The following is a 108,647-nucleotide window of genomic DNA, read 5'->3' as shown; positions in this document are numbered from 1 at the left end:
GCTGGTTTTAGTTCTCACCTGTATTGCTCTTATTCTGAGACTTCTGGGTAGTAACAGGAGCTTGCCAAATTGGGATGGTGATCAGAAGAAGCTGGCTGTAACACCACACGCTCGTCTGAAGAAGAAAAGAAGCAGAAGCCAGCAACGAGCATATCGATGTATCTTAATGCTCTGAGTGATCCTGGGGGCTGGCAGTATGCACCTTTGTTTCCCCTGTTCATTTGGTCAACTCTGACTGTCCAGCTATATTAATTACCCTTGGGTCATACAGATCATGAAAAACAAATTTCAGAAAATAGTAACATCTACTTGTGTTTCAGTCCCCTGCACTGGAAGAAAGACTTTTTAAAATCCTCTGAAGGGCATGCAGTCCTGTGAAGCTTTTCCTTAACTCACGCCATCAAGTGGCTAAACCAGCCACCTTTGTTCCAAGCTGCTTTAACATAGAACAGGCATAGCACTTTAACATAGAGCAGACGAGAGGGAACATGGCTCTGTAGCGAGGAATAGGCCATTCCTGAGCCCGTTGAGTATCACCAGCCCAACTAGAGAATTCACCTACAGTCATGAGTTGGTTAGCATCAAGATCAGTGTCAGCCCATCCGTTATCCACCCTGAGTGCCTAACTCTGTCCTGACACCCAAGGCAGCCAGGTGTAGCAACACACACTAGCGCAGCTCTCTTATCCGGCTATTGCTTGTCAACATTGCTCTTTGCTGCCCCACGTGCACTGATAGCAGAGTAAAGGAGCTTCTTCTGATGCCACAGTTGCATTGCAAAAAGAACTAGTAAGTATAGGCTGAAGCATTTCTGTTTAATGTGAAATGCAGGTCTAGGAAACAGATAGGATTAACCAAGCCAAAGCTGCAAACTTGGTTCACCTCAGACATAAGCCTGGTTGAGGTTCCAAAAGGTGAGAGGAAGGGGAAGAGGTTTGTTTGCTCTCCAAAACAAGAACCCACTAACCCAAACCCCCTTCTTAAAAAAGAAGGAAGTGTTCAGATTACTCTTGGGCAATTTTGAGTGACCCTTTAAGAAATGTTTAATGTCCAGTCAGTTTCATAAAAATTCCCCCCCCAAAAAAAAAATAATTAATGTATCTTAATTACTTCTTAACATGTGTATTACACCAGTAAGAGCATTCACTATTTTTATTGCCTCGTGCTATCAGTTTTTTGCAGTAAGAATATAATGAAGCTATCAGTAAAAGATGAGAACGTAATGAAATGCAACACACACATTTCATAGTATTAGGTTTGTAAAACTTTATTTTTAAACTCTGAAAATGAATTTTCCCCAATCCAGTTAAGTACAGGAAAGCTAAAACACAATCCTAACTGACAGAGAACAAGCCACAGTTCACAGTTCTGAGTAAAACACTGGAATAACAATATAAGCAACTATGCTACTTATATATCAAATTTCTCTTCACAGATATTGTGCCCATGTTCTTCATAATCTTCTCTAGTTACTACCATGTCTTCAAAGTCATCGTTTTCAGAAATGAGCTTCCCACCTTCCCAAGAATAAGTAATAGGGCTGAAAAACGAATAAAACTATTGTTAATTTTATGCAAGTTCATTTAAATATAAAAGTATGCTGTGATGATTTCTAGCAATTATTTAGCTATACCTAACAAAAAAAAAAATCTAAAAATCAGAAAAGACTGTTTCAAGATATTTTTTGATTGCTAAATGAAACCATCCAGCACCAGGCAAATTTTGAGACAGTTTCAAATTTTACCAGTGCTAAGTGGCTTCCCTTTTTATAACAAAATAAGTACCTTTTATGAGGAAGGAGATAGAGATGTCTTTGTATGTATTTGCACAGGTGACAATTCCTTAATATTTAAAAATACTCTCTAATAATACCTTAAAAAGGTATTTTTTTTTCTACTATCAAAGACAACTTGTTTTGGCTCAAACATAAATTCACTTGGTGCAAAGATGTTATCCCTTCCAAATTCATGAAGTGGCTACAATACTAATGACATGCCAGCATTTCTATGCTGAAAATTCTTTCAAGTAAAGGACTAAACTCTAATTGTGCATACTTATGTATCCAATTCTCATGATGAAACTACAGTCTTACTGATCTAGTTGTAATAGGACTGTTCCTGGAAACACCTACTTGTGTGCTTAACTTCATTAGGCCAAGTAACAGACAAGCAGGTAGCCTCTAATAAATTGTTTGTCAGAAAACACACCAGATTAAAACATCCTTCTTGTACAATGTTGGTTCACTTAAATTGAGGGGATTAATTTAAGTATTAATTATGGTTTTATCAGCAAAATAAATCCTACTTCATAGTTTATTCTGCTAGAAGAAAATGCTTATTCTGTACAGTTTAGGACTTACTTTTCAGGAAGAACAACAGAAACGTCATAGTCAGTTGGAGTGAGGCATCGAACTTCAGAATAGACCCGATCTCTGAAGCCCGGAAAAAGGGTGTTTCCTCCAGTCAGAACTATGTTCTTGAAGAAATGAGGTTGCATTTCTTTAAAATAAAAATAATAAATAAATCTGTAATTAGAGACTAAAGATTTATTTAGAAATTGAAGTTTATTCCCAAATTTGTTAGGAATTGGAAATGGAGTGAGAAATACTCAAAGTAGTGATCATATAGTGATCACATCAGTTAAATAGTTTTAACGCAAAACAGGAAAGTGATCAGTCTGTTCATTAATTTTCAAAGCCAAAGTCTAACAAAATCACAATGTTTTGTCTGTGAGATTGCATGCTTACCAACACATTTCCCTTTCAAAAGGGATTTTATTTTGTACTTAAAGAAACAAATAATATATCATTTCATAGCCTCAGAACCTCCGTATTTCTGTGTTATCACAAAACCTAAAAAGTCTTCTTTGTAGTAACATTAATGTTACTACTATATTAGTGTACATAATCTGTAACATGAAAGCATTAATACTACTGAAAAACAGAGTAGGAAGAAAAGTTTTAGACTTTGATGCTTGAATGACTGGACTGGCTTTGCTAAGTTTGAGTTTTCTTTCAGTGAAGAAATATTTTAAAACACAAAAATAATTTCAGGTATATTCTATCATTGAATATAATGTAAGTCACATTAGTAAAGGAGGTTGGGAAGAGTTCAGTATACAGTGATTAACTGAAACAGAAGCCAATCTATATACCACCACAAAGCTGTGTTGGTATAACATGGCATCTTGTAGACAATAATCAGTCCTAGGGTATGCGACACGTAACAGAAGACAGAACAGTTCACATCTTATTAACTGGCATATTGAGAGTATTACCATCTAAAGAGTCTTAAGAATCTAAAACAGCCAAAAAAAAAAAAAGAAAAAAAAGAAAAAAAAACACAAGAACAACAACAAATTTCAAAACACTTGAAGTTATACCTTCAGGTAAATTCTGAATAGAATCAACAATAGCTTCAGGAATTCCCATCTCTTGAATACCAATATCTGAAGGATGGAAGAGTATTTCTGGAACTGCAAATCTTTCATTTGTTAGACGAAGTATTTGTTCACCAGTCTTGTATTTTCCACTTAACACCATCTCCTCCCTTGGCTAAATTAAAGACATGAATAGTAACCACAGCTTAGGAAAAGAAATTATATCCTGGAGTGTTTAGCTAATCTTTTTCACGTACTGCAGTGGAAGGCCATATATTCTACATTAAGTTATACTACCTACACAGTCTTTTAAGAATAATACAAACTGTGGTATTAAATTTCAGTCTATCAACTTATCAGCTGCAGTTTTGCCAAGCAAAATACAGTGAATATGTGCAAGAGTGACACTTAAGATACAGGGACTGCTTTTGAAACTATGGCCAATTCAGTAAATAAGATAACAGTGTTAAATTTTCACTCCTATGAAGTTTTTCCAGGCTGTTCTACTAAACAGCTCTGAACTTTCTACATACTAGGGCATTTAGATGAAATTCAGAGACTTACTAAAACAAAGCAAACCAAAATTCCTTCAACAAATAAAAAAGGCACAATATTACATGATAATTGAGAGTAGGATGTGTGACAGCACAACTACAGAAAGCTACAAGTTTTAAATAATAGAGCATAAAAGTGCTATGCCAGAGAAGTAGTATTTCATTTTCATGCCAACTTCCTAAGGAAATGAGTGACCCACTGCCTACTTTCCCTCTCATCTGAGATGCAAATTAGAGGAAAACCTTTAGGTAACTGCTCAGAATCTGTTTTTTCCACAAAGCTCACAGGATTCTCAGAAGGTTAAACCTACCTCCAGAAGATGGAGGTAGCAAAAAAACATCAAATCAGCACGTAGGTTAGCTACAGTGGTTAGTGACAGTCGTTGCAACCAAATCAACACAAATGCAGCGACTAAATACGCTTGTTATTAAAAGTTTGAACTGACAACAATCTGAAATCTGCAGAAAGCCAAGTGCATTTGGCTTCATGATTATATTTAGATGTATACTACAAGCTGCTATCTTTGTGTGCGTGAATTACTGTAAACAAATAAGCTTCAGGAAGACTGCAAGCTAAATAAATTCTTAGTTTTGAGCAGTTAGAGAACATGTGGAATCTTCCGAAGAAACAATAAAACCTTTTGACAAAGTCAACAAAAATAGATGATAACAGTTTGTCATTTTTCTACCAGAATATGGAAGCCAGAGATGGAGCCTACACCATCATTCATTGTTCAAATGATGCACAATATATCTAAAAGCATGTGATGCTTATCTCAGGCATTTGGAGAACTTAGCCAGTTAATGAATAGCACAGAAAGAAGTTACAATGCAGCATTAGAAAAAATAAAGTATTTTTAACCAACAGGAGTGTACTTGTGCAGAGGAAAACAGTCCAAAAATACTTAAAATCTATACCATAATTACCTTACAAAATCCTTTTTTGATTGTACTGAAGTCTGGCAAGACATAATCTACCATTACAGTATTTTCCTCTCCTTTCAATCTGAAATAGAAGAATGCAAAACACAACATAATAAAGAACAAGTTCTACATCCCAACCATTTTTTACTGGCAAGACTTCTCTTGACTTAACTGGAAAAAATTCTAATTTACAGGATATATTTTTTTCTGTACAAATAATTATTCAGAAGTACCAACTTTCACATTTAATAGCATTGTATCCATACTTGGCAATCTCCATGTCCTTGTAAAAGTCTTGAGACACATAACACACATCTTCTTTGACTTGGTTAATTACATGCGTTTCATCCATAACATGTAGCTGCCTGTGCAAAACAAAACAACAACAACAAAAAAAGATGTTTGAGAATAATTAGAATTCTTAGTATTACCTGTTCAGTTTTGCATTGGAAATAGGTTACTATAATTTCAAACCACAGAAATCTACTGGTATCTAAAGCTTGCACTCAATTTACAAAAGCATACCTGACATAACAGAACTTAGTATTTCATTACATAGCAACTTAATAAACACAAATATCTACCTGTGTTTGCCCTGTCTTAAGAAGAATAGCCATAACTCTGCTATTAGTTTTAACAGCAAAGGTATTACACCTTTGCTATCTCTTTACCTAGATGACTTTTTATTAAGATCCTTTAGCTTGGGACTTCAACTCTCCTGAATTTCATTTGTGGTGTAGATAGAATCAAAATGTTAAGACTTATTTGACAGCTAACTTATGAACTACTGAAACATTTGAGAAAATATATAACAACTTGTATAATTGTGAACATGCACACACCCTCAGCAACTTCAAAAGCCCTGGCACTGTGATGAATTAGGCTGTTGGTTTTTAATTTTTTTTTTTTTGATAGCCTAAGCTCAAGGTGCAAGTTAGCAGATAATAATAGACAAAAATCCCCTTTAAACAGCATTTAATCTAAAATTCACATAACCAGAAAGAATATCCCCACAAACTTCCCACACATTTTATGTCAAGTCTCAAGATCATGGTCATTAATTAATTTCTTACTTTACCTGTAAGATATTATCTCCTTCAGATGGTTGGTTAAGAGTTTTCCTCCAACATTAATCCTACATAAAAAAAAGTAACACAAGGTATTCTGTAGTTATTAACTTCAGGCATAACAAACAATTCCCCTAAAAAAATAATAATAGTGTTTACCTGATAATTGCCTCTTTCTTCTTTTTACTTCTGCAATATGGTACAATATGTGTAAAAGAATATCCACTATCCACAATGATACAACATAGCTCAGATGGATTATCCCGGAAATACCTATGTGCACTAAGAGCTCCAGCTGAAAAACAGAAAATTTAATTTGAACTTTACACGAATATACACTTTTAGAATTCACACTGATATGAAAGTGCTTCAAATTTTAAATGCCTTTTTCAGACTTCTAAGAACTCAATACAGAACACTACAGCCAACAGGTGAACTAAGTTTGACAGTGGATAAAATTAAGCATTGTATAACCTCTTCCCCTTTATTCTTTTTCATGGATTCCAGTGCCCGTTCTGTTCCCTCTCCTATGTTCTAAACGGGCTGATCACACCACAATTTATCAAAACAGTCTAAAGGGCTATCTATTTTTCAAAAGGGTTGAGATGTTATTTTACCATTCCCTGTGATCTCTGTAAGGTAATGCATCTCATGACCACAACGCTGCATTTTATTTGTTAATACAAAGCAAAATTAAAAATCACCACCACTCCCAAAAGAGGAACGCTGTCAAAGTCTCCACACAAATCTCTGTTAGACTTCCTCAAAGTCTTATTTCAAAATATATTCATTATCTCTACCATCTTTTTCTCTTCCCATATTTGCTTTAATTATATGTAAGACACTCTTAAAAAAGTAGTCTAAACGTAAAGGTTCAATTTCCATAAAAAATTTTAATTGAGTCTGAGTACACATAGTAGTGTATTATTCAAGAGCCAGGAAGGAAATTAAGTAATTTTCCAGGAAGGAATTTAAGTAATTTTAAGTAAATGCATACACATACATTTGTATGTGTATGCATTTAAACATAATTGGAATTTTAATCTCAAAAATAATAAGTGAAATAAAAGGGGATATACTCACCGTTTACTCTAAGAACTGCTTGAAACTGATATTCTTCAAATAGGATTTCATTCATGGACTCTTGTATTGAACTGAAGTTAAAATAAGGTTCAGTGATGATAATGTTGGTATCTACAAAATCCACCTATGAAAAATACATAAAGACTGCCATTAAAAATGTTAAAATAATCCACTATGATATTTTGCAGCAACTGAAGACTACATAAATTTGAAGACATGATTATCACTTGCCATATCTGCTAGCAGAAGCTAGGTTTATAAAGTTTTACTTCTTTTTCCTTTGTAAAGACTTTATGAGCAGTGATAAAATTTAACGCATTAACTGTTTAAAACATAGTAGAAGGGAGCACCTCCTGATATACTCTGCTCCTGTTACCATCCTTAGATATTGTAATGTAACATTTTAAAGAGATACCCATAAAAAACCACTACAATACTTGTAAAAGATATTTTACATCAATTCTATCAACTACAGAAAGATTTCTTGTCAACAGCTCAGCATTTGCATCAAGAAATCATGTACATGTATCTATTAACCAAAGACAAAGTCCAGCACAAAGCAGAACCATCAGAACTCACAGGGACCTCTCACAAGGCCAGCGAAAGATCCTGGACTTTCTGCATTTGCTAATGCCTCGAATTCCATTAGAGAAAACTTCACGTAGAGTTCTTTTCACCATAACTACATATGGCCCCAAACATAGTGACTGAATGGAATCTAGTTCCAAAATGTAAATGAAAGCTAAATATCAAAAGCCAGAACTGTATATTTTTAAGTATGAAGATTAAGATATTTTAAGGCATAACTTTCATTCTGTATCCTACAACATAGGTTACAACATTTGGTTACATTTTGTAACCAAAAAAACAAATGCAACAAAACAAAACAAACAAACACAACAACCTTGCAGAGTAAGGTTGCATATTTAAAACCTTGCATATTTAAAAAAAATAAAAGAGAAGTTGTATTGCACATCTTGGGCTACACCCAGTTCTTATGACAAATAAGAAAAAATGCATTTCATATATTTATATTTTATAAATCCAGTTTATTCCTTGTAAGTAAATGGCTAGCCAAAGATACAGCTATATGATGTCTGTCTTTCAGCCTACTGACCTAGTTCATCACTCTCTTACATGAAGAATTTCTTAATCTCTAAAGCACGTTGTATCTGTCTGTAATATTTTTTTTTATTTATTTTACAAATGTGAACTTTTAAATATATTGATGTGAACTTATGATCGACATACGTAAATTGACCTCGGTATGGATACACACAAACCTGAAAAGTTAAACGTTTTTGAAATTCCTGTACCAGAGCTCAAAGTCATAATTTTCATCAGTTTACAAAAAATAAATCCTTGTGATTTCTAATGGAAGTCACTTTCAAAGAGAATAGTAAGCTCGGCAGTTTTATTTAATATTTGATGTACTTATGTTAAATCCACTAGTCAATGTTTAACCTACACAAATTGATTATTAAAAAAAAAAAAAGAGAGAGAAAAAAAAGAGACTCTTACTTGATACATTTCTTTTCCAAAAAGGTAATCCCAAACTTGTCTCTGGACATCCCAATTAACCAGGTAACCCTGTAGGAATTTTGGAAAAACAAACAAACAAAAAACAAAACAGCACTGTTTAGAGAATAAAAATATACTTCACTTTTTAAACAATTACTAGAGATAAAAAAATGTTAAACAATTGATGATCTGGCAGTGTAAAGAAATCTGAGAGTAAAAGTGTCTAAATTGTCACAATTCTATGCCAAGAGTAAAGGTAACATGAAATAAACGTTACAAATATTTCCCATGGATATCATAGAATCACAGAATGGTTTGGGCTGGAAAGGACCTTAAAGGGTCACCTCCCACCAGACCACATTGCCCAAAGCCCCATCCAGCCTGGCCTTGAACACCTCCTGGGATGGGGTAGCTGTTTCGGCAGGTGCTATATTTACAGAGAAGGACATACGCGATTTGACATTGGGCAATCATTAAATCATCCTACTTCATTCGTACTGCTACATACTCACATATTCATATATACAGCATACTCTTACACAAAAAGGTGCGACACAGAGATAAGGCTGCCAGCAGGTGCACACAGCAGCGCAGGGTAAGGCGTTTCGCACACCCCCTGCTGCCCGGCAGCGCTCAGGCCCTGCCGTTACCTTCTGGAAGGGGAGGATGTAGAAGAGGCCCGAGGGGTCCTTGATCTCATCCAGCTGGTTGGCCGTGAAGGTTTTCAAGCGCGCCGTTTTCGACCTGAACTGGCAGTTGGGGATGACGCTGCGAGAGAGGGGCACGGATCCATCACACGCTTCGCAACCGGCCGCGCCCCGGGGCTGGGGGCCGCCCGGAGGCCACTGGGGGCCGGGGGCTACCGGGGGGCGACCTCGGCCCTGGCCCCCCCCATCCCTCGCCCCCCCCATCCTTCACCCCCCTTCGCCCCCATCCCGGCGCTGAAGCAGAGGGGCGGGGCCTCGCCCACCGGCGGAGGGGGCGGGGCCTCGCGGCGCCGAGTGCGCAGGCGCAGTGCCGGCATCGGGGCTGACCTGACGTTGGCGTGGCTGTAGCCGATCTTGGCGGTGTAGGCGCCGTTATCCAGCACCAGCGTGGCCATGCTCCCCACGGCGCCACGGCCGCCGCCGTCCCAGTATTGATCCGCCACCGCCGTGGGTCTCTGTGGTTACCATAGAGCGGAGGAGCAGCGCGCGCGCGTTGCCTGCCGGGACGCAGCCGTGCCGCTGGGACCGCCCCGCCTCCAGAGCCCGCCTCCAGAGCCGGAAGCTGCCGCCGGGGGAAGTGACGGGTGTGGGGCCCGCTGCGGCTGCGTCACGGCAGCGCCCCCTAGCGGCGGGTCCGTCCCCAGGAGCAAACTGCTCCAGCACGGGTCCCACACGGGCTGCAGCTCCTGCCAGGTCACCTGCTCCTGCGTGAGCTCCTCTCCACAGGCTACAGGTCCGGCCTGGAATCTGCTCCAGCAGGGGTCTTCCACAGGCGGCAGCCTCCGTCGGTGCAAGGCCACCTGCTCCACCGTGGTCTCCTCCACGGGCTGCAGCGTGGAACCCTGCTCCACCGTGGTACTCCATGGGCTGCAGGGGGACATCCTGCTTCACCATGGTCCTCACCACAGGCCGCAGGGGACTTCTGCTCCGGCGCCTGGAGCACTTCTCCCCCTCCCTCTACACTGACCTTGGCACCTGCAAGGCTGTTTCTCATTCCTCTCACTCTCCCAGCTGCTTTTTTTTTTTTTTTTTTTTCCCTGTCTTAAATATGCTCTCACAGAGGCGCAAACATCACTGATTGGCTCGGCTCTGGTCAGCAGTGGGGCCCTTACCTCACATGGGGCAGTTTCTGGATTCTTCTCACAGAAGCCACCCCTATGGCCCCCTGCTACCAAAACCTTGCCACATAAACCCACTGCAGGGGCTCAGCTGCTTCTCACAGATAACTAGTGGGAGGTTCAGGTTGGAATTGAGGAGACATTTCTTCTCAGAAAGAGCAGTCAGGTATTGGGACAAGTTGCCCAGGGAGGTGGTGGAGTCACTGGCCCTGGGGGTGTTCGAGGAAAGGTTGGGCCTGGTGCTTAGGGACATAGTTTAGTGGGCAACATTGCTGGTAGGGTTATGGTTGGACCAGATGATTTTGAAGATCTCTTCCAACCTTAATGATTCTGTGATTTCTGCTTTACCTTTTACATACCATCACAGTGCCTGCTGTTGTTCAATAAAATAGGTAACACAGCACTTTGTATCTCCACATAACTCCCCTGGAAGCATAAACCGTAAGGATAACTGCTACACTGTGTGATTCTTGTTCCTCATAACGTACATCAAATGTCTTTCAATGAGCCACCAGGTTCAGCAGAACACACCCATTTTCAGACCAGTCTGTGCTTGTGAGATCTTAAGGACAGCAGCATTAATCCCTGCACTAGCAGATCAATTCTTTGGCTCTTGAGGTGAGGTCACAGGAATTAACCAGAGGCCTATTTCTCCAGGTCAGGAGTTCCAGGATTCTGTTAGAGGACACTGTAAAGTGTTGTTTTCCTTCTTTGTCCATTGACAGGTACCATAACAATACATTTTGGTTTTGTAATTAAAACTCCAAGCCCCAAATACACAAAACAGAATGCTTTACGTATTCACAGGTTTACAATGAAGCATGCAACATTATTCTTAAAATCATCTACATGTAAATGTTACCTTACACTTTATTAACGATATAAAGTTCTCAGAGTAAGAGACAAATTCATTATAGCTATTGCTAACTTTTGTTTTATGAAATTAAATGAGAAAGCCAGAATTTAATTAATTCCTTTTCCTCTTCTAGATACCAGCTCCGGCTCTACTAGATTATCATCTGTTATCATGTAATGACTTGTATTGAATTCAGTTAGGTTTTTTTGTTTGTTTGTTTGTTTTTTTGTTTTTTCTGTTTTAGATCTCATAAAATAAATATCAGGCCCTTAACAGTTCACTTACATTTTTGTCTATAAATATTTTAAATCTCCAGGAAGTAAAGATTTTTTAAAAATTATTATTATTATTATTTTTACTATTGTTGCTAACTGGGGACAGATTGCATACATATTTATTGTGTTTGCTTACACATTCACCCAGATATTTGCATGGCACTTCTGATAAAACTTCTTTGTTGTTAATGGAGTACCTAACAAAGTCAGTACCATAGCAAGGACACAAAAATATGACCTTCAAAGTCACTTTTACACGGTAGCAAACTTTGTACATTGCCTCATACAGTAGCTTAAAATTCATACTTTATGATGGTTTTCAACCTAGAGCAATGGTCCATCAGATTACTCAAACCTTGCATATTTGGAATTATTTATTTATTTATTTATTTATTCCATTATCCATACAAAGCCTTGCTGAATTTCTCATGCAGCAAGTACACACTGAAAAAGCACACACTGAAAGCAAATCAGAACTTAATGGGTCACATTTTATTTGTTCTTTTTCCACATCTTCTACTGCCTCATTTGATGGAAAAATATTTTTGTTAATTCCTCTGTTTTCTTCATGTTTCTGAAGTTACTTTGATTCTACTTATGTATTTTTCCCTGTCTGTATTCCATTCCAGTTTACACACTGAAGGAATCCACGCGACCACATGAAAAGCTGGATTTCATCTGCACACCCCCTGCAAAGCACAGAACTGCTTATTTGCTGTGCTCTGTGGGAATGCACGGCCTCAGAATGGTCAAACAGTGCCAACTGTGAATTTGCAGGTTGTTTAAAGCATCCAGAAGTTATCCCTGAGGAATAAGTTATTGCATTCTTTGACCCTGACGCCAGAAGTGCATCCTGGACTTGGCATCCACGAACTGAACACAGTGCACCCTTCTTTGCCTAGCTGATGATGAAAGATGAGCAGCCTGATGGGGAATGCTGTACATCCTCGGGTTCTTGGGTCCTCTCTTGAAGGGAAGGAGTTCACAGATAGGCTGTAGAAACTATTTGTGGTAAATATGAGCCAAAGTTCTTTTTTGAGATCATTTTACTGCCCCGGACACACCCATTAGTGAGGTTCTTTGTATTTGCCAAGAGGGCCAGCTGCTCTGTGAAGGAGGAAAGCCAGGAGCTGAGGTAGATTCTGCAACCTTCCCAGCCCAGGCCTGTCCCACCACCTCTAGTCGGGGAGCAGGGCAGTCAGGGCAGGGCTGTGGGGGCAACCCAGAGCCCAGGTCATCAGGTAGGTTTCTGGTGATGAATCAGGCCCAAGGCCAAGAACAGAAGGTAATTCTCAGGAGCAGATCTAGTGGGGCCAGACAGGGACAGACACAGCCCAGGGTTCATCAGGCAGGTCCATTGTGACCATGCAGATCTGCCACTACAGCCTCCCCTTCTTTTCTTCTCTTGTGGCTGTTGTTTCTTGTTGTATGGGGGTTCAACATGATAAATCAAGGGCAAAGAGCCTTGTTTGCTATATGAAGAAATCCTACATAGCAACATTAAGGGCGAAGTAGTCAGGAAGACTAAACCACTCTTTCCTGCTTGTGGTTTTATTAAGGTGACAGTTGATGACACTCTCACAAGCTTCTTCATAAATGATTGCCTTCCTCCATTCAGAGCAGGAGTCAGTCTTTGCAATGTTGTTTTAAGCATCATCTTCACATAGCTGTGGTCTAATTAGCATGAGCGTTTTACCAGAAATTCATCTGCTTGAAAACATGGGACTGTGATTTGAAGAATCAGGCCACAGTCTAATTAATATAGTCTGGGGATATCCTGATAATAATTTGCGTCAGGATCTAAAAAGTACCAGATATTCTGCTCCAAGCAAGAGGGGCTGATCTATGCATTTTCCTCCATTTGATGTGCTCCAGGAAACTGGGGAGAAAGTGAAGTCATGACTCAGATCAACCCTGCCAGGCAGGAATATTTCTGTTTTCAGTTTCAATCAGCCTGTCCTCTGGACTTACCCTTTTCTACCAGACCTATGTGAGCAGAACACTTGAAAGAGAACACACAGCACAGGTCCTGCTTACCTTGTCCCCTTTATTTTCTTCAGTGGTGGGAAACCACTAGTTGAAGAATATTGAACTTAAAACATGAATAAAGGTGTTAGCAGCTCATTTCCACTTTATAAATCTCTTTAAAGAATATAATGAGGTCAATATTATGCACTGACTGATTTTTAAATGCCCGGAAAAATCAATTGAAAACGTTAATTTCCTGACCTATTTTTTCATCTGTTACTGCTTCATATATCTGACTTGAAGGTCCTTGGGGTTTTGGTTCATTGCTTGTAAATTATTAATCTGTTATGTATATGAGAAGCAAAGAAAGTAGTGTCTGATGTCTTTCCTCTCCAGCTCTAGAGTATATTCTAGAGCCAGCAAATGTTCTTCATAAAGAGGTCACATCTGAAAAGCATGTCCGTTTTAGCTATTTTATTTTATTTTATTTATTTTATTTTATTTTATTTTATTTTATTTTATTTTATTTTATTTTATTTTATTTTATTTTATTTTATTTTATTTTATTTTATTTTATTTTATTTTATTTTATTTCTGATTAAAAATATTATTTATAGTACCTGGTTACCCACCACTGAAATTGTCAAGTTACATTTTCTAAAATGAGGGAACCCCAGAGAAGATGGTTACTGGAACAAAACTATTACCAGTCATTTAATTTTTAACTTGCTTAGAAATTTTGCCACAGCATGAGAATCTATCCTCATAAAATTATCATAACCTGTAGGCTTTATACTTGCCATGGATACCCTGTTAAATATCACCTGGAGAAGAGCCTGATTTTAAAAGTCTAGGGGTTTGAGTAAGTACCAAGAAACTGAGTTTAGGGGAAATATGATGTGTACATGCACCTGAATTAATTCCCATAGCACTGTGTTTATGTCAGTAAGCATTTCTTACGTTGTCCCTTTTGGGCAGCGCGGAGCAGCCGTAGCCATCCTGGATCATGGCTGGGCTGGGAAGAGGCCCAGGAGCAGGAGCTGTGCCTGGACAACTTCCTATGGAAGAAGAGTTGACAGCATCAAATTTATTGCTGCTGGAGTTGTTGGTTTGCTTGGCACAGCATTTTGGACCGATTTCAGGGATCCCAGATGGAACAAATTTTAGGAATGTTTTTTGTAGCTGTAAACGAGCATTGCTTGTAAAGAGAGGTATAAAACGGATAAATGTTATCACTTGGCTCATCAAGGTGAACAGAAGTGCTAGAGTAATGGAATTTATCTGGAAAACTAGAGGAACACCAGATTTTGCTTCTGTGAACGACCTCTGGGATGGATCTGTCACAGCTCTGACACTTGGGGAGCACGCGATGTGCAGGTATTACGCCAGCTATTAGCGCACGTAGGCAAATGAGCATTTCATCCGGAGAATTCTTTGCTGCCGCATATTAGAACCATTTGTGGTACACATTACACCTTTAGATCCCCTTCACGACGGGTTTTCCACCCGAACACCGACCACTGTCGGTGGCTTGGGGCTGGGGGCAAGGGGGGAGGCAAGCTCCGCGGGGCAGCCGCGGGCACGGAGGGAGAGCGAAGACCAGACACCGGGACGGACCGGGGGGACACCCGAGGCTACGGGCGGCCTCCCGAGGGGGTCGTCAGGCACCGGGGGGAGGCGGTGCCCCCCTCCCGCCCCGCCTCGGGCCCGCCTCTCCCCGTGCGGGGCGGCGGTGCCACCGCCCCCCGTCTCTAGGCGATGCTGCAGCCAAGATGGCGGCGGGCGCCGAGTGAGGGGGAGCGGCGGCAGCGGCTGCGCGCCCCGCGGTCTGCCCGAGCGGCTCGGGCTGGGGCTCGGGCTCGGGCTGGGGCGGGCGGAGGGATGAGGCGCGGCCCCGCTGCCGGCCGGTCGTCGTGAGGGGCGCGGGCCGGCGGACGCCATGGCGGGCATCATCAAGAAGCAGATCCTGAAGCATCTCTCCAGGTCAGCGCCCTTGCCCGCGGGGGGCTGAGGCGTGCGGGGGGGATCGTGCGAGAGGCCCCTCGGCCCGGCACGGTGCGGGGCGAGCAGGGGCCGGGCGTCGCTCGGCCGGCGGAGGGGAGACCCGGAGCCGCCTCCCGGGGGCTTGGAGCGGGGCGATGCGGCTCGCTAGGGCGCCCGGGGAGCGGGGAGGAGGCGGGGGGCGCGGGGTCCCTGCGGATCTTCGGCCGCCCCCGAGCTGTGGGAGCGCCCGGTGGGGCCGGGGAGGCTGGCGGCGGCGCTGCCGGAGCCATGAGACAACTTGGGCGTCGTGTGGGGAACTCGGCTGCGCCCGGCGTGGGCAGCGGGAGGTTAAAAATCGTCACCCTGGAAGGGTTCGGGGGCTGGCAGGGCCCTGTGCTGGGGAGTCGTGGAAACTATGCAAGCACGCGAAGTGCACAACGATTCCCAAAAGCCACAGTTGAAATTTCTTCCGTTTGTAAAGAAAGACAAAAGCCCAGTAGGTGCCTCATCTGTCACACTACTGCAGCATTGCTGTTCCTCAGGATTTACTTTTATAAATTCAGCATTGCTTGAGAAGTTGGCCCCATACTACTTTGCCTTTTTAAATGTTTCTTTCTATTTTTTACGGTATTTCAAATGCGTTTATCTTACTGTTAATTAATAGAGAAAACCAAATGCCAGATTGCCATTTGGCAATTGTGCCGACGGTGCACAGGGAAGGCACAATTCCCATTCCAAGCCCTTCGCTGCCCGTCCCTTAAAGATGATGTATCAAACAGCAGTGAAGTAATTGTCCTCCGCCCTGTCTGTGAGCTTTCGTAGCTGGGAATGCTGATGCAGAAGTCTTGTTTTTGCAAGACAGTAACCGAGCACTGCAAGAATGGGAATGCTGGACGAAGGTGTCATCTGCCTTGAGCGGGCATACAGGAAATCACTGAACTCAATTCACTGATACAGTTCCCTTCCTATAGCGCCGTTTAGTAAGCTGTACCAGAAGGGAAGTGAACTGGTCTCAATGCTACAGGTTAAAGTAAAAAACGTGTCTAGTAACTGAGCACGAGTAACGTGAGCTGGCCCTTGTCTAGTTTGTGAAATAAATAGCTTTCAAAAGCAGTGTTAAGTACTTGCTGATGTTGATGAATCTGTGTGTTTTCTTGTGGGATGTGATAACGCTTATTCAATAAGGCTACCTTAACTGATTGCTATAAGTTTTGGCATTTTTGAAAAGCTTATGGGATATGTCTAACGATCTGAGGTTTTTAGTTTAAAGCTGAGGCTCACAATTATTGAGGCTACACCAACATTAACATCGCAAAAGACAGACCTTATTATTAAGGCCCTTATTATGGGTGTTCTTAAGCACATGATCAGATAATCTTTTCTCCCTGCAGAACTGGTGCTTCAGTGATTGCAGAACTTGGTTACACCAGAGAACAAATTCAGGTGGCTCTTTACATTTCAAGGATTATTTTTTTTCCCCAACAAAAATCATGACATTATTCTCTATTTCAGGTTTTCCTTCCTTATTAGGTTTTATAAGGCTGAGGTTAACATAGGCTTCACACATTGTTATGTATCAGTCTGGAGCCAAAGGCATAAGGAAGTTCCTGTAATACAGAGGGTGCCAAAAGACACTTTCACTTCAGATTCTATTACTATATTGGTTCCTGTTCTGCAGTTCTCATAGTTCCTCAAAACTGATGCCTTTTTGTCATCTTCACCAAGGGACATATTACTGTCAGGATTGAAATGTACTGGAAAAAGTCCATGTATAATAAAGGAAAAGTTGAAGGAATTACTCAGTTATCTTGATTTATTTTCATCTTTGTTTCCTCTCTTTGTATTCCAGTTTTGGTGATTAGATTGCTCTTTGAACAAAGCGAAATGTAATTTGTACTTCGCAGAACAAATAGAGACGTAATCTTTTACCTTCAGTTACAGGTTTCTGTGCTTTCCTTTTTTTTTTTTTTTTTTTTTTTTTTGTCACAAATCACAGAATGGTTGAGGTTGGCAGGGACCTCTGGATGGCTTATTGTCCTTCCCTGCTGAATCCCCCCCACAGATATTGATTTAGCAATATTTTTTATAGAGATTGCTGCAATATCTGTCACCACATGCATTAGCAAATTTCAGCTTTCTTACAGCCATCTGGATTTTGCGTCTGCAAAATTAAAAGCATAATTTGTGTCATTCAGTTATTGAAGCTTCCATTAATTCAGTTTTACGGTGCTTTTAGATGAACTGATGGACACTGGGGGTGTGAAGCAGCCTTACTCTATGTTTGTTATCTAGGGGAAATTCTTATATATGATACAGATTTTTAAAGCCTGAAAACAAGAAGAGGGAGATCCAAACTGGATTCTGAAAACATTTTGATACCTAAATGGCTCTTTAGATTGTAAAATAGTTTTCTTAATACTGTCCTGCAGCTTAGAAACAAGGTATGCAGAGTTTTGTAAAAATCTGAATCTTCTTTCAGGTTCTGGTGATGAGTCTTCAGTTTTATTACAGTCTTTTAGAAATTTCTTCAAGTATAAGCTCTGTCTACTGCCTTCAACATGTGTTGCTCTTCTCCAAGGCTGCAGAAGAAGATGTGGAGAAGGAAGGAAGAGGGGAACACAGTTACATTTTTCTGTTATTTGGATTATATGCTGCTTGATACAGCATTTGAAACTAAGCATGGGTTACTAAGCTGAAGAGATGAGTTTGCTGTTTGAAAGCTAGGTGCTTTGAATTTTTGTCAGCTGCTTATTGTGGTGGGATCACTTTTCTGGCGAACATGCATGTTGGAGTACCTTTGTTTCGTAACATTACCTGCCCTCCAGTGAAACAAGTATATCTGAATAATGGTGATATCCTTCACAAAGGTAGAAATGAAACATTGTGGCTAGGAGTTTGAGATCACTTACTCATCTTGTCAGGCTTTTTATCCGAATGAAATGAACTGAAATACACATTGAATCTTAACCTGTGCCATAGTGTCTTTTCATGGGTGAGAGATTTCTTGCTAAAGAGCAGCTTTTCTTGCAAGGTTTTCTGTGGACTGCTTTGCTGTGATAAGCAGATAGCTTCCAGTTTTGCATCTTTTTCCTTTGTTAGACTTTGTGGACAAGTGTTTAATGCAGAGGTTTTAAAGATTGCCAGCAGGACTCTAGATTTCACTATGCACAATCCCAATAGTGTGCCTGTTGTACTACCTGTAGTTAGAAAGGGGTCATCATCACTGTCAGGGTTTGACTCTTCAGTTGTTCAGATCCCAAATACTGTCAGAGATCAGGAGTTGCTGACACAGGCTTGTATAAGACTTTTTTTTTTTTTTTTTTGTCTTTTAATATCATTGACTAAAATTTCCTTTCTAGCTAACCTGTGGTCTAATAGGGAGACCTCTGTGTGTCTTCAAGATCCATGCCTTTCTATAAAAGAATTTTTACTGAAGTGTGAGTCTGAGAAGCATGAAGGAAAGCTTCTAAACTTGCCTCTGTATGAAATTAGCCCCACTGACTGTGATATTCTTCATCTTAATTGCATATTAAATCTGAAGTTTGCCAATGATAGCGCATACTTCAACTTGAAAAAGAAAATCACATTTTTTGTTTTAGTCCTACATATTTGGTGTTTTTACACAGGTGCACACAAAGAAAAATCTTAAGTGGCTGAAAAACGTTTGTGGCAGAAATCCAGGTCACTTTCTGTTCGTGGCAGTATCTGAGGTTCTGGGTGAACTTGCTTTAGCTCGCCTGCAGCAGTGGATGCAAAACTAAGATTTCAGTAGAAGAAAATTGCAGTATGTTTCATGATAACTTTATCCATCACATAGTTGGAAAATCATCCTAAAATGCCTAGGAAGATTAATTCTACAAAGAGTGACATAAGGATTGCACGGATCCAAGGGATCGGTTGATCCTGCTGTGTGCAGTGGTATCGCATCAGCGGGTACGGCCTCACCGATATCAGTCCCGGCTAATATTTGACCTGTGCGTCACTCTGCTCGGTACCCGTGAGATACACCTCTTTGGCGGGGCACATTGCCACCCCAAGAGATTGGGGTTATTTCTTTTTGAACCTACTGGTGTAGCAGGGTTACGTACTTGGAGTAGTTTCTTCTTGTAAGCAATTACCTGTAGTTGTTTGGATGACCTTTGAAACTTCCAACTTCTACTAGTAGCATAAGAAGCAAGGGGCGTGTGCTTCTTTTCACCCTACTGAATATCCTACTTCTGTCTTACTGCAGTTTTGTGAAAGTTACCCCATTTTTTTAGCCAGCCAAAAAACACAAAGCATGTACTTTCCCTAGAATAAGCATAAAACAGGTTCCTTCCCTGCTTACACTGAAGGATTTACAGGATGTTTTCTACATGACTGACTTTATTGGCTTATGTAGTATATGGAAGGACTTCAAAGCACAACGTAGGTGGGTGGAACAATCTGCATTGTTCTGAATAAGTCTATATTTAATCTGAATGTGTACAGAAAGTGTTATCTGTTTATTACAAACCTCATGCTGCTGAACCTAGTGAAAGAATCGAGTCTGAAAAAAATGGAACAGACAGTAAAGCAAAACTGCTTGGGGTGGCGGAAGAAAACAGAAAGATACAAAAAGTATTGAATTTCAAACATAAAGGAACTTAAGAAATACAGCACAATGTAAAATTTTGTTATGATTCTAAGTGAAGACCTCATGCAAACGATTTTGCCTGTGTGGAATTGTTGGTAGTATTCTGATAAATATAAAAGAATCAATGAATGTATTTTTTTCAATAACAAAAAAACCCTTTTCATTTCTATTTTTATTAGTAGCTTCACAGTTGTGTTTTAAGCTTTTGCAGCAGAATGTCATCTAAAAAGCTGAACTGAAATTGCTGTGGTGCTTTTTTTGAATTTATAAAGTTTATTTTGGAGATAAACTTGCAATAATCTATTTGCTGGTGGAGTTCTTAATCAGTACATTTATTAATATTAAGATATAAATGATTAAATCTTGTGTGTCCCCATTCATAAAAATCTCTTGAGACTTCAGGAGCATTTGGGCTAATAAAATAAGTTCACTGAATTTTATTTCCAACTTTCAGTTTGTTTTATATCAGTTTTTTGCAAAGGCATTATAAATCTGGATGGTGATTTTGCAGACATTTGTACCATTAAAGTTCTGCTGAAGTTTTGTTTGTCAGACAAGTCTTGTGTATACATATTAAAAATTAATGCATTTACAGAATCGCCATGAATTAATCAGTAGCATTTTAGTTGCATAGTATGTGATCATTTCCTTTGAAGCAATTCTCACAACAGGCTTACAGGGAAATAGGTTTCCAGAATTAAAATGATGTAGAAGATTACTTCATGTACAAGCAGCTGATACACAAGTGCAAAGCATTCTTAGGAAGAAGGGTATTTAAATAATGCCTGTGGGGAATAAAATTGTTATGTTTAAACAAGTATGCAGTAGGGAAGAATCAAAACAATGCATAGTGGTTTTTTTTTTTAACATTTGGTATTTCTCCTGAAGCCTTAGTGTTTTTTATATCAAAGAGGTATAAAACTATGTACAAAACTTTGAGTAGAAGGTGATTGTTAAAGTGTATTTGGTTTTAATTCCAGTTTTCTTGTACAAGCAGACTGGGCAAAGGATATCAAATGATTTCTGCTGAAACACTAACAGAATTAGGAAGGCTTACACAAATTAACTTGTTTTATGAATTTATTTATTTATCTATTTATTGAAAATAATGAGAATAATTGCTAACAACTAATTATGTGAGAAATACCTACCTAATTTTTGGCAGGTTGCTGGGGAATCAAGGTTTCTTAAACAGTAGGTCCTGCAGTTCTTCTGTACACCTCTGAGGAGCTGATGCTAACCAAAGTTTGGATCTCTTCATTCCATCATCTTCTTGTTAGGACAATCAGGAGAGGAATGTAAGAAGTACAAGAGCTCCGGCTCAGGCTGTGGCTTTCCATCCTTTCAGGCTTCCTAGTGTGGATCTAGGAGCCTTGCGCCTAGATGTGTGAGGCAGGACCCCAGCACAAATCGTGTGGCAGTTCTGCCATGCAACTACCGTACAGCTTGGGAATGCCAGAGCTTTTGTTTTCTCAGACTGGTTGGCTTCTTCATCTGACTCCTGAGGAAGCAACCGTGGGACCCACAATTTTCACATTGTAGCCGCTCCCATTGCTTGGGGATCTGGAGACTGTAGAAGAATTGTCATTCATAACTACTACATTCATATCTGTAATTCAGTTCTGTGATAAATCTCTTAAACATCATTCAGATATCCTAACAGATAGCCTATGAAGGGCTGGGATTGTACTGTCCCTGCAATAATAGAGTGTAAGTATTAGTTATATTTAGTCTGAGGCATCTTTTCAAAGTGAGGACAGTTAACAAAGCATTTCTTTTCTTCCATTGCTGTTTAATTTGTTAAGTTAAATATTCTATTTTTTAAAATGTTGAGAGGCTTAATGTAGTACAGTTTCAAACCCTGTGAAATCAGGAAGTGCTGGTCCTTGTCGCACTGCCACAAGTACAGAATGAAACCCAGTGAGTCCTGCTCTCTTATCTCTGTAGAGTCACGTTTCTGTAAGGTGACTTTTAAACAGGTGTAGTGGAGATGCTGAATGGGAACAAATAACGTGGGCTGAGAAATCTCAGGCAAAATAAAACTGAAAAGTTGTCTCGCATTTCAAAATACACTAACAGCCTCTTACATGCTGCAGCTCCAGGGTAGCTGCCTTCTCACATTCCAAATACACTTACTGAGTGTCTCTGAAACCGCCTGGCAGTATTATATGGATCCTTTTCCGCATGATTGAATTTTTCTACTTAAGCTGTTCATTTAAACACAGCTGCAGTATCTTAGTATCAGGCAGTAAGGGATGTTCTCATGGGAATGTAGCACTTCATACAGCTCTATTTCCTTTTCAGTTACAGAATGTCTTAATGTATAGCAAACTGTTGTGACTGCGGTTCTCTTTAGCTAAAAATCTCTTACATTATTGTATCACTCCTTTTTCCCCTTTGAACTTGCTCCCTTGTGTGTCCCCTGTGTCCCGTTCCCTGCAGCGATCCCTGCTGGAGATTGGTTTGCTGTGAATATCCTTACTACCAAAATGAGCACCAGAAGCTTCTCAGAAACCGTGGCAACTGACCACTTGCTTTCACCAGGAATAGGGGCCTTTTGTCTGAATACCTTGCCCTCAGGTAACTTCCCCTCTCCCACCTTTGTAGATTAAATGTAAGAGGTGGTATGTATTTATACGGATTTGGGACTGAAATGAATTCTATACAATGTTGATTGGGTTTTCTCTCTTTTATTTTTGGAACTTATGATTCTGCAAAAAGTAATTGCTTGCTATGTACGTGTGTTTAAAAACAAGTCCTATACTAAATTTACAAAACTGACTTGGGAAGTACAACAGCAATCCTGTTATAAACATATATTTATGTGTAATTTCTAAATGTAATCTTTTAGGTGTATCTCCATACCTACAGGCTACTTGACATTTGCTGTTTATTGTTTTCACTTACTTATTTCCTTTGTTTAACTTAATCTTTATTTTCTTTCTATTGATATATATATTTGGAGGATCAGTCAGCTTTTATCCTGGTTTATGTAAGAGAATAGCTGATTTTTTAAAAAAATAAAATAGGTCTTATAGTTTATGTTGTATTGAAAAATCTTTTTTTGGTGTAAAATCTGATCGCTTAGCATTAATAAGATATCTGCTAATGTTACATAAATAAATGGTGCAGTTTCCAGAAGGCAGATGGTGTCATGCTTTTATGCTGCACTCTTGTTTCTTGGTTTAAATTTATAAAATTATTTTGTGTCAAGTGCCTTTTCTGTGCGTTAGTTACAGAATCTTGTGTTTTGACTGGAATGGAGCAGTTACCAACTATCAACAGATTCTCAACGTGATGTGTTATTTTTGCTGCCTGCAATATGGAAATAGCATGTACCTTCCCAGATGTGTCTTGGCATATTAAGGATTTTGTTTTCTTGTACTCAACGTACACGTTAAAGTCTGTTGTGTATAAGATTGTCAAGTTTGAAACAGATTTTTTGGTTTTGATGGCATTGACCGTTTGTACGCATGATTAACGATGCATGAGAAAGCTCGTGGAATAGAGAAGCTGATACTGGTCTGTGCGAGGTTTTATCATAAATGAAAGATTGAGCAATATTTTACATACAAGGTGATTAGCATTCATGCAATGAAAGCTCCTCATCTCTGTGCAATGCTTGGCTATTTCTGAGCAGATTTGCTGCATGACATATAATTATCTAATAGCTATTGATGACAGCAGCTGTTTCAGTTCTATCTGTACCCAAAGAACAACCAATACCTTCCTTTACAAATAGAAGGAAATAATTTCCTGTATGTATTATTACAGAACTAATTAGGGGGAGATTTATATACTGTTAAGAGAGTTGGTGGGAATGTCAGTATTTGAGAAAGCGTTGACTTAAAAATGGGACTTTGAGCACCCTTGAGTGTATGAAGTTGTCTTTGGGAAGGCAGCTGAGTCCATGCCGAAGCCTGTCTGTGTAGCAATTAAATAGAAGCGGTTATTTGGGAGGCATCAGAAAAGTAAATGTAATATTCAGGCACCCACCCTCTAGGACGGGAGAGATAAGGGGGATGGCACGACAGGTCGGGGAAGCATGGTCTGGGTGCTGAGTCAGGATGCCAGTTAGTGATCTGCCTGGTCAGGGGTGGGGAAAGAAGATCTGTCTTTAGACTATGACAGGTCAAAAGGCCTGATAAGAGCCGTTCAGATATTCCAGGTTGTGTTTCTTAGCGTGAAAAGTCCTGCCTGAAGCTGTAGGGTCACAGGTGGTGGTGTGGTCACATCTGGTGTGTGTGTGGGCAAGGTATGCAAGCAGGAATGCCCTCTAAAAGGGCATTAGGATAAAGGTGTTAGACTCTTCTCTTGTAGAAGTTGTTGTCAGTGGGTGGAAGGAGGTGCCAGTCTGGTACTATAGACAGACAATGGTAGGTGTTCTTGAGAAACCTGCAGGTTGGTGCAGCTGCTGCAGTTCGTGTTGCCATTTAGAATATAGGGAATGGCAGCCCTTACAGTGTCTTCACTGATAGGATCCTCTTGGCAGAAAAGTGTATGGTATTTGAGAATCCACATACGACACGACCTTGCCAATACAGATGACTTCTGGACAAAGGCTGGAGGATAGCCTCTGAGACCATCAAAATTATGCCCATTGTAGACTTGCCTTGTGGTTACCTGCTAATAGTGGTGGTGAGCTTTTTGCAGTGTTATGGCCATTTTCTTTTTGTGGTGCAGATTGGGAGAATGTCATTTTTTGTGTGTGGGTTTTAGTCCAGAAATATTAAAATTCATTCTCACAAGTTTTTATTTTCAGCTTACTCTACTGTGAACATTCTTCAGTAAAGAACTTGAAGTGTTTATGCATCAGTGTATGTCTGGTCAGTTGTACTGTGCTGAAGGCATAAAAGGTATTACCCCTCCCTACAGATCTTACCACGAGTGCCTGATTATTATTTTTTTAATTCTACTAAGCTTTTGATTTTGGTGCTGTGTTCTATCCTGGTGGTCCATGGTCATTAAAATGTTCTGTAATGAGCGTTTCCCTTTATTGGTTTTAAAGGCATTCTCTTTTGGCTTGGTGTGTCTTTTTTGTTCTTACATTGATAAATGCGTACCCAATTAACTTTCTGTGTAGTGTTCATTACTTCATCATTATTTTTTTCTGTTTATTCTATCAGTTTTTAAATTGGCTTTAATGTTTTCAGAAATGAATGTTCTACCCAAAATGAGGGCATGCTATCATATTTTATGGTGAAATCTAGTGCTACTTCCCATTCATTTTTTTTTATATAGTAGTACTTGAACCTTCTTATATGTCAGACAGTTTTTCATCATTTTCTCTTATCTTCCAATTTTATTTTCTTAAAACAAAAACAAACAAACAAAAACCCCTTTCATTTACAAGTCATGGAAATTACTGGGTTTTATCTTCCAACATCTAGTATTTAGCATCATCAATGAGTCAGCTGTTGTTGCAAAGCCGCTTGTTGATCTGTTGAGTTCTGCAGAAGGTCAGTTTTCTGAGGACTTGATGAATGTGACTTTAATGTTACCTGTATATAATATCACACATTTTAACTCATTCTCTGGAGCAAAAAATCATTTACTCCAAATCTTACATAAACCACAGTTAATGATTTCATTCTGGGTGAAATACTTCTGTGATGCACTGTGTTAAAAATAGAACATCCTTAGGACAGCCAGAATTCACTCAAAGGTTTCTGTTACTCACAATCTACTACCTTTTCCACTACCTTTATATTTCTGCTTATTCTTTGGGCTTATTACGTGGTGCTCTTGTAGTCTGACCAATTTCTACTAACCTTAAGCCACTTAATGTATACTTAATTTCTGTACCAGCTTTTGTGACATCTCAATTGCAGGTTTTTTTTTTTTTTTTTTTTGTGTTTTTTTGTTTTTAAGTACAAAGAAAAGATAAAGTTGCTTGATTCTAATCTTGTTGCATGGACAGTTTCTACAGAAGCTTGTGGTTTGTATTCAGTACAGGTCAAGCACTTTGCATCTGTGAAGCCTGTCTTCTTTAGATGACACTTTTGCCTCAATGGCAGCTAAACCTTTTTAATGCTTAAATAACTGTTTTCAGTCTCTTATCCTTTCTCCTTCTCATCATACATGGGTCAAGAAAGGACAGTTACTAAGAACTCTTCTGAAGGTCATTGTGAAGGTCATTATTGGTATGTAGAGTTGTTTTTTTTAATCTAGGGAGTCTGTCTTTTCTCATCTAAGACTTGCTGCCATGTAAATCTAAGCATGCTGGTACTTTGGACTTAACCAATGATACGCTGTCATGAGGAAAAGTATAGCAGTGCTCCTGAGCTTAGTGTTTGCAGGTGATGTTTTGTCCCTGAGAGACTTTGGTATTTATTGCTTCTGGTTACACTAGATAAAATACGAGAGAAAATTATGTCGCTTGCAGCAGGTTATTTGCTGTTTGCTGGGACACATTTTTTTTTGTGACTTAGTGAAAGGTGGGAGGGCTTTAAAGGTTTTTCAGATCAGAGCAGTTAATGGAAATCAACTTTGATTTGCAATATTACAAATGAGATACACATGCAAATACACAAGGAAGTTGTTCGTAACAGTAAGTGCTGTGGTGATCCCTTTTTTTTTTTTTTTTTTTTATTTAAGATTTTACAGAGTTAGTTCTTTCCCTCTTCACTTTAATGTTAAGTCTTAAAATTTAAAGTGGTACAGTGAACAGGATAATGGTAGACCTCCTTTCTACCAAGAGTCATGGGAACCTTTATTTTCCACTGAACTACAATAATAAAAAAAAAAAAAAAAAAAAAAAAAAAGACTTTCTTGCTTCAGAAATTATATTGAATTTCTTGGTGATCTAATAACTTGGTTTGGCCAGGTGGAACAGGAAGAAAGTAATCTTTCTGGTGAGTTCCTACTGTTTTATTATTGATACAGTTGCCAGTTCTTGTTAGGACATGCTGCCCTGTTTCTGAGCCTGTTGTTTTGAACCATGTATCTTCTAAAGGATTTCTGGTTCATAGTAAGGACATAAGCAAGACATGTGGCTCATATTAACATTTAATAGTCTGTCACGATCAGGGCATATACGTAGGATCAAATCACTGGAGGAATTTTATTTAAAAGGCAGGGGGGACATATGGTAGAGCCAGGTGGAACAGATTATCTGTTCAGTAGATGAGCAAAACATCTGAGTGTCCCATGTTCAAATGAGATTCAGACTTCCATAATTTCTGTATTAAATCTAGAGGTCGGAGTTTCTGTTCATTGAACGTGACAAGGCATCTCTCCAAACCTTTGTGGAGCACTGCTCTGAATTTCACGTAATCTGTGGGCTCAGTTCTACAAAACATGAGCTAATCCTTTCAGAATAGCTTCTTCCCCTGTCCTCTCCACTGTATTTTTTCCTAGCTTCATTTCTTGGCCATCTTTCCTGTGTGCAACGTGGAGATCCCATTCAGAACTCCAAGCCTTTCTTGTCCAAGCAAAACTTCAGAATATAAATATTTTGGGCAAGGAAAAAATAATCTTCCGTATGGGTTTCCTGTTCTTTTACTGAGACCTCTAGATTACTATTCATTGTGGTCCTGACTACTGCACATATATTTATTTAGTACTGTGCTGTTATTTTGTGACCTTTTATGCTTTTCATTGAACTCGTAATCAATAGTCTGTAAAATGAAGATTGAACCATCTGTCTAACTGCACAATAATATTAATTGTGTGTGTCACGCAGCTCAGGGGTTTGTCAAGTTGCTTGTGGTATTAACTTTGTATTTCAGGATTCCTGCATTTAAAGTGTCAGATATTTTATGGCATTAATCTATCACCTTAGAGAATTGAATATTAAACTGGATTGAAATTCATGCTATTAGATGTAGTAATCCGAACTTCAGATTGTATGTTCTGAGAAGGGAAGGATAGTTTGTTAAATTGAAGCTAAATCAATGAAAACGTTTTTGCTAAGAATAGCTTGTGGTATTAACAAGCCAACTATGTATTGTCTCATTAACAATGATGTTTTACTAACTCAGCAAAATAATGTGTGAAAAACCCTTGTTAAACTCAACCGTGTACTTTATTATATTTCTGTTCCTCTTGCCCTTTCCTTTTGCTTTCCTCTGTTCTCCTTGATTCATTTCTAGCACCAAGTAGGGGTTACCCACACTGTCTGTTCCCTCATAAAGGAAGCTCAAGGGATGATGTTATGCAGAGACAAGGTCCAGTTGTCTTGGCCTTTGCTCCCAGTTTGAGCCAGTTTTTAAGGACTAACTAAGTTGTTCTAAGGAACGTACGCTAGGTTGAAAACCAAAAGACGGGATGGGGGGGTGCTGTTTGCACAGGCTGAGTCAGAGAGAAGGGTGTGTGCATGTCATGAAGTTGGTTACATTGTTAGTTCCAGGAAATTACATGGAAAGCTCAGAGAATTTTAATTTTTTTTTTCTGTCTAACATGTTCACTATATCAAACATTATCAAATATTTCTGATGGGTGCTTATTCAGAATAACAAGATTCTGTTCTAACTTTCTGGTACATACTTCTCAATTTTATATAAAAATTGTATAGTAAATATGATAGCCTAATACGTTCTCAAAGTTTAAGCAATTTCAGCATTCCAGGTTGTAGTGCTAAGAGAGACAGTTGTTATTTAGATGTAGAGGTAATTTGCCAGCCTAAAAGTCCATGCTGTGGTGTTCTTAAACCTTGATAGTAAATATTTGAAACCATCTCTAAGGCATTGTTAACACCAGAGTTTTAAAAATATTGCTAACATTTAATTGAATAATAAAATTAAAATTTAATAGTATTAAAACATTGTTTCAGATTTTATCTATTTTATTTAACAATATTGTCAGTGATGGGTTTTGCCCACTTACAGCAAGTTCACTGGAACCTGTACTAGAAACACATCAGTGTGTCCATGGCTCACCTTCAGGGCATGTCCTGGCTTGGTATACGGTAGGATCCTAGAACAAAGCCATTTGGAGAGTTGTAGTTACCCTAAGAGGATTTTGTTGTTGTTAATTTTTTATATGTTTTAATTTTGTTTTAAATGCGAAATGCTGTTCTTCTTGTCGCTTGTCCCTTTAAAAAAAAAATTATCCATGAAGTTTCAAATTCTTGTAAATTTGAACTGGTGTGATCACATTGTGTTTTGCAGGGCTAGCTGCTCAAATATGCCAGCTTATAATTTTGAATTATTTATTTATAAACTAGAAAACACCATAAGAAGCTAAAGTTTCCTGTTATTTGAAGTAGTGTATGAAATGGTGCTAAAGTGCTAAGTAATCGTAAGTATATTCTGTGGAACAATTGAGTTTGAAGGAGCAGGGAATTATTAGAGAAACGTAAAGTGTTGGCATCCTCTGTGGAAAACTGGCTCTGGGCAGAGCAGATGTGGTTGTCATATGTTATGAAGTTACTATGGATTTTGGGGAGGTGCCACTGTCTCGCCAGCATCCGCTCGCTCATCAGTGACATTCCAGCTGGGGAAGTGGAATGAAGAAATCAGCTGTTAGAGGTGTCTAAACCTGAAATACCTTCCACAACTAAAGTTCCTTTCTCTCATCTTTGAAATGAAAGGTGTAGACTTCCAGGTGGATATCCCCTTGTGTTGGTTGGTGCTAGATGAAGCAGCACACAGAGCATTCTTCCCTTCACTGGTTGCAAGGAAAGGTGAAAAATTGAAAGCAGCACTCAGAAGAATTATTTAAAAAAAAAAAAAAAAAAAAAAAAAAAAAAAGCTATGCTGAAAGGGAAGAAAAATGACACTGCTTGCTGATATTGCCTTCCCTGTCCTTCTGCTCCCTGTTGGTAGGCTACAGCTCTTATTTTGTCCAAGAGTGTTGGATGTAACTTAAGATTAGCTTTACTGTCTCTATTCTCATCCTTGATGGTATTTTGGTGTCTTTCTCACTGTGAAATTTGGAAACGTGTTCCTGTAGATCCTCTGGGTTTTACTGTGATTTGTCTGCAGTACAAAGACGAAGCTGATGGTTACAGCTATCTGTCTTGGTTGAGTGCTGCATCTTGTGCCATAGCTATAAGGGACCCAGAGGGGAGTTCCTACAAAGGGCATCAGAGTCTCAGTAAGCCATGTGTGTATGTAATGGCAGAATATTTTGCATTTGCTGTATAAATGTGACTTAAAAATCACAAACTGGTGTTATTTTAAAGGTGATTATCATCTAGTAAGTAGAGAGAGATACTGTGATGTGACTGAAAATGTTCAATGTTTATTTCAGGAATTTCAGTTATTTTAGGACTGTTTATTTTAGGAATTTCAATTAAGAAGTTGGATGAGACTTGTCAATATGACTTCTGATATATGAGACCTTATATTTTGTGGTTATTGACAGGGTGGTTTACTGAGGCAGGTTATTCAGCTCTTCACTTTACTCTTTCTTGTTACAAGGAAGAAAGAAGGGTAACTGGAAAACTATGTGAGGAACAGAGGGCTTACATAATTTTAATGTTTCTAAATGGAGCACTTAAAAGTACTACTTGTCAAGGAAAATATATTTGTCAGTAGTCTGATCTTAATATATTTTTTAGTATTGTAATTATTAAAATATATTATTCTTGAGTCAAAGCTCATTTCCTCTGGTTAATTTGTTTTTTAAGCCAACAGAAACAACTGCAACTATTCTCCCATAAGCAGCATGTCCAGTATTATTTGCAAATATGTCCTGGATAACTTCAGACGGTATAGTTTAAAAAATAAAAATAAATGAACTTTAAATTCTGAACAAGCTTCTGTGCTCCCTCCACCCCCAGATGTTTTGGTCTTTGAGAGTTCTTCATGCTTAAACTGACAGGGAGATGAAACTCTGTAGGTTTATGATGTCTGTCTGAATGTGTGTAGAAGTGGTAAATAGGCCTTTTGGTTTTGTCAGGTTAGGTAAATGCATTTCCAAAGCTTACCATCACATGAAAGCAATGAAACAGTTGGGCTAAGAAAATGGTAGCCAATTTTCAAGCCACAGTTGGAAACTCTTAGGAGGAAAGGCTTGCCAGCCTTCTTCACCTTCTTCTACCATCTCCCCCTGTGTGCCTTACTTAATAAGGACTTTGTACAGAAACCAGTCTGAATGGAAAGGAGGCTTCTGGGTTGCACCAGAGCAGCTGTTCTGGACAGAGCAACCCTTTTGTGCTCTGCCTGGAAAATACAAGCATGGGCAGTTTCCAAGTGGGAAATGTCTCAAAGGGACAAATACTGCAAGCAACAGTATTTTCTTCTATCTAATCTTGTAAAATTAGACCCACTCATGAGCAGAAACAGATTTCCATGGCTGTGTGTGGGTGTGGTTAAATACAGCCGATCTTTAGCTTGTGGTAGGTATAATGCTATGGTTGGTGACTTGAGGGCAGAGCGCTCATGAGTTTGTCGTGTCCTCTCACAAGGATGGCAACCATTTGACACAGTTGACTGCTGTATAAACAAATCATAGCACCTTTTAAGTATAGTGACATTTATTGCATGTCTTCTCTATTAAATAGCTATGTTTTTTTAGCCTTTGCACATCAGACTCTTTTTTCATGCTTCCAGCCAGTATATTATATTCACCTGTGTGCCTGTTTATATAAATGTTTAATTTAAGTTCTTTGTTAAATTCTGAGTAAAACAATAGTATAAATGAAACTTTTTCAAGATACAAAGCGTGTGTGTATATATACATAGTGTGTGTATATACATGTATACACACACACATATATATATTTTATATATATATATATATATAAAAATATAGGTGCCATTTAAAAGTACCCTTATGTTATCTGTCCTGAGTTTAATTATCAGTCATTTCTGCATGCTCCAGGAATTACGGTATATGTTACAGAGGTTTGGATTTCTTTTCTTTTGAAAAAATAGAGTGAAATGGGTTCAATTCTACTTTATATAGTTTGAAATAAGTAGTTAACGTATTTTGAACGAAACATCTGTCATTCTGGGTTATGAACAAGTAAGGAAATGCCTCATCGTATATTTAATTGTCTATGTATTTAGAGAGATAAAGCAAACATGAATTTCATGGTTCTAATTCTTTTCAGGGTGAAATTGTATCTAATATAATTTCCATCTCCCCTGCCCACTGTGCTAGACCATTCCTTTAAGTAAATTGTCTGCTGCGTGCAGGACAGCGCTGACTTGCTGTACGTGCATTTACTTAAGGTGCATGTTTGTTCTTAGGTTCACCAAAAACCTGTCGCCTGACAAGATCAACCTGAGCACGTTAAAGGGGGAAGGCCAGCTGACCAATTTAGAGTTGGATCAAGAGGTACTTCAGAACATGCTGGATCTTCCAACATGGCTTGCTATAAACAAAGTCTTTTGCAATAAAGCATCCATTAGGGTGAGTGTTTTATTATGCTGGAGTGGCAATTAACCAGATCTTTTTTTCCCTTTCTGTCTCAGCAAACTTTTGAACAAGCTTGTATTAACAGAAAATTGGGGTGAATACCTGATAACAGCTTCATCTTTCTCTAAAATGTTACTAGCAATAATTTCTCACCCTTTTTTTCTCTTTGGATGGCATGAAATACATAAAGAAATGGTGAAAATAAGCAGTGAATTTTTTTTCTTTGTGTGGAATATATTCCTGCATGTCCAGAAATAGAAGTAGAGGTATAAGCTTATATTTGCCCATGATATAATTGGCATCCTTTAATGATTCACTATGTTCTTTTTTATGTTTTATTTTTTTCTATTTCACCCTCTTGTTTTTTTTACTGCTTTCCCTCTTGTTCCCTTCCAATCTCCAAAAATATCTTTTTGAGGGATTCTGTCTCTGTGGGAGATGTGAAAACGCTCTAAATCTAGCCAACTTCACTTTTTTAATCCTGTTGGCTGCAAAGAATTGAAGCAATGTATCTCCTCTCCTAGATTATCACATTTATTGCATTTAGAGTAAGAAAGAAGCTATGGGTTGTTTTGACAGAAGTTATCTGGTCAAACTTTAGCAGTTCCTCAGTCTCTTCTTTCTTTACTTAATACTTTAGTTCTTAATACTTTGTTACAGACAAGCAATTATTTATAGGCCAAGAGAGCAAATGTAGATTTTTATTTCCTTTTAAAGGTAAGAATGTGGAAGGCAGTGTTGACGTAGCAGATGTTTGACAACTCAGTATTAAAGAGACAGGTTCTGTTTTGCTCCTCTGTGTTTTCCTTCCAGAGCTCAGTAGGTTTTGAAGTTTATTTCTTAACACTTGAAAGAGATGTGTGCATAAGTTTCTTATACAGTACTTTCAGATAAACTTTGTAATGTGAAAGTAATGTTCTTTTGAGTCCAGGAGTTACAATTTGTATACCTAAACCACATCCTAAGCAAGTGCTTTATTTTGCTGTATCTCTAATATTTGCTTTGTCTTAGAGTAATGTTTTCCATTGCAGATACCATGGACAAAATTGAAAACGCATCCCATCTCTTTGGTGAGTCCTGAGAGCAACTCCTAAATATAAACTGTGTAGCAGAATTCCTCAAATATTTATACTGTTCTCTCAAACTGATTCTAGAAATAGTTGAAACATTAATGGACAGTTATGAAGTGTCCTCTGGGTAGCAGCAGATCAAGATACCATAATGTTTTTGTTAGTATACTGTTGTAATTATTTAATCTTTTTTTTTTTTTTTTTTTTTTTTCCTTTGGGCATTGTCATTATAATGTTTGGCTGTTAGCTGATTTCTGTCAAGATCCTCAGGCATTATGTTTTAACTCAAGTTCATCTGAAGGGTAGTTATTTGTCCAACTAGTACTTTTACAAGTTCCTACCTATCTGTTAGAGCTATCTTTTTTCTGAGGACTTTTCTGTTCTGTATCTGCAGTCTATCCAGTGATCCCAGTTATGGCAAGTTTGGTACAGACAGCATTCACAAGATTTCTCTAACACCCTAGGATACAGCTTGAATATAAATAGGATGTAGAAGATGTATGGAGGACTCCAAACCAATTAGAATGAATGTTATTTCTTGCACTTTTTTTATTTTTCTCTTTAACGAATTTACTGAGAAATGTGGTAACTCCAGAAGTAATTTGCTTGATGGTGGTTAAACTTTCTTAATTGGGCTTGCCTAGGAATGAACAGGCCTTTTAACTGTTGTGTTTCCCAGACACACAGTGACTTTTTGAATCTGCTTCTAATTCCTTACCTCTGAATCAGACTTGGAAAAAAAGATGTTGTTTTAAATACTTGATGGATTTGCTGGTGACCTAGTTGTAATGTACTAATGCCTGTGCCGCTTTTCCCTGACACACAAAGATTAAAGGACGGTAATGCTGAAGTGGGATGGTTCAACCCCTTGGCTGTAAGATGCAACTGCCAAATTAGGAAAGCAGTTTAAGCCATGGTATTCTTAAGGATTACGTACTTTGACCTACAGTAACAAGGCCTGTTTGCTTTGCTTGCTGTGAACTTACTTTAGTAATCTTTGAGGTTAAGGTGATTTTCAAAGTCAACTTTGTTATATAAAATTTTTCTTGAACAAATGTGTTAAATGAAAACTGACATCAAAAGATAACTGTTCAGTGGTAGATTGTACAACAGTCTTTCTGACTTCTCAAGGAAGACAAATGTAAAGGCCTAAGTATCCAACTTCAGCTCTTTATTACATCTGAATTTCCACTATTTTGGTTGGGATATCTTTATCACTGAAACTTTGATTACATTTTAATTAACATTCCCTAGTTGGCATCCTTTTTTTGCATAGAATAGGAAGTAGCTAGAACCCAATTGTCTAGCCAAAAGTACTTTCTTGGAACTGAGTCATCCTTTGTAAAACTCCATCTGTTAACATACTGGCAAATATTAAATTTCCTTTGCTCATCACCAATATCTCCTCCTGTTTCTGTGCGATGAGCACTAAAATTTTGAAGATTGCTTTGTAGACCTGTGGATGCTATGGAGCAGTTTTTCCTCTATCAAAGTACAGACAGATTCCAGTGAGGAAACAACAGACGGATGTCTATATCCAGGTCTTCGTAATTAAGTCTTATTTATATTACAAAGAATTCTGTATTCAGTACCCTGCTATTCTTTGCATGAATTGTGTAGGTGTAGCAAAGGAGAATGTTACAGAGGTCTTAATTTAACCTCACAAGAACGGTCAAACATCCCAAAATGGTAGGATAACTAGAATAAACCTTTGCTTCCCCTGTCCCTCCCCAGACTAAGGGATTAGATTTTTTTTTTTTTTTCTCCCCGATGTTTTGCAAAGCAAGTCATTAACTGAGACAGCAGTATTCACAGTATGTTGAAGTATAAGAAAATATGGAGTAGGAAGTTAATGGATTTCTAGGTAGCAGCCAGGGATCATGGATAAGATCATGATCTTCTCACTTTACGGACGAGAGTAGGATAGTTTGTGGATCAAGTGAATTGTGGTGATTGGTGTGGTAATAAAGTGCAGTAGGTAGGGCAGGTTGACCTGTGAAAAAATGTAATTTGAGGACAAAGATTTTTGGTGTGTTTTGTCTCACTGGAGAAGGGAGCAAATGGAGGAATTCAGAGGAGGTGGTATAAACTCAGAGCTAGACAGGGACGTAATATTAGCTGTTGAGTTTCTAATGAGCATGAAATGGCACAAGAGTGCAGAACTATAAGCCTTAAATCAAGAGCCTTCCCAGTTTATAACAAAATTTAGGTCACAAACATTGCACTGTGAATAAGCTAGGAGATTAATGGATTTATTCAGTTGCCAGAAATAAAGTTTTGCTTTTGGTATATTCACATCTTATTCTTCATCCCTGTTATTATGCATTATATGTAATTTGTGTTATAGTTCTGCTATTTAAATAAAGCCTTCAATTAAAATAGGATTTGGGTCTCATCCCCTTAATTCCCAGCTTCTTTTTTAAGGATCCCACTTAAAGTACCAAAAATACAATAACAGCATACAATTATACTAGAATATGCTGTGTTGCAAGTTATACTAGAATGTATCTTTCTATAAAATACTTCCGCTAGATTAGCCAAGAGTCATATAATGAATTTTTATGTACAGATTCTGTTTTAAAGACGCGGCACTAAACTTCCACTACTATTATGAATTTTAGTGGACTAGGTTCAAATATTTTCCATTAACGTTTTTTGAAGTGTGTTAAATATTTCTTTGAAAGAACAACCATGTAGGAAGAAAACCCAAATGAGTACGCATTAAATCAAAATGCTTTTTTTAAACGCCCTTTTCAAAATGCTGTTTTTCAAAGTAAATATGATGGGTAAATAATGACATAGAATCAGGAATTCTACAAGCAAATATTTAACTGGGGCAGCATGTTAGAATTCTCAAAATGTGAAAACCTTTATAAACAAATTTAAGAAATAAAAGTAATTTTGGTACTTCACAAAAGTTTGTGGGAAAATGCTGTGGTCTAGAGTGTCTTTATGTATATTTAGAAAAACATTTTCAGTGATTTCTTTTTCTTCTTCATATATCAGCCTTTTACTTTGTTACCTCTTATGTCTCCAACTTTTTTTTTCTTTTGTTTTTCAAGTCCTTGGATAAAGTTGTAATGGAAATGAGCACATGTGAAGAGCCACGAGCCCCTAACGGACCCTCTCCTATAGCAACTGCATCAGGACAGAGGTATGCAATGATCCTTACTTGTACTTGATCTAAAAAAAAGTTTAATTTCTCTTTTTGAATTAGTATAGAACACTTAGATCCACTGTGTATTTCTTGTAGTATATAGTGTTGCAGCTCTAAAATATTATTACTTATGGATGGAGTTATGTATGTATACTGATAGAACTATTTAGTTTCAAACCTATGTCTGGAGAAAACCATCTAAACTGTATATGGAACTTGCTAGAAATGTTTCATTTAAGTATAACTACTCCATCAAAAATATACTCATTTGATTTGTCTTTAATTTTCAAAATTTTAAATACCTTGCCTTTCAACTTAGTTGGAAAACATACATAATGGTGTGTGAGTATGTGTTTTGTCTACTGAATGTTACTAACATTTGTTAGTGTGGTATTTCAATGTTCTAGTTTCTTTATCTTATAATTCAAATCTTATTGAAAGATTTCATGCTTGCTATTATAGCTTAAATGTCTGGTAATGTGGGAAGATGACATCGTTACAGAAGTATTTTTTCCCCAGTCTTTTTCTTTTCATGGACCCAAAATGTTTTTCTGTGAGCATAGGGACCCATATATAGAGAAATGAATTCTATGATACAATTCGTTTTCTTACTTAACTTATGTATAATACTTAAAAGTAGTCCATGGGTCTGTCTCCTTGTACAGAGTACAGCTTGAAAATCATTGCCATAGAGATTCTGTGTAGGATGAAAGTTATAAAAAGGCAAAGGAATGACGAACCACATAAACTGTACTTTTAAAACAAGCAGAAAAAAACCCAAAGCCAAATAAATTTAGATGCTAAAAGAATATATGAAACAGTGTTTTCCATTCACTAATCTAGAACATTCAGAGTGGTTAAGATTTTTACTAAAAATTTAATTGCAACTGCTTTATTTCAGTACTGGAATACATGTTGATTTGGTCCCTAAATTTGACTATTTAGGATGCCTTTCTTTTGTGGCATGAAACAAAGCAAACTGTTTATACTATTTTACATATAAAAAGGTAGTTGTCTTAATGGGCAGTATAACTTAGCTCATAGGGATAAATACCAGCCAGATTGGAACTGTCAGATAGTTCAACACTAATTACTCTTGTATACATGAAGAAGAGTAATATATCTACATAACAGCGTAGCTTGTTTTAATACAAACACAGCAATTTTTATCTATTTTTATAAGTATACCAATTTATGCATATTTTACTATGTAAAGTTGTGTTAATTGTTATAGTTCATGGAGTCTGATCATTGTCCAAAATATGTTCTTTGTTCAAAGAATGATTGTTTTGAGATTAGGATCAGAGGGTAGAGAATAAATTAGTGTAAATTGGGTCAAATATTTAACAAAAAACTGTAACTGATAAAGAATACATTAGGAACTTATGGTCTGTGTTATGTTGTATTTCAATTTTTTAAGAAATATAATTTGTGACATTTCGTTTGGCTTGTAATTAATACATTGGCATTTCACCTTCTAGTGAATATGGCTTTGCTGAAAAAGTGGTAGAAGGAATTTCGGTCTCTGTGAACTCCATTGTAATAAGGATTGGTGCAAAAGCCTTTAATGCTTCATTTGAACTTTCCCAGCTAAGAATATATAGTGTAAATGCAAATTGGGAACATGCTGACCTGAGATTTACCAGGATACAAGAAGGGCAACGTGGAGAGGTGAGTATTATCTTTTGCTAACTTTGTTATATTATTTTTGTGGTCGAAGAGGAGGTAGTTGAAATGCACACTAGGAAACATGCTGTTACCAGGAATGGAGAAACTGCGCTCAGTAGTTTCAGCTGTTCCCTAAGAACCAAGGACATAAAAATGGTAGGTGTGAGTCAGATCAAAGGTCATGTCTGTAGCAGTGCCCAAAGTGGATGTTCAAAGAAGACTGAATACAAGGTCAAGCATATGTAGCCACTGTTACATTCTCCAAGACTCTGACCATTTTAAAATGCAAACTACAGCAGATGTGAAGAATACAGGAAGAAAAAGTCAATATTAACTAATTGGTGTTTTTTTCACTTTTAAAGCTTTAGCTGGTCATTTGTTTGCTTGTGAGAGCTATCCTAATAAAGATTTTTTTTCTTCAAACAATTTAAACTGAGTTCTAATAAAGGTTCTATGCAAGAGTTGAGCATTTTTCTGGGGATAATTAAATCATACATATTAAAAAAAGTAATAGCAGTAAAGTACATACTTTGCTACTCTCTGGGAAAAGTAACGTGCAACTGCTGCATAGGCGTACATCGTTCTTTTGCTTTCTCCCATGTAACTGAAGTAAAATGTATACTAAATGCCAAGCTGATGCTGTATTTTCTATTGAGAACTACTTTTGACATGCAGCAGACCTTGAATATATAGGTGTTTTTTTTTTTAAAAAAAAAAAAAAAAAAAAAAGGTGAAACTTAGAGCTAATGATTACTGAGCACACAGAGTTTATTCAGAGATAAGGAGACTGGTAGTTGCTTTTTACATCGAGAAAGAAACCCCCAGAGAACATTATAGTTAAAAACACCTCAAAACTAAGTTCAAAAGCATTTTTTCTGACAGTCTGCATCATGTCCCTCCTGCAGTTTATCTGTGTGTTAATGAAGTCTAAATTGGAAGAATTCAAGTTTGAATAGACGGAATTTTGTATTGCTATATTTTTTGATGATATGCTTTTTAAGAAGAATTTGATTTGGAATAGTCTTCCCCTATAGTGCTTTCCTTGAGGAGCGTTTCATTTAGTTCAATGAGTTCTGGAAACACAAACTTGTAGGAACTGTAGCAAGTGATTTGTTAGCGGTAAATTGCGATAAAATAAATGGTGAGAGAACAAAACTGACACTGTACTATAAAGATAATCTATGCTAAAAACATTTTAAGGAAGTGCTTCTAGATCATATTGTACCTACGTGTAGCATAATGAGGAATCTCCTTAGAATTTTTAGATTTTTATTTACACTGCTTCTGGAGGTAGATATTTTCCTTTTCTGCAAACAGTATTTTTCAGGCTGCTTTTCACTATGCCTTTCCATCTTTTCTACTTCATTGTGTGTACCTCCTCAGACAAACTGGGTATGTTTTACTTAAGTCTCTGCTTATATTTGCAGGACATAGGCTGTACAGTTTTCTGAATGACAAGAGAATGGCAACGGCAAAATAAGACATGTGCCTAACAAACTCTTCCCCCTTCCTCTTCTGCTTGGTGGATCTTTTTTCTTCAAAGAGTAATGTAGGATTGAGTTTTAGGGAAACTAGAATTAACTTTTTTTCCTCTTGATGCCCAGTTCGTTTGATGATTTTCCATGTTGATACTGGATAATCACTCATTTCCCTATATTTGACTTTCTATATCCAGCTCTACTTGATGTTCTTGTGTTATTTTTACATTTGCCTACTGTCTTCTAGAAATCTATCTCCTGGTTTGAAAGTTTGTGTAGACTGTGTGGCTTAAAATACACTTAATGTTTAACTTCCTTTAATTGAAACAAAAAACTAGAACCCCCTACTTTTTTGTAGCTTTGCTTCCTTCCTGACTCTGTTCCTACATACTAGAATTTAGTGTTTTGAGACCACACTAGACAATCTTTTTTGCCCTCTACCAAAAGCAACCTAGAAACCATGAAATAATTTTATGCCTTCATTGCCTTCATTTTTTTTTTGTGTGTGTGAATATTTTAAATGCTGGTTCTTCCCTCTGCCTGCTTTGAACTCACTCGACATTTCTGTGACATTTTGGAGGTAAAGAGCGGGATCAGGGCTTCAATTCTTGACACCTCTAAGTGGAATAAATGAGTAAAATGTACTTGTTCATATAGCTCTGCATGAAGGACGTGTGTGTGTGTATAGATATATGCGTACACCCACATGTGCTTCTGCACATACTTTGTTGGAAGTAAACTGTTGTATTTCATGAAGGTGTTTTTCTCTTTTTCTCTGTTTAAAGGTTTTGACTTTTAAAGAAATCAACTGGCAGATGATCAGAATAGAAGCGGATGCAATCCAGAGTTCTAAACATGAAATCATGAGTGCTCCAGTTCGACTGATTACAAACCAATCAAAAATTAGGGTCACACTTAAAAGAAGGGTAAACTTGAAAACTTTGAAATCTTCTATTATTTTATGAATTCATAATTAACTTGCGCTCTCTATGAATATATGCACATAGTAAAGATTTTTAATTTAATCTAATTTAATTTTTTGTAGCATGTAATCAGTAAGACTGAAAAAGTGGTCAGAATTTAAATAACTGCAGGCAGAATTTAAAGATGAAGAAATTCCACAGGTCCTGCTAATTAAATTATTTGACCTCCAGAGCTTTATTTATGATGTTGTGTCTTGTGCAATCTCTCCAGATTCAGATGATACTTATATCACTTATGGTTACATAAACAGTTCAGAATTCAATGCGTGCTACGCACATAAAAAGTTAGGCACAAATAAATATGCTATGATATATCATAGGCACTTTTTAGTTAGTAAGAGAAATAAGAATATCTTTCATTTAAAATTTTATTCAATATGGGAGAAACTTCCTTTTAAAGAAGTGTGGGGTTCTATTCAGTCTTTTTCATTAATTTGATATAAGAAACCTGCCTTTTTATTCTATATTTTTATTCTATAGCTAAAGGATTGTAACGTGGTGGCATCAAAACTGGTTCTGATTCTGGATGACTTGCTGTGGGTTTTGACTGATTCCCAGTTGAAAGCCATGGTGCAGTATGCCAAATCTCTTAGTGAAGCCATAGAGAAATCAACAGAGCAGAGAAAAAGCTTGGCTTCTGAAACAGCTCAGGTATGGTAACTGTTTGTCTCACTTTATGAGTATTAAGTTTTTAAAAATACAGTGTGTTTAGTTGCATTAATTGATTTTTTTGAGGATGCAAGTTACTCATTTTCATTCAACTGTCTATCTTGAATTAATCCTGAATGATCACAGCAGTATAAAAGACTTCATTTTACAAAACTCTGTGTATTAATGTCAATTACAGGAAAGAAAAAAATGTTTCTTTATTCATGTACAGAATATTTTGACTTCTGTGTTTACTTAAAAATTGATTACATTATTTAGTAAATCTGGTCTTAAAATAGTTTCTGATGAAGAATTATAAATAAATAAAATTAAGAGACACTAAAGTAACCTTAATGCATGAATAGATACACTTACTATAATGGTTTAAAGTGCTGGTCCAGTCTGTTTTCGTGTTCCTGAAATACTAGGCTTTAATCAGAGCTTTACTTAATGCAGCTCTCTTGTTGGAATACATGGTGAAAAAATAATTCTGCTTTTAACATGTCTGCTGGCATAGATGTTATGTTTATGCTGTATGTAAAGTAGTCTTACATAAACATTTGTCATCTTTCAGCGCATATAGCATGTTGGACCAACTGGTCTTTCTAGTGAGTGTTGTGGGGAGGATCTCTTTTTGTCTGTGAAGCAGCAGCACAAATACCCTGATAAAAGATGGGACTGTAAACCACAATTTATTACTAGGACTGATTGAATAAATTCACTTGTGTAGAATCTCATACAATAAAGCTATTGTACTGTAATGCAGACTTCAGTTCTTGTGGTGGTCCTTATGATTTGCAATGATCAGATATAGCAATCAAATGGCTAGCTGTCACTGAGTAGGGAGGTTCTGATTCTTCAATTCCCTGTACTCGCATCTTGCCAGTTCCCTGATCCTGGCGCTGGCTTCTGTTTGAGCCTATAGTGATACAGTTTGTGGAGCTAAACCAGCAGAAATGATCCCAGCAAAAAGTATTTTTCTGCTAGTCTGGCTTGCAACAAAAATTAGAGAAATACCAGTGCTGCAAGGGCAGGGTATAAAGATGTGGGGAAAGGGAAAAACAGGGTGTGAAGTGACACTGTCTCTTTGTGTCACCTAGCCATTAGATCAACTTAGCTGTATTCTAAAATAACACTCTTAAATCTCATTCATGATCCAAAGTGAACATAATGTATATGATGCATATTTTTCCTTATTTGAAAGGCCTATTTATAGTAAGTGAAGAGTTGTGGTGCTTTTATGCTTGAAGGGAAGGATAAATTTCTACCAATTGATGTGACTAAATATTTTCAGAGCTCTGCTCCTGCACCCAGCTCTCAGCAGGTGAAAGCGCACCAGACGACAGCAGCACCTGATCAAAATGATGCGATAGTGAAATTGTTCAATGATTTCGATGTTAAGGAAACTTCTCATCACTTAGTAATTTCCCATTTGGACCTACATATATGTGATGATATCCACTCTAAAGAAAAAGGTAACTGTTCAGGTTTTGCTTTTTTTTTTTTTTTTTTTTTTTTAGTAACATGCATATAAACTGTAATTGTCTTTACTGGATTCTTCAAAATGTCTTCTAATGTTAATCAACAGCTTTTATTTTAGAAGAATTGTCTTCCCGTGTCTCTAGACACCAATAAAATTGGCTAGATGCCTCTAGCAGGAGAATATTACATTGCTAAATGCAATTATTTTAAAATAAATGTAACAAAAACTGCTAATAGTACTAGAATCTTCTGATTCTGTCCAGACTGATGGTTTCTGCTGATTTTTCCTTTATATTGCTAGCTAGCTAACTGCATTATCAGCACTGCAGTGGCAATAGTACTGTTGCTTGAAAGGGTCACTGTGTAATCTGTTTGTGTAAATATTCCTTATAAAATAGATAGTTTACACTAATAAACAAGCAATCTTCTCTGTGTTACTAATTTAGATAATTTAGGATGTTCTGCAGCAAATTGGAGGAACAAAACAAGTGTTCTGAGGCCTTATAGTGTATGTCTGTAGTACTTGTACTATTTTAATCCAAGGCTACTGCAGCATACCATGTTTATAATTGGAGGAAAAAAGACAAATGACCCATTTCATGCCTTTTAAAGTGGTCAGAAGAGAATGAGAAATCAGTGTATATTCATTTTTTTTTTTAATCCTTTTTCTTTCCTTTTTTTTTTTTTTTCATGAAGTTTTAAATTTAGTGGAGAATCAGGACAGAGAGATTCTCAGAATCCCTCTTTACTGCAGGAATATTTGTCAGATGAGAAAGCAGATTATATTTACAGTATTCTTGTACATCTGTCTTTGATCATAATCTTCAGTATGAAAAGTTTTGTTTCAGAAAAACTGCAGGATTATGTATACAAAGAGTTAGTTACCTTTATTTTTCAGTAACATTTAAAATAATATGCAGTTTGTTAGTAGTGACTGAGGACCGAACATGGATTTCTTTCTACAAGCTGATCTTTAGAACGCAGTGAAGACGACCTGAATGAAAATTTTGAGGGAAGTTGATGAGAGTGTAGGGGGGGGAGAGAGATAGTAGAGGGGGAAGAAAGAATAGCTGTTAGGTGTTTCAGGGAACATTAGAACGACCATTCTAAATCCAAGATCTGCAGAGCTGAGCATTGCTTTATTTTACAGATTCAAATAGGCGTGTCACAGGAGGGGCCATGCAGCTTTCTTTCAGCTATTTAACAGTGGACTATTATCCATTTCACAAAGCAGGTATGAAAATGAGCATTTTTTTTTTTTGAACTACCTGTAAATGGAACTGCATAGCTAAAATTAAAAAATAAAAATGTGTATATGGCTTGAATAATAATAGTTTTACAAACACTTGAAATACGCACTTTCAGTATGCAAAATGAAACAACAAAACCAATCTGGAACCAATCACAATTAAATTTGTGTAAATGAACTATTCTAGGCCAAACAGTTTTCCTGTTCACTGTTTTGTTTGGCCAGCAAAATGGTGTTTGCACTTTCCTGACGTGAAAAAAAATGTGTTTTGACAGGAGAAAGCAGATTGAGAATTCACTAGTTGGATACCTACAGGAGTCAGATGCAGCCTTCTAATATGGCAGATTTCTTTCCATATAGAAGTCTTATCATTTTATGGGCATTTACAAACTGCTTTTTTTTTTTTTCATAAATAAGAACGCTAGTGTGTAGGGAGTCAGTTGGGCAGCATTTTATTATATTTTTGGGGAATTTTTATGAAACATCTGGTAGCAGTTCCCAACCAAGAATTTCTTACAAAGCATTCCTGGTAAATCTGTTCTTCAGAAGTCTCAAAATAAAATTCCAGCAGCAATTATCCAATTATCAAAAAAAAAAAAAAAGGAGACAAAAGAGGTTTGCTGTTGATTTTGTGATCAAATGCAATCTATTTCAGTGTGAGGGGGACTTCTGCTTGGGTGATTGGGTGCATTGTGCTTTTGTTTTGCTTTTTGCAAACACAGACCAGTCTCTTTGGAGTGATATCCATGTGCATTAAAGACAGGAATTAGCAGTAGTTTGCTGCAGGTCATTCTTGTCACTCGTGGGTGCAGATGGAATCATTTAATGCCAGTCTACTGCATTTCTAAGTAGCAAGTATAGTTATAGCACCTTATAAAAATTTATAGTAATTTAGCGTGGGTTAGACAAGCAGCATATTCATTTCTGTAGATTGGCCCAGTATCAGTTGAAATGTGTAATGCTAGGTTTTTTTCCTGTGAAAGTGGGAACTCAAGTCACAGGTGTTTAACATGCCTGTCTTGTGACTCAGCTTTTCATGTACTGTTTTTCATTGCTGCTTCCTACAACGTCTAGGGGAATATCTGGTCTCACTATTTACGCTTTCTGTGAGGTCTTCTCTTGAAAGGAGGAAGACATGGAGGAAGTAGACTAATAATTAGATTTTTGTTTTCTTTTGGAAGAATTTTTAGCCAGGTTGAAGCAGTAGGCTCTTGGATGGGCATGTTAGAAGCTGACTGAGAATGCTTTAAGAGAAATGAATACCTGGGGCATGACTCCCACAGCATGAAAACATAGATGGAAACAGTCATCTGTAGGGCAAAGGTAGTGTTCTCCTGCAGTCTTAAATGGTGTTCCATACAGTACGTTTAAGCAGCAGAAATCAAAGTCTCTCTAACAGCAGGCAACAACAAAAACATGTAGGAGGGTGCTGCTCTTTGGTCCAGTCTGTGGAGGGGAAGGGCCTGTGCCAGAACTTGTTCTTTCCAATTTAACAAGTTGTCATCTTCTCACTATATTAGAATAATGTGGCAATTCTATGGGCAAACAATTGTAAGAGGTGGGAGAGACCCTTTACTCTAGGAAAAAGGAGCACTTTTTAATTTTGTAAGTTCAAAGGGAGTTCTCTACCCGTGTAGGTGTCATGCTTATATGTACTGCTGAGTCTGGTACTGTCATCTGATATGCAGAGCATTCCTACTGAGATTAGATGCTGCAATACTGCATCCTTAAAGAAAACAGCATATTAATACTTTGTAACAGTGGGCAAAGAGGAAACAACTATACATGTATATCTCTGAGACTGTTACCAGGCTGTTTTCCAGTTTTGTATTTTTCCGGCCCATGGAATATTTAGAAATGCTTCTTTTGATATAGTCTTTCTGGGAATTGCAATTAACTCTTCAGAAAGAAGTCCTCAATAATTAATAATAATATTTGCAGATGGAGCTATTGTGGGTTTTTGGTTCTGTTTTGTTCCTTACCACAGCAAGACTAATGGGAGCGTGTGTGCTGTAAGATACTCTTGTAATCCATTGAGCATCAATCCTTCCAACAACAGCCTTTCGTAGTACTTAAGAAAAGTGAAGTGGGATGCGGGTCCATTGACTGTGATAATCCTAACATAAGACAGACTGTTGCTGGATGTTGTAAACCTGTCTGTACAGCAATCCATTTCTTTACTGGTCCTCCCAGACCTGCTCTCACAGAAGCTTATACCAGATCCCTTATCTGTGCAGCTGATCCTATCCAGCAAGATTCCCAGGTTATTCTGCAAAGCCACTTCCCAGCTGGTCAGCCTCCAGCCTGTACAGTTGCACGGGCTATTCTTGTCTGGGGCTTAGATTTCCCTTTGACCTTCCTATTAGGTCACTTTTCTAGCCTTTTGAGGTCTCTGTGAATGGCAGCACAACTACCTGGTGTATCAACTGTTTCTCCCATCTACAAAGTTACAGCCTGTTCTATCATCCAGGTCATTAATGAAGTTATATTGCACCCAGTATTGACCTTTGGGATACACCACCACTATTGACTGCCTCCAGTTGGACTTCATACTGCTGATCCCAGCCCTCTGAAACCAACAGTTAAAGCAGTTTTCTGTCTACCTCACCACGTACTTACCTAGTCTGTACGTCATCGTTCTGTCACTGAACATGTCTTGGGGCAGTGCTGAAAGCCTTGCTATAATAGTTAAGGTAAACAACATCCACTTTTCTTCCCTCATCCACCAAGCCAGTCATCTTACAGTAGAAGGCTATGGAGTTCAAGAGGCGTGACTTCCCTTTCATAAATTCATATTGACTAGTCCCAGTCACCTTCCTGTCCTTAATGTGTTTTGAAATGGTTTTCAGGATTCTGACTTCTCTGCTGCCTTCTTGGGAATTGAGATGAAGCTGTTCCTTTTCTCCTTCTTGAAGATAGAAATGACACTTGTTTCCTTCCAGGAACTTCTCTTGATCACCATTCACTAGTAACATTTCAAAGATAATTTAGAATAGCCTTCCTGTGGCATTAGACATCTCTCTCAACCCTCATATGCATCCCATCAGAATTCCGTGGACTTGGGCATGTCTAATCTGTTTAAAATTTTCCTAAGTTAAAGCTCCTCTGCTGAGGGGAAGGTCTTCTTGCTCCAAGCTTTCACATGGTCTCAGGGACTGAGGACTTCTGAAGACAAGTCTTACCAGTGAAGACTGAGGCAAAGAAGGCAAAGAATACCTCTGCCTTCTGCATGTCCTTTATCACTTGATCTCGTGCTCAAGAACAGCAAGTCCAAGTTTTTCCTAGTTTTCCTTTTGCTGCTGATACACATGTAGAAGTGTTTCATGTTGCCCTTCACTTGTCTTACCAGATGTCATGTCAGCTTGTGAGTCCAGCTTCGGCATACCTAGCCCCATCTTCTGTATTCTTTCTGGGTCACCTGCTGCTGCTTCCACAGCTTGTTCCTTTCCTTTTTTTATTTGAAATTAATCAGGAACTCCTGGTTCATCCACAGAGGCCTCCCGTCACTTCTGCTTGATTTCCTGCTTTTCAGTGTGGATCTTTCTTGAGCTTGGAATTAGTTCTTGAAAATCAACCAGCTCTCCTGAACCCCTCCTCTATCCAGGGTTATATACCATGAAATTCTTTCAAGTACACCAGTCTGTTCTCCTGAATTACTGGGTTGTCATTCTGCTTTTTGCCTTGTTGCTTTACCTCAGGATTCTGAACTCCACCATCTCACAGTAACTGGAGCCAAGGCTGCCCCTGACCTTCACATCCCTGGCCAGTTCTTCCTTTTTGGTAAGAATCAGGTCCGGCAGAGCATGTGGATGTGATACTTCTTCCAGTTGTCTGAAGAGCGCCTCACCGTCTTCGTGACGAGATGACCTGATCTGTAAGCTCTCGGCTGGCTGATCATGCATCGCAAGGCACCGCTCTCACAGTAAGGGACACTCCCGCTCCTTGCCTTCCCAAAGAGCCTGTATCCATCCTTAGTGGCGTTTCAGTTGTGTGTGTCTCTGTGATCCCAATAAGATCATAGCCCTGCAACTGCATGCAGATCTCTAATTACTCCTGCTTCCACATGTTCCTCATACTGCATGCATTAGTATAAAGGTTCTTCAAAGTGGCACCCACCCATACTGACTTCCCAAGAAGAGTATGAAACCTTTCCCTATAATGCTGCTAGTTTATATGCATATGCCTGGGGTGACCCCACTTTATCCCTGTTTTGGAAAAACCCATCCTCATGGACTTGAGTTTAACCTACCTCTACCCTCTTGCACTCTTTCTGTTTTCTTCCCTTTTCCCTTCTCTTCTTTCTCAGCTAGAAAGATGCAAATAACCAGTTATGAGGCAGGAGGATGGGGAAAAATGTCATATCCTGCAGTACCTTTCTCCCTTACTGTGTCTTCCATGCTGACATTGTTGCATTTAAACTTGAAATCAGAATTTTTTCTCAAGACATTTTCCTATTTTGATGCCAACCATATTTACTCATCTCCACTGTTAGTTTCCAAATCTTCATTAAGTCCCAAATGAAGTAAGTTTTCACATACTGATACTTAAAGAGCAATGTACCACCTGGTAAAAGTTAATTGTATTGCATACTTACTATTGAAAAGGTTAGTAGACTTTACAGAGTCTCTTAGAAGAGATCCCAATTTCTTTTGGAGGTTTAAATGCTTTACAAACAGAAACTTTCTATAAATAAAAGAATTTCCACTGGTATTGATTTTTAAGGCTGTGTGCTAGAATAGTGATTGCTTTCTTCTTGGTTGTGCAGCATGATGGTGCTAAAGAACCAAGACAAAAAGAGTCATTTCTGAAAAGAGACCAGGAACAACTTAGGACGCAGTCTGCTGGGAAAGATAAGATTAGAGTGAGCATGAGAAAATTCTTACTTTTTTTTTTTCAGTGAAACATAATATGTATGCAAACACACACACACATACGCATATATATACGCATGTGTACATATATGTCTATACATATATATTTGACATCTTCTAGCATATGAAATTAGTGTCATCAAATTTCTCTAAACTGGAAATACCCAGTGATGTTTTGAGCATTAACTAATGGTGTTAAAAGGCAGGTAACAATATTATATTTTATGAGTGAATTTATGAAGCAGTGCAACTTGTTTTTATGCAATATGTAACTTTTGTTGTAACATCCATTCTAAGTCTTGTTCTGTAATTGCAGCATGCAACGGAATGATATTTTGAAGAAAACGTAGTGAACTAGTGAAAATTTGTTATCCAGTTAGAAGCAAACTTTTGAATAAAATGAGTTAATATTGTTCCCCATTACTGACACTTGCAGGAGATAGCTGCAATCACTGGATGCATTATAGTGATGCCACTAAAGCCAGAAGTGGATGGGCCACAGAATTATTAAATGAATTCAAAAGCAATGTTGAATTGCTTAAGCAGGCTGTGAAGGATCAGGTTATAGGTTCTCCTGCCACATCACCATCTGCTGTATCTCCTCAAAAGCTACAGACAGGTACTTTGCTTACATCGCTAATGCTCTAATTCCATTCAATATTAAAACTATTGTAAAGACAACTGTTTTCAATGATTCCATCATTGTTCTTTCCTACAGGCAAGGAACAGATACCGAAGGGAACATCTAGGGCTTCCTCTGTATCTTCCCAACAACCAAAGGGCAAACTGATGTCTAGTCCTATTGTGGTTAGACTTGCAGATTTCAATATATATCAGGTACATTTCTTTGAGTTAGTAAAAAGGGCTGCTTTGCCCTTGACTGTTATGTAACCACGTTTTTTAAGGGACAGTTCTAAAGTTGTTGAAATTTAACAGAAGTCTTTCCATTCATTGTTGTATTAGACCTTTATGGGCCTGCTTCTACTGTATTAAAATTGGTGAATATTTCCTTCCTGACTGCATGATACCCTACCACAATACCATGATTATGTTTTGGATCCAGGTTCTATCATCCCCCAAATCCTGACATTTAGGATTTCATCCTTCATTATACTTTGTTAGGTACCCACTATTTTAATGTGATTTTGTACTTCATGTTTCTCTTATTGATATCTTTGATATCTTTTTCAAAGTATGTAGTTTTTGTTGTCTTTTTTTGTTTGCTTTTAAGAAATGTTAAATGAAGGTTCTTCTCTGGCCTGTTCCCTGAGTGATATTTTGAGTAGAATTTAACCATTTTTTTGTTTGTTTCAGTTAGTTGTTCTAACTGCTGGCTGTGGTCCAGATTAACTCTGGTGTTGATAGAAGGCAACTGGATTAGAGGAGTATAATTCTAAGGCAGAATGGTAGTGATATTGGAGGACCAGCTCCAAATTTCAGGTCCAAACAAAAACGCCTTGTGTGTTCCCCTAGTCATTGTGAATTTTATTTGTTCTTGTTTGAATTTCCAGGGCTTTTGTGCCATATCGCTTCTGGTAGAGTGTGGGAGGTCGGAGCTTGCTTCCAGGAGCCTTCATCTGGGTTTCAAGTGTTTTTGTACTGTCAGTGTTTTCATTTGTCTTCTACTCTTCTGACGCTCATCTCCCTTTCCTTCCTACACAACTACTTTTTCATTACAAAAAAAAAAGATACAGAAATAATGACATTACAATATTTTTCTTCTAGATATATATCACTTCTTTAAGAGATGTTTGTAATCTGAAAACAGCTACATAGGTGAAGCAGGCTTATAAAGGTTATCTGTTCATCTTTTCCAGTGAAACTGTTACATATATCATATATTCAGTATTAAAAAGTTGGTGACTTCAAATTAGCAGTCAAACCTACAAAGTGTTGGATTAAAGAATTTTGTTTTGACAAGTTATGTTTTAAACCAATGTACATTCCATGAAATTTAGAATCAAATATAAATCAAAAGACAATCTCCTCCTTGGCTCACAATTTATATTGTAGAGAAACAGAAATAGTAGATTATTGTTCTGTGGTGTCTTTATTCTTCTATAAAGTAGACCTTTGGGCACAGCCAAATATACATTCCTTGTAGTTGCATGCTGAACACCTTGCCTAGCAGTATGCAAGTGAGAGTTGGCCCACGTACTAGAATCTGTCCTTTTGACAGTACAAGGACTTCATGACATTTGCATAATAAACTTATCTAGCTTATTGATCCCTTATCTTATAGATACGGGATCCTTTTTGGACAACTGGTATGCAAATATGCCATGGCCTAGCATAATTGCTTATATAGGAACTGTAGTGTTTGCAGTAAAGATAACAGACTACTCTAGGCTCCTACTGAATGCTTTTGAAAGTGACCTACTGCATCCTGCCTCATGAGTGAAGGGGATCTGGTACCATTCATACCATGCAGTTTTCTTGTGCAACTGTTCTGTGTAGTCTCCTACTAAAAGTTAACCAGGTGTTTTGTACCGTTTGCACTTTGTGTAGATGGGGATCTACATCTGAGAGTAGTGGAATGTTACCCTGCCAGGGACAGTCCTTTGCAATAGTAAATGCTTAATGATTGATGAAAATATAATGTATTAATGAAGTTAATCATCTGTCTTTTACAGGTCTCAACAGCAGACCAGTGCCGTTCTTCCCCTAAAACATTGGTCTCCTGCAATAAAAAGTCACTTTATCTTCCACCAGAAATGCCAGCTATTCATTTTGAATTCACGGAATATTACTACCCAGATGGAAAGGACTTTCCTAGTAAGATGATTTTTTTTTGGTACTGATACATAATTTTTTATGTAATTTTCCCCTTTATGAAGCTTAATATTGATTCCAGGTTGACAGTTCAAAATGGTCAGTGGTTTTCTGAATTTGAAAGTACATAATAGTGCTTCATTTCCTCAGTGCTTGTGCCTGGCAAATCCCTATAAATATTGACTTTTATAAATACTGTTTTTTAAGTCTGAAAACATGCACAGCATTTTTATTATTCTCCTATGAAGAAAGGCTGAGAGAGCTGGGCATGTTCAGCCTCTGAAGAAGAGGTTGGCTTTGAAGCTACCTCATTGAAGCTTTTCACTATGTAGAGGGGGCTTACAAAAAAAGATGGAGAGCAACATTATCTGCTCAGGCAGATAATGATAGGACAAGGGGGAATAGTTTTAAACTAAAAGAGGGGAGGTTTAGAATAGATGTTAAGAGGAAATCCTTCACTATGACGGTGGTGAGGCACTGGAAAAGGTTGCCCAGAAAGGTGGTGGATGCCCCATCCCTGGAGGTGTTCAAGGCCGGGTTGGGCAACCTGATCTAGTGGGTGGCATCACTGCCCAAGGCAGGGGGGGGGTTGGAACTAGATGGTCTTTGAGGTCCTTTCCAACCTGAGCCATTCCATGGTTCTGTGATTTTTACTGAGAAATTTCTCATTCTCCTATACATACTTTTTCTGTATTTACACTGCCTGGCTACATAAAAACTCAAGCTACTGCAGTAGTATCTAAGATGCTATGAAAGATCTGCTGGAGTTAATTTCATTAATGTGTTACAGGACTAGCCCTGTTTTATATTACAGAAATGTCAGTAGATTTCTTGGGTATAGGACATGAGGGCAGCAAATCTCCTTGGTTCTGCCCTTTCTCTGTAATGAGGACAGCCTCCTCCTTTTCTCTGACTCCATTCTATTTTAATATTTTACGTTAAAAAATTCAGTTAGTTGCTTTAAGAGAAAGGAGTATTGCTTTAGGCATCCCCTAACAACATATTTTTCCTTTGTAAAATACAGATAGAAATGGAAGTCTGCACTCACTTTAAATAAATAAATCTGATGATTTTATTTTGTCTTCTCTTTTAGTTCCATGTCCAAATTTGTATGGCCAGCTGAATGCTTTACAGTTCACCCTGGATGAGAGAAGTATTCTTTGGCTAAACCAGTTTGTGTTGGATTTAAAACAGAGTCTTATTCAGTTCATGGCCATGTACAAGTTAAATGACAATTCAAAATCAGATGAACATGTTGATGTCAGAGTTGATGGACTAATGTTAAAGGTATACTGTCATTGATTAGGGGTTTTGAACTTCTTTGGGAGAAAATGCTTATTTTCTGTTGTGGCTTAACCTGGCCAGCGGCTAAACACCATACAGCTGTTTGCTCACCCTTCCCCCTCCCTCTCTGGGATGGGGGAGAGAAACGGGAAAGTGAAGCCTGTGAGTTGAGATAAAGACAGTTTATTAAGACAGGAAAATAATAATAACAATAATAATGATGATAATAGTACTACTAATAGTAATGTGTACAAAAGTGATGCACAATGCAATTGCTCACTACCCTCTGACCGATGCCCAGCCTAACCCCGAGCAGTCATCCCCCATGCCCCAGCCAGCCAACCCTATATATTGTTTAGCATGACCCATATGGTACGGAATACCCCTTGGGCCAGTTTGGGTCAGCTGTTCTGGGTCTATCCCCTCCCAGCTCTTGCTGCACCTCCCCCAGCCTGCCCACTGGCAGGACAGAGTGAGAAGCTGAAACGTCCTTGGCTTGGTGCTCTGCAACAATTAAAACATCAGCATGTTATCAGCACTCTTCTCATCCTAAGCCAAAACATAGCACCCTACCAGCTACTAGGAAGAAAATTAACTCTGTCCTAACTGAAATCAGGACATTCTCTTAATCTGAAAAGCCATTAGCCAAGCAGCTTAAGGAATAAGTGAACAAATAACCCATGCAGTAAGCAGCATTGCTCTAGAAAACTACGCAAATTATGATGGTTTGGACACAGACTTGTCTTAGATGCTAATTCGAGTCGCAGGGTTCTTTTGTGGTTTTGTGTTTTCAGCTGAAGATCTGAATTGGGAGTATTAACACACATTATTTCACTGTGTTCAATGAAGCTGACGTAGCAAAAGGAAAAACTTGAGAACTGAAAATAACTAGCAAAAATATGTGCGTTCTGTATATTAACACAAACGACTTTCCTTGTTCCTCTGATTGTAGTATATCAAAGCTCTTTGGTCTTCTTATGGAATGCCTGGTGTAAAGAAACTAGTCCCTCTAAAAGCCTTCTCTAAAACCAATTCTTAATGTTTCTTGTTTCATATTGGCCCTTTGCTGTAGTTCAGGTAGAGGACTTTGTTCTCTACATGTTTATTCTAGAGAAATAACATTAGTTAATGCAGCTGAACATCAGATTTTTGCCTTCCTTATTATCAGCTTTGGAGGAGAAGGTTTGTTGATTAGTTTTTTTTTTTTAGGTGAACTAAGAAATAAGACACATCAGTCTAACATAGCTGTCTTAAATCCAAGTATTTCGGAGAAGAAAAACCTGAGTCCCTTACGTTTTTGTACAAACACTAATTTTTAGATGCCACAGTATCCCTCTTAAAAATTAGAAGAAATATAACTGTTAATCTGTGAGCCTGACTTACCCCTGTTCTGTATTAGTATATTTGAGTTATATATATATGTAATTAATAATATATAATTAATATATAATTATATTCCTGTATTCTAGCTCTTGTGGCTGCTATTTTTTTTAATTATACACTTTCTTAATCTATATCTTTATAACTAAATGAAATGCATTTCTCTTGCAGTTCATCATCCCATCTGAAAATAAACCTGAAATTCATAAAGATCAACCTCGTGCAATTTCCATTCAGAGTTCAGAGATGATTGCTACAAATACAAGATACTCGCCGAACTGCAGACACTCTGATCTGGAAGCTTTGTTTCAGAACTTCAAAGACTGTGAATTTTTCAGTAGAACATTCACAACGTTTCCTAAGTCCCAGAAGAATTTTAATCTTTTGCATCCTATCTTTCAGAGACATGCTCATGAACAAGATACTAAAATGCATGATGTTTATAAAGGTTATATCATCCCCAAATTGAATAAGTATGCATTAAAAACATCTGCAGCTACTGATGTTTGGGCCTTGCATTTTTCCCAGTTTTGGATAGATTATGAAGGAACAAAAAGTGGGAAGGGCCGACCAATAAGTTTTGTGGACTCTTTCCCTCTTTCCCTTTGGATTTGCCAGCCATTAAGATTTGCAAAGTCACAAAAGGAGCTTTTATTGCATAATCAGACGACTTTTAACATTCCAAAAAGTGAATCTAGCGATCTTGCTAATAGATTGCAACGTAAAAAACTTTTAAAAGAATATTACAGCAGTGAGTCAGAGCCCTTGAGTAATGGCATTCAGGTGTCTCATTTCTCAGACACTTCAGGAATGCTTTCTGAAAGCTCTTCCTCTGATGCAGATGTACATGTTCTTGTCCATGTTCAAAAACATGTAAGCATGCAGATCAATCATTATCAGTATCTTTTTTTGCTGTTTCTCCATGAATCCCTTGTATTGCTCCTGGAAAACTTAAGGAATGATGTAGAAGCAGTGACAGGAAAACCTGCAAAGCAAACAGATATCTGCATTGGGATCCTGCTGAAAAGTGCAGAACTAGCCTTACTACTCCACCCAGTGACTCAGGGAAACCCTTGTAAGTCTCCAGTTGTGGAAAAAGAAAGCCCTGTGGCATCAGAGCTCTCTCATTCAGGAAATGGAGTAGCTCTTACTTCAGAGAATAAATTAGTCGGTAATAAGATAGTACTTGATTATGTATCTGACTGCAAGCCTATGAATGCTGAAGTTAACAAAGGCGTTTTAACGGATCCTCTTTTGTTTAAATCAGAAAGTAATACGGATTTTCAGAAAGGAATGTCATTTTCAGATGATGCGTCAGATAAAGGTTTGGGAGATACCAGTGAAGGAGGAAGCAGTGGACTTTTTAGTAGAAGTGATTCAGAGGAGGTCTGTGGACCTCTGAGTGACAAAAGTAGCTTGCATCATAGAGACTCAGTGTCCGTTTTAAATAAGAGAGAAGATTCTACTGAATTTTTCATTGATAAAGAGGATGACAAAAATATGTTCTCAAATAAGTTAAATGAACAGGAAGGTACAACTGAAGGCTGTCTTAACCAAGTCACTGACTTGGAAACAGAAACTGCCTTAGAAACTGAAGAGCTTGAAATCAACAAAGAGAAAGTGACCTCAGTTAGAATGTTTACATCCCAGCCTTCATCAAGGTATAGAAGATCTAATACTAAACCAGTTTTACTGCAATTTGAAAATATTTATCAATCTTGTTGGCCATGTACTTTTAGTAATGGTCAGTGAAAGTTAACATCTAGTAGACGAAAAGTTTAAAAGTATTTAAATTCTGAAGATATGTGATAACATTCAGTAAAAGCTAAAACAAACTGTTAGCTAATTGTGTTAAACAATTTACTTAACTTTCAGTTTAAACGTTACAGAATTGAGAAAATAATTGACACATATGTACAGGAATGCATGTTGTTTCTTTGCTTAACTCTTTCTTGACAAAGGATTATAGAATAATCAGATTTTTTTCTTTTATATCTTATCTGGTTTAGAGGATTTTTAAAAGTAACTTCTAGGAAATTCCCTTCATATAAAGCAGTAATTTCCTATGTTTTTATATTTCAAAGTGCAAAGCCTAAGGAACGCTGCCCATCCAGCCTTCCTGCCTTCTCTGTTTCTTACAAGAATATGAAAAGAAGTCCATCGCAAGTCTCTCTGGATACCATCTCTATTGATAGTATGATGCTAGAGGAGCATTTGGTGGAGAGTGATGGAAGTGATAGCCAAAGCTTTCTGGAGAAAGGTAAACAGATTTAACAAAATATTTTTAAGCAATACTTGAAAATGTTGTGTGTTACTAAAATAATACCCAAAAGGATTGTGGTGCAGCAAACCCTGGGTATCTTACAACACTATTGCTGTTAGCTTCACTAGTAAATAATACCAAGTATATTCACAGCACATCATTTCAAGGGAAAACAACTGGGTGTGCTACTAGTGCTACTTAATTAAGCACTAGTCAGTTTTCATCTCTTGAGGAGAGTAAAAGCATTGCAGTGCTGTGTGGGAACCCTGAGTTAAGCAGAGCTATTCTGTTTAATAGCAGAACTATTAAAAGCTTTGCTTTTAAGCACCCTTTTTTGGCTGTGAGTGCTTACAGGCTGGCACCCTGAATCAGTGTTACACTTGAAGTGGTAAAGAAGCTTCAATTTAAGAGTAGATGGGGGAAAAAAATAATTCACTAATGCGTGTCATGATAATCAGCAGATAGATAATTTGGTAGTCTCCTTGCAGCTTGTTCCTTACGAAGCAGTTCCTTCCTATGGACTGCGTAACAGCAAATACTTGTCCAGTTTTTGCTCTTCTGTGCATGAGCCTTTGCTCCTGATCTGAGGTAGGAATTCAGCTGTATAGTAATTGTCTCTATATAATCTGTAGCGTTGTGGACTTGTGCAAATATAACGATGTAACTCTCTGGTAGAACTGATTAAATAATTTCCTAATGTCAAGGTGTACAATAATAACATTTTATTGGTACCTCTTTTCTGATAAATTCTATTTTTGAATGAAGAATAACAATATTCTTTTTCTGTAGATTTTCTTTTTGGCCTAGAGCAATAATGTGAAGAATGTTTCACTTGCAGACCTGTTATAAATTTGGATTGTAAGAGCATTTCTGCATATGCATATGTAGGAGTATGCCATAAAATATTTTTTCCATTTTTAATAATCTTTGTGGTTTTTTTTAACTTAAACAATGTTTAACTGCAAGTTAAGTCTGCATGCTTCCCAGTTGTCAAGGAGACACTAACTATCATGATGACTCTAATGAAAAAAATACATAGTTCTTTCTCTAAACATAAAACTGCAAGCATTTGCTTTAAAGGTGCTGTGTAGTATTTTAGATACACACCTTGGAATCGTTACCCTTTTTTTCTGTTGAATCAGTTTTAGATTTGATTTGGAAGACTAAGGCCCTTCGCAGTTCTTCATGCAATGCATGCAGAGTGTCGTTTCATTTTTGTCAGTATATCCTGCCTTACTTGCATAGCATCTAAAACTTCAAACTCCATATGAGGAATGGATTTGGCAGTTCAGTCATAAATATTTGTTTAATAAGCTGTTCAACTCATTTTTAAAAATGAGTTAACGTATTCATACAGTATCAGACACTTGAGTTTATTCTTAATGCAGGACTGATTCAGGTTATGCTCTGCTAACTTTGCGTTTTTTCTGATGCATGTATGGAAGGTATTACAGCCACAAACTATCAAAGCCCATCAGAAAATGCCCATGAAGGAGGCACAGTGATTGAACATTGTGATGGGTCATCTCCAGATGCCATGAGTGCTGCTTCAGAGAATGCCCATGAGACTAGTGAAGAAATGGTAATACTGTTGAATTCCATTAGAATATATGGTTCAATAAATTGAACATGAAAATAAAGATCAAATGAATGCTTTTTGAGGGGATTTTCTAGTATATTTGGGAATTTTTGTTAGTGTGCTACGTAGGCCTATGGATCTAGTGCCATTGTAATAAATAAAAATGAAGATTGTAATTCAAGTTATGCTGAGCATTCTCTGTTCTTATCTCCTTTGTATAGCCACTATTTTATAGCCACTATTAATAAATGACAGTAGCCACTTTAAAGTGTCAGGAAATATTTCCACTTTAATACATATTGATATTTTGTAATAGCATGTTCTTTTATGCTTCTACATATTGAATATGATATTTAAAAATAGCTTTTTCATATCAAGTGTATATTAAGCATAACTCTGTTAAGCATAACTCTGACATCTATTACATGGAGATATTTCATCAGCACTGGTAGCATTCTGTAGTATTTGCAAATAGGACCTGAGCAGTTGTCAAGCCAGGTCAGGTGAGAAATACTTCTTGTCCAGGATGATGTCAGGACAACGGCCAGTATTTAGAGAAGACTATAAAGATAGGAGTTGTGGAGAAAGATTCTCTTCCTGAGACACCATGAGGGCACCAACTTTCTTTATCTGCCTATCTACTTCTTGCTGTTCTTTGCACTAATCAACACTTCTTAAATTATGTTCTTGTATCAGTTAAGGTTGAGAACTGGAAACCTAAGAGTATGGGTCAAACAAAATACAATGAATTTCACTTAAAGCTCACCTAAATGATTGGTTCCTTCCAAATAAACTTTGTTACTTGCACTTATAGATAATATGAAGAAAATAAAATTGATGCAGCTTGTTACACAAATATATGCTGGCATTTGTTTCTATTTGCAGAATATAAAACAAAAAAAATAAAAAAAAGCCCAAAGTAGTATTAATGATGATGGACACCCAAAACATTCCAATAACAAAACTGACTTTTGAAACTGGCTGCTACGTTTTCAAAAGACACCGTGATCCAATAAATGGAGAAAAAGGGCTGACTGCTGTGCAAATTGCCAAAGTTTAGTGTTCTGTCCTGGTTCTTCACCGTGTTCTGATTCAGTACTGGAAATGCCTGGTTGTGTTTACGATATACATGAAGCTGGGTGCAGCCTCAAAAAATGTCACATGCTTCTTTAACAAGAGTGGGGAAGGGCTGTCTAGCTTTCATGACTTTTCTGGCCAGTTCTGAATTGTTACAGGTAGGTTATGAACACAAGAGTCTGTCTGGGCAGACAGTCGACCCTACCCATTGTCAAGCCGATGGGTACAAAAAGAAAAGAAGAAATGAGAAAACTTTCTATGAGCTAGGGTTATGGGTGCAAAGATTCTTTTTGTTTTGAGGGAAGAAAGGTTTAGGTAATTTAATAAACAATAACCAATATAAATTCAATTTTAAATCTCATTTTTTAATCTTAATATTGTTGACAGATGTCTGTTGTGGTTTTCCAAATATTTGGTGTTAATGGTGAAATTGACATCAGAGGTGAAGACACAGAAATATGCCTTCAGGTCAACCAAGTGATACCAAATCAACTGGGAAATATCAGTGTTCGACACTATCTTTGCAACAGAACTGTGGGTAAGAACTAATAATGAGATCTCTATTGTGAAATTGGAGTTGGAAACATTTATTGTAAATAAATAAAAACACTGTATTACCCTTAATGCACAAGATCAGTTTTACGCTCCTGCTAGTATGGTAACATCCTTTTTATCCTGGTTTAGAATATCTACTCTGGTCTCTTTCCTAATTGACATACATTGAATAGGAGGCAAAAAAAAAAAAAAAAAAAAAAAAAAAGAAAAATTTCTGATGGGAGAGTAAAAAAAAAAATAAATGCGTTAATTGCATTGACTTCTGATAAATACAACTTACCTAATTTAAAAAATAAATAAATAAAAAAATTACATTTTGTTATTGTTTTATCGGTAGGGAACTCTTACTGCTCTAATGATACTTTGTACCTTGGTTTGAAGGGCTGTTTCTGAAGGCAGCTTCTTCTTTTCTTAAATATACTTTTCTGTACAATAAATAAAACCCACAGTTTAAACTGATTTATAATCTGTGCTTTAAGAAAAGTTAAAACTGCCTTTGTATCAGGAAAAACAAGCTGCCATGACAGCCTTTATTCTTTCATTTTTTTTTTTTTAAATACACTTGAAAGCATACAGAGAGTAGTTTCATGCCAGATATTGGCACAACTAGATCAACCAGTATATTAAGTCTGAGCTGTTTTTGGGCATGGGTACATGTACATTATCTGCCAGGAAAACCTAGTTCACATACTGTGAGGTTTTCTTCTTGGCGTGCTGCATTGGCATGCCAGTCTGTCACAGTTTGTTTTGCTCCCCTTTGCCAGCCGTCCACACAGATTGCTAGATGCCAGTTCTGCTGCACTGCAGGGTTTGGGGGGTGCAGATCCCCGATGCACCTGCCTCCTGCTCCTGGTTCATCTCCTTTCCCAGGAAACAATTATAGCAGCAGTTGGCTGCCATTTATTTCCAGCCTTGCAGCAGTATGGATTTTCTTCAGGAGGTTCTGCTTGATGAAACAGCCTCTGATGTACTAGCTAAAAAAAAAAAAAAAAAAGATCACTTAATGGTAAGCTGAGCTGTTGCCAGCAGCCACTGCTTGAGCAGCTGTTGCATGATGTTGCAGTTGTGTTCTTGCGTCTGAAGGCATGAGGGAGGTCCAGCAGGGAAGTCTCATTGCTGACCTTCAGACAACAGGCGGCCAGTTCTGGTTATCTGTCATGTCCTCGTAAAAGCAAGAGGAAGTAAATAGTAAGAACATGGCACCTTCCTGCTCTCACTTGGATCTAAAACTAGAACATGCCTCCAGCTCAGCTGTGTATGAGAGGCTTGTGCACTGATTCCTATGTGGACAATAGGCTATGATGTGACTGGGGTCTACAAATACTGCTGCTGTGTATCTCTTCCTTACTGTTTCTGGTGGCTTTCTGGATAGGTGACATATCAACACTTCTTTCTACGTTGATGGTCACTTTCACTCCACAACGTACATCTTTTCTCTTTTCCACAGAGCTCTGCTTTCTGTACCAAGTCAGGAATCTTCTGCAGCCAGTGCTGCCCCGTATCTGCTACGTATATCCTAATGTAAGAACTAAGGAGGGAAACAATTTAAAAATAAAACAAATTCTAGAGGATCAATGTTAGGATTAAGCTTGAGAATTGTATTGAAAGAAACAATTTATATGAGTTAACAGTAATAAAAGGTAACTAAAAGAACCAGTGAGCAAAAACATAAGAAAAGTATCCAAAAAACCAGCAACTTCCCCCCTAAACCTTTAACAAAACATACTCAAGTGTTGAATTAACAGTTGTAACCAGTTACAGCCTGCTATAATGTTAGCTTAGTAAATGTAGGAAGGGAATGGTGTGCTACTGAAGGAGTACGTTTGAGGGCAGTGTGGCAGCTGTGCATGTCCCAGCAGAGCTGGTTACAGGACAATGCCTTTCATCAGATCGTGTGTACGTACTCTGCATAGGAGAAAATGCTTTTACTGAGACCTTGTCGTGCATGTGGAAGCTTGTAGAAACTTCTGAATTGCTTAACCCAATTTCTCTCCCATTCTCTCTCAACTACGTCAGTTTCAGGTAGCTACAAGATAACTGATGTTGGCTTCATGGCTGAGACTTAATGCATGGTCTCTTAGTTTTCTACACTTTGGAGTCTTTGAGCAATGTTGCAGGTGCTCTTTCCTGGTCCCACAATAACTAAGGCCTATCTTTTTTTCCAACTTCTAAGCTTGTAAGCATTGGACTTTGCTGAGGTTAAACTGAGAAGCATCTGTATGATTTTTTTTGGTATTAATTCTGTCCTCAAATTCATTTAACAGGTAGATGCTCTACTAATATAAACTGACATAATTCAATTAGTTTTAATTCAGTTACTTTTTAAAATATCTTTCAGATTTCAATGTTTCTTAACACAGTTGTTGTGAACATTATATGCTTTTTGTTGTATAAATCACTTCTCTAAGTCAGCCATCATAGTGACAGATATGACCTTTAACAAATCTCTTGGGGTAACTGTTTCTGATGGTGAACCCTCTTTTTGGAACTACAAATGGATATTGGGCTTAGTTTTTCAATATCTTGTTACTGTACATTTTTTCATTTTGTTTTTAGAACTGTTCAGTTGAATGTTACAGTTGTCCTTACTGGTTAAAGATACTGAAACTAACAAGAAAATGCTAGTTCCCTATAAGGTTCAAATCTACTGCCACCCAAATAACAGAAGTAACACACGGTCGTGTTCTCTATCTCCCTAAACTGCTGTTTACGTTCCAGTGTGTTAGCAAGTAAGTTCCTGAATCAGGAAATTATGCCTTTCCAAGAGAATACCTGCTCTCCTTAGTATGAGCTGACTTAAATGTTTTTCTGAATTAAGAATGAAGGATTTAGTGGAAAAATATGCAAAATAATCGTTTTTCAGTTCTCAAGACACTGAGAAAACAATACTTTATGCACAACTATACTTCTGTATTGTCCTTTTCTGTTGTCACAGTGAAGTACAAGTACTTACTATATATGGATTATTTTTCTATAGTACTTTTAAGTGATATACTTACAAAATTAATCTGAATTTATTATATATATGCAGTGTTGTAGTTCCTGGAATATGCTTCCAAAGTACTTCTTGGATTTTTTTGACAATAGAAGCAGAATTAATTGTATCATAATTGCTTTTTGTACATTGCAAAAGTTTAATGCAAACTTATTTTTCTTTTGTAACAGGTTCTGATTGTAAATCTATGGCCGGACCAGTTAGTTCATCACCTGAGATTAGTTTGAGATGGGAAAGTGGGCCCAGTGCTATCATACATTCTATGCTGGCTGTAAAAAATGGTTTTCTCCAGTGTCATGTAGAGAACTTCAGTGCTGAATTCCTAACATCTTCCCTCACGAACATTCAGCATTTTCTAGAAGATGAAACTGTTGCAGAAGTGATGCCTATGAAGATAAAAGTTTCTAATGCGAAGATTAATTTAAAAGTATGTTAACGATAAGCTATTTGGCTGCTTTAAAGAAATTGTGTTCTTATTTCTTTGATGATAACCTTCTAATCTGGATACAGTTAACTTCAAAGAAACTGCTATCATACTCTCTAAAGTCTTTAGATAACAGTAAAACAATTTAAAAATCCATAGATTTGGTTAACTCTATGGTACGCCTAGAGAGGAATTCTCTGCATGACCAAGCTAGTTACATGAATTAATACTTTGTACTTTTTTCCATCCTTTGCTAGTCAGTTTTGTAGAGTGACTAGATCTAGGAGTATTACAGGTAATGTATACCAAATTCCTGCAGGCACAGTGTGCTTTTTTGTTTTGTTTTGTTTTGGTTTGTTTTTGGTTGGCTGGGCTTTTTTGCTTAGCATGGTGATGGTATTTTAATTACAAAACAGATTTTCGAGGGTAATTGTCTTTCTTACTTAAAGAACAGGTTATATAATGAAAGTGCAATACAAAAGAAGGAAGAGATTACAAGAGCTACAGTTCAAACCAGCTGAATACTGCTTCTTAGAACCCAGATTTTTCTGTTCTGCTCTACTTAGAAACAGTTACCAAACAGTGCAAGCTTTTCTCACCACTCTCGCTTAAAATAGTAACACTAAGAGGACAGCGCTACTCCAGTCTTCCAGGTGATATCCTTTTGGACACTTAAAAGGAATGTCTGTGCTGCACAACCATTGGATTCAAGGATGATTACACTTGGAAAAAAAAAAATCATTATAACATTGCTTTGGAAATTAATAATCACCCATGTAAATGTTGAATATAGCAAGGACTGGAGTAACAGCTCAAATTGTGCATCTTAGGCTCAGGCCTTGAATCTGTTAAGATTCTTGACTGGAAGGTCAACTGTTACCTGTACAATGTTCTACTCGGACTTGAATATCAAAATCCACCAGTATACCCTCCCTACTTGGTGCAGCTTTTCCATTCCCTGAGGATTCTTAGACACTCCTTTAGGGCTATTTCTGTACCAGCAGTAGCTCAAGGACGTTCTGTAAGAGCTGTGAATCAGTTCCCCAGATTTTGGTGCATCACAAATGTGAATGTTCAAGTGCAGAAAGAAAAGTTTCAATATAAAATAACCTAAATTTTAAAAACAGAATTGTGCTGATTTATTGGCAAGAAAGCAGACTTAAGCAAGCTGCTCAAGAAAACAGCTGTTTGAGGTAGGGAATGTGCATTACTAAACTGGCAATAAGGGTCTTCTTGGCAGCATTAGCATTAAAGTGCTCACTCAGCTGTGCACATGTCACAGTGAAGCTGCTCATGATGGCTGACGGATGGCAGATTTGAGACACAGATGATTCCTTTCCAGAGCACTGTTGGGTAGTAAAGAGTAAGAAGATATGGTTCAACTCTTTATGCTGCACTGACTATTCAATACTGTATTTTTTTTTTTCTGAATGGGACTTGATGCAGTGTGTTTCCTGGAGAAAAAAGAAAATAACCTTCCTTAAACTCGATTTATTTTTGTGTTTTCTACTGCAGTCTCAGTGATGTTTCAAGAAACTTTGTTACACCTCAACAGCTTTCTTGCTATGTGCTTAATGCTGATGTGTATAGTTTATGATTATACTACATTACTGTGCTTGACAGGGATAATGAACTTAAAAATGTCCTGTGGAGACCTCAAAGGAAGTAATTTGTGTCATTTCCCTTCTGATGAGTATAATAAAGTAACTGACCTACAGCTGGTATCATCCCAAACTAAATTCTAAAATGACAAAGTCCCCTTAAGAATGATACATTTCCCTTTGAATCTTTAAATCATTGAAAAGAAAATCAGATATAGTGTGGGGTTCTTATCTCTAACTCTGAGAGCTCCTGAGCTAAAGAACGTCTTGAGTTGGGATTTAATCTTATTGAGATGGCTGTAAAAATACTTTGAAGTATTTCAGTCAGATTGTATATAGAGTTCAGCGAATTTACTCAAGAGATACATATAGGCCTTTAATATGATCCACAGAAAAAAAAAATGGAGCGGTGGAAGACCTGTTAGAAACTTCTGCTCTGAAATGTTCTCTCTCAAGGTTCATTAAGTGAACTTATGTTTAATTTAACATCTTAGCTATTTTGATTTCCTAGTAAACTCATCTTTGAATATTTATATTTTTTTAGGATGACAGTCCACGTGAAAATCTCAAGGTATCTGAGTTAGTACCCATAAAACTACATATTGACATACTTTGGATAGAACGAAATGATGATGGCTCTTTTTTCATTAGAGGTTTGTATCTTCCCGCCACTGGATATCTTAATATTATAATCTAATTATTATTAGCACTGTTTTTTTGTGTAGATGTCTCTAATAATGAAAAAATAATTGCTGATAATTTGTGTAAGTAGTGTTGCAATAAACCTTAATTCTAAGAGTAGTTAGAAGAAAGTTACCTTTTTGAGTAATGCATTGTTTGTGATAACCTACAGCTGAATAAATCTGTGAGAAATAGAAATACGCATATAACTTTGTATGTTTCATAAGTGCATATCACTTCATCGTAATAAGTCTCAGATTCTTTCAAGATCAACTACAAATCAAACAAAAAGTTTAATTTCTTTACAGTTAGCCAAGAGAGTTCTGTGTTATCTTTGTGTTTTTGTCTTACAGGTACTAGGTAGAACATATTGTAAAACAAAAATTTACCTGAAAAGTCCAAGTAACTATTTTCAGTTCTGTATATTGTGGTAGCATCTTGGCAGGTCATGGCTATGATGGCACTGAAACTTGTATTTTGAATAAGGATTTAACTTTGTACCTTTTGTGACCGATGTATATACTTACATTTTTTTTCTACGTGTATAGGCAAATACTAAATACTGTTAACAAGGCAATACATTTAGAGCTAGAACTTCACTGTTGTCTTTCACATATATGTCAAAGAATCACAATCTAGGTTGGAAGAAACTACAGGAGGTTATCTGGTCCTTCTCCCTGTGCAAAGCAGAGGCAATTTAGATCAGGTTGCTCGATACCTTGTCCAGTCAAGTTCTGAGCATCAAATAGGTGATTGCACTATCTGTCCTAAGCAACCTGTCCTAATCCTTGGCCACCCTTATGGTTAATTTCATAATTAATGCCTACTTAGAATTTCCTTTGTTGCAGCTCTTCTCTCATGCTACCTATCTTGCCAGAGGTGCTTAAGGACTTCACAAACACTTCTCGGAAAGTCTAGTCCATAGTCCATCTCCTCAATATCCTTTCACTTGGCAGGCAAAGGTGGCTTACAGATCACCCCATAGCCTTCCCATCTTCAGAGTAACAAATGCATTGCTCTTAACCTCTTATTTGTACGTCATGTACTCCTAGCCACAATCACCTTGGTGGTCCTCTGCTGTCAGTATCTTTCTTACACTGGGGAATCCAGAACTGGATCCAGTACTGCAGATGTGGTATTACTGCTGCTGAGTGTAGGGAGGGATAATAACTTCCTTCATTTGGTCATCTACACCTGTGGTAGTGCAGCCTGTGCCTAATTGACCTCGGCTGTGAGGGCTCATTGCTGACTTACGTTCAACTTCTTGATCACCAAGGCCTACAGATCCTTTCCTGTAATGTTGCTTTCTGTTGATTTTATCCCTGTCCTTTAGTGAAGTAAGAAGTTACTTACTCTCAGCTGCAGGACTTCACACACGAGCTGAATTTCTTGAGACTCCAGCCAGTCTATTTCTCCAGCATGTTCAGGTCCCTCTGAAGAACAGTCTTGCTCTCCTTGTCATTCACTTACCCTTCAGTTTGATATTGTTGACACACTTGTAGAGGGTGCACCTGCCCCTTCATCCAGGCCCTTAATAAATTAATCTGACAATATGCAATGTATTGTATCACTTGAGGAAGAGGAGGTTGCAGCATGATCTTAATACTGCCTTTATCTACCTAATGGAAGGTTATAGAAAAGATGGACCAGACTACTCAGAGATGCATGGTGGCATGATCTGTTTGTATTTTAATTTCTCCACATTATCTAATAGACTGAACACCTTTAAATGCTTGAAAAATGCATTTTGGTCATCTTTACATACTAGACATTGGAGGAAATATGAATTTAACAACAAAATTTGGAAGAAATTGTTTAAGAAAAAGGAATTTTAGACTATTAAGAATCGTGCCCTCGTTTTACCCTTGGTGTATAGCAGTATATTTTAATAGAAGTTATAGTGCACTGCAGTTATAAATGCTAGGAAGTTTCCTTAATAATAAATCTTTAAAGTTGTTTTCTAATTTAAAAACTCGATTCTGCAAGTTTATCTCACTGTCTTCAAATATAAATACAGTCATCAGATCTAATTTGGACCTGCAGACATTACTGCAGTAGCAATATTAATAGTTATCAAACTTGTCCTCCCTGTTCCACTGCATGTTTCAGGCACTGGAAAATGAAGATCTGAAATACATAGTTCTTTAGATACACTTTCTGAATTGCAAGCTCTGTTGTCTTCATTGTATAGCTAATTACTCAGGATACATATTCTGTGGTGATAATAGCATTAAGTATAAAAATGTGGTAATTTTCTTTGAGCTGGAACATGCACATACAGTTTCTTCTTATGCATTCTTTCCTTTCTCTCTTCCTCCAAAAGGGTATACTATTTTTTTTAATTTTATTTTGAATTTTGTATTTATTATGTGTTAGCTGAGGTGCTTTTATTTTAATGCTGATGAAAATTAAACTTTATTAAAAAAAATACAAAAACCTAAATGCTACTCTCAAGTACCTTTCTCTGTTATAGACAATCAAAGAGCAAATGATGTGTCGAAGATGAAGAACTCAAGCAGTGCATTGCAAGAAGCAACTAGACCTGCTGGATTTAAAACACAGGACCAAGCCACACAGACTACTTGTGAAATTCCCAGACCTTTTAAATCAAGCAATGATTCAGATGACTTCCTTAAAAAAGAGGTATTGAGAATTCCTTCCATCCCCCAAAGTTGCAACAATCATTGATCATCACAATTGTTAGATTATCTACGGGTGGGCTGGGAGGGTTTCTGTTTAGACATCTGAGCTGGAAACTATGAATTACAGATAATAAAGTATGGTTCAGTACATAGGCATTCAAAATAAAATGTAATACTACTTTCTAAATTTGGTGGTAATACACTGCAGACTAATTTTTCCCCTTTACGTCAGATGGAGTTTTATGAAGAAGCAGTTCACAAACTGTGTAATAACCCTCTCTCATTTCATCTGAACATCTCCCTGATCCTTGCACAGCACAACTGCCAAAGGTGAAGGACTAGATGGTTGAGTCAGGTCCTTAGTAACCTGTCAGTCATACATGAATTTTGAATTGATGGTGAAAAAAATCACACATCACTTTAGCTTTTTTTTCCCCACTGGATAACAATCCCATTCCTGGAGCTCAGAACCCAGTACTATTTCCACTCTACTCCAGAATGGAAATGGTGTAACTAAAACATAAAGTCCAGGGTATCTTGCCTTTTGATCTGTCTCCATCAGTTCCCTCCATGTTCCGCTGTCATTACTTCGGTATCAGTCAGCTGGCCCCAACAAACCTAAACCAATCAATGAATGTGACCATTGGGATATATTATTTTAAAAGATGCTGTAATGGAAAAAGTCGGCAGTATGCAGGAATATTAATAACGTGTTTCTAACCTGGTCATTTCAGCTTCTTGAAGAAAACGAATGTCTCAAACAGGAACTAGCCAAAGCTAAAATGGCTCTTGCTGAGGTCCAGATGGAAAATGATGCCCTCCTTCATCGTATAAAGAAGATGAATGTTGATCATCAGTAGGACAATGTTCTGTTGGTGCGAGGCATCAACAGAATTTTGGGTGATCACAGCATCTGAAGTACTCTTTGTGAATTGCTGGAAGACATGGTTATTCTTTTGTCATGAAGTTTTTTCATCACAAACAAAATGTTTGTGAAATAGCCACTATTCTGAAATTATCATTAAACATTGTAACTTTTTTCAGCCTGTTTTAAACCGAAATGACTTTGGAGAAATCAGTTTATACTGTACTTTATTAATTTACTGAAGAAAAAAAAATCATATCATCTACTTTTAATATTATCAAAGGAGATGTTATTTTTAAAATGTTTTTTGAAAACCGGATGGCTCAGCAATGAAAGAAGGTGCCTAGTTGCGTAACTGAGTAAAATGTACCATGCCTCATTAACAAACTGTACCTCTGTTTGTTAAGATTATGTTCTATTATTACCAGAAGATGTCTGTATAGGAGGTTGCATTTGCACTATGATGATATGTGTTAGATCCTCTAGAATAGTATAGCTACTGAAAATTAAAAAAAAAAAAGTCCCTAAATTCAGTATAATTTGCCCAGAGAGGATTTTAAGAATAATCCTCTGGTGCTATATTGTTCCATACACCCTTTCCACATGCACTCCTAAAATACCACAGTAAATGCTGGAGAAATTAAGTAAGAGGGCATACTACTGGGCTTTCCTCCTGCAGGGAAGTCCACTACATCTGTACAGCTAGTCTAATTTAGACATTCACACGTTTGTTTTTCTCTCTCTGTGATGAGGATGATAGCCCTGCCATAGGATCCAGCAGTTTGTGAAAGGTGAGATTTGAGCCATTTTGCTTCCATGTCTGATTCCGTGCACTTCATCAGACATGACCAAGGATTTGGTCCAGTGTATTTAAATATGTAATGTCAATGCTTGTTGGGGGGTGGGGGTGGAAATTCCTACAGGGATTCATTAACTGTATATTGCTTTTTTGATTATATATATACATTATATATTTAAAAAAAAGCTTTAGAGAATAAATTACCCTATGAAATGGTGAGACTACGTAAGATGTAACTACAATTTAAACCATGGCTGATTTGTACAAATTCATAATTTTCAGCTAAACACTGGTACAGATGGATAAATAAAAAAGCACAACACTGTAAAAGAGAATATCAGAGTGTGCTTCTAAAGAATTTTGGAAACAACATACAAAAAACATACATGCCTGTAAGAGATTGTTTTCACTAGAAGTAAAAATGATTGAACGTTTTAACTAGTGACCTTGAATCTGACAACTAACAATATTTTAATTACTACCACAGTTGGTTCTGCTCCATGCGATGTTTGAGGGAAGTTTTATTTGTAGATATGCAGATAAAACTCAAAAATACTTAGTATCCTATGGTTTGACTTTGCATATTTAATTGAAACTAGTTTGATAGCCTAAACTAATTTTCATCAAAACTTTTTGGAGGACATGAAATTTTCACTGCTGTAAATAGTTATTGAAAGTATGTAATTTTAATCAGGGACTCTATGGAAGAACTGGTTCAGGCACTATTTAAAAGCCTGCCTCCCAAAACCATAGTTGAAACTCCCTTTATTACCCATGGGAACTTTTATCTTATTCAGAATAAGATAAAAAAAAAAAAAAAAAAAAAGAACAAGACTGTTTCTAAAAGAGAAACTTAATATGTGCGTTTCAAAAAGGTATTTAAGACAACACAGTATTAAATATAGGTAGTGCAATTTAACATGAATGTCATGTCAGATTCAGGGGAGGAGTTCTCAGCTGGTTGAATTCTGGTTGGTACTGTTAAAGTCAGTCATTCTAACTCAGCTTACCCCTGCCAAGCTCTAGTTAGAATTATTCTAAAGAAAGGAATGTATGGAGTGGTTAGTAGCATGTGGCTGGAATAATATGTTGAGACTTGTTTAATTTTTAAAAAGAAATAAACAGCAATATTAAACACCTCTTTCTTCTTACTGCACAAGCCAGCACCTGTTTCTGTTAGCAACAAAAAACAAAAAAATCCACAACCCCAAAAACAGCTCTTTCCAGTACAGATGCAGAAATTCTGGGTGTCACCTTCTTGTACTTCATTACAATTGAATGCGTTTCTCTTCAGGGCAGTTTTGTAGTAATGAGTATAATATGCTCATATTATGCTCTATATATCCTCATATAGAGGGTATGTTTGCTTGTGGATTTGACACTACTGAGAATGATAGTACTGTGTCACTCTGAAATGAGTTTTGCTGTTGAGACTCAAGTACAAAGGGAGAGAGAGTTTATTAATATCCAAAAGAATGAATCTAAATGAAGCCTTAATAGGTTATCCTAAAAAATGGTGATTAAAAGTCCTTGGACTAAATAAAAAGATTTACTTCATTCTCAGAGGTCTGCTAGTGTTCGTAACCTCCATAACTCCTACATGTGAGATTTGTTCCATCAGTAGAGCCTCTTAAATGTATCTTGACCTTTTATTCTGCAAAGAATGGTAGGGAACAGTTTGGAGAATTTCAATGTGTGCAGAAAACTGACTCCAGAAGGTTTACAGGCAAACTGTTACCAAGTTTTATTTTACATTTTCTGTGGAAATTTAAGCTGGTCTACATGTTAGCCTAACACTCATACAACTTACTTAGAAACACTGTTCTAAAGTCTAATAGCATGTCAAGCTAGCTCACCTTGAAGAGGCTGTGCACTTTCTCAAGAAAAGTCATTGAATCATTTGGCAAGCATTGTTCTAGTTCTTACATTAACTCTTAACATACCAATAAGCACCAATTTTAAATCTAAGTTATATAGCCTTACAGAGTTATTTACAAAATACCTGTTGGAGAGGCAGTGGTGTGTAGATCCCAGCTATTCTCTGATGTCCCTGTTCCTGCTTCATGCCAGTAGCTTTTCCTGTCCTTGGATTAAGCCCACTGTGGCCATTGTTAGAAGGAACCATGGCACTGGCTGGGAGGGAACTGATTTTTTTTTCCCCTGCCTGCATCCATTTTCCCTGGTCCCATTAGCCATGTCTGTTTATCCATAGGCTGTCTCCCCTAGGAATTGGTTTAGAGGCTTAAGTGGGAATCATAATTGATCTCTAAAGGATAATTGCTAGCTGCAGAACATTTCATAACCATCGTGTGGTGATGGTTATCTTTAGTCACAATAAATGTAAGGGGAACATGATGATCAAAGTAAAAACTTCTATCAAGCATCTACAGTTCCAAGAGTACAAAGCATGCCAATGTATTGCAGAAGTAAACAACTCCAACTGACCAGATTTGGGGTAAGTAAAGATGGAGAAAGCAGTTTTTGTATAAAAATGTTCTTGTATTGCTCAAGTTCTAAAAGCATTCATCACGAAATGCTTGAAGTAGTTTTTAAGCTCACTGTTGATATCTGTGAATTTTGGAGAGTACTTTGGGTTTTGATTCAGGTATTGCTTTAAACCAATGTCTCTCTATCTGTTGTAGGAACTGAAAATGACTTTGCTAATATGTGTATATTATACATATATGCAACAGAGTGGGTACTTGCTGAGAAATCCACTAATTCATCCTTCCCAGTAGGGAAATGAGCTTTTCAGCAGCACTGCGATACTACCTTATCTTTTTCTCTTGCAACCTGTACCATTTCATTTCAGCTGACAGCTTTTGAACAGCAGCCCCATTGCCTCAGTTAAGACACCTAACTTTGTGAACCTCCTAGCAGGCTTTAGAGATGTGCTTCAGCTGTGCAATGTGTGGAGGAAAACATGGATTCTAACGGTGCAGGCAATTTGCACTGAGGTGCACACTTTAGTGTTGTGGCAATGTACCTTCTGATTTTCTATTACTTATTAACCACGTGGAATCTGGTAGAATGAGCAGCACAAAGATCAGGTGAATCAGTAGTAGGTAATGCAAAGAATGTACAGGGAAAGGTTACCAACATGATCTTTTGCTGGAGGATCAAAACTCTGTTTCTCAATGAAATTAATATAAAGCATCAATCTCAAGGTTAATGATAATAAATAGGAGTTGTTTGGTCACAGTTGTTACTATTTTTTTTTAGCATTCTTATGGAAGAATTTACATTTTAAAGTCTCATAATTCTAAAATTATGTTGTCTTTGAAATTTAAGTGAATTATTTAATTTTGATGGTCTCCTCAGTGTAAGTATGGGGCCAAACCTGTTGTCACTTCACTTTACAAGCTTCAAACAGTTTAAACTTCTTTATAAATGTAAGCAAGGATTAGGCATTTTATCTTTACATTGTCTAACTAAAATCTTTGCTTATTGGCTAATGTGAATTTTGTATATGAAAAAAAAAAAACACAACAAACAAAACAACACTTTTTTTTGAAATAGGTATTTTTGCAACACTAAAATGAAGATTTACAAAAGATTTTTTTGCAACTTGCAGCTTCTCAGATATTATAGAACATCTTTCAAGTATGCCACATGACTTTGCTAGCTGAAACAAACTGCAGGAGTGAGTGAGTCTTCAAAAACCAACTGAACTCTTCTAATAGCCTGTGTTCCTACCCAAAGGAAGGGGAAGATTCTGCGTTCCAAAGAGAGAACTCTCTCATGTTTCCAGCTATTTAAATAGGTAAACATTATTCATTTTGTTAAAAGGTCATTTGTTTTTTATGCATCACTGCCCAAACCACAGCTAACCAGTTACATGAAAGCATCTCTGTTTTGTTATCACCTCCTTTTCTGTTGCTGTCACTCTTTTTAACATGAGCAGAAGTGGAGTATCTGCATTTCCTAAAGCTTTTCCCCTGTAATTCCAGTGCTAAATCTTGCATCGTTTAAGAATTTCTGAGGGCGTAATTTTGGACATAAAAATAAGTTGCACCACAACTAGGTGAGGAGCTACTGAAAATGCTGACTGCCTTGCATAGTGTGTGGGATAAGGACTAATGCTGTATCTTCCGTGGCAGTAAGGCAGTAGCATGGGGATGCATGAACTAGTTAATGCAGTTCTTCTAGGCTAGGGTAGGTTTGAAACCACCATGACCTGACTCAAGCTGGATGATTGGTAAGCATCTCAAACATCAGATAGATGCATGCACAGATGAGTACTTCAGAAGTGGTAGTGTGAACAGGTAAGGGCTGAGTAACGAGGCTCTGGAACAAATCTGGACGTCTTCACATCGTCTCCAAATCTCAGTAAGCCATTACCATGGAAAGTGCAACTGCCATAAATTTTACAGTGTAATGACATTGCACTATTAACTATTGTTTTACTAATAAGAAAAAATAGTGCTTAACAGCTCTCAGAATTCCGAATTATTCATTCATTCTCCTTTTAAACACGAACAAAACATGCTGAGCAGGTTTGCCCTCACCTAGCTACCGCTAGATGGCAGTCCAAGAAGTCACTTGTAGATTCATTTCCTTCTGGGAACCAATCTGCTTTGTTTCTCGACTCATGAACAGTCTCATTAAACCAGAAAATGTCAGGTTACACATTTGGACATATTATAAACTTCTGATGATTAATTTCATAGCATGATTTTTAACTCAGGCTTTTTTCACTTTTAAGTTAGATAGCTATTCCTTGTGTCTACTAACTTCTTTGTGGCATACTCATGTTTTCTTTAAATAAACCATATGAACTGCCTGAACGTTTAAAGATTTTATTTTCCTTTTTAGATTTAAATTATAAAAATATAATCTTGTATACTTTTGGCCTTTCATATTAAAATATTTATCATGGTTGTAGTGCTTTCTGTTAAAACAGAAAGTTTGGGATTTTTTTTTTCTATTTTTTTTTCTAGGATTGTGCATATGAACAACTCTACCTTGACATCATCAGTTTATTCAATTATCTTGCTAACTAGAAAACCTCTGATTTTATTTATTCATTTTTAGTAAATGGAGGATATAGAATTTTTTTTTCTGTGTTTTGGGGGAGTAACAATATATATTCTCTTGCAAATGCTTACCTTACCCACCTTCACCAGATGGTAATGTAACAAGATAGTTTATGTTAACACTGTAGTGTGTGATCTGGAGTCATGTCTTTTTATATCCTGTTCAGCTTTCCAAAAAACATACAGGCAGAATGACTAAGCAGAGAAAAAAAGCAATCTATATAAAATTTACTGTAGGAATGGGGCTGCTTTATTTTTGTCAAATAGTTGGAAAAAATAACATAGCAAGCAGATGTCTTTTCATTCCACTGGAATCTTAATGTGGTTTGTTCCTTCCATTTTTATTTTTTTTAAATATTAAGTAAGAGACTGCAATTCAGGATAGGTATGATGGAGAGGTTTGGGGTTTTTTTTTAGGTGTCATGCTGCAATGCCACATGGTAGAACATGTTGCAAAATTTGACAATATATTTGGCAGTATACTGGACAACAACATAATCACAGCCACGTAATCTGAACTGAATTTGGTGTAGAAATGAGGTACCTCTGCTCAAACTTAACATGAAAAATCCTGAAAAATCATTTACATCTAAAACAAGATTTGATATCTGTGCTAGAAAACAATCACAAAAAAAAATCTATTTACACACTTCTTGAGTACAATAGCTTTCTTAAAAAAATATAATAAATTCACCAGCATTTCGTTACTTATCCAGAAGTAATGCAAGAAAAATTGTCAGTTGCAAATGGTCATTGAGAAATTCCTTATAGCAGCATCAGAGCTCTTTGCTTTAACTGCATCCTAAGTCCTCCTAAATCACTGGCAACAAGTAACTCTCAAGAAAAATGGCAAGTTAAAAGTTCCCAACTCATATTCATCTGAAGGCATATCTGAGAGAGTTCGTGACCTGAATGCTGAGGCTCTTAAACCTTCCTTTGCAATTATCAGAAGTATTTTCAACTTATACCACAGGAAAGTATTCCTTCAGTCATATCATGAAGATTTTAAAAGACTCTGTGAAATGGGGCTCAAGAAATATTGCAGTGGAAACAAACAATGCAGTTTCTCTTTTTCTTTGCCATTATGCAAAACGTGCACTCTGTTCAGCTCCTGTAAGTCACTGCTGTCAGAAGAGGGGAGGAAAAGAGTATTTGAAATAAGTGCAGAGAAAACAATACATTAGAGCAAATTCTGAGTAACTTTTCTAAGAAAACTTGTTCCTATCCAGCTGGATTGTTGTCATCCTTAAGGTCATTGTGGTTGCCTTTATGTCCAGGGTGCTGCAGTCAAAAGCAAGGGTTGTACCTAGGAGTGTTAGTGATTTATAAGCAGTATTGTTTGTTTGTTTTTTCCATGTGGTGATAGAAACTTTTACATGGAGCAACACCATAATGTACATACTAGCTGGCTACTAACTGCTAAATGCTGTCATTAGAGTACCACTGCCATAGTTTTCTACTTTACTGACGTCCCTTCACTTTGTGGACACTTGGAAACTTCTTATATTAATTGGTATAAGCTACCTAAAGTGAGACTTAAGATAAAAGGAGACTACACTACATCAGGTGGTGTTTCCAAGAGCTTACCCACAGTGCAATTCCTGAGATCCATGGAAAATGGGCCAGCCAGAAGGATCTGAGACTCCCAAGTAGCAGAGGCGAAGCGTTCATGCTGGACAAAGGTAAATTAAGCAGCACATACTTAAAAAGGATGAGGCAGAGCTGTAACTTGAATGTATCCTAAGCATTATGTAAACTTTCACTACAGCTATCCTAACAGAGTAATCTTCCCTGTGAGAAATATGGAGTGATACTAAAGAAGAGAAGGAAGTAGAAAGCACACAACTTTTATAAAAGGAGGTTTAAAAATTGTAGCAAGAAAGAAATAGGCAAGAAATGAAGACATGCTGACTACTAAATCAGGTGGTATGAGTGTTATGAAAAGTACCAAAAGATTCAAAATGAGTGGGATAGATGATTTGATGTAAGAGCAGTCCTACATGAAACAAAAGAAGTTGACTCGGCTTATACATTAAAGCTGAATCATTTCCTTGCTAAAGTAAGGGAGAGGGAGAAGGTGAGGGGAAACAAACTAGATCATAAAAAGGTCTTAGGATAATGCAGGGTTGGTCTTCACTGGGGTATTGCTCACAGAAGCTATAGTTTGATGAAATGCTAGCATCAAAATAAAACTGGGCAGTTCTGTATTTTGCTGTTTCAATTTTACAATTGTTTTATGGTATCTTCTTCACCATAAAAAGGAATTATGTGATGAGTTAGTAATGCTGCAAGCTCACAAATTTGACATAGACAAACTTATTTTCAAGAATTTATATAGTGCTTGACAGGTTCAGATGTGAATGGAGAAAAAACAAAGTAAAAGACTTTATCACAGCAGTTATCAGATTTATGTGACTGAAGAATTTGCCTACTTTAATTATTCACCCTGCTTTTAAATAGTTTCATACAAATTCCTTACGCTGAATTATTTTTTTTTTTGAGGGGGGGGGAGGAGAGGTGAGGATCTAAAAATATTTGTGTTATATTAAATTGCTTTGATTTGTCTTATATCTAATTATTTGATCAAAGATTACATTGCATTAATTATTGCATGTTTTTCTACAATGATGTCAGCCTATTTTCATATCCACAGCAGAGTATGTCTCTGTACTCTCTATCCTCTTAACAGAATATGGAAGTAGAACATCTATCATGCACAGCCATGCCCCTTTTCTTCCTATGGAAAAGGATCCACAGATTAAATCCTAAATGCATTTTGCTGAATCAGCTCCACTAAGAAGACTGTTGTGGATACGCTGGTATTCCTGTAATCCTCTCCACTACCTTTGCTACTAGGTCTAGGTAAATACGCCTTTGTGTTCTTTAAACATTTATCTTACATTTAATATTTTTTTGTGTATGTTTCTGGCCCTGAGCTCTTAGCTTTAACTCAGCTGCTGAATTAAAATTAGTAGTGCTTTTTTTTGCCTGGGGTTGATAGTCACCTTCAGTTCAGATAAATAAGGCATAAATCAAATGAATTGGCTGTTTTAGCCAGAAACTTTACCAATTATTATTTTTGACCAAAATCTATTGTATTGTCTGAAGGCTGAAAATGAGAGAGTTGTCACATTAGCAAACAAATTACTCATGCTAATATTTTCCTCCCTAATCCAGTTACACAAGAGATAAATGAGATTTAGAAATTCACTGCATAACCATGTTCTCTCATGCAAAAAGCAATAACTTTCTTCCTTAGGCTGTACAGGACTAGCTTTCAAATTTCAATAAACACTCTAGAATGTTGTTTTGTGGGACTTGGAGAAGTAATTAAGAATGAAGAGCCTTTTCACTGTTGGGCTAACTGAATAAAACATTAGGGGCCCTAATCTTGTGCTGCGAGTGAAGTATTGGCTTCCCAAAATCATCATCTCTTGTCAAAGTTGGTATTAACTGTTCTGGGCAGATAGGAAGCAGCCTTAACATCAGAATGACTTTGCAGTTGTATATATATACTGTACAAAAATATAGTAAGCAATACTCTGTGTATTTAAATTTCCATAAGACATTAAGCCTCATTCCTACGCAGGGCAATATCCTCAGTCATGACAGATATGTTAGCAAGATGATGAGCAAAGCTTACACAGCTATTGCTTGTGCTGTGTTAGCACCGGTGTGCATGCATCACTCTGTGCTAAAAGGTGATTTATCAGAATAAAAGTGTATGCAGTCGAGCATAATGCAAAGCAACCCTAAGCCTATTCTAAATTGAAATGTTTGAATGAAACAAATACAGTAATGTGTTTTAAGCCTGTCCCCTGAATTTTTCACCGTTTCCCTAGTTCTTGTTTAGGAAAAAATAATGGTTACTGTTTTTATATTTTTTCCTTTTCTGTACCACCTGAGATTTTATATGCTGCTATTATACCTCTCCTTGATCAACCTTTTTAAAGCTACGGTGGCTTAGTCTATTTAGGCTACGCAAAGGCTGTACTGTACATCTGGTTATACCTCTCATCCTTTAGTGTGTCCTGCTTCTGATAAAATCTTTTCGAGACAGATCTAACACAATGGTTTTATAGGTTGCCATAATGATGCTTAATTCCTTTCCTAATAATTCACAACAATTTTATTTGCCGTTTTAATTACCATGTAGCATTAAATTGGCATGCTCAGCTGGCATCCCACAACAATTTGAAATTCTGGAGATGCAAGAGCAGTTTTGGAACTCTAAAAAGGGGAATCAAAAATCTCCCTCTTACATTACAACAGAGAAATTATTACTTTCTTTTGTCAATGTTGAATTCCAATTCCTATTTGCTTTCTACTAGAACAATGACATGATGTCACGTTTCATACTCAGTTTTATAAAAGCAATTTTATTCTGCAATTCGTTTGCTAGCTAACTATGGTACTTTATACTCTCTTCTGAAACTATGAGTTTGTTGGGTAGTGCAAGTCCTAGGGGAGACATCTGCAGGACTGTCCCGACAACCTCTCACCACTGTGAAAACCGGCTTTTAGAAAGCCAAATACAATCTATTGATTGAATTGCCATTTTCTGTATGCTCTTTGACTCCTTCAAAGAACTCCAATAGATGAGCAAGACATGACTAGCTTTTTGAAAAGCTGTATTGGATCTTCATCACGGTATGTAACCAGATATTACCTGTTTGCCAGGCACAGGAATCAGACCCTGGTTCTCCAAACCCCTCCTCAAGCCTCTTTTCTAACACCGAGGCCAATTTATACAATAGTTTGCACCTTGAAGTTTTTCATTGCATGAGCTTTAGATTTGAGGTTCCATCAGACTCTTTGGGAAATTAATCTGGTCCAGGCAAGCTGTTTTTATTTATTGATATGTTAAAAAAAAATCCTCTTCTTATGGCACTGTAACACCAGTTGATCTTTTGGAATTGGCCTGTGAAGAAGGGCCAGAAGAAGTTAAAATGACAAAAATTTCTTTCATCGCAAATAGTTATGTTCATTTAAAACAAACAAACAAAAAAACCAACAACAACAACTAGCCAAACCCAAGAGCCCAGTACAAAGTTAGCTTGCTGCATCATTTCTGTTAAGGATAACTATCAAATTAGAAACTGCAAAGATTTGGTAAATTACAGCTAGTAAGAAAATTAGTGGAAGATTGTTCTTGTGTATTTGACAGTCCCATGTCCATTTGATTTTTGAGGGGAAAAGAAAAAATGTGTTAATTTGATTCCATGTTAATTTCCACTGCAACATTAACAATAACTTGTATAACTTTGTATTTCTCCTTTCAAATGTTTATCATTATGTATACAACTATCAGTCTTAGTTGTATCAACCTATTATTTCCCATCTCTCAGTCTGACATTTATACATTTTAAATACTTATGGACAGTTCCAGGTCTTCCTAGATCATTAACTAAATTTAATCTATTTTCATTTATGTGCATGATTCATTTCCACTTTTGGACCAGTGAGGTCAGAAGCTGCGTGTTGTGGAGAAGCTCAGCTGGAATTTCAAACACATTCTGCCTTATTGGTCATCAAAATGTGTACCCACGAGCATAACTATGCATGAAGGATGTATGATGAGCTAGTGTTTGCTCAGCCATTTATAGAATCACAGAATGGTTTGGGTTGGAAGGGACCTTAAGGATTACCCAGTTCCAACCCCCTGCTGTGAGCAGGGACACCTCCCACCAGACCAGGTTGCCCAAAGCCCCATCCAGCCTGGCCTTGACCACTTCCAGGGATGGGGCATCTACAACTTCCCCGGTCATTTCTGTTACTCTTGAGTGATTTACTCCATATTCCTATATACTAATTACTATTAGTAGAGCCACAAAGAGAATGGAGATCATTGTCAGAATACCTCTAGCTATGCTATTGCCTTAGAGTGCACCAGCCCCCCCGTATACTCCTGTTCAAGGGCCAGGGATAATATTTGCACACACTTTTAACATCTGCCTGTACTTCCAGTCTCTGTCTCTCATTGCTAGCTTGCTTCATCAGAGATTTATAATCTTTCAAGAAGTCAAAATCTGATGTGTTGGCAATGCTATACATATCTTAAAAGACAAGAAGGGAGAAATATTTTCAAGTCTGAAAGAGGTTGCAGTGTATCAAAGGTAGAAATGAGCTATTTTTATTTCAGCAAGCTTTACAGGCAGAGCTTTAGTACTGTATTGTAACTGTCAGCATACGCTGGTTTGGGGCATCTAATCAGCATGCTGCTCTTACCTACTTGTATTCACATTTCATTCTGCATTTCTCTCTAAAGCATGAAGAACAGTCTTAGGCATATTTTGATAGCAAACTGATGGAAACCTACATCAGAGCAGAAGGATTGGATGAATAATTATACTGCTAATCCCACCTGCTGTCACACAACAAATACATGTAAAGAAATGTATAGATATGCCAGTTAATCTTAGCAGTTACCATCCCAGCAACATTGCAATTGTGCTGGCAAGGGCATGGCAGGCATTGACTTACTGTCAGAGCTATCCCAGCACTGCTTCCTGGAGGCTCAGCTCTCCGGGGCAGACACAACCTGCAGTCTGTGCGCCCCTTCGACTTTCAGGCAGTGGGATATCACAGCCCGCTGGGGAAAGCGGCACGCTTCCCATGCCACGTTTGGATGATTCTGCGGGTCAGTGCCTGGGTGACAGTACAATGGTTTAATTTCTTGCTCTTCTCCAGTGTGTTCCCAACCCCAAGAAAGCGATGCAGTGGGATCAGTGCAAGTGCTCAGACAGCATCTCACAGCTGTGCACAGTCACTAAGAAAGGGACCATCTCCTTGCACGATCTTTTCCATTACAAATTTACACAATGACAACGACAACGTGCCTCAAAGCAAATAACTGTTTACAGAAAATATGATCTAGTCAGAATTGTGTAGACTGTTGTGGCCAAGTCATCAACATGTCTTATGTGTTACTTCAGCTGCTCCTTGATCTGATGAGTCCCAGTGTTCGTGCTCCCTTTTGGAACCACAGCACCTTAGAGTTTTTATATTCCTTTTAAGTTGTGTTTAGTACCCTCTGTTTCCATTGTTTTCTTTTCCAGGGGAAGAGTATGTAAGTCCTTCTCACCTTTCAGTGGTGCAACCCGAACCAAGCAGGATATAAATATTGTGTCCCAGATGTCTAATCTGAAGCCCATACTTTTGCGGGGCTGTCAGAAGAAGGCAGATGTGCATCTTGGTTCCACCCTGACAGGGAACTGGGACACAACATGCATCTGCACCTGGCCCCAAGAGCTCAGACGTGCTCCCAGAACCCCAGCTTTGGACTTAACCCCCAAGCCTGATGTTTAGATATCTGTTAGATGAGCAACACACACAGAAAGGTTGCTTGGCATTCACGGTTTTAACACAGTGTATGTCCTGTAAAGAAAGACTAACAGACAATATCAAGCCTAAAAGAGCCTCGCCACCTAGGTGGTGTATGAAAAATACCCATTCCTCTAGGGTACTTTTGCAGCTCTTGCCCCCAGTCTGTGGGCATGCAATAAAAATAATTGGGCTTATTTGATACGCATTTGTTTTTTATTGTCAAATTGATCTGATGTCTTATTCCAGCATTTTGAGCTTTCTCTTAGAACATCCATCAAAATTTGTATAGGGATCTAAGACCTTCTCATCCTTACACAAGAGAATTAACAACAGGCAGTCCTGAAATATGATGTTAACATTTGCAATTCTACACAGCTATTTTTAATACCACACTCTTTTTTTTTTCTTTTTTTTTTTTTTTCCAATATTTGCAACTCAGTTTTTCATATCTCTTCTCTGCTCCCGCTTGAAAATAGAGAAAGACAGAGAATTTTAGAAAGCACCCATTTAATTTGCTGTATGAATGGGAGACTGCAGGAAGATGAAATCAAGAAGTTGTCACCCTGAAATGAGAACAAAGGTAGTAGCATTGTAAAAACATTAAGGAAAGTCTCTGCTTATTACAGTCAATCCCAGCCCTTTCAAATAACAAACCTATTAAAGAATTTCTAGGTAGGCTAACTGCTTTCTGTGGTATTTTAGAAAATGGAAGAAAACAGAAGGTAAGGCATATGTTGTGTTAAGAGAATTTTTAAGATTGAAGGTGTGATGCCACTTAAGCACTGACAGCTGCAGTGGTCATAACTTGAAATGTCTTCGCAAATACTAAAATCATAAAATCAGAATTCTGCTGTGGTATAGAACGGCACTGCTCAGAAGCCATAAGCTTTTGAAAGATCTTTTGGCTGTTTTACAAATTATCTTTCTCATTTCTAACTACTGCAAGTCATAAAGATGTTTCATCATTCCATGCCTATTTATCATATTTGGGATATGTGTGATGGTGAATACTGTTCACAGTGTCATACTGGTATTACCAGGAACAACGAACGTAAGACACTTAAAAACAAAAAGGAGTCCACCTAACAGGTTCAACCATTTACATTCAACTCAATCTCTACTTTTTTTTTTTTTTTTTTTTTTTTTTCTTGCTACAGTCCACTACTGATTTCATCTCTGGATACAGACCAACCCATGTTCTGAACTCTTGGCTTCAGTAGCCTTTAGAATTTTTCCATGCTTAACCTTTCCATTAAATAGTGATGCTTAAATTCATTTTTATTTTTTCAGATTGGTAGAATAACTGTTTTCTGCTCCACTTGCTAATTAAACCAAACCTTCTGTTTGGAATTTGCCGTTTTGTTGGGCTGATGGGTTTACTGGGGTATGTTTTGAGCCTTGCTACATTCATAAAACCTTCCTGAATTTTCTGGCTACTGCATGCATCTGCTCCATTGATATTTCTATCCTGATTCTCCATACTGTTCTTCCACAGCTTTCTGGATGATCTTTTCAATTAGAGCACAGTCTTGAGATTTTATTTTCCCAAGAAGAATTATGTAACGTTTATACTGAGTCATATTTGCCATCTGCTGATCCAACCACATAAACAATCCAAATTCTTTAAAAACTGAGTTTTCCCTAGTATCCTGCTTCTAATGTAATTATTCACTACTGTGCAGGTTTACGCACATACCCCTGCCTTACAGTTAGCTCTTCACAGAATACTGGCACCTCTTCAGGCTCTCAGCAAACATCAAGAAGCTTATCCAAGCCACATATACAGAAGATACATGTGAGAAGGTATTTATCAGGTGATGCATGAAACAGTATACAAAATCAAATCCAAGGCAGAAATAAAGGAAAATCATGGCTACGCCTACAAAGGGCATTGCGAACCTTCAGAACAGAAATTGGAGTATTCTTAGTTTATGACCAGCCTTTTTGGAACTAACTAATGAATTCAAGTGGCTGTTAGCAAGATACAGAACTTTTTACTTCATCTTTACGTTGGTTTTCCACTGGGACTCTGCTGTGACTAAGGGCTTAAACCGTAAATCCAAACTCATGTGATTATGCATTTATTTATTCAAAAACAAACTTTAATGAAACACTTGTGATCACAGAATCAGACCTTACAATTGCTATTTATATCAGACTGTTTCAATCAGAAAGGCCATAGTTATAGAGTCTCTGTACCTAATAATTTTATGTCAGTGCTCAATTATGCGTCCTGTTGACAAGATTGCAGAAGACAGTTTCATATTCTGAAAATGCCAAACTACATAAAATATATTTTCTGTCGTTTTGTTGCTGTGGACAACTATATTGGAAAGATAGGTCTCCATGATGATATATATATATGTTTCTATTTGAGAGATTAAGTTAGTTTAATCAGGTAAAAAAAAAAAAAAAAAAAAAAAAAAAGCATGAAAACATCTGTTAAACTGTTGCTGACAAGGACTAAAGCCAATTATTTGTGAAATCAACACAGATCCTTCCATTGACTTGAAGGTACTATAGAACTGAAGTAATTAACACTCACTCTGAAAACATAACATTAAAATCCTGCCTGCCACAATGCCATTTTGCCATTGCTGTGTTTTACATCTTGCGAGTACAGTTAATGGGAGAATGCCGTTGAACTCAGTGGGGGAACAGCATGGGGTCTTCACTTCTTTGCCTGTTGTACCTCTGGCGCTACCTACACAAAGTGCTAAACTTAAACAGGGCCATGGGGCTGTAATGGGACTTTTTGTGTACGGACAGCATCAAGCTGTGCATTAAACAAGGATGTGCTCATGGGCTGGCCAGCTTAGCTTGTAAGAACCAAAAGCTGTGAGTGCGATCCATTCTGTGCCAGAAAGCCATGCAACTGACGAGGCTGCGGGTCCCAAACCCGTCCCAGAACGAGGAGCAGGCTGACAGACCCCACGGATACCGGGACACACCGCTCGCCCCTCGCACCTGACTGACCGCCGCCGGCAGCCCCGCTCTCCGAGCCGACACCTCAGCGCTGCTCCTCACCCCCACGGGGCCCGGCTCTGCCCTCCTGCCCACCCCACGAATGAAGCCCCGCGATGCCGGCCGCCTCCCCTCACGTCCCCTCACGGCACCGCCTCGCCCCCCGCCCTGCCAGCGGCCCCTCCCCGCTTTCCCTCCCTCCCTCCCTTTCCCCTTGCGCAGCGCCAGGCGGCGCCACCTCCCCGGAGCTCCCCGGGGGCACCCCTGCGGCTGACGGACCCCGGCCCTCTCCCCGCTCCATCCCTCCCCTCCCGGGCCCGATGGCGGCGCAGCCCTAACGGCTGCCAAGGGCCGGAGCCCGCCGTTGGGCGGGGCGGGCGGAGGGCGGGGCGGGAGGGAGCAGCCCCCGGGAGCGTCTCCCCAGCAACCGCCCCCCCCGGCCCGCCCCGCCGCCCCCCGTCAGGGCGCTGCCCCCCCCCACCCGCACCACCGCACCCCGGGACCGCCTCGGTTGCGGGGGGCCGAGGCTGCCCCTGCAGGCCGGGGTGCCCGGGGAGGGAGCGAGGCGGATGAAGAGCCGCCCTCCTCCCTCCTTCCCTCCCGCACTCCACCCAGGAGCGATCCAGTGAAAGCGGGAGGAGGTGATTCTCCTCCTCCTCCTCCTTCTCCTTCTCTCCCTCCCTCCCGCCGCTGCTCCCGCTGGTGTGGAGGGGACTGCAGGAATCTCCGCGCCGCGCCGAGGCAGGGCTGTGGGGGGAGCGGAGCCGCGCTGTGGAGAGCGGGGGCCGCCCCCGGTCCCTGGCCATGGGCAAGGACCAGGAGCTGCTGGAGGCTGCTCGCACGGGGAATGTGGCTCTGGTGGAGAAACTCCTGTCTGGGAGGAAAGGAGGGATCCTGGGCAGTGGATCTGGAGCTATTCCCTTATCCAGCTTGCTGAGGTAGGGGCACCATTCCCCGTCAGGCGCTGGGGTATTCACCTCCTCTTCCTCACCATCACCATCGCCCCTCTCATCTCCATTCCCACCCCTGTATCCTGGCAGTGACAATAAATGGTTCACTCTCCAGCCGAGTACGAGAGTGTCTGTGTTTAAAGTCGCAGGCAGGCATTTTATTAACACGGCGGTTCTGAATTTCTTGCCTTCAATGCGTCAGCGAGGTACTTGTTCATTCTGTTACCAGCGGCGGTGCAGAACTTGTATGTCTATGGCCGGGCTAACATGCACGGTGTATCGACCGCTCGCCTTTGGTATTTCATCTCCAAATTACTACTTTTAATCACGGGTTAATCACAGAAAAGGCGTTGCGTGTGGAGAATTCGGTGTGGAAAGCCGTAGCTTCCCCCCTCACCCGTAGTTGCTACCCTCACTTGCAGAAGAAATTAGGCATGCCATAGTAATGAGCCTACACAACAAAGACGGGGAATCTTTCCTCTGAGAGATCATCGAGCCAGACAGGGGCGTCAAACTTAGGGAGCAGGTTAGGTAATAGCAGGATTACTTTCAAGGTACCTGGATTTAGCGGAGTGAAACTGGGTTACTGGCCGTGCTGGTGGAAGGACTTAACTTGAACCGTGTCATGTCTCAGACAATTTACAGCATGGCTCTGGTGCGAAGTTTCATCACGCTCCCAAGAGCGTGATCTCAGGCATTTATGACATTTGGCAGTATTCAGAGAGAAGGTCTGCAGCACGCAGCCCAGTGCTAGTGGTGAATACTACACTAGCTGTAGCAGAAGACGACAAAATGAACAGACACACTGTTGACCTAGAACTTGAATCGATTGTTAAGTCTAGTTATTTATTTATTTGTGAAAGGAGGAAAAGGCCTGGAGAAATGGAAACCGCTTAAATACAAATGTATTTTTGATTCTATTGCCAGTACATCCTAATCACTATATTTATATTATATCAGTATTCCCTATCAGAAGATATTTCGTGTAACTGTCCAGATTATAGTTGCATAAATTCTATTATAAAGCCTTTTTATTTTGAGGATGTTTTTAGTGCTGTAAACAACAACAGTCCACATATTCGTAGTTTACCAAACTTCTGTGGTGCTCCAGTTCAATTACTTATTGAACTATTGTTTAATTACTAGCCCATTGACCAAAATCAAAACACAGCGTGCAATTGCTTTTTGTGCTGTAGTTGTATATGGTGCTTAGCAGGGGATATGCCAGATAATTGGTTTAACTTAAAATATAAGGCTTTTTAAAAATGTGATGACCATTTTTGGTAATAACAGAGGGAAGTTCACTTTAGTACAGTGATTAGCCATTTATAATCCAGTTCTACCGCGTGATTTGTGTAGTGAGTTTCTTCAGGGCTAGCACCTGTGCTATGTTCTTGCACTGCTACTTTCATGTTGTATATCACAAGTTCTGTATATCCAGAGGAAACGTCTTTGCTTGTGTTTTTCACTTTTTATTAAACAAGTGTTTTATTTTGTGTATACAGAACCCATTAACCATGTGTTTTGTATATACAGATGTGTCATGGTACTAATCGTTTGCCACGCAAAATCGAGGCATTTCACATTGTAAACTCAACTGCATTTTTTTTTTCTGGAAGGGCACTCAACTTAAAAAAGAAGTAGAGTAAAGTAAAACACGCACTGTTTTATTTATGCTGTTTCTTTGTAGTGGTATAAAGGATTTTTATGGCTTCTGTAAACATAACTTCAAAAATCAAAAGCAAATATTTAGCACACAGTTGCTAAAATGTTTCATATCTCAAAGAAGCTGATTCCATACATTTAAAAAGAAGTCAGTAGTGGTTAGGTGTGTAAACATTTGCTGTTTAGAGGGAATCTTAACAATTTCATTGACTTCACCAGAAATGCTCAAAGAAGAAGCTACTATATAGCTACTGAACATGCTTTCCAGAAAGAGTTATATGTGCTAGGTATTTTAGTGTACCTTTGTTGGAGAAGTTATATGACTGAGCTGATGCCAGTAACCGTAGATTAGGTCCAGAATGACATGCAAGATTAAGTCAAAGAGGTAGGATTGTGTCTTGGTACAGGATACATGGAAACAGAAGGTATTGAAAGGGAGTTGTACTAACACCTAGATCCTCTTTAGGAGAACAGTGCTTACTGAAAATAACAAGTTTTAGAGGAGCACAATATAAAAGTTAGAACTTGAGGATGGGGGGGGATCTGAAGATTTTTTAATAGAAAACAGATTGCAGTAGCTTTAAAAGTAGCTGTGCTTGTGTTTTTTGCATACGGTTTATTAGACTGAAAACTGCTTTTGCAGAAGTGCTTTTGAAAGTTATAATGAAGAGAAAGTGATAGGCAAAAAATATAGGGACACATTTTTCTTCTTTTTTGTAGACTCTTTAGGAGATATTGTGTTTGACAGTGTCTTCTAGCATTTCACCATAGTTGTCACTGAGTTCCTAAAATGGTGCCCCAGAAAGGCACACATTACTGTTTGTTTCTCCTTCTGGCAATGCTGTTCCTAGCATTAGACTGTGAGAGTTCAAGTCTTTCAGCATGCAAGTGGACAAACACCGTGCCTGATGTGTTGGTCTAAGTAGGACTTATCTTCCCTTTCTTCTAAGAACAAAACTCAGTTGATGTGGCTGAACCTTTCATGGCCTTGTGCCTTTCTTTGTGGAAATTTGCTTTGCAGGAATTATGTACCTTCTGAATGAAATTTAATATTAATGAATTGACAGATGCACATTGATTGTTATCTGAAACGAGGAACAAACTACCTGAACTCTGATCTTCTATTTACATTTTTATAACTTTTTTTCTGACTCAGCACCTTTTATGGCACTTGAGGGAAAAACAGGGCAAGCCTCTGCATGGTTATTTTATAGTTGAACATATTCATTGATGCTAATTGTGTAGTAAATTATCTGATGTTTAAAGGGCAGGCTTCTAACTTAAAAATCATTATACTAAATTATGGCAGTTCAGGAAACAACACAGTTCAGCAAGGCTAGTTAAGCACACATCCAGGTATAAGAATGAGTTCCTGTGAGGACTTAACACGTGCTTTAATCACAGTACATGCAAAGTGCATAAAAATGGTATATGCTTAATTAAGAGGTCATAGGCACCCAGATATCTATAATGGCTGCTGTGTAAGACTTCATGCCCTAATTAGTTTATCTGAAGGAATGACAACAAACCTGTTGTGTTTGACTGTGTGGATGGTATAGCTTCCTGCACTTCAGGAGATGTGCTGCAAGGCCCTATGTCAGTTTGTGGCCCCTTATCTCAATCTTCGTTCTTTGCTCTGGAATGTAAAGATTGCACAGTGAGGGTAAATTCCTCAGATGCAAAAGTTAACATAAGGCATGGTAGCATACTACTTCAAGTATAATCCTCAGGGAACAGATGACAGGGTTATTTAGTTGCTTAAACCTACCTGTTTGGTTGCACTTGCTTCGGATGTGCGTGGGTTTCTGAGTCATCTGCACGGACTGATGGACTTAACGAAGAATCGTGCCCATTGGAGATGCAGCTAGATTCCACTCTAGGACATCTGAGGTTGCATTACACACCTCTGTGTGGGCTACAGTTTCCAAATCAGCTCAGTAGTGCAGGGCTGGGATCTGTTCTTTAACTATGAAACAAGGATATTTTGAGACACCTCAGAAACTGTTCAGAGTTTAGAAGGCCAAAAAGTAAGGTAATTTTCTTTTCTCTCTTTCCTCTGAGATTCCACTTCCTGGAATTGTCCTGGATTAATATATTAACTATGTTTCAAAATTCTTCTTCAAAAAAAAGTTTTTTAGGGATTTGACTGAAAATAAATAGGAGGAATTTTCGATTTTTGTCCCTCTAACAATCTGTCATTCAGTATCACAAGACATTAAATGTACACAGGATGACTTAATACATTAAGTAAAAGTATTAAAGTGTTTCTAACAAAACTAGTTTGTTTTTTTTTTTTCTTTTTTTCTTTTTTCTTTTTTCTGTCTTTGACTATACACATACACATAACACCGTTTTATTGACCAACAGGCTTTTCAGTACTAGGTAGAGACAGGCTTAGTTTCTTTCAAACTGTTTTGGTAAAACAAACAAAGAAACAAAGAAACAACTTTAAAGTTTTCATAGATCTCAGAGACCTTATATCATTTTGCCATATGCAGTCACGTACAATCCTTTTTGCCCAACTAGTATGTTATAGCCTAAATAAAAATGGTTAGTTCTTGATTAAATACTAATGTGTAGTCTTTTTAAACCCTGCATTTTAAAGGAGCTTTGGATGTTTTGCAGGACTAAGGGACAGATTATGAATTACTATGTGAACTGGCATAGAGCAGTAGGGAAGGGTGAGTTGGCCCATTTTTGCTCTTTGTTGGCTCCTGCCATTACACAGCATGGGCGGGCGGAGCAGCCCGCATGGAGCTGTTTTTTCCCCTTCTCCACTTGGCAGGCGGCGGCGGGGAATGGCTCCATTCTTTGCTCATCCTTACTTAGTGCAGATACGCCACATATATGCCTGGCCCAAGATATTTCTTCTCTAAAGTATAAGAAACCCAGCAAGCAGATTGTCAGTCTGCGAGTCGCAATCTGTTTCCTCATCTGTTTCTCAGAGCAGTGTCTTGCTCGCAGCAAAGCCACGGTTTAGCCTGATGGCCCTGGTGCATGCTGAGAACCACACGAATCTACTTCTATCCTTGTGCAGAGCCCTGCGATTCACTCAACTTCCTGTGACAAATCAGATCACACTTAAGAACAGCTTGTAGAGAAAAAAGTATGTTAAAATTAAAATATTTTACAAAGCTTTAGTTAAAAGATTAACAGCCTTTTTCACATTTTAATTTAAATAACAAAAGGATCCCTTATCAACAAAAATAGAGGCACTAGTTCTGTTCTTCATTGCACATAACATTGTTTGAAGGAAGAGAAAAAAAATTCTTTGGTTGATTTTTATAGAGATTCTATTATATGAGGCTTGCTGTAGCAGGTTCCTGGGCTCACATACTTCTGAGTTCAGTTTTAGTCTTGCTTCTATGTAGAAAGGTATTTATTCCAGGTTACCAGTGCTGATAGCAAACTGACAAGTATTTGTTACATATAGGTCAATGGGGCATTCATTTAGTCTATGCTTATTTCTAATTTTAGTTACACTTCTTTTAATTAATACATACTAGTTTTTGCACTGGTGTCCCAAGCACAAACCAGCATTTCCAGATTCCCAAATTACCTTCTTTGTCCCGTCAAAGTAAGAAATTCAAGTCTTTTGGAGACAGATTTCATTTTTTCTTCCTTTTGTCTTTCAGTATGAAATGCAAATTAACGACCGCTACAGCGCTTAATTTATGGTGTTCAGTATATAGTGTTCAATGATAGTTGATTGCTGCCTTGATTCTGCATGGTTGCCCTTTCAAATGTACAGGCTTCTGCTATAATGTAACCTTAATTTTGTTATTTTCTACCTTTCCTAGACTTATTTTTATTCTTATTTCTAATAAATGTTTTCAATCAAAGTTTAGACTAGGCTTTATCTACAAAGTTTCTGAAATTTCTTCACCAGTTTGAAATATTTACAATAAGTAAAGATAGCAATATGGACAGTTTTCAGGACATCTGGTAGAAATCTTATTGTTAAGGGCAAGTCAATTCACAAAGTTTATGTGATGAAGTTTCACTTAGAGCTCAACATGACCCTGGATTCACAGCTCTCTAGTCAATCTCTGTGCATAAAGTTCTCACTTTTCATTTCACATCTTATTTCCTGAGTGCTGTTAAAGTTTACGTTCTACTGATTTTCTAAAAACTGTTGGACCAAATGTAAAAAATAAATAAATACATACGATTGAGAACTGTAGATATACTGTAAAATCTACTGTGGTCATATCTGCCCATAGAGAGAATGATATGGGATGTAGTAGTGCTGGGAAGACTGATGGAGATTACGATGGGGCCAGGGAAGACTAATAAGAAAAAATTTACAAACAGTTTAAGGAGAAATTGGGGGGTGGGAAGGAGAAAGAAAAGCTGATGTATCTAAAAAGAATATTACTAAAACAATTCTTTAGGAGGTGGTGAATGTCTAAATATTTGGTGGACCATAAAAATGTATTTTGCACCCCATTTTGTTTTCCCCCTTTTCCCTCATCGATGATGTTAGTAGATGATTCAATAGAATGTAGGTGATTCAATAGAATGAATGCTGCATTATACATTTTTAAATGACTTTACTAATTTTAAGTGGTGGTGTGTTACGAGAACTAAGAGGGGAAATAAATGAAATAGAGCAACGAAGAATGATGTAATCTGAAAGGTCTGCTATCTTGTGACTTGTCAAGGTTGGAAATGTTATGATGAGCAAATGCAGATGCTTTTAGGACAATCATTTTACAGTAACTGCACTGGTGACCAAGAAGAACATATTCATGTTTTAAAAATTCTACAGCTAAATTCTCTTCTCTTTATAGCTCTATAGGCCATTTTTTATTGCCCTGACAATAGCACTAGCTGAAGCATTCTATAAACTGTTTTAATTCATGCTACGGGTATATAATCCCTAAGAGACAATATTGTTCAGAGTACAGTTTCACTCCCTTTCCTCCAGCAAGGTTAGCCTGCTTGGCTGGGGAAATGGCATATACACAAGTTCCACAGCTGCAGAATTCCCTTCTGCTATGGGATTTTTCTGTTGGCCACTTCCAATCAGAGTACACATCCTAATCATTTTTATTACTTCAAGATAAAATATTTTGACATCTTCTTATGTTAAATGCGTAAGACATAATGAGTGGTGTTAATTCCTGCCTACTGATATGACATTTTCATGTACATGGAAAATCCTTTTCTTCCCCTTTTGGGAAGTAGGGAATACATTTTATTTGAACTTCATAGCCTTTATGTGAAGACTTTTATTACTTCTTAATTACTTTTTTCCTGATGACAGTAGTTTCAATGTGTTCATTTTGCATTTAAGAAGTGATATAACAACTCTTCTGTACCTAATTTAACATCTATGAATTTCTAATAATGTATGCCTATCTAATATAAGAGGTTCTGAGAGATTTAATTCCATGAGGTTGTGCTATTATTAAAATAATTTTACAGTTTCCGATCTAGTGCACATACATTTTCTAAAGAAAGAAGAAATGACATCTTGAGTGCTTCCTGTTTAAAACACCCAATGGTAGATATGTTTCTATAGGTGCTGATGTCTGTGGTAGGTGTCTAAGTTCCAGTTATAGCTAATGGAATCAAGTCGATATAGTTAGGGAGCAGATTTAGTTCACTCCAAAGCGGATATAGAGTGATTTTATTTCAAACTGGACCGCATCCCTGATTTAAATATTTTTGTGGGTAAAACATTTCAGTGAAGAACAGAAAAAGGGCAATTCTAATAGAAGGTATATGTGGAATGTACGACCACTTAAATTACTAAGTTAAAAAACAAAACAAACAAACAAAAAAACACCCACAAAACCAACAACAACAACACAGAATTTCTCTCCATATTTCATAGCTGATTTGGATAAATTTGTACATAGTAGTAGGCATTAGGTAACAGAGAAAATTGAAAGATTACATGATCCAAGGGCAAAATCAAGTGCTAGATGGTTAGGCAAGTTAGGAAGTTAGGCATACATGAAAGATACTTAAAAAGGTTTGTTACAGATGCACCGAGTGTGTAGGGATGGAACTAGAAAAAGCTTAGCAAGAGTTGAAACTAGTGAGGGATGGACAGGGCAAAATCAAATACATTGGCAGCAAAAGAAAAGTGGACCAACTGCTCAGTAGGGCAGCAGACCCAATGACAAAGGACAGAGAAAAGGCAAAGCACTCCCTTTTCTGCCTTGTTTTTTGGTGGTAAAATTTGACTTTCCAAGTTCTTGAGCTTAGCAGCAAAGTTTGTCTGTCAAAGAAACATTGAAGAGGAATGCCAGAATAACACTTAAATTCAAGGGAATGTGTTGTCCCAGATGTGTTATGTCCGAGGGGGTTGACCAATATTGCTGTGAGGCTAATGAAAGGTCAAACATACAAAGTTTCTGAAAACTGGAAAAGGAAAATGTCATGGCCTTCTTCAGAAAGGGCAAGAAAGAGACTCTGGGCACATCAGCCTATTCTCTCTTCTATAGAAAATTATAGAGCATAACTAACATCATGGAAACCATTTCCAGGCACATGAAGGACAAGGTGACTGGAAACAGCCAGCAAGGATTTACCAAACACAGATTGCGCCTGATCAACCTTAGTTGCTCTCTACAATGAGCTGACTGCCTCTGTAGATGAGGGAAACACCATGAATGTTGTTTAACTGGACTTTGGAGCGTCTCTTTCAGACCAAACAGTGAGCTGTGGACTGAATAAGAGGATAATAAGATGGTTGGAAAGTTGGCTGGACTTCATGGCTTGCAGGATTGTGATCAACAGTGCAAACTCTCACTGATGGTGTCTACTACAGATTTTCCTCAGGATTTAAGGGCCAAAAATTGATTGCAATGCAGGTACAGTAGGTTTGTAGATAATACCATAATGGAGGGCATCATGAGATGACCTGCTCCTGAGGTACTTGGGCAGGTTAGAGAAATGGGCTGATTGGAGCTTCATGAAGTTGAGCTAAAGCCAGTGACAAGTCCTGCAGCTAGAAGTGAATAACCTCTTGCTCCCGTATAGGCCAGGGACCAAGTGTACAGAAAGCAACATTACAGGAAAGGATCTGTAGGTGATAGTGAACAAGAAGTTGAACATGAGTCTCACAGCCAAGGCCAACCAAACACATATAGGCTGTGCTAGGTAGGGTGTAGGTGGCACGATGAAGGAAGTTATCCCCCATATTCAGGTATAGTCCCATAGGTGGTGGAGTATGTGGATTCTCTGGATGAAAAATATAAGCAGCAGAGGACTGGCAAGATTACTGTGGGCTGGTGCACATTATCACAGAATCACAGAATTTCTAGGTTGGAAGAGACCTCAAGGTCATCGAGTCCAACCTCCAACCTAACGCTAACAGCCCTCCACTAAACCATATCCCTAAGCTCTACATCTAAACGTCTTTTGAAGACTTCCAGGGATGGTGACTCCACCACTTCCCTGGGCAGCCTGTTCCAATGTCTAACAACCCTTTCAGTGAAGAAGTTCTTCCTAACATCTAACCTAAAACTCCCCTGGCTCAACTTAAGCCCATTCCCCCTCGTCCTGTCACCAGGCACGTGGGAGAACAGGCCAACCCCCACCTCGCTACAGCCTCCCTTGAGGTACCTAAAAAGAGCGATAAGGTCACCCCTGAGCCTCCTCTTCTCCAGGCTGAACAAGCCCAGCTCCCTCAGCCGCTCCTCGTAGGACTTGTTCTCCAGGCCCCTCACCAGCTTCGTCGCCCTTCTCTGCACCCGCTCAAGCACCTCGATGTCCTTCTTGTAGCGAGGGGCCCAAAACTGAACACAGTACTCGAGGTGCGGCCTCACCAGAGCTGAGTACAGGGGGATGATCACCTCCCTCGCCCTGCTGGTCACGCTGTTCCTGATACAAGCCAGGATGCCGTTGGCCTTCTTGGCCACCTGAGCACACTGCTGGCTCATATTCAGCCGACTATCCACCATCACTCCCAGGTCCTTCTCTGCCTGGCAGCTCTCCAACCATTCCTCTCCCAGTCTGTAGCTCTGCTTGGGGTTATTGCGCCCCAGGTGCAGGACCCGGCACTTGGCCTTGTTGAACTTCATGCAGTTGACCTCAGCCCATCGGTGCAGCCTATCCAGATCCTCCTGCAGAGCTTTCCTACCCTCGAGCAGATCGACACACGCACCTAACTTGGTGTCATCTGCGAACTTACTGAGGGTGCACTCGATGCCCTCGTCCAGATCATCGATGAAGATATTAAAGAGGACCGGCCCCAGCACCGAGCCCTGGGGGACGCCACTAGTGACTGGCCTCCAACTGGACTTGGCTCCATTCACCACGACTCTTTGGGCCCGGCTATCCAGCCAGTTTCTAACCCAGCGAAGCGTGCGCCAGTCCAAGCCAAGAGCAGCCAGTTTCTTGAGGAGAATGCTGTGGGAGACGGTGTCAAAAGCCTTGCTGAAGTCAAGGTAGACCACATCCACAGCCTTACCCTCATCCACCCAGCGCGTCACTCTGTCATAGAAGGAGATCAGGTTCGTCAGGCATGACCTGCCTTTCATAAAGCCATGCTGACTGGGCCTGATCGCCTGCTTCCCCTGCAATTGCTGCATGATGACTCTCAGGAGGATCTGCTCCATGAGCTTTCCTGGCACTGAGGTCAAACTGACAGGCCTGTAGTTTCCCGGGTCTGTCCTCCGGCCCTTCTTGTAGATGGGCGTCACGTTTGCTAGCCGCCAGTCGATTGGAACCTCCCCTGATAGCCAGGACTGTTGATAAATGATGGAAAGTGGCTTGGCCAGCTCCTCTGCCAGTTCCCTCAGTACCCTTGGGTGGATCCCATCCGGCCCCATCGACTTGTGCACATCTAAGTGCCGTAGCAGGTCACCAACCATTTCTTCATGGATAGTGAGGGCCACATTCTGCTCCCCATCCCCTTCCACCAGCTCAGGGTACTGAGTATCCAGAGAACATCCGGTATTGCCGCTAAAGACTGAGGCAAAGAAGGCATTGAGCACCTCCGCCTTTTCCTCATCTCTTGTAACTAAGTTTCCCCCCGCATCCAGTAAAGGATGGAGATTCTCCTTAGTCCTCCTTTTTGTGTTGATGTATTTATAGAAACGTTTTTTGTTATCTTTAACGGCAGTAGCCAGATTGAGCTCCAGATGAGCTTTGGCCTTCCTAATTTTGTCCCTGCACAGCCTTGCTACTTCTTTAAAGTCCTCCTTAGTGGCCTGCCCACTTTTCCAAAGCTTATAAACCCTCTTTTTCCTCCTAAGATCAAGCCACAATTCTCTGTTGAGCCAGGCCGGTCTTCTTCCCCGCCAGCTCGTCTTTGGGCACGTGGGGACAGACCGTTCCTGCGCCATTAAGACTTCCCTCTTGAAGAGCGCCCAGCCTTCCTGGACCCCTCTGCCCTTCAGAACCATCTCCCAAGGGACTCCACCAACCAGTGTCCTGAGCAGCTCAAAGTCAGCCCTTCGAAAGTCCAATACAGCGGTTTTACTGGTCCCCTTCCTGGCCTCGCCAAGAATAGTGAACTCCACCATTGCGTGGTCACTCTGCCCAAGACAGCTCTCGACGATCACGTCCTCCACCAGTCCTTCTCTGTTTGTGAAGAGAAGGTCTAGCGGGGCACCACCCCTGGTAGGTTCACTAACCAGCTGCATCAGGAAGCTATCTTCCACGCTCTCCAGAAAAAGTGTCCATTATGCACAATGGGAGGCTGAGAGAATTCCAGTTGTCCTGTGTGAAGATGAGAAAGCTAATGGGTGATCTCAGTGCTGCCTTCACCTACCAAGTGGAAGGATGAGAAGGTGGGCTGGAATTCTTGGATGTGTGTAGTGGCAGGACAAGAAGCAACAGACAGCAGCTGCCACATATGAAATTCTAGTTAGACCAGAAAAGTAGGACTAACTTTTTTAATAAGTGGGTCATCAAATCCTGGGGAAAGTTGTTCATTGAGTTTTGTGGATTCTCTGTCCCTGGAGAAATCCAAGCTCAAGAAGTTCTGGGACAACCTTACCTAGTTAGCCTTACTTTGAGAGAGTGGATGGTCCTTGTGAGCCTTAATTTTTCTGTCATATCATATCACAGCCTGTGTAACATACCAGGTCCAAAGTATTATGATTTGTTGACCTAAAATTACCCTTACACACTGTTGCTGTAAGCCCTTTTCCTTGCTTTTGGAATCTGAATACTCAATGGCAGTGAAATTCACACCATCCCACTGCATCTTTAATTCTTTTAAGAATTGTCTTTGTATTCTTCCTACACTTTTGAGAGAAAGGAGCCTGGAATTAGAAAAGTGGTGTATTAGGAAGAATGAATTTCCTCACTGGCTGCATTCAGTGATTTGGTGGAAGGATTTTGAGTTCACTAGTGGGTCATTTAGAATCTCTTTCCTAGTGTGGGCCCAATTTTGCTTTGTCTAAGCTATTCCTGTTCTACTTACTCTCCTATGCTTGAGCTAGACATTTGTTATTTATTTATTTATTTCTCCTATCACATAAGTCACTACAAAAACCGTCTGCATTGTATTTAGTCTTTGAGTTTGCTCATTAATAACTTTTTTCTCTTGTAAGAATGATGTGATTGGTGCGGGATTGTTTCTTTCCTAACCCTTCGTATCTCAGAGAAGTGCTGAAACAGTTTTAAGTTGTATAGTATTTATAGTGTTCCAGTAAAGTATCCTGTAAAGACATGCCTTTTAGAGAAGGTAAAACAAATCTTATAAACTAAAATATATTATTAAATATATTAAATATTATTATATATATCAATATTGATATATCAGTTATTAATGTATTATATTGTACATAACACATTAATTATTATTTATTATATTATGTTAATATTAATATATTATAATAATGAAATAAAGTAAAAATAAATCTTATAAATGAGAATTGGGAATATCTGCTTGAATAGATATTTGCCATCTACGTGTTGCCTGAATTTCAAACCTTTGTGAAGTAACTTTCCAGTGTGTTTGTTACTGACAGTTCCGAGACTTAACTGTGAGTATAAGGTCTTCCATGTTTACCTACTGACTTATCCAAGTCATTTTTAGATGCCACTAGATACAAGTAGTGAATCTGTGTACCTAGTATATTTTTGCAGATTAAAAACCCCAGCATATTAGTATTAGCAGTTTGACCCCAAAATCTCAATTAAGTCATTGGTAAGGTATCCTAAAAAAACCCACATAATTTACACTTATTTTTAGTTTTAAATTTTCTCAAGTAATTATTTATCCACTTCCATATCCTCCTTGTCATCTGTATAGCTAATTTGTCAGATTATGTTCATAAGTAATTTGCAATCACTCTTCTTCCTGTTTTGTGCACATTTATTGCAGAGCAGTATCTTGCATAACCAAGTGATCTAATGATCTGTTAGGGCTCTTCTCACATAATGTGCACAAGTACATTTTTGCAGGACCAAATATGTTGAATACAGAAATAAAGCATGTGTTTTATAGTATATGTAATAAATCTGTTGTTTGGCTGTCACAGTGGTGAATTCTATTCCTTCTGTTTTTACTTTTATGTAGACTATGTAAGTCTTGATTTGAAAAGCCTAATAGTCATGTAATAAACAGAAAATGGAGTCTGCAAAAGCATGGAATAGGCATGTGTTCTGGGTGGAGATGTGCCTAGTAGACAGGTAGAGAGAGAGAGAGACTTGGTTTGGAGTGTTTGGGTAAACAGGTTGTATTAAAAAAAAAAAAAAGGGGGGGAGTGGGGGGTTGAATGCTAGAAATGTTTCATAAAAGAAATGAGTATAAGGATTGAGACTTGTCGACTGTGGAGATTAGCACTGGTGAGAAGTGGAAGAGGCAAATTTAGGAGTCAAGATACGAGGAACAGAGCAAAGAGGAGTTATATTCAGCAGGATAAAGAGACAATGTATATCAAATGAAATACAGTTTTCATTCAAAGCCTGATATTTCCATATTTCCCTGCTATAACAAATAATTGTGAAATATATTTGCAAACTGTCTTATTCTCTTTTAACATTAAAATAGGTAGAAGTTAGCAAACTGCCGTCAATCACTCCATTAGTTTAAGTGGAAGAAGCTGTTGGATATAGAGATCTTAAATCATCTGTTAAAGCTTTGTCAAGGTGACACCACATGGTGGAATTTCAGGAGTTTTAGTCTGCTTTTTCAGAGTCAAGAAAGTTCTACATGACTAAAAGCATGGAGAAAATCAATCATTCTGATGTTGTTAATTGTAAAAATAAGGTTGTCTGTGCAGTTTTTATTTGTCCCTCTGAACGGGGGTATTACATACAATTACACAACCATGTACTCTTTTCTTCCACAAGGCCTTACCGCAGTTGCAGCCCAGGATAGACAATGCTTATTGAATGAGTAGTTAATTCAATATTTTTTATCCTTACTATTCAGTGTTTAGCCATGAGTCTTATTTACTGAACACTATTCAAACACTTCTTTAGAAAAAGAATGATTCATTTTTCTCCTGGGCTTTTCGGTGCTGTTTGTGACTATAGTATTTGACTACTTCACAACGTTAATGAGTATATTTTCACAGTACTTCTGTAACTGAGGAAGGGTGTTAATATCGGTTCACAAATGCTAACTAAAGCACAGTTAGATTATGGTGAGAAGTGTCCACTGAGTTGGTGTTTCCAACAGAAGACTGTAAGGAGTTCATTTCTCACTTTACTTACATAGTTCATCTGAAAAAAATAGGAATGCCTCTTCTGGGTCAGAATGAATGTCCCTCTAGCCCAGTATTCTTCTCCAGCAGGGTCTGGAAGTTAAAGGCTAAAAGCTGGTCTTGGTAAGATTAAACAGCAAAGCAAGCGTATAGTAAGTAATATATCCTTGAATGTAGTTCTACAGCTTCCAGCAATTTACAGCAGCTTTCCAAGACAGATGTATTGTCTTTGTATTTAATAGCTCCAGTAGATTTTTCTTCCATGCATTTGTTCAATTGGTCTTTGAAAAAATGCAAATTTTTAGCATTCATACTATCCCACAGCAAGGGTTTCACATCTTAATGAAGTATTATGTGAAGAACATTCCCTATAAATTATGTAGCATTTTATGTGTTCAAATGTATAAAGATATGTTCAGATGTTCAGTGGTTTGTTCCTGGAGTACAGACACGGATAGAATCCATTTCTGTGCAGAATTAAACTGCTGTTCCTTTTCTTTGCTTGTTTTATTGATTTAGTAAATTCCAGCACAGCTTTTAATACCTTTGATTTACAAAAATAAAACAGTTCTTATATCATCTATTATACAGCCTCAAATCATCCCAAAACCAGTTTTCATTGCACAGGGAAAAATAATCTGGAATAATGTAATTATTAAGGCAAATACATATGCATAAGTGGAATGACTTAGCACCAGCACCTTCTTCCTTGCCTTTACAACCTCAACATATTGAGGTTGCTGTCTAACATGTGTATTTGTTGACAGCATAGATGTAGACTATCTTTGTGGTGGTAAACAGAGGATTTGGAGATGCCTCCATTAATTCACAAAGAGTATAACTCCCAATGTGTGTTCCAGGTCCTTATGAAGAGTAATATGGGATTCAGGGCCCTGGAGATTTATTATTATTATTTATTTTTTTTTCCAAATAATGATATGCATTTGAACAACATTTCCACTATATTGCCTGAAACAGCAAAGGTCAGGTGAGGAAAATCAAACTTTAGTTATTGAAAGTAATTTGTGAAGATGGTAATGAAAAGTGGCATACAGGAAAAGGGTGGTCTGTCCTCTTTTCTTGAGAGGGAAAGAGTTATTGAGGAAACAGCAAGGTCATTTACCACTGATGAAATATTTCCTCCTATATATATATCATGCCCTAGACAGATAGTTTGAGGCATAAGTGGGATGTGTATCATTTCTCCATTTATGCTGGCTAATCAGAGTTAATGAATTACTTTAAGAGTATCCACTGTACAATAGATGAAGTTAGTCCTGATCACCAGTACGTGCCATGTTGCCACTGCTTAACCAAAATGAGAAAAACTTCAACCTTCAGCCTCATTTTATGTATTTATTGTTTTTCATTCGGGCAGGAATAAGTGAAAGAAAGGTAAAATGAGAAGTTCATACATTTACAGGTCCAAGGATTCTGAGATAATGCCAGTATTTGAGGTCATACCCATCCAGTGTTATCTGAAGAATGTATGTGATGGATTTGGAACTTCCTAGAACAGTCTGAAAACCTTAGTACTTGATTGTGATGTTATTGTGACACTAGTCTTATGAAGATTATCAGAAATGCAATCAAGAAAGAGGATTTAGATCCAGATGCAGATTTTGCAGGAAATCTGGAAAACAATGAGAGCCTCAGTGTGATGCTATTATTTGACCTCTTCTAAATACTAAGAAACTGATCTGGGGGAGCAGGTTCAGGTTTGGACATCAGAAGGATTTAAAGGTGGTCTGCTGAGGCAGAGAGATGGGGTCATGAGGAATGTGAGATCTGGAACCTCACAGGCTAAGATTCCTTTATTCACCAAGCATTGTAATCTAGATCATATGTCTATCATTTAAAACAACCAAAAAGAAAAAAAAAAAAAAAAAAAACAAAAACAAGAAAGACTACTAGAAAGAAAAATGAACCTTGAAGAGGTGCAAGGTTTAAAGGACACCTGCCTAAATGCTTTCTTCACTTCAAGGAATAAGTGGCAAATGTTTCAAAGGGTTAATGTTCCAGATTTTTAGTCAAGTGACCTGTATGTGTATTTTACACCTGTTTTTACACCTGCTAAAGAATGATAGTTTATTTTGAGAGTGCCAAAACCTTCATATTGAGATGGAAATATATTGAACTAGATATGAAGACACTGCAGTCTTTTGTTCTTTGATATATATATTTTTAAATATATTACTATTGTTAAAATGGTGCAATCATCTCAAGAAAGCCAGTTAACTCTGCATATACTATAACTTTACCTTTCATTGAAAGAAAGAAATCAAAATTAAAAAAACTCCTACTAAATGACCAGTTTATTTGACATTTTAAGCTATTAATATATGAACAACATGGTTTATTCTGACGTTAAAACAATGGGAATGCATTGTTGTGTATTTTTATAGACATTTCCTATTAAGTCTAATGTAGTATAAGATAATAGTTTAAAGCAATTAAATTTTTGCTGAAAGGAAAGATCTGGGAATTTATATCACTAAAGGGCTGTCAGGAAAACAAAAGCAAAAACACACACACAATTGTTAGATTTCCAAAATACTTCTAAGGCATTAACTTGTGAAAAAAAAAAAGACTCAACTATGCTAAAATGAGAACACTTTCTTTTTATTTTATAATTTTCCTTGTTGAAAGTGTCTGATACCCTCAGAAGACTCTTTGGCTTATATTGCTCACTGACTCAAACTAGGCCAGCGTTACTTCTTAAGTTTGTGTTTAGGATGTTTAGGAATAAATTTCAGGTGGCTGCTTTTTTTTGTTTGATATTTTTTTGTTGTTATTGTAGTTTTTAATATTGTTTCTCATAATACTATATACTTGTCTCATGCCTAAACAAAATTGAACCAGTTTTAAAATAGTGTGACTGTATTAGTAATAATAGATACTCAAACTCTTTTCTCTCAGTGAGGGTTGTGTAGTATTTATTGGTAGTTTCCAAGACATACTTGCAGTTGACTTTAATCATATGGTCTTGTCACTCTTTTGATCAAACCTGAGGGTATAAGAAAACTCAGAGACCTAGACCCAGTAGCAGTTATGACAACGTATCCTTACCACAGGAATCATTTAAGTGCTACAGAACCGTGTAAGAGTTGTACGGGTATAAATATCAGTAAAGAAGGAACAGCAACATAAGTCTTAAGACATGTTTCCAATGCATAAATGTGGTGTTTGTTTGTTTGTTTTGCCACCGAATAGACCAATGCAACATTTGCTTCCCTCTTCTTGCTTTAAAAGTCACCTGGCTGTAATAGGGCACAGAATCAGGAAATAAATTTTGAAAAAAGCAAGCGAGGTTGCTAAGAAATATCTGTTTGTTAAACAGCCAAGGGAGCATCTTCTCTGAGAGGCTGCCTACCTCAGTAGGTAACCTCCAGGGAATAAATCAGCTAACTACCATAGTTGTTAGAGACAAGCAGAGCTTTCTTTCCCTTCCCTCAGTAACAAAGTATTGTTTTCATAGTCTTTTTTTCTCCTCATTCCTTCTTTCGCCACTCTCTTTGTCTCCCCTTCCTTTTTCTTACTATGACACATGGCTTGAACAAGGGGAGGGGACAAAATTAGGAAGTGAAGAATCCTGAAATTCCTTATGCCAATCTTAAAAAAGATCACTTTGCTGCAGATACCCACCCCAAGGCCAGGGAGACCTGTAAGAAAAATTGGAGATTTAAGTTCATACTTTTGGAGAATGGAGAAAGAACTATATTTGAGAAAGGCATGGAAAAACAACAAAATTCATTGGGAAGCCTGAAAGGACAGATAGAATACTGGGTGAGAGTAAGAGGAACAGGGAGATAGGATTGTTTAGGGATGTGGGGCACAATAACTTGGAGTGAGAGGTAGAGATCCACTTTCAGCACCTCCCTCAAAGACTGATGAACACTATGAAATGGCAAATAAATGTATTTAAAGTGACAAGAAAAGACACAAGTGGTTGGATGTTGTCTTGTCTTTGCCCAACAGACTTATAGCATATGTGAATGAATCTGCCTAGCTACTTGGGCAAATGCCAAAACCAAAAACCACCAGCTCTGAAAAAAAGGCAGAGGAAAGGAACTGAATCCTTTTGTGGTGTTTCTGTTTAAATGTATTCTTGGTAAAACAACAACAACAACAACTCAAGAGAGAATGAGACAGCAGGCCTCAGGATTACTCTTTAAAGGTTGGAGCCAGAGTGTCTAGACCTCTTTGGACAGAAGTATAATATCTTGGCTAGTCTTCAATTCATAGTACCTCATTACCCAAATCTCCTTTGAAAATATGACTTTCTTAAATGCCACAAGATGTCATCATCTCTGGGTGAGTTCCCAATATACTCTAAAGAGGAATTAAGAACAATTATCCAGAAGGTCAGCTCACGGTAGACATCTCTCTCCAAGTGTCTCTTGATTTGTGAGATGCTGTGGCATTTTCAGTATCAGCAACCACCATGCAGCATGCAGTGCTGCTGTCTTCTGGGATTCTTAGAAAAGTCTGGAATACAGCTGAGATCTTCCTGAGTGAAATGAACTTTTTGGTAAAATTGGCAATTCATTACATTCCTGAAAAGAATTGAGTTATATTTAGGTCTTTGGGTATTTCCTTTCCCAGTTCTATAGAAAACAATCTATATATTCATTGAGATTCCTTCCAGAGAACCAGCTAATTGCACTGCCACACTCGCTGGGCATCAGATGAAGCTTCTATAAAGCATAAGAAGCTCTGCAAAGGATTGCTTTATTTTTACTGTAACTAAAAATCAGATGCTACCTTTCAAATCAGCTGGATTGACACTCACATAGGGAGTTGTCAGGAACCATTTAAATGAGTGCAGATTTATCAGAGCAGCAAAGGGGGCTGTCCTGTCCCTGTTAGCACTGCTCAGTGCACTCCTCTAATCAAATGCAATTTTAGTCACACACCCTAAAATTCAGATCATTGCAGACAGATGTGCTATAGTTTTGATGACAGATCTCTTTCCCTTTGCAACACTATTAAGGCTCATTCTTGTGCATCTAAGCATACAGAACTTGACAGTGATATGAATGATTAAAATATTTGTTTCCTTCATTTAATGTTGAAGACTTGCACACATAAACATTAAATCACATTTCAGTTATATTTACTTTCTGCTTTTTTGTTGTTGTTCTGTGATTCCACCCCCGCCCTAAATCCAATTTCTCTTAAAAGTAATAAGTTTTTGTTTCAAGTTAACAAAATGCAGTTTGGCTAACAGAATTGTATTCAGTAACTAGACACTGAGCATATTAATGATACTGCGTAACTGAGTGTTGCTGCTCCCATTTGTGCTAAATATTACATGTATCAAATTCTTAGTTTGTCTTTTCCATTTGAAATGCTATCAGGTTGCCTTTGTGTGTTTCACTGTTACTCAATACTGAGCTAGCCTATCAATTTCTCAATTAGATCAGGATTTTCCACTACAGCTTAAATATCTTCTGTAAATAATAGCATTGCTCACTATATCTTCACACACTTCTCTGTTTATGGATGTTACTTAAATGCTAATGAGACAGGACTTAGTATTCCCATCCTCCAAAAAATAATACAAACAGGAGAAAGCATGCTGAAGAAATTTTGTAAGTTATTTTGAGTAGTGTCCTGCCTACCAAAGAAATAAAATCTGGAAGTGAGCACAGTCACAGGTAGCCATATGTCCATTTTGTAGATTTAAACTTTAGTGAAAAGAGCAAGCTCTTTTCCTTACTGGAATGCATTCCTCAAGTTATACAGTGACACTGAAGATGTGCCCTCTTCCACACACCCTCCTCCATCTATTTTCAAGAAAGTAGAGGTGTTGGTCTGACTGTCACACACAGGTGTGCATGAACATATGATATAGCCATGAAGGGTAGCTAATCCTACTGAAACAGGGAGCAAAATTAAAATGGATAACTTTTTTTTTTAATTATTATTTTTATTATTATTATTTTTTAATAAGCTAGTTTAATGGAGAAATACCAGCTTTTTGCATTGAACTGCACTAGCTTTTGTGAAACTTTTAGTGATACAAGTTTCTCAGAGCGGAAAAAAGAATGAGTGCAACAGCATCCAAAACAGTAGCTAAGCCGATAACTTTATTTATCACTCACCTTTGATGGGGAGACTCAAATTCAAGTCTCTGATCTGTCATTATCCTAAAAGAGCACTCTAACCACTGTTTTGAATAACACATTATTTTTCCATGGCCCAAAGTTTATGTATAGTTACATATATATATTGAAATAGTTTCAAAAATATTTAAAAACTAAAGTACTATAAGCATTATTGCCAAGATGCTAGCTTGGAAAACAAGACAATGGTGAAAGGGACTTGAATCCTTCCATCATAATTCATCAGTCTTAAGTTCCACATATTCTATTATTTTCTTTTCAAGAAGAAACATAGCCCACCTCCCCCTAGAAAACACATCAAAACCAAAACCAAATCAAACCAAAACAGAAAACTACACCAAAATAAAAAACAACAAACAAAAAAGAACAAAAAACTGAATGTCTGAATGAATCTCAGTTTAAGTTTCACATAAAAAAGTGGAATTATCAAAAACTCAAGAAGGGGAAGTCAAACTGGACTGTAAAGGCAAAGTGAGGGAGTGTTCTGTTTGTATTGCATTGAGTCCTCTTCCAACAACACTTCTAAACTGCATTATTTTTGTGTGGAAACTTTTTTGAATGACTAAGAAATGTGTTAGAGCTTTTGTGGTAGCTTCAGAAATGTTAGCAGTGTTTGAAATGGACTTGTACTTTTCTTTGTTGCTTGGATTTCAGAGAAGTACAGAATATAGAACCGAACTTCTCAAAGTAGAATGTCTGTCTTTTCATAGACTTAGCAAGAACTTCACAATTATACCTGTATCAGTCATAGGTTTTGTTCAAGCACTGAACAAAATTTAAAACTGTCCTCTTTTCAAATGGATATCATCAGTCCATTCTTGTCCATGGTAAAGTTTTATACTTGTATATTAACTTTCATCAGCTGAAATAATTCCTGCTCATATATGGCTTCTAGCTGAACTGTTTGGGGGTGAAAATATTTTTTAAAAAGTATAGAATTATTGAAATGTGATGATCTATAGATTTAGAGCAGAGAGGTCTCTCAAGTGTCTTTATATTCTTTCTCTCCCTCCCCCCCCCCTTCTATCTCTCCCAGTCTCTCACACTATCTCCTTATATCCTCTGTGTTCTGGTGCATCTCTCCCTCCATTCATTTCTCTCTCTATCCATCCATCCAACACCCCACCCATGTCTCACTCTCTAGCTCTCCCTTCACAAGGCATCTCTCTCCCTCTCTCTTCCCATCCATCTTTCTCTGTCTTTCTATTTTTCTCTCTCTCTAGTAGTTAACATCACAAAGGGAATCACCTGAAACAACATAATACAGGAAAACAAATCAGGAAACTTTGCTGAGCTGGAAATAGTTAGATGTAATGATGTAGTTACAAATAGTAGTAGCCTGAAAAGAGAAGTTAATGTGTTTGTTTAGAAAATAATAATACTAATAACCAAATATTCCTCCCTGAGGATGAGCTAATGACAAGTATGGTCAGACTAAAATAGTCCAAAGTCACCCCTAATCCCATCTAACACTGAAAAGAAAGAGAATGAAATAGAGGAAAAGTCATGCTTACTTGGACTATGGAAATATACTTGTGTTGAATGCTCTTTACTAGGGACTGAGACTGTTATACTAAGAATAGCAAACATCCTAGAGTTGCTGGAATATTTAATTGATTATACTTAAGTTCATAAGGGAATAAAAGCCTGTAGAGAAATATCTGATATGAACATGAAGTACTTCAGACATCTAAGAAAAGAGCTTAAGATCAGAATGTCTGATACATTTTCATATAATGTAGATGACAGCTATAAGCAAAAAGAAAAATAGAATGTGACTAGGGATTACTGGCAGTAAAGAGGGAAAAAAAAATGGATTCACAAGCATTTGATTGACTTTGGTGATATTACTAGATTGTGTTGGACGGGTATCATGTTCAGAAATGTCTTTCTTTTTAATGTCTTGTAAGCAAGTATTTACGTTGAAGCACACTCAAGTGCTTCAGATTTACAATAGACATACTTTGGAATAAGCGTGAAGAATAAGACAGTTAAAGTAAGGGTTTGTACAGGAAAGCAAAAAAAGTGCAGACAGGAACAGTGATTGACTAATTTAACGGTTTATAACAAACGTT

The 108,647-nt window shown here is 38.0% G+C and overlaps 3 protein-coding genes across 9 annotated transcripts in view; 2 read left to right on the top strand and 1 right to left on the bottom strand.

Moving 5' to 3' along the window:
* Positions 1-1,240: 1,240 nt before the first annotated feature.
* ACTR6 (actin related protein 6) lies at positions 1,241-9,766 on the bottom strand. Of its 2 annotated transcripts, XM_084293034.1 has the most exons (11): positions 9,561-9,766; positions 9,177-9,294; positions 8,527-8,595; positions 7,006-7,129; positions 6,082-6,217; positions 5,934-5,990; positions 5,122-5,220; positions 4,859-4,937; positions 3,381-3,552; positions 2,359-2,497; positions 1,241-1,539 (listed from the first exon to the last, which is right to left on the bottom strand). In XM_084293034.1, the coding sequence occupies exons 1-11, from the start codon at positions 9,626-9,628 to the stop codon at positions 1,410-1,412; spliced, it is 1,191 nt and encodes a 396-aa protein (XP_084149160.1). In that variant the 5' UTR covers positions 9,629-9,766; the 3' UTR covers positions 1,241-1,409. The 2 variants fall into 2 exon arrangements, with proteins under 2 accessions (XP_084149160.1, XP_084149159.1); XM_084293033.1 differs by lacking the exon at positions 9,561-9,766 and having other exon boundaries at positions 9,177-9,449.
* A 5,559-nt stretch (positions 9,767-15,325) lies between these two features.
* Positions 15,326-69,206, top strand: BLTP3B (bridge-like lipid transfer protein family member 3B). Its single transcript, XM_084305900.1, has 21 exons — positions 15,326-15,433; positions 32,189-32,351; positions 33,389-33,427; positions 36,490-36,581; positions 38,066-38,255; positions 40,516-40,656; positions 41,194-41,364; positions 42,656-42,836; positions 43,994-44,077; positions 49,400-49,582; positions 49,682-49,800; positions 51,597-51,738; positions 52,829-53,022; positions 54,571-56,060; positions 56,484-56,659; positions 58,108-58,244; positions 59,706-59,856; positions 63,039-63,295; positions 65,438-65,546; positions 68,048-68,217; positions 68,951-69,206. Exons 1-21 carry the CDS (start codon positions 15,390-15,392, stop codon positions 69,074-69,076), a joined length of 4,359 nt encoding a protein of 1,452 aa, XP_084162026.1. The 5' UTR covers positions 15,326-15,389; the 3' UTR covers positions 69,077-69,206.
* A 16,804-nt stretch (positions 69,207-86,010) lies between these two features.
* The window catches only part of ANKS1B (ankyrin repeat and sterile alpha motif domain containing 1B), a gene marked incomplete at both ends in the record, with an annotated part of 436,397 nt that continues 413,760 nt past the window's right edge, over positions 86,011-108,647 (top strand). For all 6 annotated transcript variants that reach the window (XM_084292214.1, XM_084292215.1, XM_084292213.1 and 3 more), the window contains one exon: positions 86,011-86,144. In XM_084292214.1, the coding sequence (XP_084148340.1) occupies positions 86,011-86,144 (134 nt within the window). The remainder of the gene's footprint in view (positions 86,145-108,647) is intronic.

Source organism: Netta rufina (assembly GCF_964035555.1).
Source record: "Netta rufina genome assembly, chromosome: 1".
Classification (NCBI taxonomy): domain Eukaryota; kingdom Metazoa; phylum Chordata; class Aves; order Anseriformes; family Anatidae; genus Netta; species Netta rufina.
This window is presented reverse-complemented; position numbering and strand designations above follow the sequence as displayed.

Bases quoted from the DNA above. Each gene is read 5' to 3' on its own strand.
- ACTR6 (XM_084293033.1), bottom strand. From the start codon at position 9,437: ATGGGGGGGGCGAGGGATGGGGGGGGCCAGGGCCGAGGTCGCCCCCCG. The intron at 2,498-3,380 runs GTATAACTTCAA...TTTATTTTAAAG, and splicing joins TATTCAGAATTTACCTGAAG to AAATGCAACCTCATTTCTTC. The intron at 1,540-2,358 runs GTAAGTCCTAAA...TTCGTTTTTCAG, and splicing joins TCTGTTGTTCTTCCTGAAAA to CCCTATTACTTATTCTTGGG.
- BLTP3B (XM_084305900.1), top strand. From the start codon at position 15,390: ATGGCGGGCATCATCAAGAAGCAGATCCTGAAGCATCTCTCCAG. The intron at 59,857-63,038 runs GTAAGAACTAAT...CTTTTGTAACAG, and splicing joins TCTTTGCAACAGAACTGTGG to GTTCTGATTGTAAATCTATG. The intron at 63,296-65,437 runs GTATGTTAACGA...ATATTTTTTTAG, and splicing joins ATGCGAAGATTAATTTAAAA to GATGACAGTCCACGTGAAAA.